Source organism: Coturnix japonica, chromosome 4, assembly GCF_001577835.2.
Source record: "Coturnix japonica isolate 7356 chromosome 4, Coturnix japonica 2.1, whole genome shotgun sequence".
Lineage (NCBI taxonomy): Eukaryota > Metazoa > Chordata > Aves > Galliformes > Phasianidae > Coturnix > Coturnix japonica.
In genome coordinates, this window is record NC_029519.1 from 39,519,277 (window position 1) to 39,636,477 (window position 117,201).

At 36.0% G+C, this 117,201-nt stretch overlaps 1 protein-coding gene and 1 long non-coding RNA gene across 2 annotated transcripts; both read right to left on the reverse strand.

The window, feature by feature from the left end:
* Positions 1-7,724: 7,724 nt before the first annotated feature.
* Positions 7,725-68,645, reverse strand: VEGFC (vascular endothelial growth factor C). The gene is given in 9 exon segments (XM_015861810.2): positions 7,725-8,251; positions 9,836-10,166; positions 10,419-10,528; positions 14,127-14,278; positions 24,020-24,210; positions 25,288-25,501; positions 67,979-68,337; positions 68,340-68,544; positions 68,547-68,645. Coding segments are annotated over 9 exon segments (1,761 nt in total). The 5' UTR covers positions 68,631-68,645; the 3' UTR covers positions 7,725-8,136.
* A 1,817-nt stretch (positions 68,646-70,462) lies between these two features.
* On the reverse strand, positions 70,463-95,143 carry LOC116653366. Its single transcript, XR_004307014.1, has 4 exons — positions 95,085-95,143; positions 92,980-93,208; positions 71,903-71,974; positions 70,463-71,806 (listed from the first exon to the last, which is right to left on the reverse strand). It is a non-coding gene; the product is annotated as an uncharacterized LOC116653366 (long non-coding RNA).
* Positions 95,144-117,201: the final 22,058 nt, after the last annotated feature.

Below are 117,201 nucleotides of genomic sequence, written 5' to 3' on the forward strand. Positions count from 1 at the left end.
GTTCAATAATCAAATTAGGAGATGATGTACAATTGCATGAAGTTTGATTTTCCCGTATCTTCTCAACAAGCTAGTTAACAAAGACATTAAGTATCAGTTTTGCAATGTAAGTATCTACAATTCTGAATCAGTGAGTAAAATCTCCTCTACGAGGAGAGAAACTATGCACAGTTCCAACCTAAGCCATTCTATGATACTTCCAATGTCAGCATATTACTAAGGAAGAAGTAATCAAGTTGTATGACACAGCACTGGCTGTGGTGTGAGCAAATAATGATACAGTCAATGACTGAAAACCCAATAGTGAGACTTTAATCACTATTCTAGGATTGCCTATGAAATTAAGTGCAGCAGGTAAAAGAAGAGAGAAACTCAAAGAGGCTTAACCTAATATTTGATCTAGAATTACGTTTCAGTAATACTACATAATATGTATTTTCTTACAAAAACTAAGCATATACATAGATCTCTTACAGATTATACAATAGCAGGCAAATAAATACACCTTGGAATTCTTCCATAATATGTACTTGGAGGAGATGGTGCATTATGGGAAAGAGGAGACACTCAAAAATTTTTGAGAATTGCTGTGGTAATGGGAAATCTCAAAGCTCTAGTACAGGGCTTGCTTCTTTGCTCACCTATAATCATAAACTGACTAATGAAATAGGACGCAGTTCAAAATAATAGTTTTTTGTTTCCCAGTTTTCATTTTGTTCTGAAACTCACATCTCTGATATTTGTTGACCTTACTTATTCGTATATAAACATTGACACATACATGTATATATTTGCATTTTGTTTAAACATGTACGTGTATAAATATGCCATACTTTCATCTGTAAACATAGGGAACCTGCTGTAGTGGGGGCTTGAACTTGATGATCTCCAGAGTTTCCCTCCAACCCCTACAAGTCTATGACAGAATACATTCCTTATCTAAATGTATACCGTCAGGAATTTACCAGGTACTGGCCAAAATAGTAGAAAACAGTTTTACTGCACACTTTAAAGGAATTTCCATGTTCCTTTTACTATATTTACACAGTAAGTAAGAACAAGAAATACAGGAATTACTTTTTGGAGAGCACTCTTAAGTTAAGTATCTGTTTGTTTGACTTGGATGGTGGTACCTAAATTCAGCATTTCCCATTAATCTGAGACCTACTTCTGTGTGAATGTTAATGGAATTCATTGATATACACAAAAAGCAGAGGGAAAGTTATGAAGATTTTAAAAAGGCTTTCTGAGTTACTGATTATCACACTCTTAGGGGAAGGGGAAAATATTTTCTTAATTACTATTCTGGGTCTGTAGTGCTGTAGTATTATTTTTCTCACTGTCTTCCCTGCTGTTTTTCAGATGCAGCCATTCTTCCTTCATCAAGAACTATGATGTGATTTAATTTTTTTATTGGATGGGGGTAGCTTCCTGCAGCCAGCTGGGATTGTATCAGGAGTTAAGGTTAGGCACTGAAGGTAAACTTTGTAAGACTTAGTTGTAAATTATGGACTTGATGATTACATGTAGTTCTTCCCTCCTTGAACACTTAGTGCTGCTGGAACAACTTGTAAAGAATAGGAGTGCTTGATGACATTTACCAGGCCTTGCTACTGTGAAGACTGATCACAGTCATGCCATTAAAATGAATACCATTTAAATCAGAGGAAAGAATCAGTGACGTCAGCAGCAAGCTGTCTCCTGCAGATATAATGGTTTTGACTTGCTTTTGGCTAAACTCTTCTTGATGATCTTCTCAGAGGTCAGTAGATCTCATTATTTGTTTCTGCTTTTATTTTATTTTTATTTTTCCTCCCTCTTTCCATCTGATTTCAACACATCATAGCTCTCAAGTTTTCTGGGGGTATGTTCCTAAAAGTCACCTTACCTGCTCCTGAACCCTGGCTTGTTTCCATGCAGTTTGTATTACAAGTGACCATCAACACAATTCCAAAGCTAAATGAAGTATCAAACTGCTGTGGTGGGCATCACTGAGGACTGTATGAGTGCAGTGTTAGATTGGAGACAGCTTACAGCAGAACTATAAGTTGTATTTTATACAGGGGTATTGTAAGTTTATGATAAAAATTATCTTTTCTGTATGTGTCATTTGTATTTGCAAGCTTGCTTGAGGAAGGTCTCAACTATATAATCATTTTCATTATTATTTCCCTCTTAGATGGGGTTTACAGCCTTTGAAGGTGAAGCTTCAATTCATTCACTTTCAGATTTTTTTTTTTTAACACTACTTTCATGTATGCATAGCTAAAAGTATCACTAGACATTGAGAAACAGTTTAATCCCCTTGTTTGGATGATTATCTAAAAAAAAAAAATCCCTAAAGAGGTCTTAATAGTAGTATATAGGAAAACAATTATGTTTTCAGTGGGAGATAAGATATAAAAGGCAATTTGGATGAGAGAGAGTTAACTGCGATAGGTCAATAATGGAACTTCCCTTTCAGCCTTTCTTATGGGGAGACTGAGATATGGTCCAGAAATCTAGGAGAAATAATTTAAGTTGAGAAAGGGGGCAAAGGGGAAGAGTTCAATGACCACAATTGTCTGATACAAATGCAGAGAATGGATATACTTTGCTGAAACTGGGATGAAAGGTCAATATCTGTAATGAACGGCTTCAGACCCCTTACCCAGGAAAAATGTCTGGAGCTACACAATGTGACTTTCACGACGGTGTTTTACTTAGTAGAATAGAGAATAAATGGTAATATACAATTACCATGCAAACAGAGATTTCCAGACAAGTTTGCCAACAAATAGCAATGCTCTTGTAAAACAGCGAATCATTGTGTTGGAAGATTTTTTTTTTCTGGTAATTTGATGTTATTTGCGATGTACCACATTCCTGAACTTAAGGTTTCTTGATTCATAGCTGCAGACTACAGATAAAATGCACATTTCTATAATGATAAGTTATTTAAATGTTAGAAACTATACTATTGTAAGTTTGGTGCTTGTTACTGTTCAGATTACATTACAATATGTATATGTGAAAATATAGATGAGCCCAGATATGCTACTGTATAATAATGTTTTCATCTATCTACAGCTATTTAATAACTCTAGTGTAGTCTGGACTGATTAGCCTGTAGTAAACTGGCCTAATTTTCTTAGACCCTTGTTCAGATTTATTACATTTAAAAAAGAGTAATTAAATACCTAGTCTACTTCATCACTGAGTCAGAAGGTTGTCCTATATTTTTTTTCAATTTGTTTTCAAGTTTTATCTGAAAGCAGAAAAGAGAACAGGAATAATCTGTGGAATACATTATTAAGTATAATTTTATCTTTTTTCAGCTTGGTAGTAATCTTCTGATATTTATAATTATATATTTATATATATATGGTTATATATATATTATATATATTATATTATATATATATAATTTATAAATTATGACTATATTATATTGACTGAATTACAAAAGTTGAAAATTCTGATTTGACTGCCTTGAATTCATTTGATCACAAAGTTCTGTACCCCTAAATAAGTTATAATTTCTTTAAATGAATGTAGTCTATTAATCAGACCAGTCTGATTGAGTTTACTTATGACTGTATACCTTATTCTCACTTCAAGTACCATGTTTAGTTTTGGGCCCTTCACTACAGAAAAGTCAGTGAAGCTCTGGGGCAAGTCCAGAGAAAAATCAGTGAAGCTGTGAAGGGTTGTCTGGAACACGTCTTATAAGGAGCAGCTGAGGGAACCAGAATTGTTCAGTCTGGAGAAGAGGAGGCTCAGAGGAGACATTACCCTCTACTGCTACCTGAAAGGAGGTTATGGTGAGTTGGGTGTAGGCCTCTTTTCATCAGGTAACAGAGATAGAATGTGAAGTAATAGCCTCAAGCATCACCAGGGGAGGTTCAGGTTGGATGTTAGGTAAAACATCTCCAAGAGAGTGGTAATGCATTGGAACAGGCTGCCCAGGGAGGTGTTGGAGTCACCGCCCCTGGAGGCTTTTCAACATATGTGACATTGCACTGAGGGACGTGGTTTAGTGGGCAATTTTGGTGGTGCCTGGATGGTTGGATTAGACAATCTTAGAGATCTTTCCCAACCTTAATGATTCTATGAGTCTACTGCTAGCTTTTTGGCATAGATGCTATAGCTAAACATCATGCCAGAAAACTACAGAGGATGATGTTAAAATTCATTAAAATTCAAGGGCAGCTGGAGTTATCTTTGGGATTTGAAGACTGAAAAATGAAAATATCAAAAGCAATACTAATGCTAAGTCTTTCAAAATGATTCAGTGGGCATGCAGGAATTCATACTGGTTTTGTAAATGGATCTAAGAGAACTGATTTAGTATCAGCAGGTTTAACATGAATTTAAAAAACATGGCAGGGCACTAACAATGCTCATGTTGTAAATTGTACATCCTTCTGTTAATAAAGGCAGAGAGGTGCTTCTTCGTATAATTTATGCTCTCTATATAGTATAATAATTGAAGGAATACAGAATCTGCTGTAAATTCCTGATGCAATGCAAGCATAAACCTGTTTACTATTAGGCATGATTGACTGCAGTCACTTTTCTTCTTCCTGTTTTTTTTTTGTTTTTTTTTTTTTGATTGTAGATAGTTTTTACACAAATGGCAATATAATGTTTTTATTGCAGAACTATTGCAAAATAAATTGTATATATGATTATCAGCCCTATTTTTAGGGCTTTTTAGGGTACAACTTTTAATTTTTGCATATATTTAATGAGTAGGGAACTAAGAACTTAATTGAAGCTGAAAATTGCAATGAGATTAAAATGAAATAATACCTCAGTCTGAAAAGGCTATAAATCTATTGGCTCCTCTCTATGTTTGATGTAAGGAAGGAGAGCATGATTACCCAAAAATGCCATCAATTTCATGAATTATTCTACTTATCTGAATATCTTCAAGTATTCCTGACCAGTTTGCTGCCCAAACATAAATCTGATTTGTAATAAATTTCAAAAGTCAGGTCTTTGCTTTCTTTGTATCTTAGTTTTTCTTAGCGATTTACATTATTTATGTTCAAAAGTCTCCTAAGTTATAATTTTTTTTTAAAATGCATTCCAGAAAGTAACTTTCATTTTGAAGCATAGCTTTGGAATACCTTCTTCAGTAGAAATCTAAATATTTGCTGAAATAGAATGATTTTTATTAGCTCTTTTGTTTTACTGAAAGCATTTCAAGTTATTTAAAGTAAGCATTGCTCTGTTTAGTGGTTGGTGTTGTTTTAATAGTACTATAACATTCACTTTTTATAATCTATGTACTTGTAGGAATGCAGCTTTGCTCTGTTGTTGTGTTCTCCTTTTTAACCACAAGTATGTTTCATTTAACCTGTTAGATTACTTGGCTTTTGTTCCTGGTTTCAGATTTGGATTCTTTCTTCTCTTCTATATTGGATATGAGTAGAAATTAGGAAGTTACTTTGGAAGCTTCACCTACAGTTTAAAGCTTTATTAAAATTTGCTTTTGAATTGATTTCTTAGGGTATTCTTTTGCCTCTTTTAAGCTGCTGAGATGTAGATGCCTTGATCTTTAGCAACGCTAGATGAAGTTTTGGCTGCTGGCCTCTTGCTATTAGACTGTTGTTGCCAATTTAATTACTGTTGATTTTCATTACTAATAATCTAATCAAAGGGAAGTGGAGTCTGGCTGTACTACCATAAAGTTGTCAGTTGGAGTTCAACCTGCATTTAGTTGCTGAGGCAGTACAGCAATAAAGACATGCTTCAGTATTTGTATTCCTAAACTTCATGCTGTTTGAATAATAAATAGCTGATCTTTTATTTAGGACAGTTTAAAGTGCTGTGTTATCTGAGTGTACAATTATTTAGAATCAGCACTTGAAAATAATGACATTTAAATATATGGTAGATCTTCCTACTACTACAAAAATCTTGCTTCGCTTTTTCAATTTCTACACACAATCAAGTTTGTGTAATTTAACAAATTCACTCCAATTTCTGAAACATTTTAATTTTGAATGTTTTAAATTTTTCTATATGCATTGATATTACCATGCAAGTTAAAAGTCTTACCTTTTTGCCAGAGTTGTAGACACTTGATTTTTGCACTCACTTTAACAAAGAGAAGTCCTTACAGTATTTTTTATGTAGGGAAGATGTTGATCCATACTGGACTGGTGGACGCCCTTTCATGTCCCCGCTGGAGTGTAAAATGTGCTGTTTTCCTTCAAAGTATTTTTGTACATACAGATTTTTTGACCAGAATATCTGACTGTCTTTATGAAAGAATGAAACTGCACCAAAGCGTTCTGAATTATTTTAGTAGCATACAGCCTGTAACATAAAAAGCATGATGGCATTTTAACTTTCATAGTAATAAAATAGTTATTTATTGCAAGTTATTTTTATATTATCTTATTCTTTATTATTATTGGCACCATCTCAACTTGCTCTTATTAGCTTAAAAGAAAAAAAGAGACAGACCTTATCCCTTTTGATACAACTTGCTAAGGGATTACTGTTCTATCATATTCCAGATTTTAGTACTCAGAACACACACTGGTTCGTTTTTAAGTTAAGTTTGTCACTCTGCTCTTTACAGCTGTTTGTGTGTATAAAAAATTAGAATCATTTGGTGATGAAGTATGATGAACTCATATCTGGTGCCTGTATACAATGTCGTATGATTTTAACCCTGGAAGTTATGCCCCAGAGGGAGTTAATAATTATTTTACAGAACGTGCGACTTTTACCCAAGCTTCCATTTTCTCTTTCAAATCCTTTCCATGCTTTTGAAGTGTCTGATCAATAATCAAGTTGTGAAACTCACTGAATCATTTCACAACATTTTACTCAATATTTGTATTTACAGTATCTGGAGGATGCCTTCCTCAAATCCAGAAAACACCAAGTGGCAGGGAGTGTAAAAAGACTTGGGTGAGACCTTAGAGAAATGTGCACCACTGGTGTGTTGGAATTTCACTCCTGAACACCTACAGAACCTCAAAAGTTTAGGCAGCTTGAAGACAGCATAGTTGCAGCCTAAGCAAACCTAAGAAGGAACAAACTAGCTGGGGCCTGGCTTATGTCTACCAAGCAATGTTCAGCACTATTACAGAGAGATACAGAATCCAAGTCGTTATAAGGAGATACTCACAGACAACCTCCTGGAAGGGAAGAGCTCTCTGCCCCATCACCCAGAATTGGAAATCACGTGAGTACTGGAAAATTGTAGTCTGGGAAGCGTAGTCTGTCTTCTCTCAGTGTGTCTTCCTCTCAGAAAACCAGAAGCCACATGAAAATAGTTGAGACTAACAGGAGCACACGACCCAGGAATCGTAGCTCCCCAGTACTGTGCTCCAGTTCCAAATGGCTTGCTGTATGATGTCATGATATGGGATACTGATACAACCAGGACAACAAGAAATTAAAGAATGTAAATTTTGGAACACAACTAATTGCTGCATACCTTATAGTTGCACAAGGCACATGCAAGATCTGCAATGTTTTCATTGTTTACTAACTGCACTCGCTATGCTGGTTTCATCCCAAAGACAGAAGTATCACTGGATTATGAAATATTAACTCTTTATATTTCAAATGCTATATACAGCAGTTCCAAGGAAACATTTGAAGTTTTCCTCTTATAAAAGTGCATTCTCTTAACCTCTTTCTCTCCTTTTCTATGGCTCTGGTAATGTAGGTGAGTTGTAGTTTCCCTTCCGTAGGCAGATGGATCAAACGTTCTCATCATTATATAATACAATTTCCATTTTATTTTAAACATACTTTGCATGATATAAAAATATTGATCACAGTGAGCTTTAACAATTGTTACTGCTATAAACAAATGCTGCACAATGGTTTTAGTGGAAATAAATTATATAGTCATTATCTCTTTAAAAAAATCACAAGAAGTAGAACCTAGGCTGTTTGGTCATTGGCAGAAAATAAGTCCTTACTGAGTTCTTTATAAAACATGAACCCCAGTTATTTTCTACATTTGCTTTCCACATCTTGAGAAAAGCACAACGTGTTTGTCTCTGAAAGCCCCACAGGGTCTCTGGCGAACATTTAATTCCATGTATTTGAAAAGTTTCTGTTGCTCTTTTGTTCTAATGGAAAAAATGTACACCATAATAGCAAGTAGTGCTTTCTTCGCTAATTCATAAGTGGTCTTTTCCAATATGTGGGTACACAGCGGCACACTTCTTCACTAAAATAAAATCCAGCATCACAGCGTTTCGTTCGGACTGTACATGGTGGTCTGTAACAACTGAAAAAATAAAGACTGGGCATTAATACAACACGATATTTATATTAACTAGGAATATATATTCATATGCATGTACCTCCATGAATACATATTCTTGCAACCACTTTTAATTGGCCTATTCTTCACAAAATACAATACTATATTATTGTAGATAAATAGATTTATATCAAGAGATTCTCAAGAATATTTTTAAAGTACTGGCTGGTGGTAGGTTAATTTTTTCCCTCTAATTTTTAAGAAGATAGAGTAATATTTTTCTGTTCTTAAACTGGTTTGCTGTCAGCTCACCATACTCTATCCTGTCAAGTTTGAGGTGGCAATCCAGAATTGGTTGGTAGTTGAGTCTGCCACTTTCCTACCCAGAACTGCTTCTTACATTCTTTACTAATGCAGTGGGCCCTGCATTACCCTGTTTATGGTATGTTCACCCCGTAACTCCAATCTTGAAAATGAGAACATAATTCCTTCAGGTAGTAAACTCCTTCAGCTACTCTGTGATTTCAGTAGTGCTATGTCTATGCCTCATATTACATCTATGTGCATTCCGAAGTAAGATCAGTGACTACATGCTTAAGACAATCTTAAAAAAAGAAATAAAAGAAATAGCCTCTTTTAGATTAAAATAATTTCAATGTCAAAAAGCATTAAAGCACACATACGTAAAAAGGGGGAGAACTTAATTATACAAAGATAATATCTGTGATTGTCCCTGAACTCCTTTTCCTTTTTTATTTTTTGTATTCTATTAAAATGAGAACATGACCTACAGTAACCTTACAACAACAATGCTAAATACTTTCTAGTGTATAATGGAGACAATGTACGAGTCTGGTTGTTGTTTTTTGTTTGTGTTGTTTTTTGTTGGTGGTGGGTTTTTTTCCAGACACTGGCAATGAGTCAAAAGAGAAAAGTATAAGCTTCAAATTTCAACACAGTTATACTTGAAACCTGTATTTAAATGGATGCCTGTTTGTGAAAAACTTGTGATGATCTATTGCTAACTTCAGTTCAAAACCACTACAGTATTGAAGGCTGTTTCAGACTCCTTTTTTCCCCAAGCAATTTTTGCTTCAGGCTTGAGGCTAATCTTGTCATTGCTGCAGGTAAATTAATATTCTGCATGCTTGGTTTGGATATCAAGTTACCACTTTGCTATAATTTGTTTATGATAGGAGGTCTGGATTACATTTACGTTACTTCAGACTGGTTAGTTCAACCAATGAACTATGAAGAAAGCAATAAGGAATGAGGAAGGCTGCAAACATGGTATTTATTAACTAGTCACATCTTGTTCAGTGTTTTCAGTGCTAATAATCCTGCATTATTTCACCAGTGTGCTCTTTGAAACTAAGCGAGTAACATTACTGTGTCCTGCTTCACTCCATGTAAGTAATGCACAGAAAACTGAGATCAGTTTAACAGCTTATTTTTGGGACAATAAAAGATATATGGAAGATAAAAATGACCCTAAGAGAGTCTTACAATTTATTTATGGATACAAAATGTTTTAGTAAAACAGCTAACAACACAACCCTGAATTTTATATCTTAGATACAGTAAAAGGGCTAATGACTGAATTTTTACCTGCATGTCTGGTGATGAAATCTTTTTCCTTTTAAGAAACATTTATTGGGAGATTCTGTACATTCGCAGATGCATTTTGCAGGATTTAGTGGATGATGTTTGGGACAGGTCTTTTTACATACACACTGGCACTTTTCTTCATCAAATTCTTTGTTAGGCCCACAGGAACTGGGGAGCAGTTTGTTTTTGCACATGCACTGACATGATGCCCTGTCTAGTTCTTTGTGAGGGCCACAGCTTGAGGGCCGCACACCTCCTTTGCAGACGCATTGACAGGTTTCTTCATCCAGCTCTTTGTTGGGCCCACAAATATGGAATCCTTCAGATGTGTCTGGAAATGTAACAAAGTAGTTTCACAATTATCAGAATTTTGTGTTCTCCTATTCTTACATTAAAAAAAAAACAACAACATCCAGTTCACACTTCTCAAGGTATTTTAGGAATGAAAATAAATGAAAAGACAAGCAATGGTCTGTAATACTACAAATAAAGAAAAATAACCATTTAACTAACTTTTATAATTCCTTCTTTAGGCAAATCAAAATATGGAACTACACTTAATCCTCTAAGCAAAACTACTTACCAGAATCTCCAAGGTGAGAAGAGAAACCAAAATCGTGCTGTGCTAAGCATCTGCAAATCTGATTATTCCAGACATGATTTTTTGGACAGGTCTTGTTTGCCACATGACACCTATTAAATAAAATATACTGCTGGTTTATTGCCATAATAACAATAAAATGATGTAAGGCACTGTTTCCATTTGTTTCCCTCTATTACAAAAACCTTTCATCGTCTTATTTTCAGCTCCTACCACATCAGTAGTCAAGGTACAGAAACATTAAACCAGTTGCTGAAGATATCTCACCTTTCAAGTTTTAGCTCTGACTCTCAAAAAACAATATGAGTGTTTTCAAACCTTTCAATGTAAACTTTATGTATCAATAGATCAGTAAAAAGTTATTTGCACATGAGATAACACATAATTGGTAGCAGACAAAATTTTCTACATTGCTTTTGGCAGTACAAAAATGTTCTCAAACACACAGGCATACAACAAGTGACCATAATTTCTGAATCAATGTTGTAGACCAAACTCAAATTTTCAAAATGTAATCCGATTATCAGCTTCCCTTCTTTACGAGAAAGTTGCATCACTAACTGATTATTCCTTATCATCCACTGAAATCTTGAACATCTTTCTTGACTCTAAAGATTTGAACTTCAGCAGTAATGAAGTCACTTTAGACATGAGAGAAAATAAACTATTTAACATTTAGTTTTCTGTACTTGCTAGAGTTTTGCAGCCAAAGAAAGTAAAAAGTCCTAACATCAGTTGTTAAAAGATGAGAAACTCAATGAGTAAGTTCACCACATAAGGAATATGTGAATAAGTATTATCTGATCTTCCTTGCTTCATGTCTTCATCACTACGGTTGCCATTACAACTTCTAATGAGTCATGTCTACCTTTATGCATCCAAGCTGTGTAATCTATCCATTATTTCTGCAGTATTTCTAAAATTCTCATCTGTTAAACCAACACACACATAATCCATTTTAGGCACTTTCTCCTTTCCATGAGAGAAGCAGCATTACTCACTCGCTGAAAAATGCAGGTGCCAGGACATTCTTCCATGATTATCATTCAAGGATACCACTCCCCTTTGCCACATTAAACAGCTTTTTTCCTGTAGTTTAACATCACCCTGCACCACCTCATGCTTTATCAAGCTGGTGTTTCCTGATTTCACTCCACTAATGAGATCATCCTTGCTCCCTCACTTGGCACACATGTCCTTTTGCCTGCCTCCTGTTTCAGCTTGAGAAATGGCACAGAGAATTTACAGACCTATAATAGTATTCTATTTCAAAGCTAAGCACGCACAACTTGCACCTGGAGCAGCTTGACCATACCAAGCATGTTTAAAACTTCCTAAAGAAAGCAACCAGAGTGACAGCGTGAGAAAACAATACATGCATATGAACTGCAGTAAGATAATGTTGATATGAAAGCCAATAACTTGAACATCAGGATTGGAGATGACCAGCAAAAGGAACCAAACTGCTGGCTTACAAGTTCTTCTCTGGCTGCTAGGAAATAAAGTTACTACAGAATATGGTTGAAAAGTTAAAGTGAATTTAGGAAAATACAGGGTGGCTTAAAAAAAAATAAAAGTACTACTCTTCACATTTTCAACATGAAGTAGCATGCTAAGTCACAACCTGACACATAAGAGAAAGAAAAACATAGCATCTAAAATAAAATGTACATCTAAAATGCATGTTAACTCCCTAAGCACCTAATTTACTTACACTATCATGGAAAAAAAAAATATTGGATCTTTCTTTATGACATGTATTGAAGTCCAGGCACTGCTCTCTTGCTTCACTTCTAACCCCTACTCCCTGTAAAATCTCCAGATTTCTAAAACAAAGTGTCAGTTTTCTGAGTTGCAAATCTTGATGAAATTCTACACAAGCAGAGAAGGATACAGCTTAAGAAGCCATTAATCCAGAAAGTATTCTGAAACACCAGTTAGCATGAGCTGACATGCTTCAGCTGTACAAGTATGTAGAGGCAGCTACTTATTAAAAGGAAATAAATAGAACAAAGTAGAAAAAAGGGTAAAGAAGTGGATCTTAATTCACATGATCAAGTTGCACAGTAAACATATTTTGTTAAAAAAAAGGCCAACTAATTATATTTTGTCTTAAAAGTAATTTTTCTCTTCTTTCTAACGTGTATGATGACACAGTCCATACTACTAAATCCTAAGTAAGTGTTATTTCCCTAAAAACAAAGTTTGTATTCTTAGTTTTTTCTTTTCAATGTCATAACATCATTACCGTATCTCAGTTAATATGAGCACATGCAGCTCTACCCCTGTGACATGAGCGGTATATGTGAGGCAAAGGTCTCCACCTCCACTAAAATACACAGGGGGATTCTGAAAAGCATTTAAACACCCATCAGCAACACAGTAACTTGATTTTTGTTTAAAAGCTGTGACTTCTTTTAAGAAGCAAATATTAAAAACAAACAAACAAAACCAGCTTAATTGTTTCAAGATTCTGGAAATGAAAGTGAAAACAGTGCTTATGAATAAACAAGGCCTGCATATGTTCTAATCTAGCACTGTAGGACAGTAAGCAGTCTGACATCTCCATGCTTCTCTTTTACAATAGGTAGCTGTTTCCTGGTTAAAATAAAGCCTTACCATAATAATTACAGCTGCTCTTACCATGGAAGCTCAGAGAAGCTGCCAACAGTTAGCGTAATTTGATTTTATTATTGACTCTTAGGCTTTGAGTCTTTATAATCTGTTAAATTATCCAATTAATTAAACCACTACTAGATTTATTCCGTAATGCTCTTCTAATCCACTATTCACAGTTCACGTTTTGATGAACCAACTCAACAATTTGAATTCAAACTGAGTATAATCTGTGCTTAGCTTGAACACCTCAAAGAACATCCAGACTTTAATGAAAACACAGGAAAATCTAGCTTGTTTCTATGGGTGTTTTGAACTGTTCATTCACCTTATTAAAAATGCATATTATTAATTCCAGGTTAGCTTTTAGACATTGGTCTTCTACAAAGACTCGTCAGACTGTTATCTAAATATCTACTTAATATTTATACAGCATGAAATCAAACACTCAGTCCTCTAAAACTATGGCAATGAGCAGTTCAAGTGCTGAAATACTCCTGTTAAAATCACCAAGCCTACGGACTAACCGAACAAATTTATCTGCCAGTTCTATGGACCACCCATTAACACTTCCTTTTCCCACTCTGTTCCATTTTTGCTTCTGGCAGGATTTTTCTTTTAACAGTGTAGACCTTTTGCCTGCTTCTGCTTTATTTTAAAAGGAAAATACAGTTTGAGGGAGAAATATTATCTACTCCTTATCTGTAAAAATAACTGGTTTTAGATAGTTTTCCTTTATTATTATTATTACAAGTGATTTTTCTTATTTACTTTAAAACCTTAATTGCATTTTACCTGTTTCCATTGAGAAAAGCAAGGAAACCAACTCATTACTTTTCATTTTCAATTGACCTACTCCCCTAGTTTGCACACTAGTTAGAAAGGTACTGAGCTAATTACTTCAGTAACAGTCTTTTGTTGTAAAACAATATCAGCTCCTTTGCAAAATGTGTTTTGCTACTACTGATACATACAAGTTCACCTATCCTAACTGCAAAAGCTTCCAGCGATATTTTATATTTAATTACGTAGGCTTTCTTATAATGTGAAAGGAAAGACAAGTCTCATACTTACTGAGTTTGTGTTGCTGGCAAGGAACGTCTTATGATAGAATGAACTTGTCTGTAAACATCCAACTTAGACATGCATCGGCAGGACGTGTGATTGGCAAAACTGACTGTTACAGGTTTGGGGCCATGAGAGAGAGGCACTGTAATCTCAAACAACTACAGAAGGGAAAGCAAAGAGAAGAAAAGAACTTGGTTATAGTCTAGTAACAGAACAACTGAAGATGATACACAGTGATATGTATACAGACACAGCCACTGGGAATTTAATCTTTGGTTTTTCTTCTCCAGCATAATTCAGTGAGAAACAGTTAACTGAACTGCTAAATCATTATTGCATTACAAAAAAAGAATAAAAACTAATATTTTTTTAATTTTAACTCATATTACATGCCTGTTTGCATAGTATTCCATTCAAATCAAAGTTACCAAAGTTTTTAGGAAAAATGTATGAAGAAATCATTCTTCTAGAGGAAATAGCTTCAAATTGGCAGTCTTCTTAATATTTAAAACATAGTATTTGGAATATGGTTTGGAAAGTTGGGAAACAAGAATAAAGAGGAAAAACTACAAGATAATGCATTGGTTGCAAAATTTATTTATAACAGCAGTACGTTGGATTTAGATAAAACAATTTTGGATAAACTAATGTTGAGAAGCATCATGAAGTGTATTTTTTCTTTCTGGTATTGATATAAATGAAAATTAGATGGTCATCTAATGGAATGTATATTGAATTTTTTCCTGGGACATTATGAAATGATCAGTTTTTAAAAATTCACATATGCTAATTAATAAAATCCCAACTTTAGTGGGAAGTGTAGTTTAACAAGTGAAAGATGACTTCAGTGGTATCTTGTGGAAAAATTAAACATGAGTTAAGAGAAAAACTTCGAGACTCATTTCAGTATTTAATCCAGAACACCTAATTTAAGAAATTGAAGAGATTTCACTTCAAGACTCAAATCTCAATACTCTACTGGGAAGTTAGTACACACTTTTTGGTAAAAGTCGTCTTCATAATCAATAACTTTCATAGTATGGCAGACAAGCTGCATGCTATAGTAACTGGGGAAAAAACAAAAAACAAACAGCTATAATTTTAAATTATTCAGAAAGGCAAGCACATCTACAGGAAATCTCAAACACAAAATCTTGCACAGAATTACACAAGTAAGCCTGGGTGCTGACAGGCATGCAGGTGCAGCAGTGTGGCGTGTACTCATCGAGTACCCGCAAGGTATAAGTGTGCTTGTACAGCTCATATAAAGATCATATTATTGTCATACCTAAATTATGCAGCTTAAACCTAAACTTTGTAAAGCATTGTCTACTATGACAAATATCTATTTAAAGTGAATTTTGGCAGTATTTAGCGACTGAATATTTTAAAAGTTTAAAATCGGGAGTGTCATCATAAAATAACTGAGTTGGTAGAATTATTTGTGTTATACTCCGTTACAGAGGATTACAATGCTATTAGCCTTACCACAAGAACTACTTCATCCATTATAGTAATTTTTTTTTTCCAATAACATCTCAAATGAAAATTAATCTATCTTTAGTTCTGTAGAAGGGAAAAACAAACAAACAAAAAAATAGTTTTCCAAAGCCTCATTGTGCCAATAGAGAAAAATATCTCTTCTATGCAGTTACCATGGAAAGAATTCCTCTTTTTAGAGAGTCATTTCAAAGAATATTAACATTTGGATTCCTGCTGCAATTGCAAAATACCCTTCTTAAAATGTTGGTTCTTGATCATTAATGAATAAAGTCATAAGTGTATTCATCTAGTTAAAGTTTGGTACTAATAAAATGAATGGCAAATCTATTTTTCCTTCTGTGATAATGATATTTAACTGCCCCAACCTCCAGGGTTTTTATTAAGTTCAACAGAGAATTCCGTAAAGGGACTTTCTACTAACTTTTTGTTATTATTATACTCCTTTTTGGCTTACAAATATTGGATCCTTTACTTTTTGGGCTTGTTTAGCTTGGAAAAGAGGAGTCTCCAGGGAGACCTCACTGTGGCTTTCCAGTACTTCAAGTAGAGCTTACAACCAGGAGAAGGACTGCTTTTCACACAGTCTGATAATGATAGAACAAGGGGATGGATTTAATATAAGAGAGGGGAGATTTAGGTTAGATGTTAGGAAGAAATTTTTTACTCAGAGCGTGGTGGGGGCACTGAAACAAGTTACTTGGAGAGTCTGTGGATAAATATCCCTGGAGGCACATTTTAGGCTAGGCTGGATGGGATCCTAGGTAGCCTGATATAGTGGGTGACAACCCGGTCCATGGCAGGGAGTTGGAATTAGGCAATCTTTAAGATCGCCTCCAACCTAAGCCATTCTATGTTTCTATACTCTCATGTGTTATAAAAGTTCTAAATTAATCAGAAAAAGCATACTTATCAACATTTGTCATCCAAAAAGAGCAATATTAATAACATAGAGCTAGCATTTTAATATGAAAATAAATTGAAGTACCTATTCATTTCTCTTAAAGATATCCACCTATTTGAGGGACATCACAGGTTTGGCTATAATGCCCAAGGTGACCAGGAAAATCAGAGAGAAGGGGTAGTTGCTGTTGTTCAAGAGATGGATAGGACCATGGTTACAAAAAATAGTTTTCACTTCTGCATACACTACACCTCTGAGTATGTAGATGCTGAGGCCTTTGGCTATCTCTCTTTTCAAATCTCGATCTTTACTCAGATGGCAAAAGCCACCTTTTCAAGAATTCCATCTTTTTTTTTCCTTTTTCTTTTCTTCCCAATTCTTTTTTTTTTTTCAAAATTGGTGTTTTGGGAAGGACAGTACAGCTTTTAAGACCTCTTGGCCATCTAAGAATCTACAGATGAAGAAGGCTTAATACTGTATTAAGTCTCTTGTAAAAAACAGATTCTTCATATGAACTCAAGGGCAGGACAATGAGCACACAGTTCTCTCCACTCTCATAACATCATGAATTTGCTACTCCAAAGCAGAAATAAAAACCCACTACAGAGACAACTGATAAAATTTAGTAGCTGAAGAGAAGTAAGATTACTTGCCTGGAACAATCTACAGCTATTTGAAATAAAAGACATGCACTGTTCTTCCTCTTTTCTTGGAGCATGCTGGTTTGCCATACTGCAAAATCTAACGGATTCCAGACCACTGGAGTGGACAGTGTAGAATGGCAGCTACAATCCCCAAGCACTTGCTGGGCTTCAAGAACACACTAAGATAAATTTCTCTAAAAATTCTTACACATACAGAGTGTGAGCTTAAAATGTGAATTCATGTCACTATATTTTGTCTCTACGGGGCATATTTGGTAACACCTAATCACCAAATATCAAGGTCTAGAAAGAACTTCATATGAGAATTGCACCATAACATCTGTGAATGAAGCTGGTTTAGCCTGCCTTCTTTTTTGGCACTACTGATAGTTGTCTTCTGTCCATGTGGGTACCTCCTCCTGGAGAGAAGTTTTCTAGTATTTTGTTCTGATGCCCCCATTCAGTAAAGGACTGATTTTACTACAGGTACAAAGTAATCAGGTCAAAGGCCCAACTCTTCCCCTCCCTCCCAGCTTCAAATAAAAAATTGGACTAATTCATGCTAAAGGCATGGTGAAAGACATTTCCATCAGGTCTGTTCTTAGGGAGTCATGAATAAAGACTTTCATCCGTTCAGGATGAAAGACTGTAAAAAATGAGATTATATCTCCAAAAGAACAAGAGATCTTATGGTAGTAGGCACTAGGTCAGGTTATTTCAAGGTGGAGAGTTGCTATTGCTCTCAATTTTGAGAAAAAATAATAATTATAGAACATGAAGCAGCAATTTAAAGTATATAAAATGATCCTAATAGACTGAACTTGCCCATGCTGTTCTGTACCTGTGTGCTACCAACACTGCATTAAGGTCAAAAAACAAATGGAAAACAACCACTGCAGTAACACATAGTGATAACTAAAGATAAATGTATTTACAACTTCTTGAACCAAAAAACTCCAGTGGCTCAGACTGAGGAATCTTGACATTTTAGAACAAAGAAGAATCTTTAAATTTTGACTACAAAAATGAGGTCAGCTGAATTCACTGGCAGTGACTAAAAGACATTTTCAAAGTCATCACTACATATTTAAATTTATAGGAAAGTAAAATACTTATGTACTATATTTATGCTAATTTCTATTGCCTTTCTGACTTTTACAGCTATCATTTTCTACTAATAAGAATACTGAATCTAAAGATCACTTTACAAGAGTAATTGTCTATCCAACTTTTTTTCTGAGCACAACAATAAATGAAGAAGAGGAACAGAAAGAGAAAATGAAAACCTCTACCATAAATAAGCATATACAACACAAATCTACAGATAATAGTTTGAATATAATATTTATCCCACCATAAATCTTTCAGTCTAGCAAAAACTAAAATACTCATCTTCAGAAATGAAAAAAGGTTCATTTCTCTTCATATATTTAGACTACAGACTTCAGGGTCTATTGTTATAGTCCATAGCTATTTTTATAAAGCTCTGAGCATTTAATCACTTTTTATTCTCCTCAGTACTGATTTAAAGCAAAAAAAAAAATCAAGTAGTTAATTCACTATCTAATATATTTCATATGCCCTTCAATATCAGCAAGAGATATCTTTTCACCTTGAACTCATATTTTAATTTTAGAATATGTAGAGTATTAAAATGCATACTCTTCACAAGGCACAACACTTAAATACAAACACAATTTGTACTTTGAAAGACTTGGAAAGTCTGATTTTGTTGTTGTTTTTTTGTTCTTGTTCGGAGGAGTTGAGGAAACCTGTAATTTCTCTGCCTCAAACACAGCCTGTAATCAGGTGTATTTTTGGCTTAATTAATACTTAACCTCCATACCACCACACCAGCCAAAACTAAAAGGCAACATATCCTACAGACCTGAATGTCAGCTTCTCTTGTTGGTATTTTCTTGGTACAAAGAGGTATGCAATTACACAGCATTTCAGACTAATACAGAGGGGTAAGGGAATAATTAGATCCCTCCTAGAAGCACAAATGCTATTAAAACCCATTTTTTCCCTGAAATTAAATTACTTTATATGTAAATTATTTTTAAAATCCTGAGAGATCAAGAAACATACGCTCTATGCTGTACTTTTTAGGTGAGAAACACAGCCAGAGGAGACAAGGCAAAGGTAGCTCTGACTTGTTCCATACAAGCCATCTTGACCTTTGGCACTCCACAATTTGCAATTACTGTGATGCCAAGTGAAACAGTCACCCTCCTTGCCAGCCTGAAGGGTGCTCCTTCAGCTACCCTTGCAAGACCTTCCTTGATAGAACTGCATCCCACACGTACTGCCATGCGGCTGGCTGCTACCAGCTCCCACATAGACAGAATTCTTCCTTCACTCATTTACAGAGCTGGAGTTACAGCAATAAGGGTGGGGCAAACTAGAACTCAGAGTGATTTTAACTGTAAAAAGAAAATAAATCTAGCAGTGGAGAGGACTCTCCTAATCTTGATAGAAAAAACTATAAGCATTCTAGTCAAAGAAAAAATCACATATAGTCATCCTCCTTAGGAAGGAGGATGCACTAATTCCCTTCAGATTAACAGGAGCTCATGCCATACTTTACAGAAAAAAAAAAAGGAAAAAAAAAATCTTGATTTCTATACAAAGCATATTTCATTCCTTCAGTAGCTAATTTGATTTATTCATCATTATCATCATACAATTGCATACAGCTGTATCATCACACATGAATTTATCAGTAATTTATCAAATATAAAATAATAAAAACTTATTTTCATATTAAGATGAGAGAAGTTTATCAGTCTAGATTACAGAATTGCAAGGGACCTTAAAGGCCACCCAATCCCAACTCCCCTGCTGTGGACAGGGTTGCCACCCACCAGCTCAGCTGCCCAGGGCCCCATCCAGCCTGGCCTTGAACACCTTCAGGCAAAGGGCACTCACAGCTTCCATGGTGGCCTGTTCCTGTGCCTCACCACACACTGAGTAAAAAATTTCCTCCACATCTAACCTAAATTTCCCCTTTTAGTTTAAAGCCATTCCCCTTGGTCCTATTACTGTCAGACCATATAAGAAGTCATTCTCCCTCCTGTCTGTAAGCTCTCTTCAAGTACTGGAAAGCTTCAATGAAGTCTCACCAGAGACTTCTTCTCCAGGCTGAACACCCCCAGCTACTCCAGCCTTTCTTTGTAGGAGAGGTACTATTTTTTCCCAGGTTTACATTAACTACATTATGTTTTTCTGATGGGCTGAAGTTTGTTTTGGCAGATTTTCCTTAAATTGATTGACTCTCAGTTTCCATCACTTGTAATCTTTGCATTTCCTAAAGCATCAGTAAGGCCAGCCAAACAGCCTGTCTAAAAAAGCACAATGTGTCTAAAGAGATTTTCAAGCTAAGGATATAGGATGTTTAATTTAAAAACACTAAACATTACTATACTGGAAAGAATGAAAATAGGTTATATGAAAAAACATATATAATCATTATATATTTTACTATCTTTTTGAAAAAATTACCAACAACTGTATTTCAAGCTTTATGTCTGATATCAGGTTGCTTATCTAAAATCACATATTTCATGTATGTTAATGTGTAAATAGAATAACCCCTTATTCTATTTTATTCTATTTGAATCACTTCAGATTTTTTTTTCAAGAAATTTTAATAGAAAACACTGGAGATTTGTATCAATTTATCTTCCACTATTAATAGTGGTTACTCTATCATTGCGATCATTAGTCTAACATAGAAAAATGCATGGGAAAAGACATAAATGGTAAAGTTCAAAATAACTGAAAATTCTTGTGTTACATACATCTCCAAGTTGTATAAAGGAACACTATGTACATTTCAAATATGGCAAACAATTTCAAGCTGCTAGCTTGTTTCCTGTGAGAAAAGCTCTTCTAAATCTCATTTCAAACTCTTTGGAAAGGCATTTTCCCTTGTGGAACTATTACTCTAACCATGAATAAAGAAGATTTAGGATCTTTACATGACATGACCTGAAAGAAGCCAAAAAACTTCTATTCTCCATTCCATTCAGAAGAACGGAATGAGATGGCTTTTTGACATCTGCTCATTGCTTCCCTTCACCCTACAAACAAGGACTTATAGGTGGGGCATGCTAAATGTATAGCTGAGGAACAGGCTACATTTGCACCAGGTAGTTCCAATCCTTGTAACTGCTGAATTACTCACTTGCCATGGAAAAAGAGAATGAATATTTGATCAATAACAATTTAGAAAGAAAAAAAACAAAACCAAAATGACTCATTCAGTCATCCTCCCCACAGATCTTTATTTGACAAGCCAAGACATACAACAAACCTGTGCTAACCTATGCTATTGCAGTATCATGGACAGAGGAGAAAAAAAGATCTACTTCATTTTAGAAATTTTACTGAGGTGATCCTCAAACATTGTCATAGAACTCGTACCAAATCTCATTTAAGAAATTGTTTCAAAACCCAGTCAAGATTGTATAAACTCTCCTTAGCAACTAAAAAACCCACAGATTTTGTTGAAAAAAAAATCGGTATTAAAAATAAAGCTGAATATTTTTCTATTTTTTTTATTCTAATAAAGCTAAGTAGCTAGAAAGGAGAAACATTAGAACTAGTGCCAGATCTACAGAACTGTTGACCTCTCTCTGGACCACCACAGTGTTTCACAAGCCAATCTGGGAACATCTGATCTTGTCCATTATCCTGCCAATCAACCATTTGCTCCCCATAAAAGTATTTTCTGTACTGAGCTCTTTTCTTTATGACTAATTCTGATGAAAGCTGATATTAACTTTCTTTAGATTTTAATATCTGGAACCAACGCTATGGTTTGCCTCCACAGTAAGACCTCCAGCTGAAAAGTCTGTTTCACGTTACATTATTTTTCCGCAGGGAAGACAGTGTGAGGCTCGTTTTCAGGAATTTACACACCTAAAATAAGGGTACAAAAACTAGTGACATGAATTAACAGAAGACTCCTGGCTACTAAGCATTTTTTTCTTATTTCACTCAGAAAACAGAAAGAAATATTATTGAAAATAGGTGTGCAGGGCACTTGAATTCCACGGAAGAGTCTTGAATCACAGAATCCAGTACTATTTTCTTCCTAAAGCTCATCTGACATAGTACTCAGTGTCTGTGGTCATATAACTTGAATAAATTTGAGATGATGACAGATGAAGAGATACAGCTATAGCTTTCTTCCTTTATAAGATTGTTGTTTAGTTTTTTTTTTTTTTTTAAGTTCGTTCTGTTAAGAACCAGATAAAACTGGAAAACAGAAGATAGAAAACACAGACATTATTATTATTGTTATTATTACTTCGCAGAATAGGCAAGAAAGCAAAATAATACCACTGCCTCTTTCTCCTAATAAGTGCTGTAACATTTTCCTTTACAGAGCCTTTCAGTTCTTTAATTACTCCTGTAGCACCATCAATGACATCAAGAACTTAAAAAAGAAACTCAGTACTAGTCTAAACATTTTATGCTAGGCAACAAAATGACTAGTGACTTCACTCAAAAGATACGAAAAGAAAGATGAATAGAATGGGATTCTTCACTGAAAACTTACACTGTACTCCAGGACCAGAAAACCTTTGCTAAATGCAACAACTTTCTTCAGCTAGATCATCCTTTCTTGCAGTACGCTAAATATTATATAAACTGAATAATAACAGAAGGTCATATTTGTCGGTTCCTAATGTGAAAAAATATATTTCCATCTTTCAAGCAACAGGACATATATTTGCATCTTTCAAGCAATTAGGACAGCATTTGTGGAAATAACTATGGAGCTGAAAGTTATCATTGTAGTAACTTTCCTCATTCAAGCTATTTCGGTTGCGTTATGCCTGTGCTAGGTGGCTCATTAGCCCTAGCTCACACTTGGGATTAAAAATTATTTTTTAAATGCTGAAATACAGCATTTCAGATTGATAGGTGTGGTGAGAAGCAAATACAAAAGATTTATTTAAAATGAATAATATTTTTTTTTCTGTAATTTTCTTTTTTTTAATCCCCTTTCAAGAAGGTTCAGAGCACTAAAAATTTTCATGACAGGGACATGACATTTCCAAACTAGTAGATGTCTATGCAGTTGTACATATGTTTTAGAATTACGTACTATGGTATTCAGTTTAAGTATCTGGTTGGAAAATGAAGCAAGATTTACAATAAATGAGCTTTCTTAAAAAAAAAAAAAAAGAAAAAAAAAGGAAAAAAAAAAAAAAAACAGAAAAAGGAAAAAGCTCTCAACCACCACCATAATACCCTACCCAATATTGTAACAAGAGCAAAATACCCTCACAAACACTGTGAAGTGACTATTTTTACAAAGCTTAAGATGAAGTGTTTCCTTTAACAGAAATTCAGTGCGTAATCCCCACATTCCTACCTGCTCACTAGCCCTGATGTAGTCCAAGGAGGTTACAATAGTATCTCATAATAAAGCAAAGTTTGGCTCCAAAAAGGCTTTCTCTGCAACATGAATCCTGTCTGCACATGTCCTAATACACTCCTCACTAAAAAAACTACAGGCTGGTTTTCCAGACATTACGTGCCTCATACAGCAGGCAAATAGTAAACACAAAACAAAAGAAAAAGAAGGAAAAGGAATACAAACAAACAGGATAGAGCTAACTTTCATGGATAATCTCATAAAAGAGAACTGGACATCATAATTTTATTTATTTTTAAACAAAGAGTATTTGGGGAAAGAGAATGTTAGAGCTGTTTTTCCTAAGTATTCTGGCATTTATTTATTTACTTTCCCCATGGTGGCAATAAGTAGGATGTAAAAATGCATGATCATAAATGAATATGTAAGGCATACTTTGACTATAGTAAGAACTTACTGTCTTGCTGATGTAATTTGTGCTGATATTCATACACTGGAGTCCTTCACTATTGCAGCAACCTCCACATCTGTAGATGGATACACACGGGGGTTTAAAGAAGGTGTTTGTAGTTGCTCCAAACTCTTTCCCCACATCCACACACACTTCACGTGGCATGCACTGAGTTTTTCTCCATTCAGTATCAATACCTGCCAAGTTACAGGGAATTTTGTATGTTATAAAGCAGCTGTTTAAAAACAATATTCTTACTGAAAGTCAATAGGAGGATACTCATGCTTAGAAACAGACTATGTATTGCAAGAGTCTCATCCTTTACTCGATGAAATGCATGTTGCTCAATGTTAATTTTAAGCTAATTTCTTCTACATAGGAATATGCCATGGAGCAGATGCAAAGTCACAGTGATGCTCAGAGAGAACCTAACAAAACTGGATAGATTCACAGAACCCACAGTTGAAGCTGATACTTTTCCTTGCTTTATTGCTTGGGGTGAAGCCCACTTTGAATGAACTCTAGGGAAGTCTTGCACATCTCTATAAATCAACACAAGTTAAGCTGAAAGGCAATGTTTATGCCCAGATTATCAATGCAAATTGAGGCAAACATTTCATTTAATGTCACACAGCCCTTGCCAAATATAACCTTGTGCTAAATAGCCATGAGAACCGCAGTTGTACAGTCCCTTTGTTCTCTCATGGAGCCAGATGTTGGTAGGTAATTTACAGAAAATGGGCTCTGCAAAGGTCCGTAATTTCCAGTATCAAGTAAAAAATGATTGCTATAAATCCTGTGTTCCCTTCTTCTCTCAATTGTGAGATGATTATATTTTTAATCAGGCCACATGAAATATCAAGGGGCTACAGAAATATTTATTACAAGTGAATTATTTCATCTCCTACACCAGTAATGTGTCAGATAAGAAAATATTATCAGCTATGATTTTGTAGAAAGTAAGCGTTTTGCAGAAAGTGAGTAAAATCATTTCACTGAATTGAACTGTTAGAGCTCCCTTTGATTTTTCCAAAAGCTTTATAGCCTCTACAAACTAGGGTTTCTAATATCTAAAGACAAAAGTGCTTATTGAGCTGATAAAGCAATCTATACCTTCCTGGGACTGAAATACAAAAAGTGCTTCTGTGGAGAAGTACTGTGTTCAAAGATGGTTTATTGATGATAATTAGCTTTAGCATATTGTTGACATAACTGACATGGCTATGGATTTTAATTTATTGCATATTACAGCCTATTTTATATCTTGCACTTACTTTTCAGGATCTCTGCATTATAATGTGCTGCGGCAAATTTCAATGAATCATCTGATCTTGTATCAGAGCTGGAGTGTTCCCTGTTGTGTTGCCAACCTCCTTTCCTCAACTGACATTTGAACATTTTCCAGTATTCTGGGTAAAGTACTGTCATGAGTTCATCCACACTGGACACAGATCGCAACTGCTCTTCCAGGTCTTTGCTTGCATGAGCCTGTCAAAGTAACATGCAAGATTAATTACTTTCTCTATTACACAAGGTTTTCTGGTAACTAGCCTGAAAAACAACTCATATATTGTAAAATAGTTTTGCTCAAAGGGGTCCTCATTACCACAACTACTTCAGTCTGTCGATGTTGACACAGCACTCTATCAGCAAATACTGAAACCTTATCATACCTGTAGTTCAAAACATCTGTGTGAGAAAGGAGCTGTGGAATTAAGCCTATAGAGGTACAGTTTTCAGATTAAAAACAAAACAAAAAAAAAGAAGTATTATTTTTTTCCTGGAAATGAAAGTTTTCCTGATAAAATTTTGAAGGCTTAAACTCATGCTATTTAATAATTAACATCAATTTTTTGACAATTTTCCAAAAGTCTCAAAAAAAATGGAAACACCCAGAAGTACAAAAAGGATGAAAGCAAAATTAGGAAAAAATAGTTCATCTGATTTTGTATTATTTTAAGGATAACCATGGTGAATAATTTCTCATTATATGTACTAAGCCTTACATTATTATGAGTATAAGCCTTTGGTACCTTTGCGATTCTGACCTGCACACTCCTGCACTGTTAAGAGTTTCGGCTGAAGTTGTCCTTAGTTCCGGATTTGAACTAAAAGAGGGTAGGTTTAGGTTTAGGCTAGACATCAGGAAGAAACTCTTTGCATTAAGAATGGTGAGGCACTGGAACAGATTGCCTAGAAAAGTTGTGGATGCCCCATCCCTGGAGGCATTGAATGTCAGCCGCATGGGGCTTTGAGCAACCTTATCTATCCAGTGTCCCTAGAAGTCCCTGCCCTTGGCAGAGTGGTTGGAACTAGATGGTCTTTAAGATCTCTTCCAACCCAAACCATTCTATGACTGTACAAGCATTATGCTTGTTAACGTTATTTGAAGAGGAGTCTCAAATCCTATAAATTTCATTTTCCTATTTACTCACTTTTACACAGACTCATTGCAGTAACACTTTCCTAAAAGACTACAACTCAGACTTACATTCTGATTTTTCATTCATTCCAGATTCCAAGAAGATTCATCTGTGCATTCAGTTGAAACAATACTTAGCACCAAGAGACTGCTGTGATTGCTGTGGTTCCTTGCTCACTCTCTTGCCTACTATTTTTTGACTTCCCAAGGGGAAGAGTAGTATTCAGAAAGTGTTAAAGAAACTTTAGTCACCTTCTCAGCCCTTGTGGCCCTTAGATGGCAGTATGAAACATGAAATATAGAGGTACACTCTATAAAAGACTAGCTGCTAACTGACCTTATGTATATACTAGAAAACTATTGCTCTGTTGGTGCAAGAAACACAGTTTAAATAAAATATACATGCAAGACCAGAAATATGAAACTAGAAAATTTGAATTTAAAGATTCTTTATCAGACTCCACTATTTAGAAAATAAAAAATGTCAACTCAGTCTATTGGTTTTTCAGTGATAAAACACCCTATTAGCTTTCATAAGCTATCAAATAAATTCACCCAAGAAAAGTAACTGGTACTGAACTAGCTCATGCAAAACAAAACTGCTTCTTGTCTCGCAAACATCAAGAGTAAAAAGTGGCTCAGGATAGTACGCACTTCCTTTCCAGGTACCAAATCCAGGAGAAATGCCTTAATAAGACAGACTCAGAGAACTCGTTCTCACAAGTGCAGACACAAGAGAAAATGCAGATTCCAAACTCATTTTACACGTCAAAGTATTGTGGGTTAGAAAAGAAGTTTTCACTCACGCCTAGCAAACCACAGCGTCATGACAAACCACTTCATCCTTAGAAATTTTCAGGCAAGCTCTCAACATCAGAAACAAACATTCAGGACTTTATTCCTTTCCTTGCCTCCTTGGAAAAAGGCATCTCTGATCTTACATGCAGTAAGCAGGATCTTGAGCATTGTTTTCAACAAGTTGGCACCACAGAGTATCTTGGTGCAGAGAGGGAGAACGTTTGCTCATCCAGCAGCTACATCCAGCAGATGGAGGGCTGACATAGAATAGGAAAAAGAACTGGTATCTTAACACCTTCTAATGATTTCCTAAAAATTGTGAAACCATCTACAGACAAAATGTTTGCTATTGCTGTTTTAGTTATCTGAGTTACAGGTCTAGATCTTCAGAAAAATAAGTACTAAAATTCAAAATGACTTGGTTGAAGACATTGTATAAAGCAGAAAAGAGATTATAGTAATTATACTTGATTGGAATAATTTGTGCTTATGAAATCCCTCTCTTGTAAGGAAGTCAACTGCATACATACATATATATATATATATATATATATATATATATATATATATATATATATATGTATACACACCTGTATGTGTGCACATGTACATATAATATATGCACACACAAATACATACAAATACATATATTCATAAAAAAGAAATACATACACACGTATACACACATATATACAGTATGTCAGCTCTATGATCTCTTTTTGGTATATTTAGTGTAAAACTACAAAATGCATGTATTTCTGAATTGAGGCAAATCAGTCGGCATCAAACTACATAGAAGAACATAACTGTATGGAGCTTGTAGAATTACTTGATTTTTGTACTACAGTCAAAATCTATTGTTGCCATGAACACCAAAGTGTTCTTAATCTTAAATTATGGTTGATTAGAAGTGCGTGAATTACACATAGTTAAAAACACTAGATCATTTAGAACTGTTATAAAGAGTTTTTAAGAATTGAATGCAACTGCTTTTGTAAACACAACAGTTGTCTGGCAACGTTTCCTATTTTGTCCAAATTTTGTGTAATCTCACAAAACGTGCTGACTCTGTCCCTACTTTGTCCCAGATTACTTCCTCTTTCTTACAATCTGAATTGGCTTTTAGTGTAGGACACACTTAAAAAAATATATCAAACTTTGAAATGCAATGGAAATCCAGAATTCAACACCTACTTACAGTTTATGAGAAGATATAGAGAAAGCAAGAAGGTAGAAAATAAAATGAACTCCAGAGGAGCTCTTTCTTTTTTTAGTAACCTCATTTGAGATCACAGTTACTGCCACAAAGTTTGTTATTCCCAAAGGTAATATCAAATTAATTTAAAAAGAATTCTAAATAATTCTCTGTTGTCTGAAAGTAACATGTCTTTCACAAATGCAATTCTATCACTTATAGGACCAATCGTGCTTTTCAAGCCAGATGACAACAGCCCACTAATTTTCACGTGAATCAGTTCTAGTACACTCCACATTAAATCCTGGACCAATTGCTTAAGCGTTTTGCTGGAAAGATATTCTGTGTTCTATGTCCAACACTAACAAGGAAGCTGGAAATCAGTGGCTCCTGAGGTTGGAGTTTTCTCTGTCCCATGACTTTTATTTCTTGTGCTCTTTGCAAGTCAATTGAGAGTCTGTTAGTCTCCATTCCTTTCCCTTCTCCTTTCCCCTGTCCTTTTTCCATTCCTTTCCAAGTAGAACCATCGATGTCATAAGTACTTATCACTGTCCTTTAGTTAACCACTGCTTTTATTATTTTTTTCTTTACACATGATCAATTTTTGTCCTGAGAGGTTGCTTGAAAATACCCAAAGCTAGGATTTAGCCAAACTTTGACTACACAGTCTCTACACAATGACAGAAAATACCGCATAAAGCAACAGTTTAAAAATATAGTTCATGGAGAACACAGTAAAGACAAGTCTTGTTTCATTCCACTTCTACCACATCATTTACTAAGGATCAGAGGAAAATGGGAAATATATGTATAAACGTTGTAAAGCTTGCTGATAAGATCTTCCATTATAAATGATTTGAGAACATATTCAGAACAAGCATGCACTTCACAATGTGACTTCTCACTTCATGGAATATCCAGTTTTTCATAAAATCATAGTTTAGGAAGAGGAAGGAAGCAAAGCAGGCTCCACAACCATTAACAACAAATTCACATCTCCAGTAGATTTTCCATGCATTACACTGACTGTCTCTCACATACCCAGTGTCTGCCTCTATTTCTAATAACAAAGGTCAGAACACTTAATATCTGGCAGAATGCATGACATATAATTGATGGTGCTATGTGCTATAATGGTACTTTACACATCTGCTCTGATTATAGTTGTCAGCTCATCTATTTTCAAGGATTTTGTTGACAAACTTTAATAAGAAAATTCTCTCTATAAACCCCTCCATTCTAATATGTATATATACTGCATTTATTGACTGAATGAAATGCACTAAAATTCAGGCAGTTAAATTAGAATGTTGAAACAAACCTTGCAAACAAATGGAAATACTGCAAAAGTACGTACAAACATTTTACTTGCATAATACTTTATTGCTATTTTCATGTATTCCAGTATTATTTTTACAAGTTCTTTTCAGTAAAAAAAGAAAATATATAAGAGAAAATATATTAGTCAGAGTTCAGAACTTTTTTATTTTATTTTATTTTATTTTATTTTATTTTATTTTATTTTATTTTATTTTATTTTATTTTATTTTACTTTAATTTTTCTCCCCACAACCATTGTATAATGGCTTATGCTCAAGGCAACCTTAAAGTCCATACAGTTCCAGTTCCTATCTCACTGCCATGGGCAGGGTTGCCACCCACTAGATCTGGCTGCTCAGATCCCAGCCCACCTAGCTTTGAATGCCTCCAGGGATGGGGCATTCACAACTCCTTTGGGCAACCTGTTCCAGTGTCTCACCACCTTCACTGAGTTAAAAATAAAAATAAAGAAAATAATTCCTAACATTGAAACTAAACCTACCCTCTTTCAGTTTAAAGCCATTCCCTCAGTCATATCTTCCTTTCTCCCCTTCTTGAATATGGGAGTGATGTTTCCCTTAAACAACACCAGAATAGCCCTAATTTTAAACGACCATCCATTATTGCAATCCTCAACTTTTCCACCACATAAAGTTACAAAACAGTGTTTTGCTGTAATAAAACAGTAACATTGACTACTTAAAAAAAAACAACACACACACACAAAAAAAAAAAACTAGAATAAACAAGTAGTTAAACCAGTGAAGTCATCTTGAACTAAATCAGAGCACATTAAGAATAGCAAAGAAATTAGAATCTATATTAGTTACAAAAGAGCTGACTAAACACATTAGACAAGCATAACAAATAAGAATGGAAGTATTAAAAAGAGCAGTAATTAGAAAAGAGACAAAATTGTCTGAATTAAATTATACTTTAAGTGGCCTTTATTTACTGCCATTTTAAGTGTCAAGAACAACACGAGGCAAAGAAAACAAAGAAAATAAAAATGTACAAAGGGAGTGGGAAAGGAAAAATATTTTGTGAAGAGACTTGAAAGATATAAATATTAAGCTAAAATGTTATTAAGCTAAAAATGTCCTGAAGCTATAAGGACAAATTAAGACTACAGAATTTCACTTCTGGCCTATAAATCACACATTTTCTTTGGTTCTGAGCATTTTTGTGAGGATAAACATACAAAAAATCTTTTGTTTGATATTACTTTTCTGTTTAGTAGCACAATCTCTTAAGTTTTTTGAGTACTATTTCCCATAAATTGAAAATCCAATCTTTACATGAATCAGCATTTATTTTCATTAGATAGTTTAGAAATTGCCTAAAAGTAGTCCAAGATTGTACATTTACAAAGGCATTTATGTGAGGTCCTTCAGTCAACATTTTGCTGTTACTGGGGCTCTGAAACACACTACTTGACCTGTGCTTATGCCTCAAGCACCTGCTTGAAGTTAGCGTGAGGTGAGAGTTCTGGCCAAGTGGCAAGTGTAAGGCTTCAAAAAGGCAGTGGCTATAGATTGTTAAATAATACTTTCTATTCCACAGATCAACTTGGCATACAAAAAGGTTTCACTAGCAGCTGGAATAAAAAATTGTATGTTCTTAAGAATGTTTCTGAGCTCTGTTGAACACATACGGCACATCCTCACCATGATGACAGTATTCAGTTTTAAATTCAATTCTACTGTTTATTCTTGAATTTTTAACAATGTGCCTGTTTATAGGACAGAAGGATTATATGAACACATCATCTCTTATCATCACTGCATAATTTTTCTGACTGCTATGTAACTTTCCCTTTCAGCAAGATTTTAAATCACTATTTAAAGCTCTGTGCAAACATAATTAATCCATGGTCTAAATATTTAGCTACAGGTCACAGAAATTTCTAGAATTAATTATACTTTTAAAGCAGTTCCTAAAATAAATAATTTCACAGGCCATGAAACAAGATCAATTGGATTTCAAAGAAAAAGCTGAACTTTATTCCTAAACAAATGTCTTAATCTAACAGGACATGATTTCTGTGTTGTTAAACAAGCCTTGTACTGTTTACAGATCTGTAAAGAAATATTAATTAGAGGACCACCTACCTTGTCACATTGCCTATTTCAACAAATATGCCTGCTCTAAACAGAATACATAACTCAAACCTCAACAAAAACACTGACGAATAATGAGCACATTACAATACAACAATTCCAGTTGCAAAACCTCTGTTGAAATTATTACAGATGTGCTTTGCAAAAATAAATGAGGAAACAAGGATCCTAATAATCCTGCGAATTCTATTAAATTTTGAGTTTCTAAGCACATTCTGATATGATTACATTACTATCTGATTCTTTATTTAGCATGTACACAAGACTTTTTAAAAGTCTATTTAGAAACTCAAAGTAACATGCAAGACTGACAAATCACAAAGCCAACTCTCCAGTAACTAAGTCATAAAATTTTCAGGTTTCATTCATATAAAAATGCCACAAGAACCTTTCGTTTTTGTTGACAAAGTCTTACTCAAATATTTTATGTAAAGTTTCTTTGCTAAATAAAGGCAAAATAAAGAGGCCACCTGCATTTCATTAGCCTGCGGTAGGCACTGAATGAAGAGGACTTGCTATCCACTGCACACTTGTGCCTATTCTGATAAACTGGTTTGAAATTTGTTCCATCCTAAATTCTGTGTGAAACATTACTTGGATTACCATTTGACATCTGTTACAGAGAAATTATACAGAAACAAAAGCACTTGTTTAGATACTGAGCCCATAATATGTTTGGGGTGGGTTTTTTTTATGCTTTGATAATACAGGGGGGAAAAAAATAGCTAGATAACAGAGAAAAGCACTATGCAATCTTAATCCAAAAATTCCAAAAGGATTAGAACAGTACAAAGAGGAGAAGATTTATTCTCAAGCTTTTAAGTACAGCATTATATTGAAAGCATTTTAAAAACAGAAGACACAAACAAAACCATTTAGTTCACACAAGGCCATATTGTTCCATTAAGAGCAAACGTTTAAACGCATGTAAATAGAGCACTTCAGTATTTAAAAACTAGGGAATAGTTTGGCATGGAAGAAGACCATTTTATTCCTGTACCAGATTAATGCTTCACAGACTGCAATCAGCCCAAGCACACCTTGCTACATAATGGGAAAGTAAGATGGCAATGCACACCTTTGCTATCTCTGACTGGCTAAATTCATTGTAAACTATGTTATAAAAGGCAAGTAGATCTGTAAAGCTATCCCATCCTTCTGTATGAGGGGGAGATAAAATAATAATAATAAAAAAAAAAACAAACAGGAGCTTTATATTGCAAAAAGAGAAGCAAGTCTTGTGCATCACTGAAAGAGAAAGCTTACTGTACCATGTAAAACCTGACAGGTATTAAGAGATTTGTCAGTAAGACATGATAGACAGGGAAAGGCAAAAGAATCCTTGAGAAAGGCAAACCCAAGAACCAGCCTGAGACGTGGTCACAATTCCCTTTCAAGCAACTGAATCAAGACAAAGATGTGTTGCCCATTATTTTTGGCTTAAATTATTCTGAATAGTGTATTGTACTGAAATGTTACTTAAAAAGAAAGAAAGAGAAAAAAAAAAAAAAGGCAGGGAACATCAGCACTATTAAAGAAGACTTTAATTTATACTGACAGGACACAGCATAATCCGATGCTGAACACAGAAGACTTTTCAAACAAGTCTTGATTATAGAATGAGGTTTTTGCAAAAACTGATCTACAAAGCATGTCATGAAAAACCTGCTGGATTGCAAGAATATATGTTCACTTTGATAAAAGTCATAATATGGCACCCTAGAATCCATGACAGTACCATTAGCTGAAACTCACCCTATGATATCTTGCTGAGTTGCCTGCATTCTTATCCAGGCCTAGAAACTAATGAAAAAGGGAACAGATTTATAGGGATTATATATATTAAAAGAAGGCATACAGAGAGCAGGAAAAAAAAAGGGGGGGAACACTGTTTCTAGTTATTTTATGTCTGTAGAAAGATATAAGAAAGATGTTTAAAGTTAAGTTATGCACAAGCTAAATCTTACCCTTGAGTTAAAATATTATCCTCACATTAAGCTTTCAATAATCTCTTAGAAAAAAAAAAAAGTACATATATACATGTTATATTGACTAAACCTGCTTTGGATCACTGCATTTTTTAATCTCTTGATCATAGCTTTGCACTGAAAAATCGGAAATACATAAATCAAGGTATCAAGGAAAATGGGGATACTGCTAGGATAGGATGAATTATGAATGATAGTGCATGCTAACACCTCATCTCAGGCTCTGAGCATCCCAAGGTTTTGTCCAGAAGCAAAGGTACTCATTCTGAAGGTACAAGATGCACTTAGAATTACAGACAGCCTCTACTTACAGTTTTAAATTCTAATACAGAAGGAATAAATTAAATCAAAGGGCTCTGAACTTTCTGAATAAAATGGATCTTATTACACTTCTCAGTTTTCTCAAAATATGTTTCCTTTTTTTTTTTTTTTTAAATTTTAATTCTGTTATTTTAATAGAAGTGTCAAAACCGAAGAATTTATGCAGAAGATAAATTTCAAATTTTCTAGTATGATAATTACCCTTAAGGAAGAGCTAATTAAAATATATAATACCCCTTCCTAAAGTCAATTTGCAGAGATTATCTATAAAGATTTGCATATACAGACTATGATGGAGTTATGTGTGTACAAAGCTAACATAGTAGGATTTGACTTTTTTCTTAGCATGTACTGTGATGCACACACAAGTCTTTGCAGGATCACACAAGCTGGAATTTTGGATACATACATACATGCTGACATCAAGAGCCCATTGTAGTTACCAAGGTTACCATCTACAAGATGAAATCATTAAACAATTTCTGTCTGTTCCTCTGCACATTTCTAGTATTTCTTTTATTGAGAACTCCAATTTCCCCAGTGCTTTGAGAAAGCAGATCTTTCCAAATAAGGTAGGTTCAGACAGTGGGAGCACAAGTCCAGCTTAGAGTAACTGGCAGTGAGAACGATGTTCTAGTATGTGGAGTAAAAATTTGTTTCAAAATAAAGTGTTTTATTTTCAATTTTACCTTTTATTATGATGGCAAAAGAAGAAAAAAACACAGATGAATGAACTTTAAGTTTTGCTTCATAATGAAATAGTTTAAGAACTATCTCATTAATAATGAGTACAATTATTAATATAGATTTATTAACATGCATGACAGATACTGCTATATGCTCTTATTAATTTACTTGGAGATCATTTCTGACATGCAATGCAATCTCCTTTGCTGTCTTCAGTGTCTGAAAAGGTACTTAACTATCATCCTATCTCATTAGGGACAAAATGAGAAGAGTATCTATAAAATTCCTGCCTTCTGTGCAGCAAATAGAGAAAAAATGTAGAATTTGGCTTTTCCACAAGACTCAGATTTCACAAATGCGGCCTTCATTTGTGTCTCTGTAATTATTCAAATGTGTCATTTGGATTAATTAGAAACTTAACTGCAGCATTGTTGTATCATTTGGGGACTTCATTAAAATTGACTATGTCTTTAAAAGAAATGTGCCCAGATGCTGTGGGTACAGCTAATCACAGGCACAAAGGCCCAGTCAAGGTCAGACTGCAAGTTTGTCTCTAATTGCCCAGTTACACATTCCTTGTTCACCCAAATCTTCTACTGACTTCAATGGGATTTTTGTTTAGTGAGGATTACAGGATTTGGCCTCCTAGCTTGTTTAAGCATTGCATCTATACATCACTATGTGTAGCATGTTTCAGTTCCTTTGGTCACAATAGCCAGCTTTACTAGCCCTAAATATCATATTGATTTTTTAGAAGCATTTGCCTCTCCGAAAGCCTTGAAACTATGTTTTTTTGTTATGCTTGCCTTTCTTTTCCTATTCCACAGTCAACATTATTGGATTTTTTTATTATTATTCCTTTTAAACTAGCTATCTGGCAGTTAATGTTTCTTTCTTTGCCACCGTATTTTTCATTTCAAACATGCTAATTGCTTTGAAAACCTATCGACACAACTATCAGTAGTCATCCTGTTAGAACATAAAGAATATTTTTCCTACACAAAAGTCTTTTTCTTAAAAATTCCTGCTTACACTTCAGCTCCTTATTAAAGCAGTTTGCTGATTTTCAGATGAACTGACCAATGCCCATAATAGCTTTTCTTGACTTCTCTAAACATTTTTGCCTGTCACAGCATGTTTGTATGATTAATTCCCAATTCCATTTTTTTTTCTTTAGATGTTTACATGAGGTCTCCCGCAGTCCTTCCTTAGTTTACCCCACAACATATGCTCATAAAGCATTTTTTCATCATTAAGCAAACACTACAATCTAGACAAAGTGCATGCTATCATTTTTTATCAGACCAGCTGTGCTACTCAAAGGCAAGGGTGTTTCTGTGTTGTCAGCTCAGGCCTGTTGGTCTCTTCCTCATCCAAACCAAATGCATGAGGAAACCCAGACACAGCCGATGGGACAGTTCACTCAAGGGCCTACTTCAAATAGCACAAACACAAAATGCCATGAACAGGGCTCCAGCGCATCCCATCGGCCTTGTCACTCACAGAGCACTCCCTGTATGCTCCCTCCCAAAGCACACAATGGAACCTTGCAGCACCTTTCCAGTAGACTGATACATGCCTCAAAATGAGCAAAAAATATTTCTTAAGTACCCCCTAAAGCAAGAAGAAAATTAATTACACTTCAGAAATGTTACACAAGGCCTAAGGGATTGGTAGAAACTGCTAGGCCAAGTGCACATGGTCAACCTGCTCCAAGCAGAATTAAGTTCCAGCATTATCGACTAGAGCTGACCCACACCCAAGTAGTCTGGGGACCACTGCTGCTCTCAGATACAGTCCACAAAGATGATTACATTCTTGTGTTTACACATGAAACTATAGTTGTTTTTCATCCTCTAGTGTACACGCATTTCAGTACAATTTTATTTGAACAAGAATTTTTAAGCAGTTGATGAAAGATGAATAACTGGATGAATGAGAATGAATGGCATTAAATAGTGACACACTGAATAAAGTATATTCATTTAGTTATAAAGTCACCAGTTAGCTGCAAGCAACAGAAAACAAGGAAAAAAAAATAAAAATAAAAATCACTGTTCAAGATTTCCTACTGATACCACTGTGTGAATGATCAGAATACAATTTAATTGGGTTGACATATGCATTAGGTTGCATTATGTTCCAGTACGGAGTGAAAACATTGATATTTGCACCTGTATTTTTCATGCTTGAAAAGCTCATGCTTATCAACAGATTTTATCAGTTATTAACCTTAAACACAAAAGCGCACTTAACGCCTATTGAAGAAGAAAGTCCAAGCAATAGCGCATGCCAACACCTTAACTGTTGAACTGAATATGAAAAACTGCTATGTTTTTTAAAATTGTATTTTTTAAAAGTCATTGAATCTTTTAAGTAACAAAATTTGTTGAAATCCATGGCAGGAATACATTTCTCCCAATATACATTTGTTGAGAATATAATGTAAGTTATTAATTTTATGAAGTCATCTGCATTTGAAGGACAGATGTTAAGAACAAACTGAGAGTGCTAACATCTAGACAATTCTACCCAGGAAGGACTTATTTTATCTTGAAAGACAGATGAACTCAATCATTATAGTACCTTAAAATTAGAATTAGTTAACAAATAATAATAATTAATTTAAAATAATAAGAAGAAACACAGAAAAAAAAACCAGCACTGAATTGCATTTCATTTTTACAGAAATGATACAACCCAGACACGTCTCACATTCTACCCCTTGTGCTATTTTTGAGTTTGTGTCATGGGACTCCTATAAAAAACATCTTCCTTTCTGTGCCTCTCTGTTCTTCTGGATACTCAATTTTAAATTTCATTTCCTTGCGATTTCATCTCCTTTCGTTTAATACTGAGTCAAGAGCAGTGTTTCACCACCTGAACTCATACCCTTTAGATGTTACCAGGCAAACCAGAACACCTAGATCCATACTGAAAGTATTAACATCAATAGAATACATTTCCTCATCAAGCCCACATTAAAAAAACAGAGACTGGAGAACATTAACTCGGTTTTATAGCAATATTCAAAGTGCTGACTTTTAAATTATTATTATTTTCTATATTTCTGACATCTGCACATTCCCCGCTGGAATATGGGGAATTAATTTTTATGATTATTATTTTTTTTAATTTATGATTCTCTTGATATGTCCTACCCCTTCTACTATTACCAAATATTAGTTTTCATGGAACAATACTGTCAACAAAACATTTATGTTGTAACAGTGTGGTGTATTCCTATGCAATAAATATACAGCATACTTCACTAAACAGTTATTTGAGCCTGGCAAAAATGTCTGAACTGAAGAATGTTTGGAAGTTGTTGGGTGTTGTTTTCTTTTTGTTGATTTTTTTCTCTCTGAGTTCTTGTTTCATTTGTTTTGTTGTTTGATGGTGACCAGCAATGGTTACTGCGTATCCCTCTTAGAATCATAGAATAATCCAAGGTGGAAGTCCAAGTCGTTTTCTGCAGAACTGCTCCCCAGACAGCCCTGGCACCTTCACTGCAGGGAGTTCTTCCTTCTCAGGTTAAAGACATTTGTCTTTACTGAATTTAATTGGATTCTATTTAGTCCACTTCTCCAGTCTGCCTAAGCCTCTCTGAACATCAGCTCTGCCCTAAACACTGTCACTTATGCCACCTCCTCCTCTACAATCTGGTGCCATTTACAAGCTTTTATATCTGTTATAAAGGTTTTGTACCTTTATCAGTGAAACCCAGGAGAGGCCCCTGACAAAGATACTTGCAAATGGCCCACAGAATATGTAAAACCCAGTGTTCCAACAAATATTCTCACCTGGTTTTTCACCCATGGAGACCACAGCATCCTAACTTGAACAGAAAAACACTGCAGGACACAGCATCAAAAGCCTTGCTGAAGACAAGGTAGATGATATCTACTACCCACAACCACAGAGCAATTAATTTCACTATAGACGGTGAACAGATTAGTCAAGCATGATTTGCCCTTAGCAAAACCACAATACCTCCAAAGGATCCCATCCACTCTTAAGGAAACCAAACTCTGCCTCCTCCTGTTTGACTTCTCAGCTGTGTGCATCTCTGTGCAAGCAATTATTCCCTAACAGTGTATAAGCCAGAAGATTTATGTTTTGTTTCAGAGTTTTTCCTCAGATTTGACCATCTGTTGACAGTACTTTTCTGTCTGTCATCCAAATTGTGGAATCTTTTCTCCCAGCATTTTTTTTCCTCTCTCCAATCTGTTTCAATTGCTCACCATTCCAGTAAGAAAGCATTAATTTAAGAAGTGTATAGACAAAGTGACACAGTAGTGGCTTGCCTGGCAATTATCACACTTTCAAATCAGCATTACTACTTTTGGGAACACCACAATTTGAGCAATAGAGCTCAAACTGAAATGATGAAAAAGCTATAGAAATCTACGAACACTAGACTTTTCCATTAGTACGATATATGCAAGCAATAGAAACAATGTCTTCCAGACAAAAGACCAAACATGGCTTAAGTCTACTCTCACAGCGATTTTAAAGACTATCATGGCAAGTTGGAAATAATATATTACATTGAGTGAACAGTTATGTAAATACAGCTATCCTACACTGGTACTCCAGCTACCTCTTCTAGAAGGAGGATGTTCTCAGAGAAGGTGACTGTGTTGCACTGCCACAGAAAAGGGAGTATTCTTGAACACTCTGAGAGACATAAAATGGGTTGCAGCACTTATGGTACCTGGTTTCATAGCTTAGATATATAGAACACAAAGCAACAGAGCTCAAAAACATTGACAGTTTCAGGGACTGATGGGGAAAAAATGACTTTCATATATTTGTGCTGTTGCTCTTCCATCAAAATCAACTGATTAATGGTCATTTAATATTTGTATAGTGAGTCAGAGGTCAATAACAAATAATCAGAATGCTACTGACCCCTGTAGTTACAGCTACAGAATCTCTGAGAGAAGGAACAGTAATACTGACTACTGACTGGTAAAATGTTTGTCTGATAGCTCCCATTGATGGGCTACTGCAATAATATTGGGAAAACTGCAGATTGCTTATTGCTACTTATAAACAAAATCTAAGTTTCTAGAGGTGAAACAAATTTCACCAGACTTAACACTAAGCACATTTTTTTTCCAATTCAATCAATGAGATAATCACCAAGGTTAAAGGAAAGCATGACACATATTTGTAGGACTACAATACAGATTAGCTATTTTAAGAATTTATGTTTAAAATAAAGCTGTTGGGAAGCAGAAACAAACATCGATGGGTGACTGTTCCATATTTACATACACTTAAACAAGACCATCTAATTGCTAAGCATACTTTTCCCCATTACTAGAAGTGCTTGCAAACCAAGAAATCCAATCAAAATAGAGCTGAAGGCACGATACTGTCTTCACAGCTGTTGTGACTATAGCTACAGTGATTTTAGCAGAGTTTGACTACTTACAGCAGCTGAAGATCTGGCCTTCCAATTTAAATTCTGTCTTGACTTTGAGTAATTTTGTTGAGGTCACTAGAACAGGGTTACTCAGGACATAAATTTGTCCCAAGGGCTTTTGTTGCCTAAGCTATATTTATATTACATTAATGTATAAACAGAAAATGCCTAACAAGTTCCAGTAAAGCAATTCATTTAATTAGTTTGTAACTTGTGCTTATGTCTCTCAAGGGTTACTGAGGGTCAAATTAGAGAAACATATTTCTGAAAAGCACAACTGCTGAAATAATAAAGGTTCAGATACAACTGTAAGCAGTAGCACCTCTGTCTCATGACTTCTAATAGACTTTTAAATGACTAAAAGGATTAAAATGGAAGAATAAAGTACATTAAGAAGAAAAAACTAGTAGCTTTTTAAGTTTTCATAAATAGAAAAAATCCTCCAGTTATTTTTTGTTTAGAAAACAGAACAAGAGAAAACCACACAACAGAAAAGTCAGACTTCTTCATACATGCTAATAGAAAAAAAGAAACCACAATCCAGATTCAAACAAAAAGCAAGCATGGTATATCTTGTTCTATCTGTAATTTATCCAGTCTGAAGCTGAAAATTCAGTAAAATTTGCATTATATAGAGCATATATAAGCTAGCAGAATGCAAGTCTAGAAATGCCATTTGAAATGAGCAAGATGTTTTAAGTGAACTGGTGCCATTTGTCTTACAGACGAACAGAGCAGCCCTGTCTTTTGCAATCAGAACCGTGTTTTTAAAATGAAAAGACAAAAATTCATATCACCTGAAGGTCAAGCAATAGTGCAAGACATGCATTACCTACAAGAATGTTAGCATACAGAATTTTTATTAACTAAACCTGTCTGAGAACTCTAAGTAGCCACTAAAAATAAAATTAAAATAAATTATCAAAGGTCACCATGCACCAGTTGTTCATTTGGATAACTATAAAAGCTGATACCAGCTGTTGATAGCTCTCATTTATTGAATTTATTAACAAGCTGCAGGAATGTGCTTGTTGCATTACATGACTATGCATACTGAACAAGTGCTTCAATGCAATTTCACTTGCTTTTACTTTACATACTACTCTGCAACCTTCCACATGGTGCAAATATGTGATTTTTTAAAAATCTTTTTTTAACCTATTATACGTGATGTGTGATGTATCAACACAACTATTAGTAACAGAAAAATTGAAAGAAATAGTATGCAAATGAAATCTCCTTAAGCCTAAAGAGAACAGATCAATCACAATTTTCACACAGCTACTTGTAGCATGTAGATCACTGGATTTATATGTTACTATGTCAAACATCTGGATTTTTTTCACTCTAAATACATAAATCACTTCTTTAACAGCTGCTGACAAAGCATGAACTTTGAAAGTGGGGATCAAAATGAGCAAGACAGTAGAATCTGTTCCATTCCAGTTAACAATACAAAGCATGATACTTCCATACATAGCTAGGATGCCAAGTGATGCGGAAAGCCACAATCAGATCAACTTTAATGGAGAATGACAGAAATACATATTTATGAAATATGGGCAAACATGGAAAAATGCCATTGACATAGTTCATGAAGCATAGCAATCCCTTCTAATACACAGAATTTTTGATGTTGCTTTCTGGTTTCACTATAATATTGTTTCTAATTTGTTAGTGTATATAAAGCCTTAATTTGTAACTGTAAATAAGAAATCCTTTGAATTCAAAAAGGAATTCAAACAAGTCACATAGTTCAAACCAAAATAAAAGGAAATATCATTGTTTCTGATTAATAGGGGAAGAACAGCTGGCACTTGTTATGTCTATGTACTACATCAATCACCAACAACACAAACTGATAAATCTACCTTCTGTCCCTACAAATATAAAGCTTCTTTTCCTAGACCAGATTGTTAGCTTATGTAAAGGGGTAACACTCTAAATCCATCTCTCTTTCTTCTAAGAAGTTGAAATGATTTACGAGGCAGAAAAATTATCTAATTTTATTTCACAAAATTTACAGATTTTTTTTTTTATCTTATTTTATTTTCCCCACAGCAGAGATTGCATTCTGAACAGAACATCCTTACAGAACTGGCTAAAAGGACCATTAAGAAGTCTGACTGATTTTGGTCAACATTGCACCTGTCCATATCTACAAAAGCACGTGTTTTTTATAAACAGAATATTGTAACTGAATAATTACAATAATGCAAAGAATAAACGTGGTAGTGCTCAAGATGTTACAGTAAGATCAGAATCATAGAATGGCCTGGGTTGAAAAGGGCCACAAGGATCATCTAGTTTCAAGCCCCTTGCCATGTGTAGGGTTGCCAACCACCAGACCAGGCTGCCCAGAGCACATCCAGCCTGGCCTTGATTGCATCCAGGGATGGGGCATCCACAGCCTCATTGGGCAAACTGTTCCAGTGGGAAGGACATATATTCTCAAGATCTGATGGAAAAAATACATAGAACTATATTGGGAAACAAATCGACTGTGCTTTAATTTTTATATCTACTGAGGAAAGAATGAAACAGAACAGAAACTTGCTGGAAAATCTCTTATGTACTTACGACATCTTTTGACAGAGAGAAAATTTGTTTTGAAATTTGAGTCAAACTATATGGGAAAACTTAGTCCAAAAAGCAAAGGAAGAAGACTGAAAAGTCCATTAACCTTCAAAAGAAAGCTGATTATCTAATTGGTGGAGGGAAGTTTATTGGCAGATAAAACGGTAGACACATTTTTTAGTCTCTTTTCTGACAAAACACAAATCAATTGCAATCATGCAAATGCAGCTAACGTAATTAACACAAAGACCTTCATTTGGAATTGGGAAAGCGCTAAGTGTTCACCAATTTGTTAACCCTTAAAAATCAAATGCCTTTCTCTAGTTTTCCCTAATATACATTCAAATTTGTCAGGAACAACAGAGACAGAAAGGAACAGAGCTCCTTTCGTGACAGGGAAGTGGCTGACACCAATCAAAGAATCATCAGTAGGAATCAGATGGCTTAGGATAAAATCTCTGCATGGTAATAAGCAGTATTCCAGGATTTTTACATGGGGAAGAGACACACTTCCTCCTTGCAACCAGTAATTCCAACTCATGGCTCCCAGTACTGCACCATCTCAGCATGCAAATACGAACACATCCACAATCAGATAGCTTTTGCTGCTAGACTTACTGTAGATACTTTGTAAATCCCATTCTCCTTAAAATAACGAAAGTTTCCAACCAAAAACTGTGTTAGTCTCACACAAAACACTTGTATATGCTGCTGTGTTTTTCAGTTTGCTTTCTTCACAATCACACAGTATCACAGTCTCGTGCGGGTCCTACCCTATGCATGATTTTGCGAAGTGCCAAGGCTACAGGAATCCACTAAAAGAGAACGATAAAGAAACAGACCCTTTCTCCAATGTGTTGCACTGGTTAAGAATTACAAGAAACAGAAGTAGATGACATGGAGTTGCAATTCCCCCTACTATTATTCTAGTGAAAAATCAGTATCATTTTTTCTGCCAGCTGAGATGCCTAACCCTTGTTATCCCAGGAGGCCTGTGACCTCCGTGTGAATTACAGGCTTCATTTTGTCCACTCTATATTTTGACCTTTGTAAGACTTTTTCCTTGATATTCTAAGATGCAGGAAATACAATCTAGAGGAAGTTACCACAAAGACAGAAGCAAAACTGTTGTAAAACTGTACCCTATATAAGTGGTTTACTATCAAATTGAGCATGATTGTGCTTATTGTGCTGTACTACTTAACATCTGCATAGATTTGTGTGGTAAAAGAGGGAGATACAAACTATGCAGTTAACTCCTTTGTGGTAGGCTGTACAAACTTTGAGGGAGAGGATCTGAACTCAAAGAGAAGCAGAGGAGAGAAACAGAGAAAAATAAAGATGATGAGATTTCATCAGAATACATCCACTCTATGGAATTTTTTAAACTCTGTCCTTCAAGAAGGAATATTGAAATGTACAAGTTGAAGAAGTTGTAGTAGCTCCCCAAAAAAGCAACCTATTAGTTCTAAGCTGAACACAATTTAACATTCACAAGGAGCAAACTACAGGAACTAGCACTGTCTATAGAAGATAAATGTGAAGAGAAATAAAGAGCTAAGTGCTAAGAAAATTGGGGTGTTCAAGGAACGACTGGACATTGTGTTGAGGGACATGGTTTAGTGGGAGGTATTGGTAATAGGTGAATGGTTGGACTGGATGATCTTTTAGGTCTTTTCCAACCTTGGTGATTCTATGATTCTATGAAAATAAGTCATTGTGCATGTCTGCATTAGCCAGAACAAGTAGTAGAGGACCAAGATTTTCAGTACTAAACATTCTCATTGGATGCTAGGAAAAAAAAAGAATTGCATCTAATAATTTCCTGTTCTAGAGATCTGTACAGATAAGGATATAAGCAAGGTTCCCTATCTGTCTGATAACAATCTCTCCTTTACTGCCTCGTATGAAGAGACTACCACATCTTTTTTTTTTGCTTTTATTAAGCCAGTGTCTTCCTTTACTGCCAGTCCTGTGGTAAACCTTACCAACACAGACTGAATCAGACTAAGTAATAATCCAATTGATTATCTCTTTCTGAAAGTATACGAAGCCCTTCTAAACTATTATTTTGTATTACAGTTTAAAAATGACCTAACAAATGTCATTTAAACATCTGTTCCAACATCAAGACTCTTTGTCTAACAGACTGCCACCTGGTACTTCAAGAGGCTGAGGATAAGGAGTGGAAATAAAAGGTAAACAGATCTTCTTATGACTAATGAAACAATTTTAAATGCTTGTTTAGAAACAGTATCACTCTCACAGGGAATGTAAATACAATTCAAAATGTAAGATTTCTATTTATTTTTGATGCCTGCAAAATTTATGATGCCTCTCAGACTACAAAATCCTCTCCAACCCTATAATACAGCATAGAGAGGTGTATATAAAAGTGAATAGGAGAAAAAGCAGAAACATATTTGGGGTTAAATTAAATAAATCACAAGGGAATCACAGCAACATATGCTTATATCACTGCCTGGCTACTATTTCCATTCACGAATTCAAACATAAGCCACCCATTTCTGTGCTGGATCTATTTAAAAATTGGATTTCTGGCTTGCCATAAAATGACCCTCCATTCCAAACTGCATTACGCAGACACCAGTGTGCAACAAACAAAAACACACGCAGCTGCTTGATTTACTGACTCACTACAAGAATCTGAAGTTCCTTAGAAGAAAAATTTGGTCTTAAATGATACATTTGCAACAGACAGAAGTGTGGTGGAGGTGGTATATATAAGAGCTATTGCATGTAACATTGAGAATCTTTCTGAAGTTAAAGTTTTCCATTTAGATAGAAGATTCCTTACTAAGCAGTTTTCGCTGGAATAAGAAAGTTACGACATCTTTTGCTAAAATCACATTGCCCTTTCATTTCATAAAATGCTTTCTGATGATACAGTAACCTTACACTGAAATAGTGAAAAATAAGACATTTTGTTAGCTTAATGAAATACTAAGTTAACTGCCATATAAAGTAACACAGTATAATCAAAAGTAATAAAAAGTATTATCTTACTGTCAAGTAGCACAGGGCACAGCAAAACAGAGATCAAATCCCCCTTCTCTTAAAAGCAAAACCAAGAAACTCCCACGGGATCCTAAACAGAGAAGTTTGCAACATGCTTGCACAAGTAAAGCTTCTAGTTAAGATACAAGCTTTTCAATGAAGAAGAGATTGATACATAAATACGCAATCTTGGTCCAAACCTCACTGCAGTCAACAGCAAAAACTTGTTCCAGTTCTGGTGGAAGATGAAGTAAACAGAGAAAGGTTGCCTGAGTTTACACTGCAGCAATGGTAAGAACAATGGTAAGTACTGACTTCATAACTTCAAAACCTTCAGCGCGTGGGTTACACAGAAAACAATCTCAAGTGGAAGATGTAAAGGAAAGAACGTGAAGGGCAGTACCTAGATTCATTCAGCTTCACTGCTACATTCATTCATACAAGCTAGCCCGCACTTACTCATCTTCTCAAGGGACTTTACAGGAGCACTTAGAGCAACCTTTGCCATAGACCTTCTTTGTTTAAAAGCCTATAATGTAGTGATAATTGGTTAAGCTTAAGTACTTGTCCAATATTTATCTTTCCTACACATCATCACAGTGAGGAAAAAACTTAAGCAAAAACAAATGAGCCATGACTAACATGAGATAGATGAGGTTTTTCAAAAAAGAACAATTAGAACAAGACAGCTTTATTTCACTTTCCAGATAATGTTTTAAAGTACTTCAATATTTAACTACAATACTGGTTAAAGCTGTAACACCAGAAGCAAATCCAAGCGAATCAGGAAGGAAACACTGCATTTAAATAAGGCACCTTTTAAGAGCTATGATTTTCTTAGCAGCAGAAGCATTCTGAAGCTCTAAAACATTAACAGCATTAAATTAAGCATCAAAACACAGTCACTTTAGCATTATGGGGAACCACTACAATCAAATCAGTCTATTTGATTTTTATGACCACTTGAACTTACAGTGATTATTTTTCATAACAATTACAAAACACAAACCCGCAGTATTTGTTTCTCAGAAGTAATTCTTTCCTATAATAAAATCAGTATCACCGCAGTTCTAAAATAACCTACTCAAGTGTTTTGCTATTTTAAACCATTTTTAGAAAAAATAAATAAGCAAATTAATATTACTCCACTTTTATTATAATTCAAGTTTATTTTAAAGCCCTTGCATAAAAATGCATAAATTCAACATAAAACTCTTTAACCACATACATTTGAATGCTCTCTGAAACAGTTCCATACTGAATCCTAATGCTAAATAATTTTTAAGTAAATGAAAACTTAAAGCTCCAAAGACTGATCTCATTTTCTGCAAGTAGAAATCTGCAACAGTAAAAATCTTTAAGATACGCCAAGATAGTGTTTGCATATTGAAACTCTTCCTTTCACGATGCATACTGCAGTGGCAACCAACATTTAATTTCCTTTCAATTCATTCATAAAAACATAAATTGCCAAAGTTTGAGTAAGCTGAAAGGAAAGTTTTGACAGTAAGAAAGCAAATCTGTGTCAACTAAAATGTGTGATCCATATCACCTGTTTGCGGACATTTGCTTGGCATACACACTCATTTTTAAACTCCTCCATGATATTACTGGTTTGATTTTGGAGTAGACAAGCAAAAACAAATACCACATCAACAAACATCTGACAAAATATATTAACTAAAATTAGCTTTTAAAAAACCCTAAGGTTAAAGAAGAGACTGTATTAGATGTTGTATGATAAAGCTACACGGCTCTTGTACATTCCAGCACTCCAGTTTTTAGGATGTCATCTAGATTCTTCCACTTGAACGTGACAGAATATTTGAAGGTGTGATAGAACAAACCACAGAGACAATCAGAATCAAAAAAACAAACATAATCAGTGCAGTGAGAGGGATGAGAGATAGAAAACAGCTTGACTGCCTATATTCATAAAGCAGTGAGGATTCATCTCCCTAATGCTGAGTCTGTTTTGCCTGTGACAGAGAAGTTATGTCCCTACCCTTAACCCACAAGACCTTCTTAATCATAATTTACCCCCTTGTTCTGCTGAGGAGGGGGGAGTGGAAGAGCAGCATGGAGGAGATGAACTGCCTGAAACAGCCAGAGCAGAGAATTAGTCTGACTCGATATGGCCTCTGAATATCACACTTCAGCTGAACTCATGGAATGGGAAGGGGACTAACTGGCTACAAGGAGCACTTCCTTGGGCAAAAGTGTAGCAGGTGCTACCAGTTTTCCAAGCAGAGCCTCTCAGTAAGGGAGTGAAAGGAAAATTAAAAATGCTCACAGTAGAACATCCATGTCAACCCTGGCCTGCAATTTCAAAGCAGCTTTAATTTAAATAGTGTGCTAAAATACATATGTAAAAAAAAATATAAAGTAATAAATGTGAATAGTTTAACTAAGAAATGTGAATCCAGTATTCCAGGACTGGTCATTAGCAGCTTATGGGTGTTTTTTTCCCATTCTCACTACTGTCAGATCCTTGAACTTTTACTCGAAAGTATAAACAAGACTAAAGACTTCAGATTTGTACTAAGGATATTATCGGTAGATTTTGTTCCTCTCTACACATGGATCAGCACGTACATCTGTAGATTACGACAACACAGGGATCAAGTTATGCTTTCATACTAGTGCAGAGTACAGGCTTAACACAATTATTGGAGATATATCCCTAAGAAAACATAAGCCAAAAGACTCTTGTAGACTTTATTTTAGTTTATACCCATTAAACTCTTCAAGAAATTAGAACAATTTGCCTATTGTGATACATAAATTGTATCCCAGCTTGTTTTAGCGTGCTTTGTTTCAGAAAAGCAGTGTGTTCATAGTGAATTATGAAACAAATTGTCTTTGTTGCCTAAAAATGCTATGGGAAAGCATAATTTATTTATTTTTTTTTCTTTTAGTAATGTTAGAAAATTTAATTTCATCTTCCAACACAATCTTTACTGCTTTACTTACAACTTCTAGATGCAATCAAAATTCAAACTTACCCATATACTCCTATCAAAAAACATGGCAATGACAAAAAAAGCTCTCAAAATTGTAATACTTCTTCCAAAATAATTAGGGTCAGTTGGACTGCGATGCCCAAATTATAGACTGGATTTGACTCTCCAGAACATTTCGTTCTGCATGTAGCTAGAGCTTACTCCCTTCTGCCCCCTTTTCTGAATACTTGTAGATACGGTTATGAGCAAGATGGGGCTGCATAAATTGCTCTCCCTTACAGATTACTTATATAAAGATCACACTTCTCTCTTTGCTAAACTAGAAGCAGGTATGTTATGATGATGGCTGCTCTAGTTTACTTATATATGATCGGCAAACGTTCACTTGCACAAAAGAAGCATCACTGCTTGTAACAGGACATGTAGGGACAGGTAAGAGGCAGCACACAATCTCCAGTTTTGTGATGAAACACATCTACGTGATGAAATATATATCCCTTCCAATGGAGATGGACACCTGCACATTACTCACTGATGAGTGTCTCAGGAGAAAGGCATGCAAATAAAAGAGACTTCTGTTATCTGTTGATTTGACAGGAAATAATTACATTTCAGCCATGTACAATTATATCTCAAATAATTATCATGTTTTCTCACATCATGTAAAAATGGAATCATCCTCTCTTAAAATGCAAAGAAGTCTCAAGAATGCATAAAAAATAAACAAAAACAAGAACAGCCCCTGATGCCAAAGTTTTTCTATGTTGAGAGCTGCAAAATACCAAATAGGAAAAATGAAATTAAATACGTTACCTCTTACAAAATAAAAGCTGACTGATATCTAAAGAAACAGCCAAACAGCACGTTGAAAAGGAAAGTGAGTTCCTCCTCCATAGAAAGACAGAACTCCAACGTGTAACCGAAGCTCACTGCGCTGGAGTGCTGCAGAGGCCAGGCTACAAAACAGCTGTAAGACTGGGATTTGGAAAACTTTGGGGGATGAGTGTATAACTGGGTAACAAACACGACTGGCTATAGTCCCTCTGTTTCAGGCCTAAACTGTTGCCTGATGGAGGAGGGGGGAGAAAAGAAAAAGAAAAAAAAAAAAAAAAAAAGAGCATCTCTCCAAACACGGTCCATCAAGTTCCCAGTGTTTACAAGTTAAATGAAAAACTAACCCAGATTGACTTCTTATGCTTTTTTGTACTTGCAGTTTGGCATGGCTTGATACATGGGTCTCTGTACAAGGAAGTTATGTTCCTTGAAGAGTCAGGTGTTGCAGAAATAGATCACCTGCTTCAAAATTTGGTGCTACAGCCAATTCCATTAATACATCACTGCATGCAGAATCTAACATCTTGTAAACTTTAAACCAATGACCTGAGAGGAGAGCACATGGACTTGACAGAATCAGAAGAGATGCTAAGGTCAGCATTTCCCACGTCAGTTTATTTCATCACTTAATCATTCCTCACAGCTCAAATAACAAAATAAAACCATCAACTGTTACTGACTTCAGGTTTTAATTTTCTGTTATGCATTTTGTCATAGCACATTTTCTCTTTTCCAAAGATATCTGTATGTTTTTATCAGTCACCTTTTGATTTGTTTTTCTTTAGGACTCTCACAAGAAGTTACATTCCTCTTTCCCCTTTTATTGTTACACTTATCTTTCCCTCAGCCCAGTTTGTCAGTGTAGGCTCATCTGCAGACATCCATATAGGGAGAGGAGGGTAATTCCCTGCTGCTGCTTACTGCTTCCCTTTCTACATTAGGTTTGTATGACACTTTTCCAGCTGCAACACTCTAATGAGGATCACGCAGAGATATACTTCCTGAGGCTCTTAAATCTTTCTTCTAGCATTACTTACCAAAACATTATCTTCTATGTACCAAGTATACTCAACTCTGAAGCACGTGAAGGCAAAACCCAGCCAACCTATATCATAGCTTTGTTTGAAGTCCCTATTTTGCTTTGTCTGTCCCATGTGGTGCTGTGGCTTGTTTTGCTTTGCTTTGTTCTCCCCACATTTGGGACTGCCGGTAGTTTACTACATCAGAATGAAAATAAAACAGTCTTAAACTAACACTCCATTCACCTTGGTCTTACACTAGAAATGGAACAGAAATTGTTTGTATAAGATGTAGCAGATAACTAACATAAGAAGTACTTTTGCAACAGATGTTTGCTTTCTGCTCCCTCTATCTTTATAGGTTGACAATTTATAGGCCATGTAAAATTCTATTGCAATTTATAACTAACTCCATCCAATCTACCATGGTACAGCAGTTGAGCTATTATGATAAAGCTTTCAAGCTTTCAGAAAAGACATTTTATCATCTAATATTTTGTTTCTACAACTGCTAATTACCAGTCATAACCAGGAGGCCTGACAGGGTCAGCATTATCAAGCTATAAAATTAGGGCACTCCTACGATTAAAGAGCGAGTTTTAACTGATTCATTTCCAACTTCCTCTCTAGCAAAGCTGAACAGCCTCTTATCATTAAAGTAACAATGACAACAAAAATAAATAAGTAAATAAATAAATAAATAAGTCACACCACAAGTGGGAAATACAGGGAGTTGTATTCCATGTCTCACACTGGTCATATTTTCTATAGAACAACCTCTTGGAGTCCTATGGTAGAGAACTATATTTCAAATACAAATCAACTATTTATTCACTTCCTTATTTGTTGCCCACTAAGATCTAAACCAGGGTGACGTATTTGTTACACTTCAGTTTGGAGAAAATATGAAAAACAAACAAGGTCACTGTGAATCACTTTTGACATCTGAAAACACATAAATGAGTTATTGTGACAATGTTGACAAGTCTCATTTCTCCACGCAGAAAGAAAACATTTATTAAGGAGGGATGAAGATGGGGTCAGATGAGTAGGAACAGGAGTGAAAGAGAAAACATCTCAAGTAGTAGAGTGCAGGCAATTGGTTCACTGGCACTTCCACAAAGATCTCTGAGTGTATGTAAGGGTACATGTATGAAACACTACATTAAATTATGAAGGGAACAATGAAAATGTATAATAATTCATTAGCTTCGATCAGCACAGATCAGGGAATAAAGACCTCAAAAACTGTTTGAAGGCATCAGATTAATAAAAGAAAGATTATTAATCATATCTGACTCATGTATACCTTTATTACCTTTTATACATCAACATAATGAGACAATATTTAAGGGAGAGGATCGGAAGTTAGCTTAACTGAGCCTATTAGCCACTCGTACCACATAGAGTAGACAATGTGATCCGAGTGCAAGTCAAGCAAATAATAATCTGAAAAGATTCTCTGCATGACAAAGACATTTTTGGCCTGAAGATATGTCCATTGTAAAAGCAAACTTTCTCCTGATAAGGCAAATTTGTTGTGTTCCACTGCAGCAGATTTCAATAACATATTAACATAAGAGTATACAGACTAAAACTTGATGCTTATAAAATACTAAGGAAAAAGGAAGTAAATATCCTGTATTTTTAAAATGTATGTAGGTATGATATTCTTCTTAAAATACTGTAACATTATTATCAACTCCTAAACAGCTTGTCCATCTGCTATTAGCCTCTCCCTCCACATTTACCAGAGTCGACAAGAAAGTTATGGGCATTGTATAAAAATTGGCAGCTAGTTTTAACAATAGGTACATATTTTAAAACAAAACAAAACATTAAATTATTTTTCCCTATGATTCTTCTAATTTTAACTGCCCTACTGGAAACCAAACTATAAAATTAGAAGAGATTTTCCCATGAGAAAAAAATAGAGTCATTTTACTTCGGGTATAGCAGAATTGTTAGCTGACAGTTTTAAGAACACATTAGATATGTTGAAAACAATAGATATTTAAAAAGGGGTTGTATATATATATATATATATATATGTGTATATATATATATGTGTATATATATATGTATCTATGTATTCACATACTTATGCATATATACAGATACACACGCTTTGTGTGTATGTGCATGTATATGTGTGTCTATACATACAGGGTGGGAAAGGCTTCATTATATTCTACAGTTAAATCTAAATTAAGCAACAACATCCGGATACTGAACAATACATTAAAATTAAAGTACATGACCTCAGAAAATTCCATGCTAAAATTACCTCTCCCTTTAAATATCACCATATTAACACTGAACAGGAATAAAGATAACAGTTGGTGTTGGGTACCAGACGTATTGATCTCAGGCAAGATTTATTTAGTTTTTTTAAAATATACATCAGATTCTCAGCATGGAATATCATATATAGTTTCCATATAACCTTACTGCTGTAATAAGTACATGGATTTTTCCCTTCTCCTTCCTCCTCTATACTCTGCTGCTGCTTTTCTTTACCCTGTCATTCTCTCCCCTTCAGCCACTTGCTAGTTATAATTCAGCATCAACCAACATGATTTAAACAGCAAGCAAAATATCAACACAGCATCTAACCTCAACAGTTTTAGCAAAGAAAAATGGGATGCAGCTGAAAAGACTTGCTCTGGTTACAAGATACATGCACTCGTGCATACCACTATTTATCACCTGCTAAATCAGTAAGCCCAATTGAAAGCGATAATTTCTGAAACTTGAAAATTAGAAGAAAAAAAAGAACTTAAAACAGTGGCTGGTGAAGTAGTGTCCATATTCCTCAATATGTGCCTCTCTCTGTCTTGTTATGAAGGAGTTCAGGCAGCACAAATCAGTCACTTAACTTCAACACAGACAAGTACGATAAATCCAGCCAATGATTCCAAGCTACTTCAAAAGGGTTACTGCCTTATTCAAGATGCTTTGTGCTCTAGCACTATTTCTTTTATTTCCTTTGCGCACTGCAAAGACTCAAAAAAGAAAAACTAGGCCTGTGCAGCAGAGCTAGCCGTACCGCCATGATTTGAAGTTATTGTTCAACAAATGTCCATGAGAAACGTCCTGTTCTACCTGCTTTCAGTTTCTTGTCCCTGCGTCCCAAGTCCTTAAAACAAAGAGGTAAAGCAGGTTGTAAAAATGGTCCAACATACCTACACTGGCTCTCCAGAAGGGACAAACAAGTAGGTGGGCAACAAGAATGCTGCTTTGGCTAGCAGCACCAAAGAACCGCTTAAGCTGTTTATCTTCACCTGGAAGCAGTCCAACCTTTCCACTTCTAAGACCTTGTTTCTAGTTGTTATTCAAAGATTCTGACTGACTTTAAACCTGAAGCTTAACTTTTTTTTTTTTCCCCACTGGGGAACCTTCCTAAAGCCTGGTTTCATTCACATCAAGACCATACAGCCTGCTCTCTGCAAGTCTGTAGCACCTTAAACTGACAGGGAAGCATGACCTGGAGTGATAGGGAAGAGAAAGAACAAAGCATCCTGGGGGCATACTTTATTAACTTCAGCAAAATTTGCCTAACAAACTTTTCCCAGCTTTTGCAACTCATGAGATTCCATGGGAGACTTTGGCAGATTGCTCTGATAAAAGAAGACTGAACCAAGGATTAATATGAACTCTGAAGCTACCAAAGAAATCTTTCTGTGTGGACAGAGGTCCAGCCTGTAACAAATTACAAGGTACAGCAGTAAGATTTTTCTCTCCTGTATTCTTAGGGATTCCAAAGCAGGGAGTGAAACAGAAAGGACCTGAACGCAGAGTGAGACGGAGTGCAGAAAAAAAGAGGCTGCCCTTGGAGGAAATTGGGTAAAAAAGAAGGGAAAAGAAGGGAGCTGCAGTTTCCAACCAGATCTGAAAGAGCAAGAGAAGTAATGGTTTGAGGCTGGAGGAAGATGAGGACACCAAACAGGGACCTGGGTTGAGCATATGTTATGCACAGACAGAGACAAAGAGAGCAGAGAAGAGTCCCATCAGCCTAGTGCAGCTCAGATGGCACTAATTTGTACAACAAAAGACAATTAGAGGTTAGAGGGATAGGTATAGGAAGGAAGGCAAGAGACCAGACTAAACCAACACCTGAAGAAGTGAAGGAGAGTGCAATTGGAATTGTTCACATAGGAGATGCTCAGCAGTGGAGGTGAAATACAGAATCTTACAGCCTGCTGCTGTAGGGATTGTAAGTCTTTGCTGTAGCAAGAAAAAGGCTTCCAGACACTGAACTCACATCACTGACAGACAGGGTCCGAAGCAGAAGGTAAGCAATAGTTGCTTATATGCCCTTCCTTAGTTTAATACAGATCACATTCATTTCAGTTACAATACTTCCATCAAATGCATTTTGGTAACTGCTTCAATTCAACGTTAACACAAATAACAACTGATCAGGGGACTGCTGCACAAACCATCAGCATAATTTTAGCTAGTCAGGAGCTGCATGAATACTGTTACTGTTAAGCTGCTTAAAAATGCTTTTAACCAGATCTCTCTCCCACTACACAGAACACACTCTCAGCGCTAACTGATCACAAAAAAAAGCTGAGTTGGAGCTTAAGAGTTGATCCTGTACCACCTTCTGCAGCAAGCACAACTGCGTAGTTAAATTCACAGTATGGTCTGATATCACCAGTTCTTCACTGGAATATCACTGAACTTTATATGTATATAAGAAAAAAAATTATAAAATAAGAGGTCAGTATTAGATAATGTGATACTAAACCAAGAACTACTTCTCTGTAAAGTTTTTCCCTCATCTTTTAATTCATATACTGTAAACCCTTGTCTACAAAAATTTAACAAACTCAACAGGTAATTTTGCTGCTGACTAAAACATTATTTTTCTCAAAAAAGCAAAAGAAAAAAAAAAAAGAAAACCAACAAAAAAGATATCAGGACAAAATAAATAAAACATAAATTGTCTTTTCCAGGTACAGCTCTGCCACAGTTTGGAATAAGAAGAACTTGACCTGGAACAGATGGTAGAAATTTCTCCATTAAAATCAACACTGTGTAGAGCCAGATAGGCTGTGAGCTTGGTTTGTTTGTTTTTCTTTCAATCTCTTCAAAGAATTTGAAATCAATGTTCCAGTCCCAGGTAAAGCACTTTCATTTCTGAGTATCAAGACAATGATTGCCAAATAATTTTGATTTTATATAAGGATGTTAACAAATAACTGGTAAATAGTGGATAAGAGTAGCTTTGCATGAAATTCAGTTGCTTTAATGATCACAAAAAACAGTGCTTATTAATTCCACTTTTCTTTTAAGATCGCTACTCAGCTATCAGTGCAATTTTTATGACAACAAATTAATTCCATGGCTTAGAAAAACTTTGCCTTTGCTTTAAATCCCTCAACACCGCACTTCAACCCATAAAACAAAAAAAAGTCTTTGACTGTATGACAAAAATGGTGACAGGGATTTTGAGGAATTCATTGCACACATTATCTATGGACAGAAAAGAAAGAATTAAATCAAGGTTATTGTTCTAAAACAAAAAGTAAATTTTACCTGTTAATTTCTAAAATAACTTTTACATCAGTGTAACACACAAGATACTAAGGAACAAAAGAGTAGAGAACATTAACTGCAGCAATTGATATTTATTTCAAATACTGCACATCATCAAAACCAGAAATGCTCCTGACAGAGTCCTGGCATAAAATAACTCTGAATCTATGAATCATTTGTGGTATCTTCAATATGGATCTAGACACATCAATGGATAAACAGACAGTAAAGGAAAGGTGCATGAAGGCATCCTCTAATACCCTCAGTTTGACAACCAGGGATGTTCAGAGGGTACAAGACCAGCGGAGAGCAACTAAGTCCAGACATTCTCCCTAAATACCAAATTCTGCTGAATCTAACAGAGGCAAAACACTTGCCGAGACAGACATAAGTCTGCCTCTATAGGGCATTTCATGTATTCTTATGCTTTAGGCTAGGCCTAGCATGCATTGAAAAAAATTGCAAGTGTGAGTAGTTTCATGTTAAATTTGCTTAGTCACATGCACTGAGTTACTACACATAACCACACTCTCACAAATCTTGCATGACAGTAACAGCTTATTGTTAACAGGTGTAAGCAGCCTGTACAAGATTGTTGCCACATTTCTGATTACTTTGAGAATAATACATCTCATTTCTTTATTAAAAGAAAAAAAAAAAAAAACAAAAAAAACACAGCAGGAAAGAAAGTACTTAAGGATATTAAATATACAGACCATGGTTTATAACTCATGAGATAGCTAGTCTCACTAACTCACTGTGCATGCATGACAGGCAGAAAAACACTTTCAGAGAATAATGAATGCATAGATTAAATAATCATGCATCATCTTGAAACAGGCCTCTAAGAACAGCTTTCATGAGAACTGTGAGGAAGTAAATAACTATGAAATGCCTTCCTCACCCAATTCTCCAATATAAATACAGCAGTTCTTTTAAAGAGGCACTTTAATCATGCTTGTGTTGGACATGCTACAAAATACTCTCCAATCAAGAGACTTGTGAAGTAAGTGGAATTAATCCGGACATGGTGTCCCACATCCGGAAAACTGTGAACACTTCTGGCTCTCCCTTCTCCTTGTTACACAGTCTTAAAGAGAACCTAGGAAGGTATGAAGTCAGATGACCAAAGGTGAGGAACAGCTTCATTAGCAGAAACAGATTATATGTAAAAGAAGGATTGTTAACCTCAAAAAGAGCAACTGAGAAGGAAACTTGATAAAATCACAATTTGTATGAACAGAATCATTCTCTACATTGGTCAGAGTAAGGATGAAGGAGGATTCATACATAACTACCAGGTGTCAAGCTCAAGGCAAATAAAAGGAACAGTTTCTTCAGTTTTGTTCTTGTTTATTTTAAATAAATATGCAAAAAGAACACCTACGTAAACCTTAGTAGAAAAAGCTTTCTTAACAGAAAAAACTGTTGATGTCAAAAGCTTCCATGGGCTCAGTAAGCACCTTGACAATATACAAGAGAAAAGTCAACTGAAACATTTTAAAATTAAAATGAAACAAATAAACAAACAAAAGCATCCCCTCCAACATCACTGAAGACAAGCAAGCCTACAAGCTACCCTGCTGCCAACAGCCTGTAAACATGTAGTGACACTCACCATTTCTTATGCTCAGAAGGAGGTTGTCAAGTAGGTCCTGTAATTTGGCAGGGCCCTGAATGGTAAGGGCATAAATAAAAAGGAAAGAAAAAGTCCAGCCAAAAATCCCAACTAAGAGGTACTGGAAGAGCCAGAAGAGTGGCTGTAGCCAGGTGCACGTTGCCATGGTTGCCTTCTTACTAAAAACAACATGATGAAACTGGGACCATGCAAACATCTCCCCCACTTCTCCTGCCAGTGCCTGCTGACAGATTTTCCAGCTCCAGCTGACCACATAGCAGGAACACACACACACACACTCAGCTCTTTGGGGATCTTCCTGAACTCACTCTGTGGTACACAAAGGAGGAGAATAATCTAAGGGGGGTATGAACCCACTGAGCTATTGCCATGGAATGGTTTGAGGACATATCAGCTGGGTGCTGTGCAACAAGCAACCCACAGGGGATCAGTGAAGCAAGAATGAAACCTTTGGGGATGAGAACTCACTGGATCTGTCTTCCTGCAAGAAGAGATATCCTCTGGCTAAGCGATACCCTTAACCTAGAACAAACTGGGGTGAGAGACTGCTCCTTGTTACATGCTGTGGAAGAGGTCTCCAACATCAACATCACCCTCCACATCATCCTGTCTCATCAGTGGGCATCACTGTGTACATGTAGTGGATGTGCAGCAAGATGGGCAGAGGTTGCTCACACTGAATACCACTGAAAAGGCCTGAAAAAAATCATGCATTTTGTCTGACTCAGTGCAGTCACCATTTTTCTACTCTAATGTTACTTCAACACTCAGAATAAATACCAAAATACCATAAGCTCACTGTTCTTTGAGTAAAGCATCTACTTAAAAGTTCAAAAGAAAAATGCAGATCATCCATCTGTCATAAGAGATGAGGGTTTGAAAATTTCATTAATTTCCTGAAACTGCTGTGCTAAAATATTCAAAGAGTTTCATTACTACAAAGAGCTTTTTTATGCTGTTAATCCAGATTAACCATGACTGTTCAGTTTAGAGTTTGCCTAACTCTTTAGTTCTGCCTCATGAAATAAAGAAGCTATTTCTCTCCTTTGAAGAATGTGGTCCTGGCCTCTGAAAATCCTTCCCCTGTTCCCCAGCTTACTTCCTGATACAAGATCACAGTTTAGTGTGCTTTTACTGTCTCATCAGTCTATTTATGGAAAGAAGCACTCAGAACTCCTCTTCTTGCTCATCCTAACCAACCAGAAGCATGCCCAAATGGAAAGACAATCATTGTCCATCATTATCTTCCTTCCTGGAAAAAGCACTTTTCCATCTTCACTGAACCTACTGTGATTCAACAGTAAAGGCCTGCTGATTATTAGCAAGATTGTATCACTTCTTCCAAATCACAGAATGCTCCAATATTAAAGATAAAGGGTATTAAAAAAACAACATCAGCAACAAAAAACAAAACAACCAATGTAAAAATCAACTCCTCAGTATGAAGAAATGTTGAAATGTTAACAAGAGTGCCTTGACATACATGAATAAAATGAAACATGAAGTAAATGGTCACATTTGTACCGCAGCAGCACTCTGCTGGTTATGCAAGATCTGCTGGGAGTGGGTGGGGTCAAGAGGAAGTCTCAGGGCTCTGCTTTAATTTGGAAACATCTGTCCCTAGGCAAAGGACAAACGTCATTAAGGCACTACCTCAATTTCACTGCTTAGTTTCCTTAGTTATTTATACCATCAACCTAACCCTAAGTAGGAATTCCATGAAGTGATACACACAGTCTCTATGAACAGCCTTGGCAGTAGTACATTGAAAGGCAGTGCAAGTTTCTAGCAATTGTATCTGCTGCCAGAAACAAATATAAATAAGACAATCAGAATGATGGATGTTACTCAATTTGCCTCTTCTAACAAGAAATAGTTGGAATTATGCTCTCTGACAGACAGAGAAACTGGAAGCTCACAGATTTCAGCCTTCAGTATTATACCAGGTAACAGACTATCATTTTAGAGATACAAAATACAAATGCTTTGACTTCCAGAGAGTCCTACTTGTATAGTAACCCCCTTGTCACTGAATTGCAGAAGCTATTACAGTCACAGTTCTCAATACCTAGCAGATGTCAATCAAGAAGAGTGTCAAGGATTTTCTTGGAGCCTTTGCGTTGCTCCAAATGCAAGATTTGCCAAGAAATAGTGATTTTGATTTATTTATTTTTAATACATACCAAAAGGATAGCCAAGCATTGAAAGCTAAGTTGTTAAAGCACGTTCCCCTTTAAAGCCTGTTTTGGTTTAGGCTTTCCTTAAATAATGAGCCATTGTGAAATTTTTCTTAACTCCATGTTCCTATAATGCATACGCAGCACAAATTGAGACCACCTATACATGCCAGATCCTGCAGCTCCATCATTATTAGAGAACTTTTAAATACTGTTAAGTCTAATTTAAATTCACAGATCCAAATCTCAGTGCTTACGACTCCTTGGGCACAAGAACAGTTTTGTAGTGTTGTCCACTTGGGCTCGCTTTGAGTTCCAGGAGTGGCCATAAAAGGAAGCTCATGCAAGCTGTCTTCAGCTGCTTCATCAGCAGGAATCCTGCAAAAACAGGACTCCAAGCAGGGAGCAGAAACACAAATCTCAACATCTGCTGACAGCATATCTCACACAACCACCATCAGCTTTTCCCCACATCACTGTGTAGCTTACTTTGAAGTAATGAAGGTTAAGCTGCCTATGTGGAAAGAAGGACATGGCTCTTACCTCTATTAGAATGATATTACAGCTCTGGCAAATCAACATTTTACCTGCAAGTGATAACTCAACCTTTGTTTCTCTGTCATAAACATTTCTGCAGCAAACTACAAAGGTTACTACCAGTTGCGCCTCTCCTGAACAGTTAGAAAAACAAAAGAACACACCCATGGGAAACAAATAATAAATAAACATATCACAGAATGAATATAGAGCAGCTAACAATGTGTGGAGTTCCACCTGGCCAGTTTTTCTTTTAGATGTCAATGTTGGGATGCAACAAGCACACTGTGGGCAGCTGTAGTAGCCTACCACAAATGCAAGAAGGTCTCCTGAATTCTGCGGTTAAATAAAGTTGAAGAATAGCTAGAGACTAATTTTGCTCCTTCTGAATGATTGCTAGCAGGACATCTACTGTTTCTGGCCATCTTTTCAAGTGCTGGAAATTTTCTTGCACACGCACGTAGAGGGCTACAGATCTCATTTGGAAAATAACTGAGGAAGATATGAAGCACTACAGCTGTTAAAAGAAGTGATCTCTCTGAGAACTGAGCACAATTCTTGAATAAAGAAAGCTAAAAAATATGAAACCATTTTACAGTGTAAAGCACTTTGCTCTGGATGATACAGACAGTGACTGATTCTTGAAATTACGTGTGTATTTCACAACACAGATGTAAGCAGGCAAGGTAACAGAGGGGCTGTAACACCTACAAATCAAACACAAACACCCTGTGCCCTGCTCCCCAGAATAGCCTTCTGGCATCTTCCAAGGCTTCTCCAAGCTCTTTGTCAGTATTTTCTCCAGAACAAAAAGCCCTGCTCTCCTATATGAAGAACGGGATGCAAAAAACCTCCAATGGGATTCAGGATGACAGCAGTATCAGATAACTCAGGTACTTTTGCAAACTATCATTTTTCCTTGACGTTCACCCCAACCAGTGTACACGCAAGTACATCCAGAAGAGATGTTGTGTCAGCACCTTTTTTTTTTCCCAGGAAGACAACGCATTATGTAGGAAGAAGACAAAAAGAGAAGTCATACACACTTGGGGAGAATTACAGTCTAGCTGAAATCTGCTAACTACTATTATTCTTATTTCTAGTTGCCATTAGATGTTTTTCCTATGCTTTTTGTCTTCTTTTTTAGTGAACTTTATTACTCTTGGTTACTTTGCTTACTGGAGCATCTTACCAAAGCATTTACTCACGCTATTGGCAATTGCAGTCTAAATACTACTCGGGAGTTACAGCCTTATTAGACAAACTAAGAAATTTCAAAATAAAAGGACAAATGACTCAGAAACTAGAGAGACTGACATCACCATTATTACAATACATGACTAGAACAGCAAATGACTTACAGTTCAGATATTTCCTAACTGAAATCTGAAAAGCAAACAAAGGGGGGGGGGGGGGAATACCACAATGCATTACTATGAGGGCTGATCTTAAAGTAATGCCCTTCTATTGTCAGAGTTGGATGCTGTTGGTATGGCAGTAGAGAATGAGCCTTCCCACCAACAGCCCATTACATGTTAATTGCCATGAGGCAAAAGGCAGCAGAGGGGCAGTCTGATAGAATGTCATCTGACATGGAAATGCATAAGAAGTAAAACTGCGGAACTGAATTCCGCCACGCAGAATAAAAAACAGCACCCACTGACATTCAATGAAACTTGCTGAATGTTTTTGGAGGCCAAACAGTGCATGTGAGTACAGTGAGGCAGTGGGTAGTGTGTTTCAGCAGTGGTGACAGCAATGAGAAAGACAAGCCATGTTCCAGCCTAGCTGTCACACTACAAAATGAAGAGCATCTTGATCAGCTGGTCCACACAAATCAGAGGGCTATGACCAGGGAACTGTGTATGGAGCTGAATATCAGCTTCAATGCATTGGAAACAATGGTGGCAATGTTGAGATATTGCAAAATTTGCACCAGGTGGGTTCCATGAATACTCACACAGGAACAGAAAGAACAGTGCATGCAAGTTAATCAGGATCTGTTGAACCAATACAGGGCTGAAGGTGACAGCTTCCTGGATCGCATCATTAACAGTGACAAAATCTAGTGTTAACACCACAACCTGGAGTCAAAACAACAGTCTATGAAGTAGCAACACACAAATTTCCCATCACAGAAAAAGTACAAGACACAGCCTTCAGCGGATAAAGCATGAGATAGGAAAAAGGTGATCCTTCTGTATTCCCACAAACCCAGACAACCCACCATCTCTGACTGCTGCATCGTGCTGCTGAGTAAGCTGAAAACTGGGAACTTCCAGAGTCAGGCCAGAGAGGATGACAGCCTTTCTCTTGCAATTGTAAAACAGTGGGTCACCTCCACTGATGCACATTTTTGCAAGAGTGGCATGCAGGCACTAGTTCCCCTCTTCTGAAAATGTATAGTTAATGGTGGTGACCATGTTACAGAAGAGCATTTTGATACGAGAGTTTGCTCTATCTATCAAATAGTGCTCTGTTGCAGTTTACATGGGAATGACCTACATGTTATGGCACAAGAAAACCTATTGGTGACAAACATAAAACCCTTCATATTAGAAAAACAAGCTGACAAATTCCTACATAATAAGAATTCAACAACAGCCTAGGATCTCCCTAAGCTATCAATGTTTTAAATAAAAAGCCTGCTGCAATTAACACATCTGCACAAAAGACAGTAATTGCTGCATATATGAACGAAGGGGAATTTGCTACTACATATCATTCAGATGAAAAAATCAGGGTGAAAATCCTCCCTCCCTCGCCCCATCAGCAGTAAATAACAGGTCAATTAATTACAACTATCCTAGCCATCAAAGAAAATTCAAGACCTTAAATTCTTAAGCAACTTTGAAAGAGCCTGCATCTTTCAAATAACAATCTTACTTGGCATTTCTTATAATTTATTCTACAAACAGCTGCAGCACATTTTTTATATTAAACAAGGATATTAAAGTTGATAGGATACCAATCTGACTTCATATGGATTTCCTTTGTTCCGAGCATTTTGTTTTAATGAATCACTAACCACATTCCAAAAAGCAGCAGCTGAGCATGAGGTTCTAGACAGACTTCCTATTCTGGATGCAGACTATCAATAGGAGATGACTGTTACCTCCACTCTAGCTACAACAGCAAAACCAGCTAGTCTGGGTTTATTTTTTCTAAAATAAATGAGCATACACACCCTGAAATAACATGTAAAAGCTTAACATACATTGAACCTAAATGATCTTAAGAATAATATTTTTGAAGGGATGTTTCTGTAATCCTCCAAATACTACAGTTAGTTAAAATAATACCTAAAGCTTTTTAGAGCCTCCAAAAATGCACTTATTTGTCTGCATCAATCCTGTGAAAACCCTCACAGACACATAAGCATTCTTACTCAAGACACCAAGGAATGTACATACTTACACCAAGAGCTAGAAAAAGTGCCATGAGCTCTTGGAGCTTAGCGCTGCACTCTTCTCACAGAAAAGGATAGGCAAAAGCTGAACAATTTCACTTGCAGAAGCTTTTCTCAGTCTTCACGGTAAGTTCTATTATATTACTTAATTTCACCCAGGTGATACAAACCATGTCTCTAAAAATACAGCATCTTTGCATGAACATCTGAAAAGAGAGTGACCATGTTTCTAAAAAGGAAAGTTGCAAGAGACAAAATATTAACAGCAGGGATAAAAAGATAATGTTCTCCCTGCCTCCTCATCTTAGCTCTGCTTGATCACTAGGCATGAGGTTCATGAAAAGTAACAGTGCTTCAGCAGGGCGTAAAGCTTGCCTTCATCTCTTAACAGCACATGGAGCATCAAGGCACATGCTCCATAAACTCAGAGGTGGCCTTGGTACTGTGGGTTTGAGATTACACCACCAGGATGGAAAGAAAGGAAGAAATCTCAGAAACTATCAGACTGCTTTTCCTCCCACTCCAACACTAACAGCATTTGAACTCCATTAGCCACCAACTAGAAGCATTTCATGATTTGATCAGGTTTACAGTAAAAAGATGGTGATAAAGTTACCTCTCATCTAAGACAGCATCCAAGGTAGATGGAGCTCACCAAGATAAATAGACCACATAAGCACATCTATTTTCATTGATGAAAAGCAAATCACAAAACCTGTTCTGGATTGCCATCTGCACAGAGAGGCTCCATTATAACTTTCAGGGATGAACCTCAGAACTCTCAAATATAACGAAATTTTATTTTGCTATTCCTATTGTAATGCAAAACTAAGAATCCTTCAGTATTTACAAACTCATGTGGAACAGCTGACCAACACTGCCTTTGTCTGGTCACCTAATCCCAAAGGTCTGACTGCACAGCAAAAGAAGGTGTGACTGAAACAAGCCCTGCTTGCTATGTCACTATCTTCTTTCCCGCTATTGTTACCACATTACAGTTACCACTATTGTTACCATAATAACCTATTCCTGCTATTGTTACCATAATCCCATTAATTCAGTCTAGGTACATGCCACTGTCAAGCTTCTATTTCAATAACCCAGGAATTTCAGTTCATACCCAGAACGCCCATGTAGCCCCTTCAGCTCCCTTTGAAGCTTACAACAAACAATAAGGTATTATTATTAAGAATATATTGACTTCCTGGGTAGATAGTGAGTACCCATTGCACGTTCCCAGTTCCTAAAGCTTGCATGAGCATAAGGCACTGAGAACAAGTCCATGTGCCAGGTAGTGGTGCCAGCTGTGCAGGCTTCTGTGTGCTGGGAGAAATCCCTCATGGTGCAGGAAATCCAAGAGAAAATATTTATGGTCATGATGTGTTCCCATCCTGCTGCTCAGACAGATCATCTGAGAATTATTAATCTGGGTCCTGTCATCTCATCAAATAATGAACTTTACCCTTTGGCTGAGAGATGAAAAAGAAGGTGGGGGGGAAGGGTGGAGGAGGTAGTGCTGTACACACTTATCAGTGCCCAGTTGCAGCACAGCATGCCCCTGCAAGAGCTATAAATAATAAGTTCATCACATCTATCTGTAACACTTCCAGGCTGCACATCTCCAGGATATTAACATATAACATTTACACACCTGCATAAAAACACAATACTCAATTTTCCACCTGGATGTTTCTGCCTCTTATGTTGGAGTATCCTCAGCATCATCCAAACTCTAGAAAAACATTCCTACAGCTGAACTGAACTTCTTAAAATAGGAGTAAAGAGGAATACAGATGTTGTGCCAAGAATTGACCCAAGATGCTGTATGACCCGCACTCAGGTACTAACTAACATGCTATCACAGGAATGGGTAGATGGTTGGATTGAATGACCTTGCTGGTCTTTCCAACCTTAATGATTCTGTGATTCTATTCAGCACTGTAGGTGGAGAAGTAAAAATAGGAACCACAGCAGCCTCAAATACAAGTGATCATGCATTTTTCATTCAAGTTCAGAAAGTTCAACTACTGACTTCTTACTGACAATATAATCACATTTTCCTTGAAACAATTACTTACAGTTTACTTATTTAATCCTATCTAATCACTTCAGACAGCCATCCTATGTTCCCTCATTGCAGGAACAAATATGCATAATACTCACTCCCCCAAACAGTTCCAGCAAAGGCAACAAACCCACAGCTGAAGACTTCCAACATGACAAAGCCTTCTGGGATGCAGTCTCTCTCATTCTCCACTGCTCTCCATTAGTCAGGCACAAAAACATTTTCCTGCTAATACAGTGGTTCAACACATGCTGTCACACTCCCTGCCCTGTCTCCTGACCTTTCCTTCTTCAGCTTGCTCACAGCTCCCTTCTTTACAGTGAACACTTGCACTTCTACACTGTTCCCTACAGCAGCAGCTCCAAAAGGCTCTAGACTCCCTTCAAGAAACACAATGACCATCTACAGTGCATGCATAGATTGGAACACAGCATCACTTAGGAGAATTTCTCCACAATCAGCTGCTCTGCCTCTGCCCCGTAGATACACACCTTGGCCAGTTTTCATGCTTCCCACCTTTTTAGCACAAGCTCTTCTGGGGATTGGCAACTCAAACACAGGCTTCACTCACTAAATAACTGGCTTATTATAGTCATGGACTGTAGAGAGTTGAAGTATCTTTACCTTTTTGTAAGTTTTGCCTTTCTTATAAATAGTTTGAGTGATAAGAGTGAGCTGCTGGCTTGATTTTGTATTCCTATTTTTAAACACTTCACTTTGAAGAGTGCTGGATAAACGTTTAAGCAATACGATTACTGATAGCACGCTAGCATTTAGAAAATTACAATGTAAGCATTCAACTCTAAATAAAACGTTAGGAGAGAGACTAAGTAACCTTTTCCAGTGCACAACAGTACTTAAGATGCACAAATTCTGAGAACAACGTATGGTCTGTGGCAGTCTAGATATCAGAAACACACGTACAACTAACACACGCTATCAGAACTTCCCACATAGCTTCTGTACAATCTCCCTTATTTCTGTTCAGTAAAACAAACAGCACTGGTACAGTCAACTTGTTTCTCCAACCAGACCAAAAATAGTACTGCTAACCTAGAAAAAAGCAATCAGAATATCAGCTTAGCTTTTAATCCACACACTCCACCTCCCAAGCGAATAATGAATGAGCTGGGTCATGATCGCCCTCAGAAAGCACGTCGAAAATCTCCAAAACAATGAGCCGAGGGTAAGGGCTGCTATGGAGCTCAGACATCAAAGGTGCACCTAACAATGTCACATGCTTATGCTCCACATGCTGGGCATCGTTTTTACGCGACATATATAGCAGGAACAGCAAAACCACAGCGCTTGCTGAAAGGTACTCCAGCGCTAAGCCACAAAACTTTCTACGCAAATAGAAGTTAGCACAGACTTGTGGGCATCTGTGGCTGCTAAATGAGGGTTTGAGCAAAACCTTAACCATGTGCTTAGACAGAAATTTCAGCCCAAGGTGTCACGTTACACCTTTTGTAACTGTCACGCAGCAGTTTGTCATCTAAAGCGGCAGTAACTCCCACAGACTTTTCAACAAACGGCATCGTCCCCCCCATTCCCCCCGCTACTTCACCCTCCAGCCCTTTCTCCGGCTCCTCGCACCTCGCCGCACCCCGGGCCCATATCTGCCTTACGCGGGGAGCGCCGGGGAAGGCACGGCTGCACCCCCGGCAGTGGGGCAGCAACGGAGCTGCCGGTCAGGTGTTCCGCATTTCTGAAGAAATCCGGGGATTCTCTTTTATTTTCCAGCAACCCTGTATCACGAGATTTTTTTTTTTCTTTTTCATTTTATTTCTTTTCCCCCTTCAGTAAATCCCCACTCTTAAGGTCTCCTCTCCCAACTCTACTTCCCCAATAGAATTTCCAAGGCGGAGCGGAGCCGCACGCCCGGAGCGGCTTACCTTGGGTTCCCCGGCACCGGGCTCCTCCTCGTAGTAGCCGTGCCCGGACTCGTAGGCGGCGGCGACGGGCGGCTGCCGGGGTCCCAGGAGCACGGCGCCAGCAGCGAGGCAGCAGCCCAGGGAGAGCATCTCCAGCAAGTGCATTGTGCGGAGATGGCAGAGCGGAGCGGGGCCGCGGGGCAGCCGCAGGAATGCGGGCACAATTCCGAGGCTCCTTCTTTTCCTTTTCTCTCCCCCCCCCCACCCCTTTCTTTTGCTGTCCTCACCCCCCTCCCTCCCCTCGCAATATCCAAGGCAGTAAAATCCGCGGGATGGAGAAGATGCGACGGCGGCAGCAGCTCCCAGACGCCTGCAGGGGAGCTCCCAGCCTCTTTGCAAATTCTCACCGAAGTTATCCGGACTTTGCCAGGTAAAAAACCCACCAGGAAACCGGACATCCGAGGCTGCGCTCGCTCGGGAGCGGTGGAAAGCGCAGAGAGAAGGAGGAGGAGGAGGAGGGAGAGGAAGGAGGGAAGCAGGACCCAGTGGCCGCTCGCAGCCGGCGCCCTCCCGCGGGGCCCGGCCCGGCCCGGCGGCTGCGCGGCGCGGAGCGCTCGGCCGGGGGCTGCGCGGCGCCTGGGGCTGCGCGGCGGCGGGCGCGGGGGCCGCGCATGGCGAAAGCGCCCTCTGCCTGCGGCTCCGAGAGGCGGGAGGGGCCGCCCTTCCTCCTCCTCCTCCTCCTCCTCCTCCTGCTCGTGCTGCTGCCGCCTGCCGCCGGCGGTGCGGAGCGGGATGCCGGTGGTCAAGCAGAGCCCGGCTCGTCCAGGCCCAAGAGAAAAAGCAGGACCGGGACCTCGAGGGGAAATCAAAGATCTCGAAGGGCAGTCAATCAGCTAAGAAATCTGCTGCGAAACGGCCTGATGAAGTTAGTTAAAACGCTCTCTGAAGCCCGTATGAAATCGTGCAAGATTTCTTTAACCCTAATCAGATCCTCGTCGAGCAGTGGTGGCCCCTCTGAGTCAGTGAAACATTTTGTCACATTAAAACATAGTACCCCCAAAAGCACCCTCCTGCTGATCACTGACAGCTTGGAGCTGGTCCCGAGCAGACGTTCCACGCCGTTCAGAGCCCAAAATAAACAGCACAGATGCTGCGCTCCACTGAGACCGTGACTGAAAGTAATGTGTACAAGAAGAAAAAAAAAAGTTAAACCACAACAAATTGCACATTGCTTATTAAGTAACAGAACAGCCCGCTCAAATCTCAGCTATGCAAACGGAAGCATTCCTTGTACTAGCAGTGATGTGACAGTATTGGTGAAACATGTAAACGTTAGAAAAGCTTTTGAAATCATTCTGCATCGCCTTTAAACATTGTTTAGTACCATGGCTGTATGGGAACGCGCTGTGTGGGCAGAGCCCTGGCTGCTCGGGCTGGCTGCTGGCAGCCTGCTCACATTACACTGCTCCTGCTCCTCCGAGTCCCATTCTGTGATCGCTCAGGAGCAGCGCCCCAGGGGTTACACAACCAGAGGTCCCTAGCAGGCGTGTAGGCGCCTTCTGTGCCGTCTGTGCTACTCCTTATCACTTTCAAGATGGCACTTCATCTTCCTGCTACACACAGCGATTATTCTGACTCAAGGAAGAAGTAATCATTTCATTTGCAACGGGAATGTTTAAAGCTGCTTTCATAGTTACTCCAAAGTTATTGAAGCACTAACAATTGTTTTAAACATCTTCACAACATTGCAAAGCAATGAAGAGAAGACCAGGCTAGAAGTTAAGCAGAACAGCTATGATGTTATAAAATAGCATAAATACATTATGAAGCCTATTGTTCTTCAATGGAACCTTGCAGTGCTGTGGATCAAAGCACAGGATTAAAGCCAAATTGCATGCTGCAGGATGCTAAGACCCTCTACACAGAAATGCAGCATCACTGGCTTGAGTTCTAGCATTACAGACCAGTGTAGAAAATGACAAAATCACGCAGTTTTATTTCAGCGACAGTCTGTCATGCAAGGAGCACCTCTTGGACACTAAATCCCAAAACAAAACTGTACGTGCTGTACTATCACAGCATCAGCTGGCTTCACTGTCTATTTTCCACTTCAGTAACACTCTCTCCCTTTTCCCCTTGATTCACAGAAATCCTTAATAGCATCAAATACATCTGCATGAGAGAACATTTCCACCAGTTACACTGCAAATCAAGTTTAAAGTGTAATGACCAGACACTCACAATCAGGCATCACAGGGCCTCAAGTCACAGCCTAAGCATAAGGGTTTTCAGAAATAAGAAGCATCATAGATTTCAGCCACCTTCAGTTTACAAATGACTAGTCCACTGCCTTTAAAGATTTCCATCAGTGCAGACTGTATTTCTTTAAGGCCCATTAAAAACGGGAAACTTTAAAGTTTTTCTGATTTAGAATCCCCCTTCCCATCTCCCTCCCCCCCTCCCTCCCCCCATCATCACCTTGTGATTAATATTCTTTCTCTTGTCTTCAAGTTAAGCAGAAGCTACTGTACTATGGAGATAACAAGTTCTAAGCAGCACTTCATACTCTTGGCAGAGAATTGACCCTATAAACACAAATGACTACAGAGATATCCATAATGGTGTAAAAGTACAATTCTAGGCCTTGCCTGGTTATGTTTTAAATAGTAGCAATAATAGCTACTACTGGAAAAGAAATGAAGTTTTTGATATCAGACATAAAATTTCTTCAGATGAATTCTCCAGGTCTTGTTTTAAAATTGCATTAAATTATACAGAATTCATTCTGAAGGTGAAGCTAACATAACACGCATCTGTGAAGCACATTCTTCTACAGCACTGAGATATACCTGATATATTCAGCGGATACACATCAATACCTGCTTTCTTTTTATCTCCACTCCATAGCAATGCAAGAAGTCAGAGAGGAACCACTAGAAGAAATGTGAGCTGAGCACTGGGAACAGGAAAGCATCAACAGCAGCAATAAAATCAGTAGCATGCTGTTGTAATTTGGTTTATTTGTGTACTGTGGAGTTTGCTTATTTAAGATGTCTCAGCATTGAAAAATAAGCTGCTAAAGGTTTTCCTTTCAGGATGCCATTTAAATATTTGTCTTTGATTCAAATCAATCTCTCTTACACTCTCCTCTTAAACAGACAGAGTCCGAGAGTTAAAACGGCAGATAGCACGGTTTGCTTTTGTTTCAGTGCACAGATCTTTACTGGTGAATGTCAGTGGAACATATTTTTAAAGTAAATATCAGAGATAGAATATTTTTTCCCAAATGCAGCATCTCAGAAGACTCAGAAATTGCAGCTCTATAGTCATTCCAAGGAATTAAGTACTTTCATACACTTGGTCCTAAACTCCCTTCTAGCATCGACTCTCCCTTTATTACTCCAAGTCTTAAAAGCATGGAAGAAAAAATTATTGATCAATATCCTAAATATCAAAGTCCATTGTAAAAATACTGCTAATAAGCCTGATATGTATATAGAAAAAAATTCAGGTTCAGTGTCAAACTACCAGAACAGCTGACCACTAATAAACTTTTTGCCAACTGAACCTTTAAATCCTATATATTTTTCTTATCCATTTTCTATAACTAGCCTATAGAAGAGAACACTTGGCTACTGCGAAAGTACAATGCAGTGGATTCTATGCTGTAGTCCACTTCTCTCTGCAAATCCTCTTGTTTGTATAAAACATATAAGACTGACCAGAAACATTTAAAAGTTCTGCAGTTTCAACAATTATCTTCAAAATGGCTTCCCTCACTCCTTACTAGCAGATGGGAAGACAGCTTGTTTTTGTGCAGGCATTCAGTTGGTATTTCCTTATACAAACCTAGAAAAAGATTTAAAAGAGCAGGGACCTGAAGATCACCAAAAGAAACTGGGAGAAACTGGGGTCTTTTCCTTGACTTTGATCAAGCATTCTTACCATACACCATAAACCATAGGAAACAGTTCTTTACGAAACTTCCAGCTAGGAACTCTTCAGTGTAGCTTCAACCTAAAAAATACCAACAAGATGAATAGCTTTAAATCAATGAGAGATGTCACATCTGCAAAGCCATCTTCTGTGGCAGATGGCCAAGTGTTTTTGTGTTTCTGGATTTTATTATTTCCAGAACATTTTTTGTTATTATTATTTGGAAATTTCTCTCTTCCTTCTGATATACATGTTCATCCCTCTTGAAAATTAACTGACAAAGCAGGAATCCTTCATCTTCAGCCCTTTGACACTGGTTGATATCCAGGATTACAGGATTATTGGGATTTCTTTGTCCTCAGGGATCCTCTTTCTAAACATTTAAAATCAATATGATTGGCATTTCACATTGGAATTCCTTTATGCTACTGAATAACTGCAGTACCATAAAACCCTGTAAAATTCTGTCATAGGAAGAGACTGATGTGATGCAGAGAAAACGGGCAGCTCAAGGCAGTATCTTAAAGGAAGTGCTTGAATTCCCTAAATCAAATTACGCATCTTTAAAGTTGGACTAAAATTAGAATAGAGAGAGCTTTCACACATTTTAACGTAAGACAGCTGAATGAAATGTTTATTTTTACTATATTTTATCCCCTCTTATGTGAGCCCTTATACACATGAACAGGCATGCAGAGAACGTTAACTTCCTGTAAGCTAGTTAATCTCTCCACGTAGTGGTGATATTCCAAATTATAATCTCTGGCTATAGCAGTAAAATGACTGAGTGTAACCTCTTCTCTGATAGCTTTTCATAAACTAATTTGTGCATAATTAAAATAACATCACTATATAAACAAATTTAGAGTCAGCAAAACATATCAACACGACTGCTATGCATCTACAAACCTAATGGAGATCAGGGTAAAAAAATGTCTACTAAGTAAACGAATAAATAAAATAAAATGGTAGAAGTAGAGGAGTAAATTGTTGCAGCCCTAACTCAATGGATGCAGATGTTGGAAGAATATGAGGGAAGTGGGCTGCAGAAACAGACATTCTTGTATGCTTTCCCTAAAAATTTCCAATTACAACTGCAGGAGACAAAACCAGACAGATGGTGCAGACTGATAGTTTGTCTGAACCAACAGGGCATGGCATTTCTTATATTTTGAGGGAAACTGAATCAGTTCCTCATTGACTGAGGTCCAAACCACAAAGTGAATTTGTCCTTGTCTTTCAGTCTTGCATTCAGACCATATACACTTAGTCATAACTCCTTCTCTGGAGATATTCAAGACTCGCCTGGACGCCTACTTGTGCGACCTGGTGTAGGGAACCTGCTTTGGCAGGGGTTGGACTCGATGATCTCTGGGGGTCCCTTCCAACCCCTGCAATTCTGTGATTCGGTGATAACAAAAACACTTATTTTTACACATCAGTATTGCAGCAGAATTTAGTCCAACAGAGAAATCTGGAAACAAGTACAGAAGAAATCTGATCTATAAAATACTTGTTATCATCTACAGTGAAATGAATAAGGAGTGCTACTATCATTACAATTGAAACTAGATTTTTTCATTCCATCTTAAGAAGAGATACACACAGGCATCATTTTTTTTATGAGGAAGTTACTATTACTCATAGTTGGGACTCGCATCATACATAAATCGGTTTCTATGGAGGTTTTGTTCTCTGCTGAACAATTGCTTAATAAAAAAATATAATATGTTACTTTCAATAAGCTGTGCTTTGTGCTGAGTAAAAAGAGTGTTATTGTTGCTAGCAAACCTAAGGATATAATCTGGGCACAAAATCAGAAGGATGAAGAGCTGCCATTTGTGAGAATTCAAAATTCAATTGCTAACCATTTAATTTTCCAAAATCCACTAATCTAAATGAAGAAATAAGTACATCAAACATGCAATGACATGAAATTATAAACCAAAGGTGTACTGAGATGTAGACTGCATCAGTGGCCACAAGCAATTCCTTCCTTCACTGTCTCGCCAAGAAATTTCTTCCATGTGACACAGGAAAAGCTCTCCTAAATTCCCCCTTTATCTTTAATGAATTTGGATATTGAGACCAGTTCTTAACAGTTTTTTCCTTTCAGCATGACCCGCTCATATCTTTCCCTTAGCCAGTCTCCTGTTGATATTGAGCACTTCAGGCTAGATTAGGCAGCTGATGCATGCAGCATGGACCCAGCTCACCCTGAGAAAAGCAGCCTCCAGTACAACATATCCCTCATCCTTCTGCTTGCTTAACTCTTTGTAACTTGAATTTAAGCAGCTATTACTGATCTAAAAAGCAGGTAGCATGCTGAGCCTAATCTATTTCAGAAATTCCTATCCCATCACAATCCTACAGTTACACTCCACAGGGAGACTTCAACTAATCTATCCAAGGGTAAACCTCTTGAGTGCAAGGGGTAAAGCAACAGACCACTTGCAGTAGCAGTGTCCAGCTGTGGAAATCAACCTAATCTTCTCTACGTGTGAATATAAGCCTAGATCTATTCAAAAATAAAACCAACCCTGGCTTTTTAGTAAGATACCATGCAGCGATGGCATCTTCCCAGACAGGCAACTCAGAAGAGATAAAAAGAAAAAGGTACATTTACTAACAAAACAAAAAACTAAGATGTCTAGATATTTTGCATACAAGGGTAGGTTCAAAAACACTAACTACTATGTTAACTACTATGTTACTGGGGAGCCCTGACCCTCCCTGCATGCTGCTGCTGGCTACTATAGGAACACCTGATAGAGAGAAGATTTGGGCTACATTATAATTATAAACATGTTTTTATGCTGATGAATGATTGCACAGTGGTCCATACCACATACATCTTGCTCTTGGGTTACCCCTAGAAAATCTCTCATGTCTTGTAATTAAAGTAGATGTTTTCTGCCAGATCTTTGGTTCCCTATTATTTTAGATGGTAACATTACATAGATGTTGAAATAGTTCAAAGTCACTCTTGTTCCCACAGTTCTGAAATGAGTGTTGTCCATCTAATGCCTCTAGCTCACAGTCTAATGCCTCTAGCTCACAGTTTTCACACTAAAATCTTCAAAACAAGGCAGTGGGAATTAGGAGCAAGTGATATTAACAGCAAAACTATTCACATTCTTGGAAGGTCTTGAAAAAAATTATTTGATCTTTAAAAATACAGAGGAAAAGCATACCTTCCCCCAACCCCAGTCAGAACAATACATTACAGTGCAACAGCTTAGGGTGGTTTACTTTAGGTGGTAGTTGTTGGGTTGGTTTGTTTCAGCACATTTATCATGTGAAATATTGCTTAGTTTACCTGTGTAGTTGTTGCCTCATTAAGTAATAATTCTGAGTGACAACAGGAAAGAAAAGATTTCTCAAGTTCATTCTATTCTCAGAGTAGTTCAATAAAAGTTATGATGTAGTTCACGTAGTTCTCAAAAGCTTACTGTAAGTATACAGTATTGAAGTTTGTAATTAAGACTCATTTCAATCAGCTTCATGTTTGCACAGCAGTGGGAGTTACACTGCTCATTCTTTCAGGTTGGCCTGAACACTTGACCTTATAAGCAAACTCTTTCCTCACCCCCCCCCCCCCCCCCCCCCCCCCCCCCCCCTTCCCTCCTCTTCCATCTTTGTGTTCTTCCCCTATAATCAAAAGAGAACGGATCCCCCCCCCCCCCCCCTCCCCCACAATGAAAAGCTAAATGATTTGGTTTTGACAAAACGAACATCAAATAGACATTTCACATTAAATTGCTTTCCTTCACTAAAAATAGTTTAAAATGTAACAATTGCAGACTATTTTTTAACATATCTGCAAAGATTAAAAAAAAAAAAAAAAAAGTTTGGCTTGCTTGAACTTTTCTTCTGTTCTATAGTTGAACTGTACAGTACAAAGAAATACCAAAACTCATGCAAATGCCAGAATGCCTTCAGGGCACCATGGCCTTATTCCATATTCCTCTTACACCATGCCAGCATTCACTAACTCACATGGGCCCAAAGAATATAAAATCCAAAAGGAGAATTACAATTGCTTTCAGCAGTAGTCACATGTGGGCATATATTCAACAAAACTAAACATACCAGGGAAAATAAAGCACAGGGAGCAGGACCCCACGTGCTGCTGTCATCTCAGAATTATGGTTCTAGTATACAGCCAATGTTTGGTGTCCTACTGCATCTCATGAAGAACCACAGGCCCTTGCCATTTTCTCCGTTTCTTTTACACTAGTCTTAGGATGTGCAATAGAATACATTAGTTAGTAATAGCAGGTGTTTGCATGTAATTTAGAATACATACCTAACTTTGAGTTACGTAACTTTAAAGAAAAGTCTCACAATGAGAATCTGAATCCTGTCCTTGAAACCCCCCATGATATAAGGAGATGTCCAAGAAAGGAAGGAGGAAAGCTGGGCAAGAATGTAAGTCACGTGGATTTAATTATGAAATTAGTCTATAAATTGGTAATTCAACTACCAAGATGCAGAAAAATTGTATGTTTGACCAAATATGAATGTTTCTCAATTGAGTTCATGATGATAGATCTGATAGAAAGGTCTGATAAATCTCATTTTTAGAAAGGTTTGAAGGGAAACTCTTACTGCAAACAGTACATTTGCTTGTAAATGAAGTAAATTCAACATTTATCCACAGTTTCTTGCACAGTAAATGCAAACCACACATCTGAATTAACAGCAGAACAGAGAGTGCCAACTGAGATACAACTTTCACGTGAGAGATTTAGTCTTCCAGGACTTCACTACACTTTGTTTTGGCAAATCAGTTACAAAATTATGAACAGATAACAATCCTATTGAAGACATTTTGGTCTCGTGAATTTAGTTGGTCTGACACAATAAATTCTACTTTACATTATACCATGTATGTGGTAGCAATCATTATATAATTAAGTAATAAAAAGTACATAACCTGCATTTTACATCCACTACAGAGGCTTATTTATGCTTAATATTTATTAGAGGAAGGAAGAGATTATTGTTAGTTTTCTTTTTTTGCTGTATATAAGAGAAAATTATTCTAGGAGGTCATGGACTACAAACACATTATGGTATTCATTATGAATTCTTCAAAGAAGCATAAAGTTGCATGAAGTAATGTATCCATAATCACAGAGATACGAGTCCACCTAATCTTTCTGTATGACTGACTAGAAAGCTATTGCAGTGTCACATACTATTAGTGAGGCCCTTAACTTCTCAATGCATGCAGCAGTTCTTGCATGGAAAATGACTCCAGAGAGCTAGGAGACAACAAAAGGGCAGCAGGGCCTGTGGCCTCTGCTCTCCAATTCAGTAAAATGGAGAAAATGTGATTTCACCAGGAGCTGTCAACTCTGAAACATCTCAGTTCAATGTGATTTCACTGTAGATCAAATGGAAAAGGCTAATCTTGTTTTCTAGACACTTAAATCTCATTTTCCCAGGCAGATTTACCCCTGGCTTGTCCTAATACATCTTAAAGAGAATATCTTATTCTAAAGTGTTTTCTGTTGTGGCTTTTTTGTTTGATTGTTTTTTCTTTTTCAGGGATCTTGTGCCCCTTATATTAAAACAAAAACAAAACAACTGAATACCTTAGTATCCCAGTTATTGTTTTCAAACATTAGAGAGATGTCCACAAAGCATGTATGGAAATTGAGAAGTATGTCACTAATACATTTACAGTATACTTATATTTTACAAAATTACTTGCTTGTATTTGCATATCAGAATTTTTAATCTTGTTATTCTCACAGACTTATCATCATCCTGCAACACCAACAAATAACACGAACCTTTATTATACCTGTTAGGGCCTACAAGTTTTCCAGCTTATGTTTAACATCGGCATAAATAGCTTCATTGCTTTTTGGAAAGTATTTTGAACATGAAAATGTTCAGCTGCTCAGTCATACATATGCTACCAGAACACATAGCATCAAATAAATTAAATATGTACACCTATGTTTCAGTAACTGGCAGTTATTAAAACATTCAAGATGGGTTACCTAAAAGGTAGGAGACAAAAGAAGAAAGAAAAAAAGTGTTCCTAGTGTTATCTTTTTAGGTAGAATGCTATATAAAGAAACCTACAGATTTTCAAATGCCTTGGACTTGGTAAGGCAAAACTGACAGCAACATATCTCCTTCTGTTGCAAAAACGACCCCTGATTTTCCATCAAGTTCAGTCCTGTACTGAAATGTAGGGAAGTGTTCTTTTTCCATCCTGACATACTTAGAAGCAGCTCTATTTTTTCCATTCTATTGGAATGTAAATGAAATTTAAGGACAAGATTAGGCCTTTTCATTACAACAGTACTTTCTTTCGTGTTTAAAAAAAATAAAACAAATAAATCATCATCATAATAAAAACACTACCATTTATACTGAATAGAACAAAGAAAGAAAATAACCTAGGCAGGTAATGCCATTCTGACAAATAGTTCTCTCAAAAGATATTACTTTTTTCACTGTAACAATGAGCAGATGCATGTATTCAGAAAGTGAGGACAGCACTAAACTCATTGATTTCCTCCAGCAAAAAAAAGGCTGTCATCCTCAGCCCTCAACCTGTTGTGACTGAGGAAGTAGGGAAAACAAGGTCATACACAGCTCTGTGCCTCTGGAAATATTTGTACTTTTTCACTGAAGAGAAAAGCAATGAAATTCCTCCTCCCCCAAATAAATATGTAGCTTAGAGCTTTCTTTTATCTTGCAACACTAAAGAGGGAATAGTAATAGACAAATATATATATGAAAGTGGTTCTAAAACCATATTTTTTCTTCCAGATAACCAGAACTTACTACAATTTATTTTCTTTAATTTTCAACGGAATTATTAAATTTCTTTTAACTTCAAATGATCTTAGATGTATGAACGTGATATAGCAACACTTCCACAAAGCCATTAACTTCATCATTTGCAAGGAAATTGTACCAGCCTCTGCAAAAGCTTAAGCAGCACAGTTACAGATGACTACCAGGAACCTGCAGCAAGCCACCACATAACTGGAACTTAAGACAAAACCATGTACTTCCGAGTTTCTTCTCTGTGGTATTACATAAAGAGCAATATTTACCTAAAATGCTAGCTGTTACATAATCCAGTCCTGTTTTCCAACCTCATGCAAAAATCATCTCTTATTTCTATCACATAAGCCAGGGTTGGAAAGGATCATAATGATCACCTATTGTGAACCCCCCTGCTAGGTGCAGGATGTGAAGGATCTCCAGCCACTTGACCAGGCTGTCCAGAGCCACATCCAGCCTGGCCTTGAGTGCCTCCAGGGATGGGGTATCCACAGCCCCTCTGGACAAGAGAAGGTAAGTATTCATACATGGCAAAGACACTAAAGGAGAAAGTTCAGATTTATTTTCAGGTGCAATGGACAGTCCACAAACTTAAGGTTCAGGAGTGTTTAAAGATAGTGAGCAACAAACAAGTGCACTATATCATTTAAATGAAGTAGATTTGATTGGAAAGAAAAAAACATCAAGTGCATGGTACTGTCAGGAAGATGTAAACACATTACTGAGAAACGTTTTATGCTGATTCTTAAAATAAACTCTCTGAAATGAATTTGTGTTTGCTACAAATATGTAATGGATGCTACTAGAACTTTTTCTCATTTAAAGGTAATAAAATATATAGTTAATAGACAGACTAATTTGAATGCTATCTAAACAGTTCATGAAGAATCCAGTAAGAATCTCTGAGAATTTGAGAACTTGTGTTTTTAAAGGCAAAAGTACATTTGATGCAATATATTAGTCCTTGAGAAACTAGCTGAACAAATGACCACCTTCATTAACAATAGTTCCTCTGGAATTCAAATGAGAAATACTTTAATGTCCTTGTATCACTCAAACCACTCAACAGTAATTGAAATCTTATTCCTACATTTACCAGTTCAACCTAATGGCCACCAGCATACACAACATTTTGCAGTACTTCCTGTCCACCACTTATCCTCATTCCCCAAACAAGATAAAACAATGTTTGAACCAGAAACGACTGAGAAGCAAGAAACACTTAACACTTTTCATTCAAGAAAGCTATGACCTCAAAGTAATGTATCATTTTCAGAAAAACTTCCAGAGGTAAATTCTGACATAAGTACAACAAGTGTTTTTACTACTTCATATTTTCCAGTTGGGCACCTCCAAATATCTCTGAAACAGATGCAATTTGTACACAGCAAAATAAAATTAGAACTAATTAGAGCGGGGAAACTCTGTCCAGCCTGCTGTCTTGACTCCTACAGTGACTAACAGCCCCCAAACTCCTTTGGGAAGACAATCATGTAACCATAATTCTCTGTAATACTTGTCTAGACTACAGCAAGATGCAGCTCAAAGACAATTTAAGCAGAACTGAAGAAATATGTCTTAGTAGAAAAGAAGTTTCTTCTTTTGTTCCAGGAACTTTAACTGCCAACTTTTGAGATCACTCAAAGGTTCTTTTATCTGTAACAGTGTGCAGCAGCTTAATGACGTGCAAACTACCTTCTGTGGTTTGTTCTGGATACCAGTATTTTCATTTCATACCTCTCATTTATATGGTGGAAGGGGCATCAAAATTAATCCCTGTTCACCTTCTCCTTTATAAACTGAATTCATAAAGTCTTTCACATACCCAGCTGGCTTAGCATTCTGAGGCTCCCCAGACAGGAACACTATAGATCTCCAAACTTTATTTAAAGATGAGTCACTTAGCCTCACATGTAGTGAAAGGTGCTCATCACTTCATGCATATCACACACATGGGTGCAAAATCAACAAAGGGACCTGCTTTAAGACCAAGGAACACCTACCACAAAGTAGTATTAATATTTACAAGCATTTTAAAAAACTCCATTAAAACATATATAAGAAAACTGAACTCCAAATTAAGCAGAATTGATTTACATAGTATTTTGTCTAAATCACAGATGATTCTGTTTGTACATTACATGTTGTCTTATGTTCTTATATTCAAAATTCCTATAGGACAACACATTCTTAAAGTTCAGTTTAATAAACAGAACTAAACAGCATCTCTGCCATTTCTTTCATTGGAGGATTTTTTGGAGGAAATGGTATCTTTCAAGGTCCTGTTCCCAGAGAAAAGTTTCTCTTTAGTGAATGCTAAACAATGTCTCATTTTTAAGGGTCACTGGTGAAGAGAGAGTCCACAACCGTGAAAGACATTATACTCAACTATTGGTAGCACAGGGCAGGAACTAATTCTACATGAGAGTACAGACTGGCTGTGATAATTATTTAGCAATTCTTCCAGTCTGTCATTCTTTGTGAAAGCTAACGTGCAGCAACCAAAACCTATGCAGAACTCAAGATTACATGCAAACGCATACTGTCACACAAGGAAATTTTCTCTATAAGTTAAATCTTGATAGCATGCTGATATTCAAGTAAAACTGAAGTGATTGTTAGGTGGTTTTTTTTGGTTTTGTTTTTTGTTGGTTTTTTTTTTTCCTTTTTATTCAACCTTCCCCCCTTCCCCATTCCCATGGACATTTTGAAGTTGTATAAAGAGCAAAATTACAGATCTTCAGTTAAGGTGTACGATCTTGAAATGCTTTGCAGAAAACAATAAAAAGTAATAAATAAAACTAATTCTCTTTCACAAAGAAAAGAAAACTAAGGAGTATTGGGAATTATACATGCTGATACTGTCTAGGGTTCAAGAACAAGCAACAAACATTGAATTAATTGATTTAGCATACACGGGAATATTTATTTCATCTTCAATTAATTGTTATTTTTAGAGTCAAATCTCTTTTCAGAGAGGTACATTTCCATATGCTGTTGACATCACTAGAATTTTAAACTGTGATCCTTGTTCATTGAAGTACTTTGATAAAGAAGGTGATAAAACACTTTTTATTACAACACACATTAATTAATTCACTGTGAAAACACAGAAAACACTGTGAGAACTGCTTAATTGGGAGTACCAAAGAGTTCGGTTGTTTCTACTTCTCTTTGTGCATTTTTAAAGACCCACAGCAGAAACTGATGAATACAAACAAAATTAGGCTAATGTTACCTGGACATGAGAAGCTAAAGCATGCAACTTATCCTACTAATGATAGGAAAATATCTACTTCTTTTTCTGAGAACAGATGATAATGTTGTGAATTTCAGATCCAATTTCAGATCCAGATGCATTTTTTTTTTCCTTAAAGAGGAGTGAAAATTGCCTTTATTTCTTTTGTAGCTGTATTGCTGATTATTTCATTATTATTATATCATACTCTGCCTGTCTTAAGTTTATATGTCACTAGAAGGTTACAGATGCTATATTTCATTTTCTAGAACTTAAACTAATTTTCAGCTAATGTTTTAAGAAGCATCTAAAGGAAAAAGAAAATAGCAACAAACAAAAAATAAAAATAAATATTTCCAATATTGCAAAATTTGCCTTTCCTGGCAGGAGGGGGGCGTGATTAGTTTTAATGTTGCCAGTATAGCAGTCTCATAATGCAACAACTCATTTTTCCTGAAATCTTCATTGCATAAGAAGCTCACTATATGCAAAATATGTCATATTAATTTGGAATCTGTTGATAAGATTCAACACTGCACTATAAGATGTGGAGGGGACTATCAAAACACTAGCTGGTCAATTCAGAACAGGAGCTACTGTTCCCATCTCTTTTTTTCCCCAGCTTACCTCACTGGACTAATAGCCTTTTTCTAAGAAATGACAGCAACTTACAGTAAATGCCTGCAGGACCCGAGGCCAAAACTTTAATTTGCACTAGCACATTCATTTTCTTGCAAGGCTGAAAGTAACATACTAATCAGAATATACACTGAAGCCTCGCCTGACCAGCAACTGACAGTGACATCTGTCAAAGTCGTTCAACTGGCAGTCATTTCCGGAAAATTGTATTCATATACATCAGTATGTATTTGTAAGATAAAGTATTCCGTTAAGTTTGTGGTAAGAAGTTGTATGTGACTGTAAGCTCTCCAAAGATTTATAGTTTTTAGTATGAATTTATTATACTGTAAGAGATCACCTTAAGATTCTTAATCTTTGGGAGCTGTTAAAGAGCAGGTAAATAATAAAGACCGTGTAAGATGCAGAATATGTCTTCAGTCTTGCTGAAAACCCAGTGTTGCCCTAATTTTAGGCATTGGCTTTGGTGTGCTCAAAACAAACAAACAAAAAAAAAACCCACAAAGCAGTGGAAGTTCAGAAATAAGAACAGTTAATGTAGCATGAATATATCATTATCACCCTGAAAAGCAAAGCAAGTACTACAGAACATAAGGCATTTAACTGGAAAGCATGACACCAAGACAAGCTATTACTACAGGTCTTCCAGCCCAGTACAGGCACTTTTGAAGACAAGCTCTAGGTTACAAGACACAAGATAACATCTTATATGAAGTTGTTGTGCTAGTCTGATCAGATTCAGACCTGGGAGCACAGGATTTTTGCCCACCTCCCAGGGAAAGCTTCCTAAGAAAATAAAATATTAGTGCTATCTGTATTTTTAATCAGATAGCCTTGCACTCATAGCTGAGAAAATAACTTGAGAGAAGGGCTTGAAAGGCATATTGTTCTACTTTTAATATCATAGGTATAAACAAGCTAAATTTAATAGAACTCCTTTTTTGAGGAGTATTTTCACATTAAGGGCTATAAAACAGTAAAAACACATTATGGTTTAAGCCCACAGTGCTTCAGCTTGTGAATAATACAGACTCAGTTAGGTATGCTTTTAATTATGTTTATCTTACAAGCTGTGCAAGCTTCAGATAAGAGCTCTAGCTATATTAATTACCACGAAACTGCCAGTTATAGTTTCCTGTGCTCGTTACTTTTCAGCTTCTCCTTTTCAGCTGCCCATTGGGAACATATAAGCAAACATAGATAAAATGACAGAAAAGTATCTGTATGTGCTATGGGTTGAATTATCAAATTAATTTGCCCAGGAGTAGCAAAAAAAAAAAAAGAATCGGTAGGCCCCATTTCTGACATGCCTTACTTTTGATTATTATTTGTTGTACCCTTGAGGCTCTACCTAACAAGAAAACTTTCTGAAGGAGAGAAATTACAGAGAGGGTTTAACCTCTGACTAAGAGCCACAGTAAAAGTCCAGAATTTTTGAAGCTACAGCTTAAACTCTATGTAAGATGGCAACAGCTTCTGTGATGTTGGCTGAAATTCATGAAGCCTATTCCATTCACTGTAATATTTAAATTTTAACAGTAATCAACAGCTGCCATAGTTTTCAGACTGAAAATCTTTGAGTAATAGGGCTCTTCAAAAATTCATCTCACAGTGAAATCCCTTGGCTGAGATTACTGCATATTGCATTGCATTCCACCCATACTTTTTCAGCTGTGCTTTTACAGAGGAACACAGGTGTCACAGACGTGGTTGCTGATGAGCTTTTGATAATTAAATGAGTTTGCTAGAAAGTTGTGTATGTGGACTTTTCTTTTTGCTAGTTTGTTCTTTTTTGTTATTATTTTTGCAGAAAAGGCTAAAAATACTGGGCAAGAGGGACTGGTATCTTGGTTGCTGAGTTTTGCCTTTATGCTGCATAAGCTCATGAACCAAACTGACAAGGGAGACTATTTTTTAGCCCTAAATCGAGGCCTCAGAGGACTCAGCATCAAACTGCAAAGAAGCAAAGTTTATAACCTGCAGAAGAGGGTAAATGGATAACCATACCAGGAAACATTGGGAACCCTTTATTCACGTTGCATGACAAATATAGAGAAAACAAGGAGAAAGTGATTTTAGCTCTTCTAGATGCATAAGTCTTTCCCTGCTTTTGAATAAAATGACTTCCCCACATATGGACCACAAGCTAGTATTTTCTAAGTAAGATGCATAGCCTGGAAGCATTAGAGCACATGAAACAGTGGAGACATGGATAACAATGACTTTTCTCTCCCACATCTGAAAACATTAAGAAAGAAGCAGTGGATAAAGACTAGGGGTGAAGGCTGGAGCTTTGTGCTCAGGAGAGGAGTAAGTGCAGAGAAAAAAAAAAAGAGGTACTTAGTCCTGATAAAAGAAACATTGTCAGTTTATACTTAGAACAGAATTTAACTACATGTAGCATTCTCTTTTCTGGATCAGGATAGGAAGTTACAGTACAGATGAAGCCCAGGACTAGCAAAATACTTTTCAACAACTCTAAAAGCAAAGCAACCATCATGCTTTACCTTATAAGTAAAAAGAATGCTTTTACTTAATAGTCACCTAGCTTGCATGCAACCTGAACAGAACAAAACACCAAGAAAGCACTACAAGCATAGTTGAAGTCATCTGCAATGACTCTACATGCAGTAGCACAGGACTGGAATACTCCAGTCACTTCCCAGCAGGACTTTACAGAACAAAACATTTCAGAAATTTTAAAGTATTCATAAGAGGGAAATCCTAACATGTCACACTACAGATCCTCTCTTTTTGCTCATGAAGATAATGAGTAGGGGTCTGTTTCTCCTCATGGTCTGACAACATAGGTAGAAAAGAAAGTGCAATGTGAAACACTTCATTTCACTGAGAGAACATTATGATATGGAGACAAGCTAGGATGGCTAGAAAGTTGCAGTATCTGTGCAAGAAGTGGTAAATGAAGTACAAATACACTTTAAGTGCTCGAGAAAACAATTGATGGAGAACAGAGTCATCCTCACAACCTTCCAGTTTTCTGTTTCCCAATTGTAAGACTAAAATAACAGTGTAGAAAAATTAGGAAAAACATTTTCAAATTACTATTGTACACTGTACACAAATCATTAGCAGATTTAAAAAAAAAACATCAACAGTAACAGCATTAAAGAACAAACAGTCAGGAAAAACAACAAAATGCAATAATATTAGTTCACAAGTTACAAAGCTTCAGTTTACTGGATGGAATCTCTAAGAGACAAAAAAGATTTTCGAGGCATCTGCTGCCTAACTCAAAGATTAGAACAGTTTATCTTTTACGTATATGACACATAAAAGAGTCTTCAGGACATTCAGTTTAGGTTATATATTCTGGAATCCTGCATAGCAAATTTTTATAATTTCTACAAACTCCAGATAATTTTGTAATACTAACAAAAAACAGGTCCAAAATACAACCTTTCCAAGAAACCTCAGATTAAAGACTGAGCCATAAACGAGTTACCCAGGGACTAGCAAGTATAGCTTGTTGATACTACAGATGAACAGAGGACATTTCCAAGCAGCACCCACGCATTCTTTCATATATCACATGCTTAGTGCATCTAAAGGACCAAATGTTCAGTGATCTTGGTATAGTGAGCCAAAGTCAGTAGTAGGCCAGTAGAACTACTCCAAAGAGGAACAAGTTTTTGTTTGCTACATGAGCCTAAGAACTAGAGTCACTTTTAGAGTCTTCAAATGACAAATAGCTTTACAGTTATGGGTATTTTTCAAGGAGAAAAGCAGGCTACACAATGAACAAGCTGTTCAGTTTTCTCTGAAACTAAACAGTATTTTAAGAGTGAACACTCTGACCTGAAAAGTGCCCATCCCTTCAAGAGAAATTAATAGTTGAATCTAATCTACAAAGGACTGAGAGACATGTATAAAGGAGATAAAATGTGGTCAACTGTAACAATTGAAGCTGTATCAATCAGAAAACACAGGCATGCCACATCCATCCTAGAAATACAATTAAACTAGTTATCTTAAATGACTTAGTCTTTACATTTTCCATGTAAGACTACAGTTGCACATATTGCAAAAGCATGTTATGATACAGCAATAAGCTGCAGTTAGAGAAGGACATTGTATTCCAATTTATAGCATTTTTCTGTATTGATGGTAAATTTGTGATGTCACTGGAACACAAGAAAATAACTGGCACAAGGAGACCTTTTAAGACACTATGGATGTTCAACTCCATTGCTTTAAAGTGCTGTTTAAATACATACAAGCTTGCTCAATAACAAGACTTCAATTAACATGAGGAAACATTTAACAGAATGAAATTCATGAAAATATTTTCCTGAAGTTTACCTGTGATAAATGGAGCAAAATTGGGAACTGAAGCATCAATATATTAAATACAATGAAGTATAGCGATTACATACAGCTATTGATTGACATGACTACATGACATGACTCCTATCCCTTCTTAAATATTTGTAAAAAAAAAAAGTAATTAAGATTTTCATAGCCACAATATGATCTTTTTTAGTCCTCACTACCATAAAAAAAACCAACTCTGTTCAAAGAAATAAAAAAGGCACATGAATTGTCTATGAAGGAAGATCAGAAAATAATAATAATAATCAAATAAAATTACTGACTTGCACTCAAAAGCAGTTAAATAAATGCACAACTGGAGCAACATGGATGCTTGATTACGGCAGAATGGCAATTGAACAAGTCTGGATGACTTCTGGAATTGGTGTGAGGTCACAGGAGTAAACTCCTAATTAATCATATTTTACCATGACTGTATGTTATGCACATGATGTCACAGTTGTACATGGAAATAGATCAGAGCTGTGTAAGAGAAGCTCTTGAAGTAACATCACGAAGGGCTTTTCCTTATAAACGAAGGTAAGTTTGTGCTGAGAACTGTTGGACAAGAGCTTTCATCTCCATAATAACTGACCATTTACTAGTTTCACAGCATTAACTGCCGTGGCGTTCTTTCTCCCCCTCTCAGGACCCTGTTCAGTAGGTATCAATCTACAAATTGGATGCTACGTAGATTTTCTTGAATATCCTCAGAGCTATTTTACCCACTATGGATCTATGAGAGATAACTATAATATGTACATTTTTTATTTTAAATAGGGCTCTTTAAATAGGGCAATACTCTAACAACAACAAAAGAAGACCATTACGAGAACACAGAATCTAAGGCAAGAAACGTTTAAGTATCTATAAAAATCTCATTATCAAGAATCTTGTGAGGCCATCATGTGATGGTCAGCATGAATTAAATAAAAAATAGCTAAAATGTTCAAATCACACTCAAGACTGGATAGGAATCCACACTAAAAAAAAAAATCCTTGTTTGTGTTCAGATTTTTAGCATATTTTTGGATTATTTTCCCCTGCTGCTTGATCCAACAGCTGCAGTGATAAATTCCAGATCTTTTGGCAAAATCCGTTCTTGAATCTAAGAGAGACATGAATTTAACCAAGCTCTGTTCTTTTCTCGAGTAATGTGTAATTTACTCACATATATATATATACAATATAGTAAATTAAGATGAGCTGAGACTTTATCTGAGATTTTATGGAATACAGGAAAAATAGTGACACATACCTAAAATTGCACCAGTTATGAAAACTGCAAATATAAATGTTCCCTCGGAAAGGACAGCTTAGGCTCATGCCTTTGGTAGCAACCTAATTATCAATTAGCAACAAATTATTAGGCAAGTTTATTATTCACTACTGAAAGCTTGATTGTGAACGTGCTTTTCATTCACATTCTGGGAGGCCAAACAGCCCCTTCAAGACACTATTTGCAATGGAATTTTTAAAACAATTAGCTTTGGGAGAATGTTCACGTCAAGCTGCAGGGACACAGCACAGGCACATTCAAAAGGTTTTAAAGTGGCCAAGCTATATGTACACAAAAAGGCTAAACATTGCTTGTCTCTGGGTCACAGACTATCAAGACCTTTGACCTTCCAGCTATAGATCTCTTACGCAGGCAAATTACTTACACTGCAATACTTCATAAACAACAGAAGTCCCAAGTGTCCCACCAGGCAGTACAAATAGAGTGGGGTTACATTTGCGATAGATTTGATTTGGATGGAAATGAGCCTCCCCAGGAAGTCTACTTAAGCCTTTTAAATAATGTCTGAGCGATGTCATCATGATTTAGTTTTAGAAATGTAGATGGTGATGCTAAAATTTTAGTTTTAGTTACTTCAGTGTTGGGAGTTGCCACAAATTTTTGATTCAGATTTATTTTTAATTAGCAAAGTTATACATGAGAGGAAAAGGAAACCATCAGCTCTCAGCCTTTAACTTAGTAGAGTGATTTTTGTTTTAGCTGAACTCCAAGGGAGCATAAAGCAGTAAAGTACTGTGTGGCCATTAAAAACTACAATCTTATACAAAATTGGGAATAAATACAAATTAGAAGAGCAGCTCTTGTAGGTGTGTCCAAATCATATTACCACTGTGTTCTGAAGCATCTTAGCCTTACATATTCAGTAGGTAACTTACGCATCGGGGGACAAAAGAAAGCTCCCACTGTCAGCAGTAGAAAGGAATAGTCATTCCAATTATTTCCCTTTCCTTCATCTAATACCTAACTTGGCCATATTTCCTTCTGCTATTTGCATGTTTAATACACATTTTAGGCTTACAGAAATCTAAAAGTAAGGAAGTATTAAAGTATACTCCAGCCATAGAGAGCACACCAGCAGATGCAGAGTTGTAGTAGTTTACCCCTAATGCAGAAGTCACAAGGTTAATTCTTCCCCATCAGGAAAAGTAACAGACACTGAGTTTAGAGTACACTTTGAACTGTCTTGCCATGGGTAAAAGCACTCCTGAAACAGTGGCATTTTTAAAGACTTATCAAGCTGAAAACAGTAAGATGAGCAAATAGGGAATTCATTCGAATGAAAGGGAATGGAAGACAAATCACGTATTTTTTTTCTTCAAGGTTTAGGTAACAGTGACAATACTTACTGTTTGGGTAGGTAATATGAAGTCAAATCCTTGGGTTTGTACTCACTCTTACTTACTTCTCCAAAGTTTAGCACTGATATTTTGAAAAGAATGTCCTATTTTAGTATTTTAATAATATTAACAGATGTTTAGGAAACATATGTATTGAAGATGGCCTTCTTCCTGTCCTTAACTTGAGAATAAATGTGTTTTTCCCCTATGCTCTGTGTTAAAAATCAAGTCATCTATAACAGAAAAAGAGAAGAACTTATCCAAGAGACAGGCAATGGAATTCTAATAACAGTACGGTAAATCTTCCTTATGAAAGTTTTTCTAAATCTAAATTATCACAGAAAAACATTAAGTAACTTTTAGTTATTTTCATTACAGCAATACTGTTCTACTACCTAATTAATCTATTAAAATGTTGTTCTAAAATTTTACTGCTATCTTCCCTTAGGAAATGGGAAAGGCAAAGGGGATCCAGATAGTTGATCAATTTGTGACTTTATGCTCTTTCCAATTTTGTTAGAAATACAGAAAGAATTCTAAGTTTTGGCATTCAAACAGGTTTTTTTTTGGAAAATAACCTTGCATTTAACCCCAGGCTTTTTGGTAGCTAAACACCCTCCCCGAATTTACATGAAAACTTGGCATCTTCAAAATTTTAAAGCCACTACTTAAAAATTGAGCAGTACATGCAAGCACATCCTTCTCTGTAAGTATGGAAACTAATAGCTGTTCAAATGGTATTACATATTGTTTAAATGGTATTATGTTTTTTAATCTCAAAAAAAATGAATACTTTCTAAACGGTATAAGGTACCAATTGGAAAAAAACATGTGATCTTAACAGGAGCCTAAGAGAAAAATACCAAGCTTGAGCAATATTTTAAACTTTATAGAGTTCTTATCTTTTTTGAATGCTAACTTAACTTTATTCAAAACAAGTTCTCACACTGTTAGATTCCTTATTGTTACCCAGCGATACCTAATTACTGAGCATGTCTTCTTGCTGCATGCATGAAACAGTAAGATGTTTCATGTTAAATAGTTAAATAGATGTAGTAAGAAGTATCCCAACCCAACGAGTATTCCTTTAGGCAAAACTAGTCTAAATAACACATAGAATGTATTTCACAGTTTGTATTTAAAAATCTAAATATTCTTAAAATCCTACTTTATAATCAAGGAAACATTTTAATACATTTAAATGTGTAGACTAACTCTGAAACAGATTATTCCAATATAAATATAGTATTTCATAGCATTTAAAAATCTTGAAGAGGAAGTATTTCCCACCACCCCAAATTTTGTTTCACTGATCTACATGGAAAAAAAAAAAGATTAAATCAGCACTGTTCAGCAAAAAGAGACTTAGGAGAAGGAGAACGCTGTTAGGTAAACTTGGGGTTAGAAATGACAGGTGTAATGAGTTAGCACTCAGACTAACTACAGCTGTGAGAAACTGTAAGAAGTCTGAGGTTAATCAATATAACCATATTACCTGTAGTAACTTAAATACATAGAAATTTTCATAGGTAAAATAAAGTTTAATTAAGAATGAATAAAGACTTAAAGTCTTAACCTTTTAAAATACCTGCTTTTAAAAATAACATGCGAAAATAAAATTGTACCTCAAGGATCATAAAAGCAATAGAAAAAAAATTAACAGAATATTTCAAAGTTATGGCAAAAGGAAAGTGATCATTGAGAATTCTTTTAAATTAAATCATAAGGAAACTAAATGTCAACAGTTTTTGATTGCAAGCCATATTTCCAAGACTCATCTTGTTGTTTCTCACTGCTTCCTTTTTTATGAGTGACAAATCCAAACCCCCTCAGTGTTCAGTGTTCCAAGAAATATTCTAGAAGAATCCTATCAAGTTCTAATGGGAATAACATATTTTTGTTGTTGTTGTTGCAGAGATTATTTACTCTCTAGCATGTAGGATATAGATAGCATTATCCTATTCATCTCTTCCTAACTTTACTGTAGGCTATGATAATAAGCTTACTCATCCCTAAATTCCTTCAGTCCACACTTTCTACCCGAGAAGAGGGAAGGGCATTTTTTCACAGGAAGATCTTATTTCATTTAATTTTCTCCTCTTCATTTACTCCATTAGTTTTCCTCCAGTTAGTAATTGTCAACTGAGATAGTGATTTTCTTTTCTTTCATTTGTCCATCCAAATTCTGTTACTTACTTTTAAAGCAAAACAGAACACCAACTAGTGCCACTCAAATTGCAGTAGAAAACATCTGATACATCTATTAAGAACTCCTACAGGAGATAGTGTGAAAGTACTATGATTGCCTGAGTGTTGACCCCATCACTGAGCCCCAAAGGATTAATGTGCCTTTTCAGAGCTCCTGAAATATCTGTTTCTCATTCTATTTACCACCTAAACCCAGAAATTCACTCACTAGTTAGAAAGCTACTGAAAGGAAGGGTGAAAATTGCTTTGTGAGACCCCCTAATATATACCACTTCCCATTTATCCCTTTTATAAAACCATATTTTTTCTATAGAAAAAATCACCATGATTTAGTTGAGCAGTGTTAAACATAAGATAATATGAAGACATTCACTGAGGTGAAGTGCTTTCAGAAACAGCTGTCCTGCTGAAACATGATTACACAGAGCAAGGTAACAAGCTTAACTGACTTCAGTGTTGTAGCAAAGAAAAAAAAAAATGTAGAGCAATTTGTAAAGTGGTGTATTTGTCTTAATATCAACAGATCTGTATCAGCTTCACTTGCAAGCTTTCTGGACATACTTAATACTTTCACTCCTACTGATCTAGTTTCACATTACAGAAACATTATCCCTCCAGACATGCTTCATTATGTTTCCTTTTCCATATCAGCACTTTTACTGTTCATCATCTTATTTTTCCCTCCATTCTACTTTATGCACTTCCCTCACTTAAGGAAGCAAACAAAACACTTTGATAAGAACACAAAGGTCCATTAAACTCCCACACATACTCAGACACACTTCTTCTGACATAAGATTTTCACTTGTAATAAAATCAGATCTTATGTACTGAAACACGCATGCTCTCCTTTAACAACCCTCAGACTGTTTTTAAACTGCTCAACACTCCTTTCCAACACACAATAGATTTTTGACATCAAAAGTAACGTCATCAAAATCTGTTTATCACAGTAATCAAATCACTTTCACAGTTAGGAGTTTTTGGGAAAGTCTAAAACAGATAAAGTAAGATTTACTCTTCATGCATTGACTACATCAATGTAGTAGCCATTTCAGTACCTGACTATTCTCTGAGAGAAAAAGTTTTTCCTTATGCATAATAAAAACCTCCTCTGGTACAACTTGCAGCCATTACTAACCCTGCAATTTAAATGAACATTATCAATTCTTACGCAGCTTTAGACTGTAAGAAATGAAAATATTCTATCACTTACCTATCCAAGCTTCTGCAGAAGAATTTGTTCTATTAGCTGACACAGAAACAAAAATATAAGGGCCACCTGAAGAACTCACAAAAACACTGCCTGCAGCTGGGCAGAAGTAGTCCATCAGCACACAGGAACTGTAAGTGCCAACACCTGAATCTTTCTCTTCCAGCTGCTCAGGATCAGCTCTGATTGACTGGTACAGGAGATCAGATTGGGGTGGCTGGTTCTTTGAATCCTACTAGGGTAAAATAAGACTGATGATCAGTGAAAAATGACTAGTAGTGATCACTATAGATATCTTCTTTGGGAGAATCAAGGTGCTGTTCTTACAGATATCGAGAAGTAGAAAGACTTTTTATGTTGTTTAGTGAAACCAGAGAATTTTCTAGTGGAAATTACTAAATGCAGTGAGGGAAAGGAGGATAAAGGTATTATTACCCTCTATCTTTAGAGGGTAATAATTATCCTCTATGGTTTATACCTTTTGTATGTTTTGTTTGTTTGCTTGTTTGTTTCATAATGAATTTGTTTCAACTGAATAAAGCATTTTCTTTGCTGAGCTTAACTAATTTTCAGTTTTCAATTTTATTTTTAGTATCAATTTCTGTAGCAGCACTGCACTTCGTTAACTTAGTAAAAATCACTATCTGCATACTGTGTGCTTCTCAAGCTGTTAGATCCTCTCATGAATGCACTTCATACCATAATAATGGCAACTGTAGCTCTCAGCCAATATTACTGTGTTTAGTTTTACTTCAGAATTCATTTAAGCGTATACATAAGTTTATCAAGTTCCTAGTTTTATTTGCTTTACTGGGTACGTTCTCAAGCTTAGAATTGCACTCAGACCAAGGAGCTTTGCTGGCATGGATTTAGCTTTTGCTGAATACAGCTGTCCCACAATGACACTTCAGTGTTCCATTTCAGTCATGCATTTGCATGTTTGACTGTCACCTTTTTAAGATGAACTAAAACCAAAGTATTTTGCAATGTTTCAATACTGTGTTATTCTCCCTCTTCCAGTCATGTGCTGTTGAATAATAGACAACTCACTGCATATAATTTGCCATATATGTGGTAAAACAAAGCATTTCTGCATTTCCCTTCATTAGGTGAAGCAACTTACAAGGAAGTGGAGAACTACAGTGACAACAACTTAGATTGTTATTTTTCACTGTTACATTAGAAATACCTTGAAGGTGAAAGGAGAGGAAACCTAATATACCGTGTACAAAGATAACTTGTTTGCAGACAAGGAGTAAAGGGAGTAAAGAGCTCCATTTGTGCAAATCTTGAATTTATATGTAGGAAGTAATTGCTCATTTACTGATCACCCATGGCTTCTTACGCTTGTGTTATTGTACGTGTTTCCATACTGATAGCGTAGACTTACATAAGTCAGCCAGACTGACTTAAGTGTAGACACTCAGAGTAGCTATAACATGAGAAAAAATCAAGACCGTATTTTCAACTTTTAAACTCGTTCTAATCAACTTATTTTCAGGAAAAATTACAACTTCCATGCCCATTAATTAGAAATAAATTATTTTGCTTTTTAGGGGACGAAAGGGAGAAATTGTAGTAGTACTTCTTAATAGCAGGTATTTCTTCCAGCAATATCTAATTACTATGATTTCAACTTCTCTTCATCTCATATCCAACATGATGGTTAGTTAGCATGTTTGGACCGATATTTGTCTTTTTAGAAAAATAATGCAAGCTAATCTACACTTTAAAAACAGAAGTCATTTGATCATCTAGTTAAATCACTTAAAAGTGTACTGCAGCTCTGTATTTCATCAGTCTTGTGGTATGATCCATAGCTCTTGTTTAAAGTAAGTGAATCATTCAGACGGCATTGAAATTTAATTTGAAAACATCAGAAGATAAAGAATGCATTTTCCTGTGTTTTTTCTCGTTCCAATTGTTACCATGATACATTCAATATAAAAAGCATGGATGACTTGCAGTCATTCTTTTTATACCTTTCTTAATTTCATAGCCTTTTCAACCCTCCTTTTTTTTTTCTCCTTAAAAACAGTTATAATTTGAAATCTCTTCACTTTCTGATATGTCTGATAAATCTTACCTTTCACATTTGCCATACTCACCTTCTTTTGATAGCAAAGAAGCTCCAAAAGCTGTTTCCTGCTGGAAAGAAAAACAAAAACAGTCCTCTCAGATATTCACAGAAAAAGATTCTAGTGGCAAAAAGACAAAATTACTTCTTACTTTTATCTTATGCATCTGTGGAACTTTCAAGAAGGGACTGTCAAATTCAGTTCAAATCATACTTTACAGCTTTTACCCAAAGAGAAAAAGAGAATGGAGAAAATTCAATTTGCTGGTGATCCCTGACATATTATTTATGGTGAATTTCCTTTGGAGACACTTGTGTCTGAAGGTATGCAGATGTGGTAAGTGTATGCGTGCACTTATAAAGATGCTGCATTCTTCACTGTCTTAAAGTTTTATGAAGATTTATGCATTTAAATATCCAATTATAGGCATCAGTCAACTGTCCAAAATAAATCAGAATGACACCCATAAATGAGGTCTGCTCTACCTTCACCTCTCATATACAAATCACGTATGGCAATGCTTTTTAATTGCATTGCCATATGTCTTGAAGTGTGACTAAGTCAAGAAAAGAGAGACGGATGCATCAAACATCCAAGCTACTGGAGCCAGCTGTTTACACATGTGAGAAACCTGAGCAAGCTGACCAAGATTTATACCAAGAAACAACAATTCTAGGGGCCAAATACTTTTTCAGAACTTTAATTATCATTGCCTATTTGATGCTATAATGGGCATAGGAAATTACATTTTCTGATGACTTTAAATGTGTTAATCTGGAAAGTAATCAGTCAAGTTATTATATGAATATGACTACCAATATTCTTAGACATCTGTGGAAATATGGGAAGTATTTAACTTTAAAATCTCAGAACTGTAGTCTCAAATTCTTTCCATTTTTCAAGACTCTGTGATTTCTTTCAACAATGGTATTTGGATATCTCTGCATAACAAGCATCTCAAGCTATCACTTTGAGTACCAAAAAAATCAATTTCTCTATAGAAATTTTCTGCTAAAATATTTATTTCTCTATCCCTTTTCTTTGTTTGTTAGCATTATTAGCATAGACCTTTCATTGATTTACATAACACAGCATTCTGTATGCAGCAAGAGTCTGTCAGATATCTTGGAAACATGACTAGCAAAGAAAAACTGCAAAAACTGTGATTGTTTAGGATAAAGAAGATAAAAGCAATACTCAGAGACAGTTCTCACTAACTAAATATTTCTGAATATTCTATACATTCCCTAAAAGTTTCAGCTTTTTATTCTCTTCCTTTGTTCCATGCAGATAATTTTCTTTAAGATTGGTTTCCTCTTGCACTATAAATTGTGAATCACTCCAAACAAAGTCTTATGTCTACCACTTCTAGGTACTTACTCACTGATATAATGTCTCATGAGGTCCTACATAATGGCTTACAAAAAGTTCATACTAGAGCTTGCACAAATGATAGCTCTAAAGAATGTTAGACTTCAAAACAAGTGTGAACAGCAGATAGGGATCACTTATAAGTGCAAAATAATTAGAATAACACAGTGCACATTTTCCAACATTATAGGTAGTATGTGATACTTAATCTGTCAGGGAAAAAAAGAAAGATTGGCAAAAGGTTCACTGTGAAAGACCCAGTGAAAACTGCCAGTCAGTGAACACCAGCTATCAAAACTGAACTATTAACACGATAAATTCTTAGCCTACATTATTTTATGTTCTTTGAGATAGACAAGTGTCATGCACTCAATATGACAAAAAATTTTGGATTGAACTAACCACATAACTGAAGGATCATATGCAAGCATTTCTCATGCAGTGTCTATAGGAAGATTGCTTTTCATTCTGTTCCAATAAGCCAACCACAACAAACAGCTGTTATTTGCAGCAAAGTATTCATACTTTTTCTTGTATTGTAAGACTGTAAAAGAAGATCTGTTGCTAGGTTGAGACAGAATGACTGTCTGGCATTAGAATCAATAAAATTGAACCACACATAATCAGCCACATCCCAGGAGACTGATGAGAATGACTAGGATCACAAAGAAATATTTGTACTAGAAATGACCAAAATAAAACATGACAGACTGCAGAAGACATGATCAAAAAACTCATGGCATGACAGACCTTTTTCTTCCAAGTTTCTATATGAAATACAATATTAACATGCTATGGAACTGTAAAGTACTTAAACATTCAAGTTAATAAAAGGGAGTAATATATTTAAAAGATAGAGAAATAATAAACAGAAATGTAAGTAATGTATGACTTCAGGTTTCAATCAGTGAAGAACACATTTGGAAAAGCTGATGAGAATAGAGTTTTGTTATTGCATATTAACACTACATTTTTATTAAGAGTACTTTCTCTTGTTAAAGTAAGGATGAAAGATTACACCAGCATCCCCCATGTTTATTTTAATGTGCCTCAGGCACTTCTTGAACTTTCCAGATGCATTCATAAGTTTTATAATATTATGCACATCATTAACTAAGCATATTTATAACAATGTTATTAAGAATCATGGACTTGAGGGCTAATGATATTTTTTAATATTGCCAAAAATGCAGGCAACATTAATCATCATTTTTTCTTTTATTTTCCCTATGGAAGTAGAATAAAATAAAATAAAATAAAATAAAATAAAATAAAATAAAATAAAATAAAATAAAATAAAAAAAGCCTGCTGAGGACTCACAAGAGCCATCTGGGAAAGTTCCCTTCTTGTTCTCAAGAGAAAATCTTATCTTATTGTGAAGATGGATATTTAATAGAAGCCCTATAGACCCTTATGGATCATAAAATCAATTTTAATCATATGATTTAAAGGACATAAGTTTTTTGTTGCGATGAGCCTGTCTTTGTCTAGAAATCCTAACTCAGGGGTCGAGGTGGACATTTTTCTTCATTCTATTGCCAATTACAATTCGATTTATCCTAAACAAATTTTTGAATTTGTAACAGAAGTAGCTGAACAATTTGGATATCAAAAAAGCATTTTGACATGGGAAGATACTCCTTGGGCTATTTCATCAAGGACATCAGCCCCTATAAGAATCCCCTCTTCCTAGACAGTGCTTTGTCTGTAAAAGTTAAAAGACAAGAATGTACTATGAGGATTGTTCTGAATTTCTTTTGTTAACATTCAATGAATTTGAGAGAATAATGATGGAAGTTGTAACAATATGTCCCAAGCTGATGTCTCTAGAATAGGTTTTAGAGCTGTAAATTAGTGGTTTGGTTTAGGAAATTCCACACCCAGTTTGCCTCCAGCATCTTTCTCTTTCTTGCTTTTTACACCGTTCCCTGAAACCACATTGGTGGACTTATTTAGAGATAATTTTCTTTCCTTTCCTTTTCTTTCCTTTTCTTTTCCTTTCTTTTCTCTTCCACACAGTCAAGCAGGAATCAGGTAGAATCGTGATTCAGAATTAGCTGTTGTATGACTCATGAAGCCAGAAAAATTTGTGGCAGAAAAACCAGTAGCAGCCAAGCATGCTGAGTTACAGTCCTCCTCAGCATGAAGATCCTCAAAGAGAGTTGCTGCAACATATGAAGAAAAGCACATTTGTTGGTTTTTATTTTTATTTTTATTCTTCAGCTGTTTTACAGTCCTCAGTAGTGTTGCAGATTTAGTTTTAGTCCTCCACAGTACAGTGATCTTTATTAATAAAGGCTTGACTAACTGAGGAGCTTGACTCTGCTTTCTTTTGGGACTGTGTAGCTTGGAAGGTCATGGGTGCTTTGTGCTTGGCTAAATCTTAAACTGCTAACGTCAGTGAGGATGAAGGGAATATCTGCAGCTGGTATGCCTTCCTTGTATACATTTTCAGACAGGATCCCCCTATACATTCCATAAATTCTTTCAAAATTGGTTCCCATTAAACAAACCAGCATGTGCTTAGGGATTTCAGTAGCCGGCTAAAAGCAATTTTCTTCCAATCAAGTCAGTTTTAAAAGGGTATGCGTTTCCACTGTTATAACCATGCTGTTATGCTTTGGAAGACAAAGCCTTAATTTTACTCTCTCAATCCCTCCCTCCTTTTCTTGAGTATACCCCCTGCTCTGGAATGTCAGACGTTTTATTCATGTTGCCTTTCATTCCAGAGTTTTCAAAGTCATGTCATATTGGTGGGAACAGTGAAACCAGGCAGCACATTAGAACTTTCACTTAACAACCAGCACTCAAAGGAGATGAAGATGCAGACTGCACTGTTGTTTTTCTTGGGAGCAAGAGTGTTGGAAAACAAAGACCTTCTCCCCTCTTGTTGTATATTGTAAAATATAAGAGCATTACTTTACAGAATGATTAATACAATAAAAACAACTATTACTTTATCTATTAACTCTCCAGTTGATTTTTATTTTGATGTATACAATGCACGTACTAGATGAACTCCAGAGATCCCTTCCAAGTCCTACAATTATGTGATTCTGTGATGAGATAAAATAAATAAAATATAAAATGAGAAACATAAACTGCTTCTCCAAGAAAGGTTCTAATTTATTGTCCTCTGCTTATATATCCACCAAACACCAATAAACTTGGCAAAAACTACCCAAAATTTCTTACCATAAGTATTCAACAAATTCTGCAATGCAAATTTTAAGTGGTAAGTCAGATTTTGGGAAGTTCAGGAAACAAGAAGGATACTGAAAACTGTTTTTCAGGTCAGGATCTGAAGTGTAGGTTACTTTTGCTTTTTAATCTTTTTGAAGAGAAGTGATACTACTCACTGTACATAAATACTTTGCATTAGGTATAATATATGAAATGTATAAACTTTAGGTAAAGAATGGCAATTCTACAGCATATCTGTATCAGTGTTTCCTTGAATAAACAAAAGAGGAAGATGGACTTAAGCAACGAACCTTCAGCAGTTGCTCTGTTATGTTAGTTGCAAGTACCATTATTGCTTTTTGATCCAAATGGTAAAGTAATTCCTCTCTTTTAACTTCATGAATTTGGATGGTTGTTTGTTTTCTTCCAGAGGAGGACTGAGTAAAGACTCTAGGAACCGGGAAACTCTGAGTTATTGCAGCCACAGAGTAAGAAAAGAAATCCAGGAAGACTGAACTTTGTTTTTTCTTTTTCTGATGACCCAGTTCTTATTTTCCACAGGCTTGTGATTCGAATGAGAGCCAAAAGAGTCCCTGAACATGTATCTGATTTGGACTGTAGTGTATGCCATCGTGCATCCCAGCAGGATAGGTCAGCACTGCTGTGGAGACTGAGAGAAGGAGAATTGAGAAGAGGATATGAAGTAACAATGTTTATTTGTGTTCCAAATCATAGTAGCTTGACTACTCCTCCTCTCACTAAAATTAGTGTGGTTCACTCCAAGCACCTGATGCCAATGCATTATTTGAGAATTTCAGGATAGAGTATAATGCATTCAGAAACTAGGCTTTATTGCCCTTTAAATGGCTGGTAAGCAGACTCTTAAGAGTGGAGATCTTACATGCATGTGTGCTTTGCCTGAGGTTAAATTTCAGTTTAAAAATGAACTTACTTTTATTTCAGATCAAATGTACATGTGCATGTTACATTATAATCAAAAAACCTATACCCCACTCCAACTGCATATATGTTGTCAAGAAAGACTTTCATTTCTACTCCAGATTCATTGTTATGGTACAATTTTAGCAACATAATTTTTAAACAATCATTTTTTTAAATCTTTGAGGCTGATAATTTTTATTTATCATGTTATTTTTATTTTGTATAGAAAAACAAATGTTAGCTAAACAATTTCAATGACAGGACCTTAGTAAAAGACATGTATTATCAAGTATGACTAACATTTATACATGTTCAAGCTTATTTTAGAAAAAAGATCTTCTTTTCCGTTCCACATATTCCCTACACAGCTCCTCACAGAGCTGTTGAAACTGATGTAGTTATGAAATAATAACATTTACTTGCTCTTTCTACCACAGAGTGTCAATTGGCAAAGGATTTACATCCTGTTCTAAACCACTTTTCTGCAATTAAGCTCAAGAGCCACTGGGGCCCTCTGAGGATAAAAGTAACTATTCAAGGGCAAGGTCATTAGGAAAACATGGAACTTCCAAGTTAGCTGTTATGCCTTCTGTTATGAAAGGTATCTTTAAGAACCTGTTTCAAGAACTATAACATCTGAAGTGCAGCAGCCTGGTGTTACTATTCAGTTACTACTGAGTTAACAATACAACATAATCTGGATTCCAGACATGAGAGCAACATGATAACATGAGGAATTTTGATTTATTATTTTTTTTCTTAATTTGCACTTATATATTTACAGATTAATTCATCTGGGAACTCTAATAAGTCATGATTTTCTTCTTTAAAAAATTGGCTTGGTACACAAGTAGCAATTATCTCCATTCTTACTGACAGGGACATAAAATGTGTCATTTAATTTAGTTGCTACCAGATGGTAACACCTCATCTATTTCTCAGAAGGAACTGGAGAAATATGTTTCTCAAAAGAGATTAGAAGAACAACATTTGTGAACCTTCAGTAGTTATCAAGCTCTCCTAAGCCTCTCCCAGACAGTTACTAGCTTAAGGGTTGCCCTTATCTGCCTTTGCCCTCTTCTTCCTCTTCTCAAAACATACAAGTGAACGCTTAAAGGAAGTTTATTTATTTCCTTGCAAACTAGACAAAGATCTTTACCTGGAACTTTTCTAAAGAACACATAAAAGAATAAAAGTGGCTGATATAGCCTTACTAGTAGATTAAAATTTTTAAAAGTAGCAGAAAAAACTTCTGGAGGATATTATTCCAAAGTACTTGCAACTTTTTTAAGTTTATGAATTGATACAAACAAACTTGTTATTCTTTGACTCTAGAAGTTATTATGTTATTATTTGACTCTAGACCCGGAGTCAAATCTTCCTTTCACATATTTTTGGATCCCTGTCAAATCAAGGGAACTCTTTGCCAGAATAATTGCTAATTCTACTTTTACTGCTGCTTTTGCATGAGAATAAAGTTTATCTTACCAAGTAATCTAGCATTTGAGTGAAAATACATACTCCAATGTACCCAAACACTAATATATTTTATTTTAAGATCTCAAATGCACAAAGTGCCTAGTTTTATTATTAGCTTGTGCTAGTAAATATACATCATTAACATCTACATAAGGACCTCAAGGTAACTCAAACATCTCCCTGAGGGAGCCTATTCCAGTGCTTAACAACCCTTTCTGTAAAGTTTTCCAATGTAAATGTCCCCTGGCACAACTTGATGTCATTTCCCCTCATCCCGTCACCTGTCACCAGTGAGAAGAGACCAAATCCACACTTGCTGTAAGCACCTTTCAGATATTGGAAGAGTGTAATAAGGTCTCCCCTCAGCTTCCTCTTCCCCAGACTAAACAGCCTCAATTCCTTCAATTGCTCCTCATAGGGCATATTCTCCAAGCCCTTCACAAGCTTGTTGCCCTTCTTAGGACCTGCACTAGCACCTCAGTGTCCTTTCTGTACTGAGTTGCCCAAAACTGAACACAGTACTTGAGGTGAGGCCTCACCAGAGCCTCGCCTCTCTAACTTACACTAACATAAGAAAAAATATTTCTAGTTTGTAATGATGTTAGATGTGAGTGTGTGTTTTTCCTTGGGAATGGATAAGAATACTAAAAGCAAAACAAAGCTTACTGCTCAAGCTCAGTGGTTCTCTATCTATAGCAAATTACTTAGAATTTTGATTCAAACAGAACGGACTCTTGGGTTGTATCAATCAGATATATTTGATATAGTCAGCCTTTGGTGGTAGGTAAGGTGAGGAATCATTGTGGACCAGACGTATTTGTTCCTGGCTTAGTTATGATAATCAAAATTGAATCTGTCTGCAAGAACATTGTGTCTGATATTTAAAATCCAACCTCAGCTATCCTTTGCAGGACTGTAAGATGCAGGACATAATGGTTTTCTTGACAAAACAAAAATCAGACATAGTCTTCTTATTGAAAATCTTGTAGAAAAAAAAATACAGATCAGTTCTTCTTTACTAGGGAAAGTTTTAGTGAAAATAACCACTTATAAAAAACAAACAAACAAAAAGAGCAAAACAAAACAGAGAAACAAACAAACAAAAACAACAGAAACAAAACACAACAACAAATACCCACAAAAAGAAAACAGGCTAAACAAATAAAAAACAAACAACTGCAACAACCTAATAAGCAGATACTAATAACAGTAAATTTACATGAAACATAACTCTGTTACTCTAAATGACTAAATCAATATGGAGGATGCTCATTCTTACTATTAAGAGTTTGTATCTGTAGGACTCAGAAGGGGAAAAAAAAAAAGCAGTGAAAGATAAGGATGGGGAAGAAATTTATAATTGGAACAGCCTTCAGTGGGGCCCTAAGGAAAATGTGGAATGTGTGAAAAAGTGGTGGAAGAAGGGAAACCGACTGAATGAATGAGGATAACAAGGAAGTATTATAGTCAACCAGAACAGAGATACTTGGATGAAACTTTAACAGACCCTTAGAGATAAGGGCTAAGTGCTAAAAAAAAAAAAAAAAAAAAAAAAAAAAAAAAAAAAAAGTAAATCAAGACATCAAGACATGAGTACTGAATGCAGATATTAATTCAAACCGTTGCTGCATCAGTGAATAGATCATAAAGAAGTGGAAATGGAAGAGACCACAAGACTACTGAATAGCAGTTGCACTTAGTAAATGTAAAAATACAGCTTGAAAACCTATGATATAATTTTAGGATGATACTGACAAATATCCCCACTGGAGAGTCTCAAGCTCTTTGAATATCTGTGTTGATGGCCCATTTACCATCAGATAATTCACAGTGTATCCATACAGAATTCTGGCTGAGCTGATTTCGAGTATGTTGGCTTTACAGGTCTACCTGCAGTCAGAATTTAATTTTTGTGCATCATGTTTACATTTGAACCCAGCATTGGGCTTTTTCAAAGATCTTGCCTTAGTTGGCTGGTCAGTTTTTGCACTAATGTTGTGCCTGAAGATGTACCAAACAATGACTGCTAACACTCCAACCTGGACTCTGATGAAGAACACATGGGAAATTTGGCTGAAGTTTATCATTTTTGATGCTTGTGAAAGACACAGTGCAATATTATCAGTATTAAGGACTGAATTACAAAGTTACATGAATTTAACTACTTCATTAAGAAGGTTTTATCTCATAAAACATAACGAGCAATTCATGTTTGGAATACATGCCACAAATATGCCACAAATCACATGGAAAAAAACTGAACAAATACAATTATAATACAGCTAAGTTCTCTGTGACTTCCTCTTGGTTATCATGAATACAGTTGTACCTTTAAGATTCCAGTCAGCTGTGTCCAGCTGTTTTGTCAGGACACATCAGTAGCAAATTCACTGCATTAACGTGAAAATGTCTATCTGTTTTCTATCATTTTTAAAAGAGATTTGTACGTGAAAGTAGGTACAAAATTCGTACACTCTAAAATAATCTTTTTTTATAAGGAACAATCATGAAAGAGTGCTACATAGAAAACCACTTAAAGAAAAACAACCCTTTGTTGTCTTAGACTCTTGCAGAAGAATGAGTTTCCTTTTTCTGATTTCTCCTCTGCATTCACACAGCCCTAACAGGCATCTCCCTGAAAGTATTTTTGGCTAGATAAAAGAGTTTTACAACTCTGGGGAAAATAACCTTACTATTGCTCTTAACTATCCCCTTGATACTTTCATAAAAATGTTAGACCAAACAGAATCTCTCCAGGAAATTCCTAAATTCTAACCTTTCAGGGTCAGAGAATGCAGCAGACAGTTTGTTGTCTTGAACAGTGACCTCAGTGCAGTCCTATTCCAAACAAACTTTTAGATGCTATCTGTGTATTATCTCAGGGGAATTCAGTGCTAGCCTTTGGAGATCAACAGTAGCACTTTTTGCATCACTTTCTTCTCCTTCTACAAAGAATGAGGAAATGACTCTCTAATTAACTGTTTTATATATATATATATATATATATATATATATATATATATAAAAATTATTGATTCTCCTAGAGTAACCAAAATTATGCAAAATTTTGGTATTGCTAAGGATTTCTTCAAAGATAAAAATCTGCAACAATTCAGCCTTTGTGATGTGAATGATTCTAAAGCCAAAACAGTTATTATACTTAATAAGTATGTTATAGTGCTAAAAGAAGTTTCTTGGGTTACAAAGAGCATTATACGTTGCAATACAGAAGATGCTGCACAATTTCTTCCATACATAAATCACATTGCTTCTTAAAAGTGGATTAAAAAGATTCCATACCTGATAATATGTAAGTCATTATGTAGTAGAATTTACCTCATGCATTCTTAGATGAAATACAAATTAGGAAGTAATTGCAGAAATCATTAGTTTTGTTCTTTTATGGAAATAGGCTTCTCTGGAAAAATACCTTGTCTGACAATTTTGGATATTTCAAATTCCATCCCTCAAAACCTACATATTTCTTATTACATAAAATTACATATATGAAAGATTTGAATTATTCTACAAGTAAAAAGTAAAAAAAAAAAAAATTAAAAAAAGAATTGAAAAAGGCTGTCTAGAAAAAGGAAATTTATCTGTGGATTTGTCTAACACACTAGCTGTTGAAATACTAGCAATTGTTTGGATAGAATTATATGTGATAATCTTCATAAAGTTGTGCAATAAAAATTTGTCCTCTTTGGTACAGCTGAGTATTCAGCAAATAAATAGGGTCATTTTGGAGAGAATCCTGAGAATTCCTGGGGATTCTCAGGGCAGGACTCTTTCCAAATGTTGATCAGTCTCTTCTAGAAGAGTTGCTTAATGACATTTTTTTGCTACCCACATTTTTTTTTTTACCCACAAGTTTCACCCACAGGACAAATACTTGAAGATCTCCTTACTGCCCCAGCTGTAATAGCACATCTGTCAGTTTAAATTAGATCGACAGCTTCCTATAGCCAAGGGGCAGACTAACGTCATTAACCTTCAAGCTTTACAAGAACAATTTGGTGTTTGATTTTCAAATGCAATATATAAAAACTGCTTGTAAAGATGATAAATGCCATGAAGAGTCACCAAAGTACATAATGTTACTTGTCAGGAACTTTAGATTAAAAGGGTTTTTCATTCATGTACATTTTCATAGTACACTTAGTTCTATAGGTACAAAATATAAAAAGTAAACATTTAAAAGCTAGTAGATTTTTAAGGGGAAATATGGTCTTTATCATCTACTGTAGTCTTACAGACCATGCAATAGTTGGGAACAGAATTCACTTGGACAAGAGAAATCTCTTGAACTACTTTGCTTGTACTAGTAGAAAACACGTCTTTGTGGCACTCCTACATTCTTAGCCAGATGAAAGAAACAGGGGAATAAAAATGACATTTCCCACCCCCACCCCCCCCATACTAAGCTTTATACTTGCAACATCCTGAATGTGGTAGGAGCAGCCTGAATTATCTGTACAGCAAGAAAATTAGTAATGTGTAGAATTCCCATCAATAGTTGCCAACACTTTTTCAGTACATGCATTTAAGACAATTTCAGTGCTATTATTGATCACACTGTTTATCTGTCTGATTGGTCTGCTGCTCCCAGCAGTAAAGCTGTGCTCTCCTGGAGATTATTAGTTGTCAGCACAAAGCAAATAAACATTTGTTAGACAATACTTGTTGCTGAAGGAGAAAACAAATACAGCAGTCAAAACACTGCATAATTCTAAAGACAGCATGAACCAAAATACTGTGATTAAATCTTTTACAAGACTTTTAAGAAATACAAAAATATTCCCAATATTTGGAGGGGAAAAAAAAAAAAAAAGAAAAAAAAAAGTTTTATTAAAATCACCAACTGATGAAGTTCTTTTCATTTTATCCTAAAACTGCTATCTGAAAAATGTTCTCTATCCTTAATCTCCTTACTGATGGACACACCATACTTTTTGTAGCATGAACATGAGAGATCCTAAACTAAATGACAAAGCATTGTCACTAGAGCTTTAAAGTAGTTTGTACACAGCAAGAATTATGAATTATCTCTTACTTTCTAATCCAAATCTGGTTTCTATTTGTACTTCCCACTGTGTTCTCTATGGGCACTTGTGACTGAGAAATGTAAGTCCATGACAAAACCACTGTTATCTTGCACTGTGTACTGCTGTAGTCTCTGTTCTAACTTTATCCATAATAGAACTAACCAAGATTGGTCAGCTTAGTGAAAATGGGGAAAGAAAATTCTTCCAAAAACAACATAACTAAGGATTAACTCATAGCTAAATCTTATTATCTTGTCACCCTTAGCTGAAGACCTTTACCACAAGGCTACAAGGTCTGCTTATTTTTGTGACATTTCTCTGATCTAGTAACTCCATTGTATTTCCATAACAGAGCAGTTTAAATAGGGAGGATTGAAACTGTAGTTTTCTTTCTGTGACCTATAGGCTGGTCATCTGGACACGAATTAAGACTCAAAAAACATAGTTTCAGTTTTTCCAGTGTAAATAATGCACTGAATTTGAATGAGTCTTATCTTAGGAGTGTGCTTTAACCAGTAAGATTCTGTATAAAAGCAGAAGTGAGAGGGCATCATTATCACCTCTTGCAGACAGGTTTTGAAAGAAAGAATACTGGCAGCTATCTGAAGAGCAGGATTTAGGTGGTGAAGCTTGAATGGAAGAAGGCACATCTCCGTAATGCTGAGAAAAGCGCTTAAGAAAAGGACAACAGTTTGATTTAAACCACATTCCTCTTTTCAGGATTATGTTAGGCCAGGAGAAAGTAGCTCTCTGCTCCAAGTGTTGTTGATTATTCCCTCTGCACAACATAGGAATTGTGGTGGGGGGGTGAAATGAGACTCAAGCACAGAGCTGCTCACCAAGCTTGTTTGTTATTTTTAATCTGGCCTTAAGTTCCTTTCTAAATATTGCACAGGAAAACTAGTGGAACCAGAGGCTGAATGTGCATCTGCCAAGTCACAGCTCTCTGCCATAACCACAAGGCCAACATTCCTAACAAGGAGCTACAACAGACATGAGTCACTGTGGTTGTGGTTCTGCAAAGTAATGTTTTACCTTCTAATTTAATAATTGTCACACTACACTTATGTTAATTTGTACTTATGAACAATGGTTTTTACTTGGCATATGATTTTTCTCTCATATTGTTTATTTCAGAGCAGCTGCTAAAGAAGTTCTATTTCAAAAGAAAAATATTTCCTATAAGTTGTATACAGTACATCCGGAAATAAACAAAGCAGTTTCTCACACTTCTTACATTAACACTTAAACTTCATCATTATGCTATCTCACAAATATTACATAAAGCACATACCATCAAGTAGCTAAACTAAAATCATATTTTTGAATCTTTATAATACAAACATTGAGCTTATGCATAAAATTTGTTTACATGCAGTGACTTCTAAAGGTTGCATCTCACAATTTAGGCAAGAACCTATCTATGACCAGAAATTAATAAATGAACATTTACTGTTCTGTACAGCTATGCTTCATAGTTTGTCATTTTTCTTCCTACTTCAAAGATGTCCAGTTTTACATATACAGAGCATGCTGAATTTTCATAGGTGCTCATCTATAAGTACTACATAAATACCAATAAAATAACCCATAAAAGTAAGTAAACACCTGAATTTTTGATCATTTAAATGATTGATCAGTTCAGATGGTCACTAAAAGTCTTAGTTTTATAAGTTGGTGCACAGTGGTAGTTGAAATAATAGAAGTCAAAGAGGCATTATCTTAAAACCTCTGTTAGCCTCTTCTCCCAGCTAGCAGTTGTATGACTAGAGGCAGTGGCCTCAACTTGCACCAGAGAAGGTGGAAATTTCTAGGAAAAACTCTGAAGGCACTGGAAAGGTCTGCTCTAGGAGGTGTGCCCCGGTGGCACAGTGGTAGAAGTTCCACTTGCAACACCTGAGGCCCAGGTTCGAATCTCCCGTGTGGCACAAGTGGTAGAAGTGCTGCTCTGCTACACAGGAGGCTCGAATCCTGGGAGCTGGACTCGATGATCGCTAAGGTCCCTTCCAACCTGCACAAGACTGTGAGACTGTGTGATACTGTGTTGGAATCATCATTTCTGGAGGTGTTCAAGAAACACATAGATGTGGAACTAAGGAACGTGGTTTAGAGGGCAATATTGGAGGCAGACAATTGGACTAGATAATCTTATAGATCTTTTCCAGCCTTAATGATTGTATGATTCTATGACTGTTATAACTGTAGGACATATCTACCTATTTATTTATTTATTCGAAGTATTTTGTATTTCAGTGGAAGCTGTACTGAAAGAAACCATGAGAAATGAGAGAGGATGAAATCCCACTGACTCAGTATGACCTCTGCTGGCCAGGGTTCTGTGTCAGTAGGAAACAAATTTGCAGCTCAAATGTAACCTTCAAAGGACTTATCAAGCATGTCATGTACTAGCTTTGAAAAACAGTCAATTAATATCCTATATATTTGTAACCAATTTCAGATCTCATCCACAGATGTTTTGAGAAAATGTAAGTAAAACAGAAAGCAAATTTTACCATGAAAAAGTCTTTGCATTTGATACAGAATGTGTTCAACAAGTAAATGTAGCAGTGTATACTTGCAATAGACAAAAAATCAGCTCTTCATCACTGTAGGGACTAGAACAAATTATGATCACTTTCAATAAAGTCTCATGCAGGTCTACTACATTTTCAGTAATCTGTTAATGAAAATATCACTTTTGTTTAATCAATGCACCCCTTCTGTTACACGAAGCATGCATCCTCTGCTTTTGGTATAGTTATGTTGTGGAAAATAAACAATTCTGGAGTTGTAATAACCATCTGTCAAGGCACTTCAGAGGTGAAAGAAATTGTTAATATCTTATTATTAGCAAATTTCCAGGCAAAACAATTGTTATTGTGCCTACTTTGTTGCCCCTCAGTATTAACTATTCTGTTGGTAAGGTCCTTACAAAAGACAGAATACATATAACAATGTTGCTATGTGTAACATTGCTTCAACATCCACAATCTCTGAGTGCCTACCATTGAATACTTCAAGCTACATGGAAATTCAAATAATTTATGTTTGGCAGCAAAATATAACTTGGATTCCAGCAAGTTCAAGACAAAGCCAACCACTTAAAAGCTACATATTTTTTGTTGTAGTTCACTGTTTTGTTCACTCAACAAAAGTCAATTAATAAATAAAAATAATGAGAAATGCTGACAACTTACAAATAGCGTATTTAATCAGTCAGAATATTCAACAGTTACTATAGGGAAAGGAACATTTGAGTGTACTGCTGACCAGCAATTGTGCAGCTGCTTGCAGGGTTACATTTTCATGATAGAACTGTAAAGAATGCAAGCGATAATCTTTCTTGTACAGTAATCTCGGAACATAGTGAAATTAATCTCATGCTCATGGTATCCAACAACTCAGACCTTTGGAGTCATTAATAAGACTTTTCCTAGTTGCTGCTAAAATTATCTTAGTCATGGTTTTCAACTAATTATCTCAAAGAAACATGTGCATGAACTTGCTTGCTGATATAAACAATAGCAGTCTTGAAAGTGATTACAAATTTTGTAGCACTATTTTCAAAAACGTACATACTTCTATTCTTTGACCTAAGAAAAAGAAAAAGCAACCACTTTTTGCCAAGAGGAGGTGGCCTGTTGATACTTGAAAAACTGGTAATGCAATGTACCACTGCATTCCACATCCACAGAAGAGCAGTCTGTGTGGTGCGTTGTCATGTCACAGCACTAGATAAGCAAACACCAGCTGGTTGGCTCAGCTGCTTAGAAAACTTCACTTTGTCTCACCACTATTTTTATCGAACATTATGATTGTGACATAACAGGAGCACCCTAAATCAGCAAACCATTAGGGCAGTTGCCTGTCTTCAGCACACTGCAATATAAATTAATGAAATATGAGAATTTTACACGTTCAGAATGGTTCCCTATCAAATATAAAGTAAAACATTTAATATAATTATTGAAGAACTCATACAACATTTTAGAATGAGAAACCAAAATATTCTGTATTGGTTCATATATAGATCTACAGTTGTTTGGTTTCCCTAGGAATAGCCAACTGAGATATCATTAATACATTTTATTATTTACAAATATGATCAATTTGTTTGTAATTCAAGCCTTGCAATGATTCGACATACCCTCTTGTTCCAAGAAATGTGAGACTGAATTTTGTCTGCAATCCTTGAATGTTTTCCTGTAAGAGAAATATCATCTACTGGTAGGATCTTAGCCTTTAAAAGGAAATACAACTCCATTAGCAACACTGTCATATGCAGCTCGGTAAAAACAGGCCAAAATGAATAGAAATGACTGTAAAATCTCAGAGAGGTACATTTTCCTTGTACTTTTTAATACACATAGTGATAAGGCTGTTCTGCAAATGAGCTGTGCCTTTGTTGTGTCTTTGCTACGAGGCCACTATTCTTTTATGAATAACATAACTGAGCACAGAGGAAAGTGCTTTAAAAATATTTTTTCAGTATTTCTTCAATTTCATTTTCGAGGATACTTGTAATACAGATTCTATCAGAACTGCTGCCCTTATCTTATAACCACGAGTATAACGTTTCATGTCAGTGTTTCAAGATGCTTGAACTCATTCTAATAACAGCAGCTCTGACTTCTTTTTTTTTTTTTTTTTTAAAATATATTTCAGTGTCTGAACTTCATGTTCCTACTTAAAAACAGAAGTAATGTGAATAAATATCTTCCTATTCTGTGGGGACTGTGATTTCTGATAAAAGAAAAACAGGCACTAAGAGTAGTGAGTGCTCCACATGTAAAAAGGGAACAGTCAGCTAAACCAATGCAGTGATGGAAAACAGAGTGGCCTTTGACAAATACGTAAGTATAAATTTCTTCATCATGTGAAAAGGAAACATTCTGGAGTTGTGGAAAAATCTGTAAGGTCTAGCACTAAAATTTGTTTCAGCTCAATGCACATCAGGAATGCAGTGTACTAATAAACTGTAAAAAGAGATGGAGAAATGAAGGGGTAAAAAAAATAGATCTAAATTTATTTCCAAAAGATATGTACTAATTTTATTTAAACTTTGCCATAGATCTCAGACTGATAGTGCCCAAAAATATCATAATATTTTACCAAGGCCTCAACAGCAGTACTCAGAAGCATTTAACTTAAAATGGCATGGAATTTTAATCTTTTAATGTACAAACATTCTATAATTTCCACAGAAGAATATCCAAACCCTCAGAATTACTTAGGTACCTAAATCCTATCTCGGCACATAATTCCCTCCTTCACAATATATCTAGCTATATTTCTGCATCTTACTGAGGAGATAAGCTTTAAAAATTTTCTGTGTTGTTTTTCCATTGTTAAGAAATAATTCCTATGTGAATTATTCTTCTGATATGCACAGTTAAAGGAAGGTTTAACTCTTTTAGTACTTAACAACTACCTTTTTCTTAAGAGCATTCAGAAAACTTTCCATAATAATCGTTTCAGAAAGACAATCATTTGTAGTAATAGAATCATCATAGAATCACAGAATCGTTTATGTTGGGATGTACCACTGAGATCAACTAGTTCCAGCCCCCTTTGGTGGGCAGAGCTGCTCTACTCTAGCTCAGGCAGCCCAGGACCCCATCCAGCCTGGCCTTGAGCACCTCCAGGGATGGGAAATTTATGGCTTCTTTGGGCAGCCTGTTCCAGTGCATCACTCTCCACTGAGGGAAGAATCTCCTCATAACATCTAAGCCAAATCTCTCATCTTTTAGGTTAAAGCCATTCCACCTTGTCTTATCACTATGTAAAAAGTCAGTCTCTCTCCTGCTCATAAGCATCTTCCAACCACTGGAAAGCTGCAGTGAGATCTCCTCAGAGCCTTCTCTTCTGCAGTCTAAACCAGCCCAACTCTCTCAATCTTTCTTCATAGAAGTGGTGCTCCAGCCATCCACAATTATTTTCATAGCCCTACTCTGAACCCACACCAACAGCTCTGCAATCTTTCTGTATTGGGGACCCCAGACTTGAATGCAGTGCTCAGATAGAGCCTTACAAGGGCAGAGTAGAGGGGGACAATCATCTCCCTCTTTCTGATTGCCATGTCTGTTTTGGTACAACACAGGGTACTGTTGGCCTCCCAGGCTGCAAGAGCACACTGCTGGATCATTTAAAGCAATAAACGTTAAACCCATTCAATAACCGAATTAGTTTATGGACTTTTTCATCATTTGAGGGGAGAGATTATGGAAAGATAACTACCCTTGTGTGCTTTGTTTGGCACCAATCAAAACCTGTAAACTGTTATAGGGGGCTGTAAATCATTACAGGAGACTTTTCTTGTAGACAATAACTTAAAAGACAGCATCAATTCATACTTCTCAGAATGTTCCTGATAACTGATTCTGTGTCTATGTAAAGCTGATTTAAAGAATGTCCTGAGATAATCTAATGTGAATTTGTATCAGATGCACAACTATTTTACAGTTCAAGGGATCGTGTATTTTCTACTAAAGATATTACTCTGAAGCAAGCACATTCTCCTGAATTTGTCCTTTTTATACTGGGAGACTGCTTTTTGATAAATGTTGCATAACTAACACAGATGTTTGAAATCTTCAGCAATTTGATGACATGCAGTTTCTTGGTCCTCTCAATCCCGTTACAGTCTGTGCTTTTTAGATAATAATTGGATATCATTCTTACAAGAATTTTTAAATTTAGCCTGATAGGAAGATAGTTTGTCTGACTACCAAAATTTAAAATACAGACTGATACGAGGTGATTTACAAAGCTTTCAGTGTTTCTATCTACATAAGTACTCCCTTCATTTTTCTTGTTGCTTATGAGTGGGTGGCCAAAATTTCAACAACTTAGAAAAAAATAAAACACAGCTATGTAGGTCAAACTCTACACTCTATCCAAATTTCACTAGATGAAGTCACAGATAAAAAGGGGGAAAGCAGAATCTAGATTATTACTTGCAGATAAGGAAGTTCCTGAAAATAATTCCCTTGAATTTTACAGTTAGAAAAATGATCTTTTCCTATTACAAAAAAAGAATCATTATTTCTTAGAAACATTAACTGGCTTGGAATAACATCAACCATGACAGTCGCCTCTTTTCTTCTGCACCTCAACATAAAGATTCTGTGGGAGAAGTCCCAAACGATGTTTGCTTCTGCCTCTAATCCAAATGTGTTAGGTCAGAAGGAATTCTCACTATTTCCTTGATTCCTTCTCAACGAATAACTTTTTCTGCACCCTCCAACAAATAAAAAAATCTTGAAGAATGTCAAGCATCTCCTATTATTTTAGGACATACACTTGATGATGAACAAATCAAATAGAATGTTTCATTGGGTAAAATAACATATATCTCAGAACTGATTTCTAATCCTGTAATGCAAGTTTTAACTTAGCAACATGATAAACAGCCAGTTAAGGCAACTAAGATATTTTGTTTATACTTGTGGATAAACTATAAGACTTTGGATCTAGACAAAATTTATCAAAATTATTATGTTTCTGAAAGAGAAATGGGCATTCTTGAAACTATGACTATTGGTGTGCCAAATCCATGAGCTTAACATAGTTACATGATGAATATCCCGCATAATTAGCCACAGGCCTCTTTGAATATCTCAGTCTGTATTAAAAAAAATGATTTAATCTCTCTCTTATGGTATTTACAAAGGGTTATTCAATTCATACTTGACATGACATGTAAAAGCATATAAAACAAAACATGTCTGAAAGTAAGGATTCCAAAACGAATTTGCGAAATAGATTTCATACACAGAAAAGTGCCTTGGCCAAATGCCGTCATTATTGAAGACTAACATGTATTTTATCATTTGTTCTTGAAAACATCAACCTCTATAGGCAGGGTATTTTTTCACATACGCTGAAAACTAATGCATTCTTTAATTACTTCCTGTATCTCTAATTTTGTTCTGCTCAGAACATTTTAATGACTGAGTGTACTGCATCTGGCATTTACTAGAGACCAGAAATAATCAACAAATTTATTTATAAATTTGACAACTTGTCTTCTTATGAGTGATGAAAAAATAGATATAGCAAAATGATCTGAAGAATCAGTTTTCTATAGGCAAACAACTAGATGTTTTCCACCTAAGAAAACCCCAGAGTAGGATGATTTTTCTCTAAGTGAAAATTAGAGTGGTTCTGTCAGATCAAAGTATCTGTTAAAATAGGAGTATGTACAAACTCATTTTTAGCACAGCATGTGATCTGTTTAGGCAGAACTTGTAATACTTGAATAAAATCTTCATTTACACTGACATGTTGCCTGTAAGACTTTTCATGTATAGACTGTGTACTAACGTGTTTTTTTTTTTTACAAAGTATTTCCTTACAAGTCAAACTTCTGAATGTATATTATTTAAGAAAAAAACCAGATCCTTTCTAATAATGCACATTTAGAATGAGTGCTTCAATTTAGAATTGACAAATTGAACTGATAAATCTTGAACATTCTGCTGATACTACTTCATTATTTATGTAAATAATGTGTGTCAGAAAATACATTAAAACCATGAGAAAAAATCTTAGTGCTACTATAGCAGATTTTATACAGCTCATAACTGTCTCATGTCACTAAGTGAAAGTTGATAGTATAAGACAAAACACCAATTTCCCTACATTTTGAATCTTCTATGACATGTCTATCAGAAACTTTAGTTACAAGGAATAATTTACCATGTGTCAGGAATTCCAGAATGACAGTGGTGCACTGAGTCAGCAGTCTAGCATTCTTTAACATGATAAAATATGTAGGCTTATTTCTGTACTTAATTCACCCATGAAAATTATCATGTTGCTACAAGTTCTCCAGTTTTCAGTGGAGGGTACAAAAGTGGAGCTTTTGGATAGTAGTCTTCTAAAGTGAAGTGAAGCCATTCTATAGGAAAAGAATATATCTAGGTGTGATTTTGGGACAACTGATTAAAAGAACCAATGCAGAGGGATTATCTTTATGTCAACAGTTAGGCAGAATTAGGCTTATCCAACATTGAAATGTTTTACAGGACCAGTGAGATGGTGAGGGGAGCAAAGAGAAACAAGGCACACATACTCCAAACTAAATGCACGGTAATCCGAATCAAAGTTTGAAATACATCATGAATAGACTATATATTTCATAACAGCATCTCATTTACAAAAATAGCTACCTCCCAGATAGAAGCCTTCACTTTTCATAGAACAAAAAAAGTAAATAAATAAACAACCCTAACCTCTGAGCAGGGTGTCCCAAACATTATGTGACAGAAGAATTTAATCAAGGCTTCTACTGATCTGGCTTGAATATCTTAAGGATGGAATTTCTGTCACTAATAAAAATAATTTCCTCAAACATAAAATAATCATTTTTGTATTTCATACCTTTTATTTTCTGATGGAGAAACTGGAATAGACAAAATTATTAACACTTCAGAGGATATTTTAATTTTACATTTATCAGATGTTTGGTTTAATTTTTTGTTGTTAATGTTTTCTAAAAAGATGTTTGTTGCTTTCTTTAAGAGAAAAGAACAGGAATAATCTAAACAAAGCATTTGATCTTGGAACATTTCTCATAGAACAATCTATATTACCAGTGGAGGAAATTGACAGATTATGACTAGATTTAGAACTTCTATCTTTTCAAATTCAGGTTTCCTTTTATCATTTTCATTTTCTTTACTTAAAAATACCTCATTCTCTAGGGCTTGCAGTTTAAATTTCACAAATAAAACTTGTTGTGCAAGTACTTGGCATGTTTCAAAGATTTTTTTTTAAACTAATTTCCTGCTCTCAATTTCAAATAAACATCTGCAATATGTAGCCTTTGGCAGCATTTTACAGTAGCCAATTTGCTTCTGCAAATACTAATTGAGAGATTTTGTGGATAAAAAACACAGTAAGCAGCTGTTAATCTAGTGTAAAGTATTTGTTCTTAAATTCTCTACAGAGAGAATTTGACATCTACATATTTATTTTTAGGTATCTTAATTTCCCATGTAGAAGGCAAACCTAAAACTTAGGGAATATCAGACAACAGCAGTGTGGGAGTGTGTTCCCATTATTGTGATAATCAATTGCTATGGTAAATGAAAAATAATCATTTTAAAGAAAATAGAGCTGA